This window comes from Vipera ursinii (assembly GCF_947247035.1).
Source record: "Vipera ursinii genome assembly, chromosome: Z".
Classification (NCBI taxonomy): Eukaryota; Metazoa; Chordata; class Lepidosauria; order Squamata; family Viperidae; genus Vipera; species Vipera ursinii.
The window spans coordinates 36270743-36414921 of NC_139517.1; the positions used below are offsets into that span (position 1 = coordinate 36270743).

A 144179-nucleotide genomic window follows, 5' to 3' on the forward strand; every position below is an offset into this window, starting at 1 on the left:
TTTCTGCGGCTCATGTGCAGAATTCATACCGTGCCTTCCCACTGAAGATCAAGGAGGCTAATCGTGGTAAATAAAGAGATGGATTATAATACTGATGATGAACGTAAATGAAAAGGCAGTTTCCAAAGCTTTCCTCCCCCACCAAGGGAAACCTGAGTCACCTGGTGGGGCAGGGTGCCGGCCAGGCTGGGCCTTGTGGTGGAAAAAAAAAAGACACCCTCCGAAAATAAGCCCTAATGGGTCTTTTGGACCAAAAATAAATATAAGACTGGTCTTATTTTCGGGGAAACATGGTATATTTTTATGCATCGTTTGATCAAAGAAAATAAAGAAGTAAAAATTAACTAAAAAAAAATCTCTACTGTTTTTTAACATAAGACTTATAAAACAATATGAAGAAAGGAGGGCTCACGTATACATTTCTGAGAAATAGGCTACTGAGGACTATGAGAAAATGATCTTACATATGCAAGATATACTTTTTAAAAATTATATGTTCAGTAAAGTTTAATGTCCTCCTAAAACAAAGACACAGTAAAGTACGACACCTGGTACGACTTTCTACATTTATTCCACCAGCCTCCTCTTGAACCTGGACATCACTTGACTATTTCAAACATTTCTGGGAGACCTTCAGTTATAGCAAATTCTATTTTTTTTTCTTGGCAAGAAAATTTAAAACAGTCAGAAACAATTGTTTTCCAGGAAAAAAAGAGTGTTTAATAAAAGACAAATTACTACAAAAACTTGGGGAAAAAGACGGTCGTCAAGGGCATAGGTGTCACTTGCCCCATCTTTATGCAACTTACATTATCAGTGGCTGAATGGAACAAAAGCAGTTTGTAGGATAAGGACTAGCCCACCGAGAATGAGCTTATGGTTATGGGGTTAAATGTCTCAGATGTATTCAAGAAGTCAAAAGAGCCCACCCTAGTCAAAAAAAATCATTAAGTTACGACAACTTTACTTTTGCTTCTTGCGTCTTGGTTTCTGCTCCTTGTGTTTCTGTGCTCTCATGTCCTTCTTGAGACGTCTGTCCACCACTTTGAAATGGCCCTTGACTCCAGCAGGGCGTCGAACCTTCCGTCCTGCACCCTTCTTGGCCATAACATAAGTCACCTGCCTTTTTTCTTTCCCTAAACCTGCTTTCTTGTAGATACTGTTAGAGAGAGGGGGAAAAAAAGATTTGGTAGAAATCTTCCTTTCAGAATCTTTTGCCAAACTGAATAATTGTTTCCCCAGATTTCAATCCAAGCCACTTTCCTCTTTCCTTTTGTTACTACACCTGTTCACCTATATCCCCCTCTAGACTGGGTACCACACAATGAGGTGGCAGAAAGGCCGAATTTCATAAGTATTATTAATCCTGTTTTAAATAAGGACAGTCACGGGAGTAGGAAACCTCTATACGTCAAACTGCCCCCCTTTTTAACTTTCAATCCACTGGAAACAAAGACAAATCATTTCATTTTGCTGCTACTTTCCTGGAGACTTCTTCAGAGGTTGAGAAGACTGAATTGCAGCCCTTGACAAGTTGCCCATCCCAGTTAAACTGAATCTCTTTGTCCCAAACTGGAAACCAGATGAGTTTACTCCACAAAACGTAGTTAGCAAACTTATTAGAAATCCAGGAAGTTGTTCAATGTGTTATTTCTTGTTTTCTTTTATTTCCTCTCTTCTGAAGCCTATCAAGCCTAAATCTGACCAGATTCTAATATGTGGGGAAACTTTACCAAAAAGATTTAGAGGTCAATGTAGTATAGCTATTAAAATATTGAACTAGGATAGAAAAAGCCCAAATAACTGTTCAGCCAAGGAGCTCAAATTAAGTTTGTTAAAAATCTACCAAGGAACCTGTGAGTTCTACTTAAGAATAGGAACAGTGCCCTTTAGTGGCTGGACTTTTCTTTTTGTAAGGAAGATTGAGAACTGTTTAATTGTCCTGGACCAAACTATCTGTAACTATCTCAACATTTATCTTAAAGCCTAACTTGAGCCTTGACAAACAACTCCCACATTCCATCTAAAACTAAATGCAGTATTACACTTTCCTCCTATAACTTTGCTTTGTTTATCATCTTGACATATACATTCCATCAAGATGATAAACAGAAACTTGCAGCACTCAGAAACTTGAAACATTATTTTCGGGCCTTTTAAACTGATCTACAAAAAGATTGCTCTAGTACAGATCAACCAGACATTCTTTCCCCCGTTTCAATGAAATATAAAATTCAATAAAGTCAAACAAGCTTCTTCTGCAGCCCATTCACTTCTCTCAAAGAAGAGGGAAAGTGTAGGGAAGCCACCCAGAGTCACTTTGCCCAATGAGATGGGCAATATATAAATTTAATAAACAAACAAACAAACTCTAATATGCAATTCAGGAAGCCTTAGGCTATCTGATAACAAAATACTTAAAACTCAAGAGAAAAGATGCTGTCTCTAATCTTGAGTTTGGACTGGGGGTGGGGAGGGGAGATGGGAGGAATTTATTCAGAAAAGTGAAAACCCACCTGCGTAGTTGGGCAGCCTTTTCACGCTCTGAGATGTCTATAGTATTCACTACAGATTCTGCTTTTTTCTTCATCTGCTCCAGTTTCTTCAACATCTGAGGGGAAGGAGAAAGCAGTTATCACAGGAAAGAACCTCAAAGCATGGAGGTATCTATGTGTGGGGATATGTATGAGTCTCTACCTGGCTCCATCCTTTGAATGTTTAGTTCAAAAAAAAAAATCACACAGCAGAGAAAGGAGAAAATCTTTCTTTGTAGCCCTTACAGCAATAAAGTGGCTGAGTTGCTTCTGGACTTCTGTAAATGTAGTCAACAACTTTTATTGATTAGCCCTTGGGCCATATCAAAGTACAAAGTTCCAGCAACAAACCGTCACCAAAACTAGATAAAAGCAATCCGAAATGGAATCTGTAAATGTAGTCATTATTATGAATGCAATGTGGCCAATAACTATGGCTAAAATTTTAATTTGGTATTGAGCAAACCAGTCAACAGTCTGGCTGGTTATATATAAGACAACCAGATTACATACGGTCTGCTTGGTTATAAAGAAGCATGGCCTTGCTTACTCGTCGTTTCTTGCGGGCCTTAGCTTCTGCTACTTTCTTGATGGGCCGAGCATTAATTTCACGCCAACGCTGGCGGTACTCTTCCACAGTCTGATGGTCCACAGGCAATGGTTTGCGCCGGTGCTGGTGCTCTTCCTGTACAAACCATTCAGGTAGCTCCCCTTCTTCCTCATTGAAAGTATACCTGGGAACAGGGAAAGAATGATAAAAGGGGAACAGTCAAGAGGAGCCCTCCCCAAACGTGAGGTAGCCAAAGCTTCTCTATCATAGTAAAAAAAATGGATGTACATTTTACTTTTCTACAAATGAAGAAAGGAAGCGGAATTTAATTTTTGAATTTGGTAAAGATTCATGCTTGTCTTTTGACGTGGGGAGGGAAAGGGCCACAGTGTAAGAAGGCATGGATGATACAGGGATGGAACCGTATTCTCTAAGTTGATTGGTCAGATTTTCCTTTTTCATGCTTTGGTCAACCCAAAACTGTACATCTTTCCCAGACTTAGGTAACATCAGTAGTTTTCATTTTGCTGATTTCACCATGGCTGAAACTCCCAATGTTTGCTCTTTGTTGCATAGGTCTAACTCGGATAAAGCAAACTTTTCTTAAACATCAGCCATCCATAGCCTATCACGTTCCTCTATTCAGGAGTCTTTTTTTCCAGCTGTATTTGCTTATGCTCTTGTACTTTCAAATCACCTGTTGAAAGAGTCATCAATCAAGTCTCTCTTGGCCTTGTGGGAAGTGGCAATGACTGCTCCTAATGCCAGTCCTTCAGGGTTTAGAACCCGAGCTCGCTTCACTGGAGAGAGAAAACTGCAGTCAATATTCTGGGCCAGCATCCCAGCACTATTCTTTAAAAATCATAAACAGATGCAATTGGTCTCCATTGCTCTTTTATTCCTTACCTGGATCAATAATGGGGACAACCTCAATACCACTTTGGCTATCTCGGATACGCTTTATTCCTGCCTTTGAGGCTGACAGCTCCCTGAAATATAGAAACACAGGGTGTAATTGATGGACCATCTCCTTTCTGGCATCACCTTAGGTGAAATGAGGAAAGCTACTTTAAATACACTATCCACCCCTCAAAAATTACTGTGTCATAAAAATTGAAATTTGGATTACAAATATAGTCATATTTGCTGCCATCCGTACACAGATAAAAGCTAATGGTAATAATCCAGATCTGAAAATATGGACATTAAAAATCGAATTCATTATCATTCATGTAGCTAGTATTTTAAAAATGAATTGCTGGCAAGTTAATTTGATGCCACATGAAAAATCCTATGATGACTGGTTTAAATTTCTAGTAAATTCATTTAGTAGTATATTGAAATGAGGCCATCAGGGAAAGCAAGGACCAGATTTATGTCAAATGCTAAAAGAAATTTTAAGATTAATATTAACATTTCCTTACATAAATCCATTTGTTCCTAAAACCAAAGCAAATTGGGTAGCTTTTTTCTTTCTTTAGATCAAGCTTATTCAGATATATAATTTAAAAATGGCAAACCATTTGTTTAAAGAAACTAATTTAACTGAATAATAAAGTTGCAATATATTAGATACAATTGGGACATTCAATAAAACCAATTTCAGAATGCCACTGAAGATAAATACCGTAACTTTTTTTTTTAAACTTGGAGATATATTTCGTAATGCAGAAAAATCAAATATCTATTTTATCAGCAAAGCACATTTATTCTATCAAATTATGTATTGATTTCTTTCTTCTAAAAATGAAGGAAGACCAAGGATTGGGGAGAAAGGAGACAAGACCAAGATTAGAAGTGTATTGTGTGACAAGGGATGGATTTCTCCCATACTTCATGTTTGAGGCAAAAAGACCTCTTGCTGCTTACATTCTTGTTGTGATAGCTTTCTTGTGGGTTGCATTTGTGAGAAAATGTGTGGAGGTAAGAGGGAAAATGTTTAAGACTGCAGCATAGGGGAAAAAAAGGTTTAGCTCCTTCCTGAGTTAAAGCAAGCATGAGAAATCTCTACAACTGTGGGTACTCTGTGCCAAATTGGTTCAGAAATATGGCTCAAAATTCACAGAATACTGAAACATGTTGTACAGAAATAATTTAGTGTCCCTTATTTTTCAAAGGTTGTTTATTCACTTTCAGCCTAAGACAAACAAACCTATACAGATAAAACACATTGCTTATTTTATTTGGAAGAGACTTCTATGAGGGAAAGAATAGAAGGACTTCCCAAAATGCAGTACTAACTCCTCCCATCTCAAAAGCAACAGAAAGCTCAGGAAAAGAACAGAACAAGCCTGGGGTTATATACTGTATTGAGCAATGGCTTTAGCCATAACTTACTGAATTATCTATACCCGTAGGAGTTCATGCCATTGACTAAGCCATAAACCTAATTAATATACCAAAACAAAATAACAACAAATATAAAGATTAATTATGGTTTGTTGCATAGTCGGTCAGATGTTTAGACTGGATTTGGTATTTTATCCACCTATCAAGTCCTTCCCAAGGACCTGGGATGGGCAGATGTTGATGTCTGATGGCATTAGAGATATCATTGCAGGATGTAAGCTATCTCAAGTAAAGTGGCCTTTTGCAATTGACTGATGGTGAATCTGTCAATGCCAAAGGCATTCAGGTGGTGCTTTGGCGCCTACTACAATTGGTATTACCTTTTCTTTCTTTAGCCACAAATAATTATTAGGGTTCATACTCAGCCAGATGTTTAGCATTATTATTATTAATTATTATTATTATTGGGAAGAATTTGAGAGATGCATAAAAATGCCAAATCCACTTTAAATATCTGGCTTACTCTGCAATCAGCCATCATGATAATAAACATATGACCTCTTAGTGCAATATATGCATCCTGTCCGTCATGACCTTACCTGTCTTCTTCATCGCTGCTGTTGCTCTCCTCTCCCTCAGAGGACTCCCCTTCCGACGACTCTTTTGTTCTTTCAGGTTCAAGACGTTCCCTGTTCATAGATTCAGGCACAGTTTCATGTTGTAGCAGCTTCTTTTGCTTCTTGCCATTCTTTGAGACTTAAAATTATTTAAAACATTTAAATTAGTGAGAAATCTTCCCTCCTTTCTTTCTTCTCATTACTCTAGATTCCTTGGTACTTAGATTTATGAAGAAAAAAAGATGCAGCAACAAAATTCTCAGAAACACAGACATCAGACATGAAATACTAATGACTTTTTAAAGGAGAAGTTATTAGGGCAAGAAAGGGGGGGAAAAACAAACCAGTTGTCTGAGCCAATACTTTTTGAATTAGAAAGTAACATACTTGGACAAGGTCCTAACTACAACCCCAAAAGCAATGCCTAAGGTTGTTTCCTATTCTGGACAAATAAAGATATACCTTTACATCTTTCCTCAGTATGATGCCCACCTAATTTTCCTAAAGTAAACATCTTGATTACAGAATTCTGTTTCTCATTGTGGTTGGTGCCATAACCAAGAAAACCTGCCTGCTGGTCTAAGATTTTTTAGACTGAGCTTGGATTTTTCTGATTCGAAGTCAGGATTTTAACATTTGGAATTTTGTGTGGTTTTGCTGGTTTGGGTTAACAGTGCCCTGCTTCTGGGATTATTTTGAATGAAAAGTAGAGTAGGACTTGCAATAAACAAAATGCCCAATTGAAGACTAGCTTATCATATTCTGAGTTCTCTGAAAATAGCAAGTTAAATAAATAGTCCTTGTATTGTAAAGACAAGGCAAGATCCATTTTCTGCTGAGCTGCTAAATTGTTTCAGTTCTTTTCTTTAAAAGTCCAATGTAGGCAGTGGTCATCTTTCAACAAGTTTAAGTGACCTGGAATTTAGCACCACACAGATTTAGTACTGATATTACATTTAATGCTAATGAAGTGCAAAGCACGTTATGAAGCAATCCCCGGAGAGCCTTGAAGGCATATGAAGCAATAACATCTGTAAAATTCCATGTATAATAAGAAATGAAGAAGCAGTCTTAAATCCTTCCTCTCTTAACATTTACCAGGACATTCATTTTACAGTTAAAATTTCCCAACCTAATTTCAATTTGACTTTAGGGATTACTTTGAATTGCAGCCAATTCATATGCAATGGAATTTACATAGTTATGTTTATTACCAGGGAAGAAAGATATGGGACAAGTAGTTTTTAAAGAGGCTGCAATTTCATCCAAGTTACTCCAAAGAAGTGCTAGATGGATTTTCAGTGCATGCTGATCCCATATTTTCATTTATCATCCAACTTAGTCCAATACAGTCAAATATTTTTACCTGGTGGATGTTCTGCCCAGTTCTGGGATAGGACTTGTGCCTGCCCAATCTCTAGTGCTTCATCAGCATCATCATCAATTCCAGCAAAAGCTTCCTGAACGAAGTAAACACAAAATTAATTTAGATTATTTCTGGAAATGCTACTCAAAATGTTACTTTGTGAACCCCAGGTACTTCAGTAGTTTTAAAACAAAAGTCTCAGGTAATGCCAAAAGAAAGGCACTTCAGACCACTGGGAAAAGGAAGTACCATGTGGAGGTACCACAGGGAATGGAAGGAAAATATTGCTGTGGCAGCTTTTCCCAACTTGAATGCTCTCTACCTATGTGACTTTCCACTTCCAGAATTCTTAGCAATGACCATGCTAGGGAAGGGTGCATTAGACTCTTGGGCAAAGTTAACTCACTTTGCCAAACCATAAGCTCATCCGATGCTGCTCACGTTCTTCCTTGTCCTCCAGTGGTACTAACAGAGGGTTTCCTCCTTCAGCATTGTCTTCCTCCATCTCATCTTCAGAGGCAACTCTGAAACAAATAAAACAATGCTGCAGGAAAGCATAGACACCTTTCTAGCTGATCAATGTGGTAATTGAAGGCATAATTAAACAGTTGCCAGGAAAATTCAGGAACTGCTCTTAAATCATTGAAAATCCCATCTTAATCACTTATTGAGGAATAACTGGATTGCTTTGTTTTTCTTATGCTCATCTAATCTGCATTCAACAAGTCCTTATTTCAGTTTCCAGTGTTTCCAAGTAGAAATGGAGGAGATTCATGCTTGAAATATTGGGAGAGATACTGTGAATTAATCCCATCAATACCTAGCAAACAGACCAATATTCTCTTCACCCAAGCCTTTCAAAATTCCACTATTGCTACAGTATTAGGGATATATTAGGATTAGGATATAATAATAAAATAATAATAATAAACCTTTATTGTCAAAGTACAACATGTGTACATTGAGATTAGCTGAGCCTCCCCCTGTGCTCTCTCCCCCCAACACACAGTGACAGCAAACCCTCCATCCCACCACACTATGTGAACCAACTACACCACACACCGGCCTCCCAAGTCAACTCTGCATAAGATTACATCCCATTCAAAAGCCTAACAGCCCACGGATAAAAGCTGTTCTTCAGCCTGTTGGTACGGCTGGCTATATTCCTATATCTCCTACCGGATGGTAGGAGAGTAAAGAGATACCGTCCAGGGTGTGAGTCATCCCTGAGAATCTTCCTCTTCCAAGGCAACGAGCCCTGGCGATGTCATCCAGTGGTGTCAGGGAACAGCCCACAATGTCTTGTGCTGTGCTCACTACCCTCTGTAATACTTTCCTATCCGCGGCTGTCAGACCGGCATACCAAACCACAATACCATATGAGAGGACGCTCTCTATGGTAGACCGGTAAAAGAGGGTCATTAGCTGTTGTTCTACCCTGTTCTTCCGCAAGATCCTAAGAAAGTGAAGCCTCTGTTGGGCCTTTCTAGCGACCTGGGTTGTGTTAACTTTCCAGGTCAGATCTTCACAGAGGTAGACTCCCAGAAATTTAAAGGAGGGAACTCTCTCTACACAGTCCTCCCCGATGTAAAGTGGGGCAGGTTCCTCTTTTTTTCTCCGGAAGTCTAACACCATCTCTTTCGTCTTGCTGATGTTTAGGTGCAAGTTGTTGTTACTACACCATATGGATAGTTTTTGTACCTCCGCCCTATATGCTGTCTCATCCCCACCTGTAATAAGACCCACCACAGTTGTATCATCTGCGAACTTGATTATCGCAGTGGATGGGTCAGATGATACACAATCATAAGTGTATAAAGAGTACAGGTAGGGGCTAAGCACATAGCCCTGTGGCGTGCCGGTGCAAAGCTTCAGGGGGGTGGACAAAGCAGACCCGACCCTCACTGTTTGTACCCGATCCCTAAGAAAGTCTTGAATCCAATCGCAGATAGCGGGGGAGAATTTCAGGTCAGTCAGCTTCTCGATGAGAATGCTCGGCAAAATGGTGTTGAAAGCCGAGCTGTAGTCAACAAAAAGCATCCTGACGTAGCTTCCAGGTTTCTCGAGATGACTTGCTACAGAGTGTAAAGCAGTAGCTATGGCATTGTCTGTCGACCTATTTCCCCTGTAGGCAAATTGATGTTTATCAAAGTCCAGTGGGAGGCATGTCCTAAGATGTTGGAGAACCAATCTTTCGAAGCATTTCATGACTACAGACGTTAATGCAATTTGCTTTTTAAATAACGCCATCATTACTACTACTACTACTTTGCTACTAGTAATACTAATTAATTATGATGGAATAAAATAAAATAGAATACAATAGAATATTTTGCCAAGTGTAGTTAAAATTTGTCTCTGGTACAGAAGCAATCAGTGAACTTGCAAAACAACAGATAATAATAATATGATGATGATGATGTGTATCCAGTAGAAGAAAATAAAGAGATAATAAATCTGAAAAGAGCCTGGAATGGTATGTAAAAAAAGGTAAAGGTAAAGGTTCCCCCACACATGCGTGCTAGTCATTTCCAACTCTAGGGGCCAGTGCTCATCTCCGTTTCAAAGCCAATTAACTCTCAAATTCCCATGAAAAAGCAGCATAGTTAAGTCAAATGGACCTTTCCAGCAAATTTGAAGAAATGGGTTGGGTGTATTCTTGTGACTCGGCATGTGTGCAAGCACTCAGAAAATCTACAATTGCTTTCCCAGATGCAGCTTTCTTTCCCTCTTTAACATCATTTCCACAGAAAGACCACTTGCATAAAGCCAATTTCAGCACAGAGCAACCACCACACTGGAACCAATTCTCTGGCACCTTCAGTTACCTTTCTGAGACACAGGCCTGCTTCAATTGTTTGGCCCGTTCCTCAACCTCTGCCATCTCCTCATCATCCAAGTCACTGGCCAAGGAGACGTCATTATCAGAGCCTCCTTCTTCAGAGAGAGAGAGGTCATTGTCAGCATTTGCGGATGATGCCACAAAAGCATCTGCAGCTGCCATGTCACCCTGGACCAACTCATGCAGTAGCTGGAAGTAAACAAGAGGAATGGTGATGATCACATAGTCTAATCCTTTTAGGTGATATTTTCTGAGAAGAATCAGCATAAACAAAAGAAATACTTTTTTGAACACCCAGAGCCATAGTAGGTGCAAGATAGGTGAGGCTAATTTGAGCATGTGGGCAAGGACTTTTGGGAGGATGGGATGGTAAGAATTTGTGATTAATTCTTCTAAAATCTACTAGAATGCACTTTTTTTTGTATCGTAAGGTGAGCTTCCATGATGGAAATAGGATGATGTAATGCTCTTAAAGATTTTTTTTTTTGCCAAAACCAGGCTCAGTAGACACAGACACTGAAAAGCTTCATGACTCATTAAAATATTCAGATTATTCCATCTCTAAATATCGGGGGCGAGTTATTACCCCCCCCATAGATAAGGCTCGCAATCTGGGTGTCCTCTTAGATTCACAGCTCTCCTTAGAAGATCATATAGGAGCTGTGACTAGAGGGGCCTTCGCCCAGGTTCGTCTGGTGCGCCAGCTGCGACCCTATCTAGACCTGGATGCCTTGCGTACAGTCACCCATGCACTTGTGACCTCTTGTCTTGACTACTGCAACGCTCTTTACATGGGGCTGCCCTTGAGAACCACTCGGAAGCTTCAGCTGGTGCAGAGTGCAGCTGCACGAGTGCTTTTGGGGGTCTCCCGATACTCCCATATTACACCTCTGCTCCGTGAGCTCCGTGAGTTGCCTTCCGGGTGAAATTGAAGGTGCTAGTGATGACATACAAAGCCCTACATGGCGTGGGTCCGGATTACCTACGGGAGCACCTACTGCCAGCGTCAACATCCCTCCGTCCTGTGCGCTCCCACAGAGAGGGCCTCCTCAGGGTGCCACCGGTCAGAGAATGTCGACTGGTGACCCCCAGGGGGAAAGCATTCTCGGTGGGTGCGCCAATCCTTTGGAACCGCTTACCAGCTGAAATCCGGATAGCCCCCAACCTTCGCTCCTTCCGGCGTGATCTAAAAACTTATCTATTCCAACAAGCCAGCCTGGCCTGATGGATTTGGGTTTTAAAATTTTCTCACTTTATTGCTTTATTGTATTCTTACTTTATTACTTTGTACACCGCCCTGAGTCCTCCGGGAGAAGGGCGGTATATAAAATAAATAAATAAATAAATAAATAAATAAATAAATAAATAAATAAATGTTGCCCATAAATAAAAATAAAGAAAAGGGCAGAAACTTATTAGGAACTAGATGGGGGTAGTGCCCCTCTCCCAGTTCTTTTAGACCTCCAGGTGGCTCTGATATCATTAATCGTGGTATCTTTCTGGCTCACTTGTGGAGTCTGGGAATTGGGGGCACTGTTTACACTGCTTTCATTCTTCCTTCATGGTTGGTTCAATCTGCTAATGAGGCAGAAAAAGTGTGTGTGTGTGTGTGTTTGTGAGAGAGAACAGAAAAAAAAGCATTCAAACAAAAATTGGTTATATTGTGTTCAAAAACCTAGAGCATTAATAATATATTCTTTGTGTGCTATTTTGTCATTTAATGTAGATTATACAATCATTCCCAATTCCTTGGTGGTTATTTTTTCACTGAATCCCCTATATGTGTGTTTGATATATAAACTTCCAAACACTGATCAAGGTTCAATCTCCAGCAATCTCAAGATGCCTGTTCCTTTCTTTTTACGGGCTGTGAAAAATATCATGTATGCTTCAATATGTGATGAAGGAAAAAAATGAGTGAGACACAGTTTCTGGTTATTCACCCTGATTCAGTGTCATCTCCTAACCAACTGGCATGTTCTCAGATCTTCTCTATTACCTGGTTTTTGCCAACTGCCCTGAGAGAGAACATCCCGGTGTCCCCATCATCTGCAACAGAAACTCCAGGAAGATCCATCTTCAGTTCAACACGTTCTCGTTGGCGCCTGCGCTCACGCAAAATTTTACGTTTTTTCCTGGTAATGATGAAGAGAAAGGTTAATAACTTGAAGTACTTCGTATGAGTCCATTCTGCATTATGACTTGGTCTGAGGATGAAGTATGTCCCGAAACAAAAAGTGGGGGAAACCAATATTACAACAACCCCAAGGCTTGGAAATTGGTGATCAGGGCAAATCAGCAGGGTGCTGGAGAAAAAGGGATCAAAGGTGGATATCCATTCCAAACTAAATCTCAGTGGTCAAAGAATGCAAGAAAGTAGAAAAATATATGGGATGCATGTGTGTATATGTGTGTGTGTTATGTATGTGTGTGTATTCACATACACACACACACACATATGCTCATGTAAAGGATGGGGGAGGACTGACTTCCCAATTCACTCATCCCAATTTTTTTCATCTTCCCAATTCCTTAAATCTTAAAAACAAAAGGTGATTAAAATATGAAAACAGAGTAACTATTATAATGTGAGAAAAGGAGATTGTAAACCTACCAGAAATCCTATCAATCTCATCTTGAGTTCTACCATCCTTGCTCTAGATCAGGGGTCCCCAATTCCCGGTCTGTGGACCAGTACTGAGCCATGGCATGCCAGCAACCAGTGTGCACAAACAAAGCCCCATCCACGGGATGCAGGCTGCACACAAAACCAGGCACCCCCCAGTCTGCGGAAAGAACTCTCCATGGAACTGATCCCTGGTGCCCAAAAGGTTGGGGACCTCTGCTCTAGATGACAATAGATTTTATCCCAACTTTTTCATATATGATTCATCTTGATTTGAGCAGTGTGAATCAGCATGCTATACATTTTGAACTAGGGAAATCCTACTCTAAGTTTCTCATACTTTCTAAAACAGAATCTATTTTACAGAATTTCTACTTTTCTCTAAAATGTCAACTCTGGAAAAATTAGTCTGAAGAAGAGAAATGCTTCAACACACACATACAAATTTTCCCCAGAATTTTGAGCGTTTTCACATATCCATATTAAAGGTAAGGATTAGAAGACAAAAAAAAAGGACTTTCCAAGATTCTAGTTCTCAGACTACTGTAATAATGTCCACAATTTCCACTCCATAACTCTTGCTTGGTATAGCTTTACAAACATATTGATCCTGACTCAGATCTCCAATATGAGGTTACAAGAAGCAAGTATCCTTAACACCTCACAAATCCCAAACATTTCTCCAATTGGAGCAGATTTCTAGTCCAACATATGGCAGACTCTGAGTTGAAAAAACTGATCTGAATTCTGGGTCAAACTATAGTACCTAAACAAATGTAAATATGCAATTAACATATTTCCCATATTTGTCTTTATACAAAGCCTGATTTCTTATTGTAGTCATTTATTAGTAGGCAGGCAAAGGATAATTACAAAATGGACTTGTTGCTTTCTCCAAACTCACCGCTTTAGTTCAGCTATCTCCTCAGCTTTGAGCTGAGCAAGTTGTAATTCTAATTCTTCAGCTTCTTTTTCTTCTTCTCCTCTCCCTTGAATTTCTGGAGCTGTCTGCTTGGATCGCACTTCTTCCTCTCCTTCTTCCTCCTCACCAGAACTTAAACTAGAAATGGCAAAAAGAGACATCTTTTGAACTGTAAGCCGCCCAGAATCACATGATTGAGATGGGGAGCTACAGAAATTGAATTACATAAATAAAAATCTTTTCTTAATTTAAAAAAGCTGAAAATACTTGAGACTTACTGAAATTTACGGTCAAAACTAGACAATAAACAAGCAGAAAATTAGCTGAGGAAGGGGAAAAATCAAATAGAACTGTGTCTTAGCAAATTGAACAAAATGGTTCTGCCCTCTATCTCTCCCTTGGCCATAAGCTGGTAGAAAGCTGTGGTCAAGGAAGAAGGCCCATCAAACCAAGATGAGTCCCCTGTTTTGTAGCCAGTAAACTTCAAGCTAAACTTCCAGAGTTGGGTCCAATTCACTTACTTGATATCTATTTCCTTAGCTTGTTGTTTCAACTTCTTTACCAGAAACCGCCTCAATTTTGTTCTCCAATTAAGCAGGGCCCTAAGTAAGGAGAAGAAGACAGTGAGAGTCTACACATATCATTCTTGGGTTTCAGAAACCTCACAAGCAGGAAAGTTAATTGGTTGCTAGTAGGTTGGCGATACTTTTTGGGATACTCAGGTGATTATAGTTAGGAAACTAGGATGGATCTTATTCCTCCTTAGCTTCTTACATCCCATTCTTATAAGTCAACTCCCATACCGGAGCTCCTTACGTCCAAGAACACGGATGTCTTGACAACAATGACGCACTTCCTCACTGGTTGCACTGTGATGTTCCAACTCTTCATTGTCAAAGACAATCTAGGAGATAAGGCAGAGAAGAGAAAAATAATGGAAAGGGTTCGCTCACTGGTACTTTGTCCTAACCAGAATTCTCTACTTTCTAATATAGTGACATCTTGATAACTAACAACTTCCAAAATCCAGCGCTCCCATCCCACATTCTAAAAGTTTCCACCTCTGCTGCACAAATCCTTACCTCACTGGCCTTGGCCAAGAAGTCCACTGGATTAGAAGCTTTTAGAAAATCTGTCAGACTGCAGCGGTTATAAAGAACTGTGGCTCCATCTTCATATCCTTCAGCCTAATCATAAGTAAAACAGAGCAAAATGGGTGAATAAAATGTGGTCTCAAGTAAGAGCCATATCTTTCCACCTAACCCTCTATAGTCTAAACACCAAACCTTTCCATCTTTCAATCATTATTTCCACTCATAATGAATACTCTTCTCAAACTATCAACAGAAGCTCCCTCCATAGCTATCGTTGGAGAAATAGCAATGTTCCCCCATACTGACCTTTGGCTTCCTTTTGGACACCAATTCACTCACAGACTTTGCCTGCACCTCCACTTCTTTGAAAGCAAACTTGGGGTCAAAAAATTTGTTGTCAATTTTATCTGGAGCAAAGTAACCTAAAAAGAGATGAAAGATATTCATAACCAAGCAAGTCACTATTAATTAAAATGATCACTTTTTTCTCATCACATGCTTTCAAGCCATGCTCTGGAGAATTTGGGAAACAAATTAATTATTTACAGGATAGTTCTATCATACTAGAATAATTAGAAATGGCGATTTGTCACATCCTTTTTCAGACTACAGAATATTTTGGCCACACAGTGGCAGCAGAGGATCCTCTATCCATTAACAACTTTTGTATATCCAGCCCAGAGTTGCTTTGCATTGTAGACTGGTTGGCATATACATTTAATAAATAAATAAATATATATCCTGCAGCACCACTTGCAGATAACAAAGCAAACTCCAATGCTATATTATGCTGGATTTGCCAAATCAACCAGATTCATTTGTCCCCCAGCTGGCAATCCATTCCCTTTCCCCCATTCTAGCACTCACCCTGGCAAATCACAAAGATCTCAGCTGACTCGTTACGTGAGGCTTGTGGCTTGGTGGCTTGCACTTTATGGAACAGCTGCTGAAAGATCCACAGAAGGGGCTGGTAATCCCGGGAACGGAAGACCTTCGTGATGAACCAGCCACCCTTTGACAAGAAGTCACAGGCCAGCTTCAGGGCTGATAGTGTAAGGCTTGCTGTCAGGAGGTGGAACAGAGAGGAGAGAAAAGGAACAAAGCTAAGGAAAAGTTAGATTAGCCTCTGAACTTGTAAATTTACTCTAAGCTGCCATCAGTTGTACACTCATTCCAACTGCATCATCACATGGTAAAGAGCAGCCTTGGTGGAGCAGTGGGCTAATGCCTCCTTAAGTAACACCAGCTGCCTGCAATTAGTGCAGGTTCGAGTCCCACCAGGCTCAAGGTTGACTCAGCCTTCCATCCTTCCGAGGTAGGAAAAATGAGGACCCAGATTGTTGGGGGCAATTAAGCTGACTTTGTAAAAATGCCGCTTGGGGTGTGTGTGAAAGCCCTAATAAACAGGCATATACATAGAATGAAGGCTACTGCTAAGCTTGTAAGCCACCCTGAGTCTTCAGAGAAGGGCGGGATATAAATGGAATTAAAATAAATAAATAAATAAATAATAAAACTCACCACCCATTACACAGAAGGGTTATAAGGATGGCAAGATGGTTATTTAATGCCATTTATAACCCATTTTTCTGATAAAACTTCAATAGAAGACAGAAACCCATTTTATGTGATTAGAGGTAAGGGAAGGAAAATGATTTAAACCCAGAGAATAACCCTGATGATCAACAATACAATCTTTGTTCGTCAGAATTAGAATCATGGAGATAGCTAAAAGTTTAGGTTAAATTATTGTACTAAAAATGGGAAACAAAATCAATTTAATGTGTTATTTGCATATTAACACAAAAGTCAGTTAAACGACAAGGAGTTATTTCAAGCCTTCAAGCAGTCAAGTAGCTATTTGCTTCACCGGGGCAATCAAAAAGGGAGATAGAGGGAGAAAGCGAGTAGCATCACTGCTGAAGCTGTTAAAAATGCAGACCATGACTTCCAGTTTGCCATCGCGGCCTCTGCGGACGCTGGAAGACGAGCTCCATCTTCCGCATTTGATTTTGCTCCATTGGGGGACCCTGGAAAGGGTCGAAAGTCACCCTGTAAGGGTGATGAGCAAGGAAGGGATCCCTCCTGATCGCGGGAGGGCGGCAGCCCTTCCACTTGATCCGGGGCAGCCTTCCAAACCGACAGAGGAAAGACTGGCCCTAGCAACATGGCTCGTCACTAAGCTGCTGACAGCCAAACTTACCATCAAGCACCTTTAAAGCAACGCAGATGAAACTGGGTGAGATCTGATCTTTTCTTTAAGACCTTAAGTATTTTTTTTCTTCCTGCAAAAACTGCCCAAAGTATTTTTTACCCCTGTGAGGAGAGAGGGAAGATAATTTCTACCCCACCCTCTAAGAACAGCAGTGACTGACTACCCAGGGGAGTTAAAGCACTATAAGAACAATTTTAACCTAATTGGATCTAGATGTTTCTGAAATTTGGGGATCAAAAGTTTTCTTATTCTTACTGGAGACTTTTGTTTTTATCTAAAAAAAGAAATTAAACTGGAAAAGGATTTTAGAAATTTTGGACTTAAAAAACTTTAAATGGCATCAGTGACATCCTGTGGCGAAGTATGGTATCACAACTTGTTATAGCCTAAAAGAGACTTGGCTTGAAGCCCAGACTTCAGATAAAACTCTTTCAACCTTGATAGATACCATCTGTGAGAAACTCAACTGTAAAGAGAATTTATGGGTATTTCTGGGTAGCACTGCATCCTCATTAGCTCTCTTTATGTAATGGGAGTTCTATAGAATACTTTAGGAAACGTCAGGGAGTCCATGACATCAAAACTATTTTCATAATAATACTAAGATGAATTTGCTTTATTCACTCTCAGTGAGTAAAATTGCTGAAGCCTTAGCACAAATCAAGGCAATGGCACCAAACAGTCCTAGCAGTGACTATATCTGTCACCATCAAACACTTTCAGTTTTTTAAAAGGGTAATTTCACTTAAGAATATCCTTGATAAAGCAGTAAAATTATTTTTATTAAATTTTGAGTGTATCCTTTTACTATTCTATGTAATGAAAACTATGCAAAAAACATTTCTTTGGCATATTTAAATACAACTGATGGAAAATAACTTGTTTGATTGAATTGCAAGCTAAACTCACAGAATGCTGTTTTTACATGAAAGAAAAACTGACAAGATAGATTATGGATATTCAGACAAGGGGATCCAGACATTTTCTTGAAAATGAATCAAGTAGGCCTATCACTTCAAGGAAAACAACTGACAGTATGTGTTGCCAATAATAAAATTCAAGCTTTGAAGTAAAAATCAAGTTTTTTGGAAAACTAGTAACAGTGTAACAGAGTTGGAAGGGACCTTGGAGGTCTTCTAGTCCAATTCCTTGCTCAAGCAGAAGATTCTGTACCTGAGCTCCCCAACCTTTCCAACTTGGTGGCCCGGAAGGAAATAAAGCAGCAGGGAAATGTGCACGTGTGCAACTTGCGTGCACATGCACAAACAGGCACGTGCACAACAGCGGTGCTAGCAATCACGTGCATGCACAAATGAGCCATTGGTGCCCAAGCACAGGCACAAACGGGCCGCTGGAGCCCGTGTGATGCTAGCAGCAGTGCTAGCATCCACGTGCATGCACAAATGTGGCTGCTACTGTCCATGCAGTGGTGCTACCGCAAGTGGGGGGGCTCACCAGCTATTCCCAGGGCCCAGTGGCCAACAGGGGACCCCTGCTCTATACCATTCTGGATAAATGGCTATCCAATTGTTTTTTTAAAACTTCAGTGATGGAACCCTCACAATGTCTAGAACAGGGATCCCCAACCCCGGGTCTATGGACCAGCACCGGGCCATGGCATGCTATAAATCGGTCTGCACAAACAAGCAAAGCCCCATCCGCGAGATGCAGGCAGTACATGAATCCACGCCCCTTCCGGTCTACAGAAAAATCTCTCTCCATGGAACCTGTCCCTGGTGCTCAAAAGGTTGGGGGCCTGTGTTCTAGAGGACAACCATTCCACTGATTGTTTTCATTGTTAGGAAATTTATCCTTAATTCTAGATTGGATCTCTGTTTGATAAATTTCCACCCATTACTTTTTGTCCTGCCTTCAGATGCTTTGGGGAATAGGTCAATCCTTTTCTCTCTGTGGTAGCCCCTCAGATATAGGAAACTGATATCAGGATCCCTAGTCCTTCTCTTCATTAGAGTAGACATACTCAGTTCCTACAATTGTTTATCAATTCACCAGTGAGCCTAACAACTTCTCATAAGATCCATAATGATATTAGCAAATGTGATTATTTGACACAGGCAGTCCTCACTTAACAACCCTAACTGGGACTGTAAACCTTACCGCTAAGCAAAGCAATTACTAAGTGAGAATCATGCGGCCATGACTGTGCTTTCCAGGTAGAAAAGAGTGAAATTCACATCTTTGGATTTTGTTTACACACTAGCCACCACCACCACCACCACCACCACCACCCCCGCTCTTTGGAAAGTTTAACTGCCTAATTACTGTCTTGAACACAGTGAAAGCAAGCAAATTGTGCCACAGGCTATGCAAACAGCTTGGTCTCTTGAAAGCACTTCCTTTCTTTCTCTCCAATCTTTTCACTCTGAAGGAAGGAGAGAAAAAGCAAACTATTTCTGTAGGCAAACTCTCCTTTGCTTTAACTTTCCTGTTGCCAGCAACCTCCCCAATCTTTCTGCTCTGTATGTGTGTAGAGGTAGAGGGGGGTTAGAAGGGTCAAAGATTTAAGTGTAGAAAAACAACCTATTAATTCCCATATTTTAATCAAACGGGCAGAAACCACAACACCAAATTTCAACAGCGTGATCTTTGAACAAGAGGAACTAAACATAGCTTTTGGGTAGCATGGTACCAACATAAGTACTGGGCTATCAGGCATATCATGTTTACATGTTATTTATTATTGCTCCTGTATCAAATTAGATGTACAAGATAGTTTGTTGTAAAATCCAACTTAAAATTTAGGCTATATTGATCAGTGTCTATTCTGCAAAGCCCCAAAACCTGTTTTCTTCTCTTCTAGAAGAGGCCCCCATACCTTGAGCAAAGGCATCATGTACCCAACTGGCACCTACGTTGGGAGCCCCATCATTCAACACAACATCCACTTTCCACGTCTTCAACTCCTTGCGCAAGGCCTGGGGAGAAAGACAGCTTAAATAACATCAAAAGACTGAATAAAAGCTGCAGCTTTGTGCTAAGAAACGTTTGATACTATCAATAGTAAATCACTGCCCATCTTGTGGCAAGTGACGACAACAGAGAGACAAGGCAGTCTTTTAGCCTGCTTTTAAAATTAATACTATTTCTTTTCTGAGGTCCTAGACTAATTATGCAATTTTTACAATACCAATATTTTAACAACATAAAGTCTACTATGATTTATTTACTTGCTTATTTCATGGATTTACGTGCATTGAGTTCTTTTTGACTCCTAGCGACCACTCAGATAGACTTTGTCCATGGCAGTCCTTATATGATGAAAACCTCTGAATGAAGCTAGCAAGTGCAAAGAAAGCAAAAGCCAAAACTAGCAGCTGTCAAGGCAATCATACAAAATAATTACCTGGCGACACTTCTCGGTAGTGATGTCCTCCTGCAGTGTTACCACATTAGGAATGGGCTTGATGGGGACCAGATCAACCCCTAAAGACGGAAGAAGGGAGAATCAAGAAGCTAACAAGATAAGACAAAACAAAGCTATCGAAGCTGTCATTCCAGGCTTTTTTTCCTGTCTTTTTCAAATCCACCCTATTTTTTTAAAAAAATTGTTACATGTTCCTGTGATGTTTTAAATGTTATACAGCACCTTGAGTTTAATTTTGTTCTTTTAATTGGAGGCCATATAGACCAGCTAGTCCTCAACTTACAACCACATCCTGGGACCAGAATTTCCATTACTAAGCAAGGCTGTTGTTAACTGAGTTGTGTCCAATTTTATGACTTTTTACCAGTTAAGCAAATCACTGAAGTTGTTAAGTCAATCCAATTAAGTGGATCACATGGTCTCTAAGTGAGTCTGGCTTCCCCCAATGACTTTGCTCAATGGAAGCTGACTGGGAAGGTCGCGAAGGACAGTCCCATGAATCTGGAATGCTGTAACCATAATAAATACATGCAGATTGCCAAATGCTGAAATCTGATCACATGACCATGGGGATGCTGTGACAACTGTGTGAAGTCTGGTCATAAGGCTTTCTTTTTGGTGTTGTAACTTTGAACAGTTGCTAAATTAAGGATTTTAAATCTAGGACTATCTGTACATTTATTTTTGGTTTCTTTCTTTTCTTACAAGCGCAGGGTCTGCTTTATTCAAACGAAATGTTGAGCCATTGCTGCTAAAAAAATTGATCTACTGACTTGTCACCCAAGCCTGATATCATGGGCTGAGGGATACATAAAATTATTTTATTTTTTGTCCTGGATCATTTCGCCATCCAGGTTACTCACCGATAATAAGACTGGAAACTGGCATAAATTTTGAGGCCACCTGCAGCCTGTAGATAGAACAGAATCAGATGTAACTCTGAGCATCTATCAGTCAACAATGACACTGGAAAAGTGAGAATGATTTTACCATGTGTTTTAAGTTAAGAACAGATTTGTTTTAAATGTCAACAGAAGAATATGCAACCACCGTTTGAAATGAATGAGCTGTGGTCTATAAAATTCATAGTCCAAATCTTAGCTGAAGTGTTATCAAACAAATTACTCCATACTGCACATCTAAAATACAGAACTGTGAATTCTGGCCTATTTTACAGTGTTTTAAGAATATTTTTAAAAATTTTGCAAACCAGAGGCCACAAGCAAATTAGTGTTTGATAATGAAAGTGCAGAATCAGAAAAATCTGACCTTTTCTTTTCAATAAAGCATGGAGTCTTACCCAATGAACCACTAAACCTGAATATATTCAGAACACAATGGAGGTTACATGCCAAATTAGATTTCTTTTATAAAGAAAAGGAATAGTTTTCTTAGAACATGGTATGGATAAAATGCAAAGGAAGATTTTTTTCCCTTCCTTTCTCATACTAGGAGCATTAAGGATCAGCTAACAAAAATAAATGCTTTTTTTCTATAGGTAAAGGTAAAGGTTCCCCCGCACATGCGTGCTAGTCGTTTCCAACTCTAGGGGCCGGTGCTCATCTCTGTTTCAAAGCCGAAGAGCCAGCGCTTGTCCGAGGACGTCTCCGTGGTTATGTGGCCGGCATGACTAGACGCCAAAGGCGCACGGAACGCTGTTACCTTCCCACCGGAGTGGTCCCTATTTTTCTACTTGCATTTTTACGTGCTTTCGAACTGCTAGGTTGGCAGAAGCTGGGACGAGTAACAGGTGCTCACTCTGTTACGTGGCACTTGGGATTCGACCCGCCAAACTACCGACCATCTGATTGAAAAGCTCAGCGTCCTAACCCACTGAGCCACCGCATCCCTCTTTTTTTTATAGCACTTAGTTAAATATCAAATGACCACAAAAGGCAAATACCGTATATACTTGAGTATAAGCCGAATTTTTCAGCCCACTTTTTGGGCTGAAAAATTCCACTTCGGCTTATACTCCAGTCAACAAAAAAACTTACCGAGGACTTGTGCGCGGCCGAGGCTTTGGTGCTTCCGGGATCGCGCGCACCTCTCCCAAGCCACGGCCATCCGGAGACCTGCCGAAGTTTGGGGAGGTTTGGGGAGGTGCGCGCGCACCTCCCCAAACCTCCCCAAACGTCGGCAGGTCTCCGTTCCTCCTGCCGTTTGGGGAGGTTTGGGCGCCTCCCCAAACGTCGGCAGGTCTCCGTTCCTCCTGCCGACGTTTGGGGAGGTTTGGGCGCCTCCCCAAACCTCCCCAAACGTCGGCAGGTCTCCGTTCCTCCGCGCAGACCTGCCGACGTTTGGGGAGGTTTGGGCGCCTCCCCAAACCTCCCCAAACGTCGGCAGGTCTCCGGACCTCCGCGCCTTGCCTGCCTGCTTCTTTCCGCAGCGGAAAGATGCAGGCAGGCAGGGCGTGGAGGAACGGAGACCTGCCGACGTTTGGGGAGGTTTGGGCGCCTCCCCAAACCTCCCCAGGTCTCCGTTCCTCCTGCCGACGTTTGGGGAGGTTTGGGCGCCTCCCCAAACCTCCCCAAACGTCGGCAGGTCTCCGTTCCTCTGCGCAGACCTGCCGACGTTTGGGGAGGTTTGGGCGCCTCCCCAAACGTCGGCAGGTCTCCGTTCCTCCGCGCAGACCTGCCGACATTTGGGGAGGTTTGGGTGCCTCCCCAAACGTCGGCAGGTCTCCGTTCCTCCTGCCGACGTTTGGGTGCCTCCCCAAACGTCGGCAGGTCTCCGTTCCTCCGCGCAGACCTGCCGACGTTTGGGGAGGTTTGGGCGCCTCCCCAAACCTCCCCAAACGTCGGCAGGTCTCCGTTCCTCCTGCCGATGTTTGGGGAGGTTTGGGCGCCTCCCCAAACGTCGGCAGGTCTCCGTTCCTCCGCGCAGACCTGCCGACGTTTGGGGAGGTTTGGGCGCCTCCCCAAACCTCCCCAAACGTCGGCAGGTCTCCGTTCCTCCTGCCGACGTTTGGGGAGGTTTGGGCGCCTCCCCAAACGTCGGCAGGTCTCCGTTCCTCCGCGCAGACCTGCCGACGTTTGGGGAGGTTTGGGCGCCTCCCCAAACATCGGCAGGTCTCCGTTCCTCCGCGCAGACCTGCCGACGTTTGGGGAGGTTTGGGCGCCTCCCCAAACGTCGGCAGGTCTCCGTTCCTCCGCGCAGACCTGCCGACGTTTGGGGAGGTTTGGGGAGGCGCCCAAACCTCCCCAAACGTCGGCAGGTCTGCGCGGAGGAACGGAGACCTGCCGACGTTTGGGGAGGCGCCCAAACCTCCCCAAACGTCGGCAGGAGGAACGGAGACCTGCCGACGTTTGGGGAGGCGCCCAAACCTCCCCAAACGTCGGCAGGTCTGCGCGGAGGAACGGAGACCTGCCGACGTTTGGGGAGGTTTGGGGAGGCGCCCAAACCTCCCCAAACGTCGGCAGGTCTGTGCGGAGGAACGGAGACCTGCCGACGTTTGGGGAGGCGCCCAAACCTCCCCAAACGTCGGCAGGTCTCCGTTCCTCCGCGCCCTGCCTGCCTGCTTCTTTCCGCTGCGGAAAGAAGCAGGCAGGCAGGGCGCGGAGGTCCGGAGACCTGCCGACGTTTGGGGAGGTTTGGGGAGGTGCGCGCGCACCTCCCCAAACCTCCCCAAACGTCGGCAGGTCTCCGGACGGCGGCGGCTTGGGAGAGGTGCGCGCGATCCTGGAAGCACCGAAGCCTCGTCCGCGCGCAAGTCCTCGGTAAGCTCCGGGCGGTCACTTGCTTCGCGTCTCCTGAGGGAAGGGGGGGCGACTGGAGCGGGCGTGTTTCCTCGCCTGCTGGGCGCCGCGATTTGCCCGGGGAACGCGCGGGCCCCGAATGGCAGCGTGGAGCGAGGAAGCGGACAGCCAGGGCTTCCCCGAGAGCCGCGGCCACACAGGGTATTCCTGTGTATTCAGGCATGCAAAATGGCGGATCGAGCCTCTGCTGGCGGCAGAGGCTTGCAGAACGGCGGATCGGCTTATACTCGAGTCAATAACTTTTTCCAGTTTTGGGGGGTGAAATTGGGGGTCTCGGCTTATACTCGAGTCAGCTTATACTCAAGTATATACGGTAATTGGCAACAATTCAAAAAAGTTTGAAAAGGGCATTATGAGCACAAAGCTATACGTTGCCTCCAGGATCGGAGGCACAATGTCCCTGAATGCCAATGGCAGCAGGATGAATGGAAAACGTCAACAGGATCATGTTGGCTTCCCAAAAGCACCTGCTGGTCGCTCTGTAAAGACAGGCTAGATCAGTGGTGGCAAACCTATGGCACGTGTGCCAGAGATAGCACTCAGAGCCCTCTCTGTTGGCACGTGTGCCACCACCGGCACCAGCAGCAGGTCCATCAGGCCGCCACCACCTCCCGGAGCAGGAGTCCCGCTCAGCACAAAGGAGGCAAAGTGGCCAACTAGCAAGCTCAAGTAGAGGTGGTAGAACAGAGTCACCAACCATTGTCGATTGGCGGACTGGAAGAAAAGGGAGGGGGAAGCATTTTACATGCGTGCGTGTGTGCATGGGGCTACAAACAGGCACTCACTAGCCCTGCCCCATTCTTGTGTGGCGCAGTGCCTTGTATCTGCACCCCACAGCACGGCAGCGGCCATTTTGTTGCGCCTTGCAGCATGGTGGCCTGTTTTTGCGCCCCTGGTTTTTGCGTGCCAGAAGTGGCACTCAGAGGTGCCTCCCTTCCCCCCCCCCCAAGGACACCACAATGCTGATGCATCCGTGGCACTTTGCAATAAATAAGTGGGGTTTGGGTTGTGGTTGGGGCACTCAGTCTCTAAAAGGTCAGCCATCACTGGGCTAGAGTTATGTGTGGCTTGATCTGGCATGAAACTTCTTGTATTAAAAAATTAACCAGAGCCCTAATATTTAATAATCTAAAATCCTGGAAATCTTAGAAAATCTTCCCAGAGTGTTCATTGATATATTTGAAGGGTTCCTTTTTAAAACTATTGGATTTAATTATATTTATGGCACTGTAGCTCCACTGGAATCAATATCATGATTCAATTATGCCTCACTGATTTCAAGAGCTGAATTATAAATAAGACTAAATTTGAAACCAACTGTCCACATCTATATTTATATAAAATATGTTAGCAATTATAAATACTAAGTATTTCCCCCCTCAAGGCAGTGAGATTTCTCATTGCTTTTGGAGATTTAACAAAACAAGCATAACCATACTTTTCTTACTCAAAACAGTAGAGGAACACAGGCAATTCCTATTCCTGGGGATCATAATCATGCATTTGTGTATGTTCTAGCTATTTTGCTATACTGATGGACTGGGAACATACATTTGGCTTACCTATTAGAATAGAAGAATAGAATAACAGAGTTGAAAGGGACCTTGGAGGTCTTCTAGTCCAACCCCCTGCTCAGGCAAAAAACCCTATACCATTAACTTGCCCTAATCTTGTGGGCTGACTTCTAAAGAAAATCTACAATAATATTGCTTTGTTTCCTCAGATGGCCAAATTTTCATAATCCACTTAATTATTTACTGGATAAGGAGAATATATTATAAGAGGACAGTTTGAAGCAGTGACAAGACTACTTGTCTAGGTGTATCTAGTGCATCAAGAACTGGAGGGCTATAATCTTATAGAAAAAGACTCACAAATACTTGAACTGGATACTAACCATCCTCCGGGAGCGGCACACAGATCCAGCAAGGCACGTGACTTTGGGAGGAATTGGAATTTGCGGTTCAACTGGATCAACTTAAAAGAAGAACGGGAGCGAAACCCTGGAAAAGAAAAGTCAACATCAGGCACAATTCCAGCTATAGCTATGAGGCTCAAACTCTACCCCAGCAATTTGAAGAGTGAGCTTTGAGCTTTAAGGAGTCCAATTAGAATTTCAAAATTAATTCATTGTGTTAGAAACACAAGCCAATGCTTGCCAGTGAAAAAAGACCATGCCCAGCACCAACCCCATAATAATGATAGTGATACAGGGTTAAGTTCAAACTACGAGCAGAAAAACTCAGATTTTACTCTAACTCAGTCACAGAAGTTCACTCTCAACTTGGGGCCACTCTCTTTCTCAACCCAATCTATCCCACAAAGTTGTTCCTGGGGAAGAAATGGAAAAGGGAGCACTATATATGCCTTGAAGTCTTAAATGTAAGGAGGAATAAACATCAAATAAGTAAGTAAATAAGCAGAGGAAGCACCCCCCAAAAGAAAAAAGAATGAATCACGATGCCATGATTCAGGTCACCATGCAAATGATCCCAAAAAGCACTTAGAGTTGAACAAAGTGCTTACATGAATTTATTTTGGAGGCAGTATCACTATTAGGCAGTCACATTAAATGAGATACCTCTAAAGCAAGGGTCCACAAACTCTTCAGCTCCTCAACTCTTTCATGAAGTTTCAGATTGTTCACTGACCCTCAAACATTACATACAAATAATTTAATAAACACTACTTTAACAGTACCACAAATGATAACAGTAAAAATAATAAAAGGCTGCTTTCACTGGTTTACCATCCAACCCTGGGTAACCCTGTACTGCTAGCCATTTTACCTTCAGGACTAGGGACTAGCATGGAGATCTACAGACTCCAAAAGATTGATTCCAATGGGAAAACAGCCACTTGACTCTCCTTTTGACCCTCAGCCATTTATAGATCCTTTAGTTTAGATAGTCCCATGAAATCTTGGGGGCTGATACTGCCCATGTTGGGGAACATTGCTTTAAACCAAGAGAATGAATGCCTGTAGTGAATGTTTATTCAGATCTTACTGTTTTGCTCTGGCAAATGTTTGAATATAAGAACTTTGAGGAGATTTTGGCTGAAACCATCTTTTAACTCTTTTAATCAACTAAAAAACCCCCTAGATTTCATTAATGTTGTGTTCGGTCACAACTTCCATTCTTCCAGCACTCATGTTGGAATTTGTCACATAACGAAGGGATTTGATACAGGAAACTTTTTTATTCCTGCATTCTGACTGGCAACCATGAATATGTGACAGAAAGAGAGAATAGATATCTGACAATCGATAAACACTCAAAGTTATTTAGCCAAAACACCGCGCCACAGACTCTCTTACATAAAGGATCAACTCTAGGACGCCAAGAGAGTGGTCAGGGTGACTATTCATTTCTCTCGAGTATCAACGCTCAGTAGGGACAGAAATATATTTTTGTCTCCTGGCGAACAAACTCTCCAAAGTTGATGCGAAGAACAATAAACCGAAAAAGAAGATAATGTATATTAAACGTCCCATTTTCTCACCGGTCTCTTTGGCCAGGTGATAAAACTTGTCTCTTCGGCTCTTTCCGACTTTCCCCTTCTTGCCCATCTCGACTAAGAATCAGCGGCCGCAGCAACTTGGACCCAAAAATTGAGGCTCCTGCACCAGAATCACACGTGCGCAGGACCTGCTAGGACCGCCTCCCTCCTTGTAGTTCTTCCTCTTCCTTTTTTTCGTGCCAGACTTCCGTCCGAAGTTTTTTTTTTTCAGCCATTTTGTGTGTGTCAGTAGCCCTTTTTCCGCTCCTGCTCCAAAACAGCCGGAAGAAAATACGAAAATATATAATGTGCCCAATCTTTAATTTTTTTGCTTACTGACTGAAATTAATGAAGTCAATGTTTTCAACGAGTCTAATTCTAAATTTAATTACGTCTGAATCCAAATGTTATAAAGACTGTTCTTTTTGGTATCTGCAGAGACTCTACTTCCGGGACAACCTCTCCACGGGAGACGCGCCGGAGTCCCCGCTCGTTAAGGGCAAGAACCAGGAAAAGGAGGAGCTTCGTGCTATTTCTGTCTTCGCTTAGCGCACGCGCATTTCTGGCCAGTGTTGATACAAGCGAAGGAAAATGGCGGTGGAGGGGTCAGAACAGGTAGGCGAGTTCTGTGGATTGCTGAGTCACAGCAGCTGCTGCCACTTTATAGGAAAAAAAAGGGGGAGAGAAGGGGGAGAGTTGGCAGCGGCTATTTTTTGTTCTGTTAGTGGGACAGAGGTCGAAGGGATGTAACTTCGGAAATAAATGGGCGCTCATTGTATCCGGGAAGAGCAATAGGAAGGAGATGCGGCCTGCCTGAGGATGGCACCTCGGTCTAGAAGGACGTTTGTTGCAGGAGGGCAGTAATTACAAAGGTGGGGGGGAGATGGGAATGTGTCTCATGTGTTTGTTTACCTCTGCGGATGCGCGTGTGTACATCCGCTATACCTCGAAAACCACGTCGGGAGCTGAGGATATTTATTCTAAGTGGGGCTAAATCTTTGGAAATGGGATTTAGGAGCTTTAAGAGAGGTCTTGAGCTTTGCTTTCTGCCATAAACCTTCCCGTCCCCGCCCCACTTCTAAAAATTATATTTTTGGCTTGGGTGGGATGGGGGCCTTTGGGATCACAAAAAGAATGATAGGCTGCCCATTTTTACACCTGGTCTATCTTGTACTGAATTTCCATGATGCATTTTTGTGCTATCGCCTGCCATGTAAATGTTTGTAATGAGACAGATAGATAAATTGAAAGGTGGGGGAAATGGATATATTGTGATATATTGTGAATTTTCATGTTGTTGCGAATTCAGATTATTTAAGAGGACTTTTCTGTGTAAGTGGAGTTGTGAAACATGTAAATTAATTATTTTTACAGAAAGAAAATGATGGCTTAGGGACTGAAGGAAGTATAAAATGGCAGTTACAAGGTGCCAGGAATTACATGTGGTCTGACTGAAAGGCTACACTTGAAAGGGAGGTTGTCTTATCCTGTTCTGCTTGTCCTTGACAGATGGACCTGGATGAGGGCAAGGGTGGGACAGGGCTGCGCCAGTATTACCTGTCCAAGATTGAGGAGCTGCAGGTAAGAGTTACTGATTTCCTAAAAGCTTAAAATGTTATTTTCTTTGCAAATAGACATTTTCTTCTGATGGGTATATTAAGCTTTGAAACGTTTGGAATGTAGTTGATTTGAAATGTGATTTCTAGATAACTTGCAACTGTATCTTCATTATGACTGATGGTAATTTGTGTAGTATAATGTAGCATTTGCATTAATGCTTCCAAAAGGAAACAGTAGATTGTAAAACCTAGGGCTCATAATTGTGAATAAAGACAGGTATATATTACAATATGCAGGAAAAATGGGGTTTTGACATATGTTTATGATGTTTGATATGAATCTTTAAGGCACAGTGCATATGGTCCTAAAAATGAAATAAACTGGGGAATGAACTCCTTGCTAATATGAGAGCTATAACACTTGGTTATTAGTATTTTATCTAGTTTATACCAGACTAGAATAGAAATAGTGCAGCTACCTTTGATTATCTTAATTGATAGCTTAACGTGGTACAAATGTATTGTAAACTCCTTTGCTTCAGATTATATAATGCTTATAGAAGGGCAGATATGCTTTTTATTTTATTATTGTGACCTCTAAGCAATGGTAATTGATTTCTGCCCTAGTTTTTCATGAGGTATTGCTTTTTTTTCCTTTTCCTTGAAGTTGATAGTCAATGATAAGAGTCAGAATCTCAGGCGTCTGCAGGCCCAGAGGAATGAACTTAATGCCAAAGGTAAGTTGGGAATAGTACTTTGGATTGATTTTGTGATCAAGAAATAAAGAGCAGAATAACCAAAACTGTGTAAATATTTTGGGAGTTGAATATGGTATTTTAAGCAAGAGTGGTATAAGATAATTGAGATAATTATTATAGGTAGTTACTAATGACACAGATAAAATTCTTTTAGGCTAGAAATGACACGTTACACAGAATTAGAAAGAAACTGATGCTTGAAGTTGGCTCATGAGGATACACACCTTTTGGCTAATTTCTTGATAATGACAATATGGAGACAGTTTTTAAGCTCCAATAATATTCATTAACGTTGATGTGGCTATATTTTTATATTATATCTTCTAAATAGCTAAAACCAAATTTATATTGTAGAGCACAATGGTATTGGTCTGCATATTTATTCATAATTATATGAATAAATTATTTTAATATTAAATATAAGCAGAACAGTTTTATGAAACAAATGGTTTACTAGTTAAATAAGTTTTAGTTTAAATAGATATCTTTGCAGTCTTCAACTTTTTATACATATGAAGTTTATGTATAAACTTATGTATTTTATAAGCTTATAGAAATGTGGTTTTCTAGGCAAGGATAGATGAAGAGAGTAGCTTAGTTGATGAGTAGGAAATTGTCTTACTCGAGATGTTCAAGACATCTGAATGCCAATTTGAATACCAAGCCAGCTTCACATTGCATTGACTTAAGTTTTATTCTTCTGCCATCTATTCAATCACCCCATGTTGATGCATTATTTATTGTGTAAATACTTTACATATTCTAGTACGCTTGCTTCGTGAGGAATTGCAGCTTCTGCAGGAACAGGGTTCCTATGTGGGTGAAGTGGTGAGGGCTATGGACAAAAAAAAGGTGCTAGTCAAGGTATGGTCTTCCTTCCATACATCTATCTATATTTCAGATATTTGTTCCCTCATTTGGAAATAGACTGAAGTAGGAGCAGGGTCTGAGAATAATAGTGTTTAGTAATTTTGAATCTTTATAGCAAATGTATAGGGTTAAAAAACCTCTGCTCAAATCTTCACTCAGTCAAGATTGTTAAGATAAAATTGCTGTGGAAGGAGGGGAAAAGAGAAGAGTTACATGTATATCATAGGTAGTCCTTGACTTGTAATGATTTGAAGTTACAACAACAACTGAACAAGTTACTTATGACTGGTCCTTGCATTTATGACTATCACAATATACCCATGATCATGTGATCAGATTAGGTGCTTGGCAATTGATACGCATTTATGATTTTGCAGCGTTCCAGGGTCATGTGACCATCATTTGCAATCTTCCCAGCAGCTTCCAACAAGCAAAAAAAATGTAAAATTTGGTGCAATTCACTTAACTATCTTGCTTAGCAACAGAAATTCTGATCCCAATTGTGTCCCTAGATCTAGGATTGCCTGTACTTAGACAATTAATATAATAAACACTGTATACATCTTTGTAATCCTTAGATCTGTGAAAAAAAATTAGTAGCAGCTATGTTATATTTGTGATGTTAGATCAGAATTGACAGTGACTAACACAAATTTATTTAGGGTTATTGTGGCAGCTGAAATGTTTAAATCAAAGACTACCTAGTTAACAGTTAAGCCTCTTATGTAGCTTGCCACAATATTTCAGGACAAGAGCAGCAAATATTTTATTGTTTATTAGATCTTGCCCTCATTTCATAAAGTAACTCAAGGCAGCAAATATACATAATATGGTTTAATAGTGAATGTTGAATGAATCCAGTTTTGACCTGCCTTGCAAAGTAAACTATACTAAAATAGTGGAGGGTTTTCTTCATAGCTGTTTCATTTGCTTTTGCAAAAAAAGCTATGGGCTTTTTTTTTGCAAAAACACCCTTGCTTATTGACCTTAGTTTGTTAGCTGTTACAATACAAGAAATGTTTTTTTCCAGAAAAAGTTAATTAACCATTCTGTCTTTCAGGTTCATCCAGAAGGCAAGTTTGTGGTTGATGTGGATAAAAACATAGACATCAATGATGTGAGTAAGCTCTTTCTAGATTCCTGGGGATAAGGAAGACCATATATTCTTTCCTAGATCTTCTGGATTTGTGATTCCCCCCCTCCCCAAATAGTTCATCAGAAATTAGACCTGCTTGCCTTATGTACAACTTATTTTCCTCTTTCTGTCCAGGTGACACCAAACTGTCGTGTTGCTCTGAGGAATGACAGCTACACACTGCATAAGATACTACCAAACAAAGTGGATCCTCTGGTTTCATTGATGATGGTGGAGAAAGTTCCAGATTCCACCTATGAGATGATTGGTGGCCTTGACAAGCAAATCAAAGAAATTAAGGAAGTGATTGAGCTTCCAGTTAAACATCCAGAGCTTTTTGAAGCTTTGGGCATTGCTCAACCAAAGGTAAGTGAAAAGTGTCTCAAAGGGGCACACAAACCTTAAAAAATTTGAAAGGATATTAAACTGCTTTTGAAAAAGGCTTCAATAAGAGGGGAATGTCAGAGATTAAGAGGATCTATAGCATGTGTTTTGTTTGGTGTATATGGTCCAAAAATCTTAGTACCTCTTACTACCTACACCTGGGGAATAATGTGCTTGAGGTGTTGGAGCACCATTGTGGTTCTCTGTACATAATGGGCTAGGTAGATTGAGGATCTCCATATGCAGTGTTCTCTGAAAAGCAGTAGGTAGGCATTGTGATAATTCAGTGGGTGTTGAGGCAAGTTTATTTGAAGATTTCTTCTGTGGTTATTTTTCTCTTGCTATATAGTTTAGGTTATAGCTGTTAGATTTAGACATCCCTTTCCTCCATAAATTTTAATTTATTAAATTGATTTCACACAAAGCATTGTTTCTCTATTCTCTGTCCATAATAACCTTGTGAAATGAAATAGACTGAGAGAGAATAACTGAGAATCAGGTCATCAGTTTCCATTGGTAAGTTGGAGCTTTTGCTTGAGTCTTTCCAGTAATAAACTTCTGATTTAATTCACTTGAGAAATGGATATGAATAGGAAGGTGGCTGAAGCCTTGGACCTGATTCTATTTGTGTGGCCCCTCTTGACCTTTTGTTCTTGGTATTCCCTGTGTTTTATGGAGGAATTGAGAGAGCTGAAAAAGGTCTAGAGACATATACAATGCCACTGTAGGAAGATGAAGGATGAATCCAATCACAAGTTAGAGCCACTATTGAGATCTACATTGTACGGTTAAGAGTGAGGAAATGTCAGTATTTCACCACTCTGTGTCCATAGAGTGCTTCCTGATGATGTTTAGCTTTCCTGGGTAAAGGGGCTTTAAAGGTTTGCCTTCAGGGTATGCTTAGGAATTTTCAGTGCATCCAATAGACAATGTCTATCTGGATTTATTCTCAGTTGGAGACAAAGCATGGTGCATGGAGATACCTGGGGAATAAACATACCCGGTTATCTGGGAATAGTTTGATCCTCTTGACCTAAGGTAGTGGACAGGGTCTGCAGAATTGTAAGAGTTTATCCTTCACGATGGACAGAGTATCAATTTGCAGATAATATCCAAGGTACATCTCTATCCTGGTGCCCTTTTGTGGTGCCTGCTGTGATCTGCATGGGGAACAAAGGGCTTCAACTGAACCCTGGTAAGACGAAGTCATTGTAAGTAGGAGGCACCTCTAAATCTAAGGGGTTCACCATGTTTGGTCTTGGATAGGTTGTCCCAGACAGACTTGGTGTGTAATCTGGTGTCTTCCTGGACCCATGACATAGGTGGTAGTTATGATTAGGAGGGCCTTTTTGATTGGCAGAGTCTAAGAAAACAGTCTTCTCTGCTGTTACCCTTGTGCTGTGGACCATCTTACTCACCAGATGTGATGGGCCTGCACTCTGATGGCCTTCTGGAAGAACACCAAGACCTGCTTCTGATAACTGGCATGGGGATCTGACAGCAACATTCAATCCTGGGAGTGGCTGGTGTCTCCATTCACCTTTTTAACTTGTTAACTTTTGTTTTTATCTATGTTTCTTTTGTATGGCTGTGTGGCTTTCGTTTGTAAACCAACCAGAGATGGGTAGAGTATAAATTCGATAGATAAATATTGCGATTACAGCCACTTTGGGAACTTAATTGCTAATTGCTAAATGATACTGAAGTTGATTCTTAATGAAGCACATCACTACTTCTCCAAAACAATGTGTTAAACTCATAGCCATCTTTCCGTGCCTATGAATGTCTTGTTTCATTGAGTAAGAATGGAAGCTGCCTACAGAGTTGGGTGCCACCGTACTGCATAAAGTCCCTGATTCACTCTTTGAACTTTGAACTTTTTTATATTTCCCACTAATCTTAAGTGCTCTCATATAGGGTGTGCTATTGTATGGACCCCCTGGTACTGGAAAAACTTTGCTGGCCCGGGCTGTGGCTCATCACACTGACTGTACCTTCATCCGTGTCTCTGGCTCTGAGCTTGTGCAGAAATTCATTGGAGAAGGTAACTTTTGGAAAAGGATTATGTGGTTTGGAATTTCAATTTAATTTATCCAATTTATGCATTGCCCAATTTCCATCACTATGGAATTGCACACAATTTTATGAGCTTTTTGCTGCAGTTGTTAAGTGAATCTCGTGGCAATTATGTGACCATAGGATGCTGTGGACTGATGACTGCCAGCTATCCAAATTTTAATCAAGTGAGCATAGGAGATGCTGAAATGGTCATAAGAGCACATACTGGTCACTAGTCACTTTTTTTAGCACCATCATAACTTTGAATGATTGTAAGACGAGAACTACTTCTAATCGACATGTCAAGGGTTCCGATAGACAAGACCAAACAAATCAGAACTCCGAGGCTAGAGATTTCCTCAAAGAACATGCTTATTGGCTACATAAGTATCGGCACGGTCAAAAGTGAAACCAAGTCTGAAATCTCCTTTAAACAGAAAGTTTCCCACCCCAGTGAAACCAAGTCTGAAATCTCCTTCAAAGAGAAAGTTTCCCACCCCATTGCTATGCAATCAACTGTTTCCCAATAGAATAGTTTGGCGGGCTTTCTACCCAAATACTCACACACCCCACCTAACAGATAGAAATTACCTTGGTTCCCATGGGGCAGCAAAATGTTTAGACTAGCAGAAATCCTCTGCACCCCCTCCCATTCTTGTGGCAACCTAGAACAAGCAAGATGGCTGCAGCCAGGTTCGTTGTAGAGTTGACACACTTTGAATTGCACCTAGGAGACTGATAACTAGTGCAACTAGTGAAGCAGAGTTGTCACAAGGATACATTGAATTATGCTCATTACTATCCATGCTGCTGAATTCTAGACCAGTTGACGCTTCTGAGTGCTGTTCAAGGATAGCCCTGTGCATTGCAATATTTAAGCAGTATTTTCCAGGAGATGCACTTCAGCAATATAGTAATCGTGTGCAATCTGGAGTTAAAAAGATGCTTTGGAAAGGAATTCAGGCATAGACAATGGAATTAAAATTAGAACTGCAGCAAAATATTTAAAAGAATCCATGTTTGTGGAAGGATTAATGTAGTCATTTCACAGGGCTAAAGGAGTTAATATGCTTGATTTATGATGGCAGGTGCACGAATGGTGCGTGAGCTATTTGTCATGGCACGGGAGCATGCTCCTTCCATCATCTTCATGGATGAGATAGACTCCATTGGTTCTTCTCGCTTGGAAGGTGGATCTGGTGGGGACAGTGAGGTTCAGCGTACAATGTTGGAATTGCTCAACCAGCTTGATGGTTTTGAAGCCACTAAGAACATCAAGGTATGTTGAGAGAGGTGTGACGTCATAAGCTTGTGTTCACTGTTTCTGCTAAGGTAGAATTTTAAAAATCTTGCTTACATGACAAAGTCATTGTGACATCAGACATAGTTCAGACTTTTGAAGAAATTTATAAATAATGACAGGCCAAAATGAAAGAACGTAATGATTTTTTAAAATCTATGAAGGCTTCAGGGGGTAGGTATTATTTATTTTTTTGCTTTTTTTGAAATGGTTTGAAGTTTTTTTTCTTTAGTGGCAGAAACATTTTTAATCTTAGATAATTACATATATGAGTATAAAGTTATGCCACCAATGAAAATAAAGGAGAGGGGATGGATAAAAAGAATTTGGATAGAGAAGGTTCGTTATATAAGAGACTTACAATAGATAGCTCAAAAGACACACTTTTTAGGCTTGGGAGTAGGATAGGATGAATGTAAAAACACATGTAAACATTAACCAAAACAGGGTCCTGGCACCAGGCTGCAGCATGCAAAAACTGGGCCACACAAACAAGCGAAGCCCTATCCACAGCATGCAGGTAGCATGTGAAACCACACCCTTTCCAGTCCACAGAAAAAAATCTATCCATGGAACTGGTCCCTGCTGCCCAAAGAGTTGGGGGCCACTGCACTAGAATATTGACTACAGATCAGTAACTATCTTTTTGCAGGTAATTATGGCAACCAATCGCATAGACATCTTGGATTCAGCCCTGCTTCGACCTGGCCGCATTGATAGAAAAATTGAATTCCCACCTCCAAATGAAGAGGTAACAGAGTTAGTGGGTCAGCTTTTTATTTGCTTATTGTAATAGATTTTCTCCAATAAAGAGATGCTGGAGAGAAAATGTCTGTCAGCTGTATTGTATCGTACTTTCTATACTGTTTTGGCTCTCCTTTTTGATTCCAATAGGCTCGCCTAGACATCCTGAAGATTCACTCTCGTAAGATGAATCTGACAAGAGGAATCAACCTGCGGAAGATTGCAGAACTAATGCCAGGGGCTTCCGGGGCTGAAGTCAAGGTAATGGAGAAATTTGGATTTAAATGGATGCCAGATTAGTTGCTGTATCTTTTAAAGTGAATTATTTTTTTTTAAAAAAATCATGGACTATTAGAAATATGTGGGGATATAGTTTTTCAACTTAGTTTTGCACCTGCAAAGAGAAGGGATATTGGCAAATATTTTCCTGATATTTTTATAATACCATTCAAATGTTATTTTGGCATTCTGCTGTGCTAAACTGTTTTTCAACACTGAAGAGACCATGATTTTCATGGTTCTTTTTTACAATAGATGAAAATAAATGTTGGTGTTAAAGCACATAATTGCTAAATGTTTGAAAAGAAGTATTTCCAAGAATTAGTGCTTGAATTAAAATTAGCACCTTATGTATACGTACGATTAAAAATCTCTCCACTCAGCATTAGGAACAATTGTATTGTTTTTATATGAGGCAAAAGATGGTTGAGCTCTATATTTGAATGGAACAGGACATATGGATATTGTACAAATTTGTGTTGCAGGGTGTGTGTACAGAGGCTGGAATGTATGCACTGAGAGAGAGGAGAGTACATGTAACTCAAGAAGACTTTGAAATGGCTGTAGCAAAGGTACTGTTGGTGGTAGATAGAGACAAAAGGAATACTCAGTATTTACAGCTGCCTTCCAACAAGTTTTTCTTATATATTGAATTATAATGCTTTTGATTTTGATTCAGAATATCCACTAGGCTTGCTAACTGTGTGATATAAGTACTCCTGGACTTTTAATGACAATTAGGATTGGAATTTCTGTCAGTAAGTGATATGGTCATAAAACACGGTTGCATCACTTGATGGCAATCTCTGCAATCCTGGTTGCCATTTTTAACTGAATCCTGTAGTCGTTTGGTGAGGCAACGTCCTGTTGGCTTCCTAAAGCAAGAGCAACCAGCAGGAAGTTGTAAGTCCTAGAGTGGCACACACATAAAAGGGTGAGTGTACAAGAGGCACACGTAGAAAGTCCACAAGAGGCATGAGGTAGGTCAGGAAGAGTGCATGGGGATATATTTGCCTTCATTTGTGTACAAGAAGGGACGTTGTGCATAAGCAACATGGGTCAGGTGCAAGAGGGAATGAGGCACAGATCACTGTTTGTGCAAATGGCCAGCACAAGCACAAAGGGGCTGTGGAGTATGCATGGTAAGGGAGACTTATTGCAGCAATTTCTGATTGTCCCTGCTGGCTTCTCCATAAATTTCTGTGGAAGCCAGCATGGAATGTTGCCAGTGGTGATCATGTGATTGTGGGGTTTCAGTCTTAAGTATGAGTTAGTTGCCAGGTGCCAAGATCACAGTCACACGACAACAGGGGTGCTGGGAAAGCTGGAACTCTGACTGGTCATAACCACCATTTGTTCAGTGCCATAACTGAATGACTGTGAATAAATAATTAGGGTGATTATTAAAATTGTAACTGGGTTCTACTTGTGGTTAGAACCAGAACTGCCTTTTTCCAGAGAAACTGTAGAGATCAGCATGTATTAATGGAGTTCTCAAAAGTTGAATTATTTGGAGTTTGACATTTAACTAGGTAGGTGAGTGATAGCAGACTTACATCAAAAACTGCATTTTTTATTAAAGATAGGATAACGAAGGTAACTTGAAGGTACAACTTATGGAATTAATAAGTTGAGAGAGGGATTTTTTGTCAGGGAGAGATAATAAAATGTATGGATTTAAACAGCTAGCCTAGCGGTAGAAGAAAGCTTTTAAGATGCTGCAATTTATGTGTTATCTTCTACTTTGTTTTTAATGCTGCTTCTCCCTTGACAGGTGATGCAAAAAGACAGTGAGAAGAACATGTCTATCAAGAAGCTCTGGAAGTAATAAAAAGTTGCTGCTGTTTCATCAAGTTATTTCCTATTATGTCATTTACTTGTTTTTCATGTAATAAACCAATATAAATGATCATAAACGGAGGAGGAAAAGGTTTTTTTTTAATTTGTTCAGTTTTTCAGCATCAAAATTAGTTTATAAAACCGAATGAATTACATGTTTTCTCACTGATGAGGTCCTCCTAAAAGCCTGGTTAAGTCTGTCTTTGAAAGAGCCTTTTCAGTTCTGTTTTCAAGTTTTCATACTTCTACTCTAATTTGTAGCTTGGAAAGGTACATGTTAGTTATGTGTGCAACTATGCTACTCCATGCTATTCCAGGACAATTCTGGAAGTAAGTCTTCCAAACCAGACTGGTGTAGAAAACAACAAGAGTCTGTTCCTGGGTTGAAAATGTTTGTGCATCTCTGTACCTATCAAATGGCAATAAATATATTGAAATTGTAATAAGTTTAAGATAGAGGGGAGAAAAACTGCTTAGGGAGAGTGACTTGAAAAAAAATGTTATAGTTAGTGATATTAAAAGAACTCATTCACACTTTATTGATTAGCTTATTTTGATCTCTTCAGCAAGAAGTTGAATCATGCATCCATGAATAGAAACAGTTAACTAAATAGGTTCCTTTGCTTTATAAAGGGAAAACTGTGCCATAACAAAGATTTATCTACTTAATTACTACTGTGAATTTCTGGAAATAGTCCTGCCAATTAAACTTAGTAATTCAATAGAAAGCCTGATTCCCCACCCTGTTCCCCCTCCTCCAATAAACTTAGCAGTAGCAACTATTTATTGGGCTGCTTTTGTTAAAAATTACAAATTTTTGTGTGCAGTAAATCAGGACATGCAATTGTTGGGAGCCTAAGTAACTCAGTGAACTCATAGCAAAGTCTAAACTTTTGGGGAAGAGGTTTCTTAAGGCATCCTTGAACTATGTGGTCAAAATAGTGTTTCCCCAAAAATAAGATCGGGTTTTGTTTTTTGCCTCCAAAAGAAGCACCAGGCCTTATTTTGGGGGGATATCTTACCGACAGCCCCGCCCAGGTCTTCTGCAGCTGAAAGAGCAGCTTCATTCTGCAGCTACATTCTGGTCTGCATTTTGCAGTCAGGCCTTTCTGGAAGGCCTATGCAGCCAAGTGTGGATTCAATCCATAGCTCGGTCCTCAGCTGCAGAGGTCTTGCAGAACCGCACTATGGATTGAATCCCTAGCTCAGTTTGGGCTGTAGAGGCCTTCTAGAAAGACCTGTGACAGAAATGCAGGCCTGGCTGCAGAAGACGCTGCAAAAGTGGGCAGGCGACGAGAGACCTGGTTGAAAGGTAAGTGGGTACAGGATGCATGTGGCAGCTCCACATCCCCACACTAGCTTGATTTTTAAGTGTGTGTATCACCCCAAAACTAGGGCTTATTTTTGGGACAGGGTTTATATTAGTCCCACCCCCAAAAATCAAGCTAGGGCTTATTTTTGGGATAGACCTTACAGTAATAACTAATAATTTCATATATGTGCCATTGTAAATACGGATGAGTTCCTAATGTGTTACTGAACAATACTTTGAAACTACTGATCTTTTTAACAAGTTCAAAGTAGCCTTGTCATTACATTCAGAACCAGCTGAATTATCTCTGGTGATCAGCCACAAAACTAGATGATTTCATGTACTCAATATAGTTGGAATTGTTTCATTTTGAACACGCTGCATATGAAAAATAATTTTGCAGTCTACATCAGAGGACCCTATCCTCTGGGCCATGGCCAACTGCTGAGCTGTGAGCCGTTTGGAACCGGGCAGTGGAAGTGGTGGATGAGTGCACACGCACCTCTCCATTTGCGCAAGCAGCGGGAAGGCATGCGCTCAATTTGTGCAAGTGGTGCGCATGTGCGCCTGCTGCTCACAAATGAGTGCATGTGCACGCTTGCTGGCCACTCGTGGAACCATCTCCCCCCCCTCCCCAATCCGCAAAGCTGGAAAGGTTGGGGAACTGGTATACATAGAACACAGCGCTGCTCAAGGCATATGCAGTTAACATCGTGTCTTCTTAATTTATAGTATGCTATTTACCTTTTATTAAAAAAATTCCCATTTAACACACTAGCCAGTCTACCACATGGTTTAATCAGTGTCCCCAACATCCACCCCCCTACGGAATTGGAAAACAAGATTTTTAACATCAGTTGCTGCTAAAATGTATGTTTATTTTTTAAAAAACTAACATAAAAACTGGTAACATACTTGCTTCTAGGTAAACATCCCATCAGCTTCTACTTAGCCAAACTATATCAAGGAGCAGGCCAGGAAGCAGGGTGATAATCTTTGGAAGATTTAAGTGCTGAGGGCCCAAAAGCTTGGAAATTGAAGGCACTTGAAGGAAGTTAGAAAAGGTTGAGGAAATTACTACTTACATCCTTTGCCAGGAATACTACTTCTGGCACTCTAACCTTATCATGTAATATACTCTCCATTGTTCTAAATCACACGCACACACACATACATGTATATATTAATGGGAAATGATTGTCATTAACAGCATAGTAACATCTGAGCACCGGCCTTTCTTTTTGATATTGTGGAATATCAATTGCATAGGGTAGAACAGAAGTCACCACCAAGTATACATTAAAAAACTTTCTACAGGAAACAGCTCTGCACCGCAGCCCGACAAAAGAAGAGATAGTGCAAAGATTAAATGCCAGCAAAACTGGCAGGAATGGACACAAGCTTTGATTAAAAGTGAGCAGCACGTTCTTGCATTGCAAGACTGCAAAAGCTCTGCTAAGAGGTAGAAGCAACTCAAAACAAAAACTCCCAGTCTCCCAAAGGCAAAGCACATATGAAGGGCAGGTTTTGGTGAAGAAGAGCTCCCTTTTCTCTGCTGAAGGATACCTTATATGAGCCCACAGAGAGTACTGAACATATAATATGCAATAGCAGCAGAATCCACCCCCACACCTTCCAAGAGGAAAGGACAAGGACTGTCTGCCTATTGGTCCATTCCAAAGTACCAAGAGGTGTGGAAGAACTGCAAAAGAAGGCAGCACTAAGTAAGGCGAACACCAAGCACTTGTTCCAGTTCTTGTCTGCGCTGCTGAACCTGAAAGACAGAAAACCATTATAGAGATGGATGAGAACCACAAACAGAACAAGCATCAGATGCATATATGGCTCCTTCCTTACAGAAATAGTATGGAAAACTCTTAAGTGCTCTAATTGCCATTTCAGGACAAATTATCCATGGGAGAGAGAAAAACAGGGAAGTCAAATATTTTTTATTTTATTTTAATTCCATTTTATATCCCGCCCTTCTCCGAAAACTCAGGGCGGCTTTACAAACTTAGCAGTAGCCTTCATTCTATGTATATGCCTGCTTATTAGGGCTTTCACACACACACCCCAAGCGGCATTATTACAAAGTCAGCTTAATTGCCCCCAACAATCTGGGTTTCTCATTTTACCTACCTCGGAAGGATGGAAGGCTGAGTCAACCTTGAGCCTGGTGGGATGCGAACCTGCACTAATTGCAGGCAGCTGGTGTTACTTAAGGAGGCATTAGCCCACTGCTCCACCAAGGCTCTTATAAGAAAATATAAGAAAAGCACCTTGATCAGCTTTGAAGACTGCACTGAAAGAGGTGCTGCATTAAAAATACAGTTCTATGTTCACTCTGCCTCCATGTTGAAGGAAAATATGTTAGGTATTTTTTTTAAAAAAGCTACACTGAATTATGCTCTCCTACCTTTGCAAAGATGTGTCGTCCAACAGCTTCTTGCATCCATGGTTGCTGATAGAAATCAGCCCTTCTCTCTTCTTCTGGGTTCCCAGCCACATCTGTAATAATCTAAGGCAAAATGGAGGCATGGAAGATGGTATTGTGGGACATTTAATGTTTCAAAACTGAGACTCGGTCATACTGAAATTTAGCTAATTGTGAATATTGTAAACTTAGTTAGATTTCAATCTAATTCTGGGGTTCCCAAAGATTGAAAACAATATAAAATATAAAAAATATAAAGAAAGGGAGGCACTAATACAGAAATGCCTGTATTATATTGCACCATATAAATATTATAACCAAATAAGGTGTATAATATTGGGCAGTCAAGCATTTGAGGAATACATAAACATGTTATCTCTATTTTATTTTTTCCTTCCTATTTAAAATTCATCTTTCCCACTCTGTGGAATAAATGATCTGCTTTGCATATTTTTCCTTTCTTGAAGATATGAAAAAAAAATCAGGAATTTTTGGGGAAGGAAGGAAGGAAGGAAGGAAGGAAGGAAGGAAGGAAGGAAGGAAGGAAGGAAGGAAGGAAGGAAGGAAGGAAGGAAGGAAGACTTCAAGCCTCATAAAAGAGTGGGATCAGCAAACATGTAAACAAAAAGGCAACTAATTTCTATCTAGAATGTAGCCTGAATTTCAAAATGTATGGGTAGCTGACAGGATAACTTGCGTAATTTTGACTGTTAGTCTTAAAGGAACTGAATATTTGAATTCAAATTCATAGAAACTGCCAAATAAAGGGCAGTAAAAGCCAAATTATGTAAGCATTCTAGTAATTCCACAAAAACAATTATGCTAACAAGCCTTATTTAATTCAATGTAGCTTACTTTGAACTATACATGTATGGAGTTATAAACCCCTGCATAAATCCTCCCAAGTCATCCAAATACTTACCTTCAAATCCCTCTGTTGAGATCTGATCCACTCCTGAATAAAATCCTGAGGATTATTACTAAAACTCAGCATAAAATCTCGTTGTGTCTTCAACTGATTAATAGATTCAATTGTTTCATGAATCTGTACAAAAATACAAAAAGTTCCTTATGAAAAAGAACAAATTTGCCAGGACTGAATAAGTCTGGTAAACATACAACATAACCCCTCTAAAGCTGTGCTATTAATGTGGGGCTCCCAAGATTTGGAGGGATATCTGTATGTATACTGCCTACAACAGATTAGTAATGACCATCGATCAATAGTCTTCAAATCCTGCAACACTGTATAGCACCAGCTGCTATTTTAAATCAATACATTTGATATTCTGGAGCAGAAAACAAGCAGAAAAAAGTAATAGACATTCAATATGAATAGAGAGCAATGAGAATGAAAGAAGTGAGAACAGTAACTTCCTATTGTCCTTAGACAACATGGTGTGGAAGAAAGATTAAAGAGATAATACAAATTACTTTTACTTCTTTTTCTAATTTTGATTTTTCCTTTGCTTTTTCTTTGTACTGTCATAATTTTTAAATGTCAAGTCAGGCACAGAATTTACTCATCTCTCTACTGATACTTTTCTAAGTTCAAGCAACAGGAAGGTAACAAAATTCAAGTTTTGAAAATCCATTTAAAAGGAAAGAAAGATACATGGCATGCAATGTAAATCAGGCACTACATTTTTATACTTCCTTTGTTTGGATCTTTACAATTAAAGGTCTAAAATACTGTGTGTGCGCACGTGCGCATGTGCACGCACGCGCACACACACACATTTATACAAACTTATATTAGGTGTAATGTTTTTAGATTTCTTTTTCTTTTTGCTACTAATTCCAAAAAGGTTCTAAGTTGCTTAAAAACAATGCTGAAGTAAAACAGAATAAAAGAAAACTGCAAAACAACAATTACCTATTGCAGGGAAGGCACCTCTGATATCATTATTCCCCAGAAAGCGTCTAGGGATTGATGGTGCAGTGGACCCCCTCTCTGAGATAGGTAATTATTACACTTTATTTTGGTTATTTGCAAATTGCTTATAATCTCTTTTGTAAATGAATACATTTAAATTGCAGAAATAAAATTAAGAACAGTAATATTGCACCACTGAAAATATGTCACTAAATTGTGGCAATGAGATTTTGTTGGATTGCAAATGGGATTGTTTGCTCCTCTATTTATTGATCTGTTGTTCTGAGACACCTTAGTAGCCAGTTTGTTTTTTATTCTCAAACATAGATAGAAAGCATTGCATATGAGAAAGTTTTCCATGCCAAGTATTTTATGAATGCTAGTAGAATTAAGTAGATCTTTTTAAAGGGGATGTGTGTAAATATAGCATCATGCACACTACATTATTCCCCAAGCTAAGAAAGATAACAAGTTTTAGTCTTTTTCCTACCGCATAGTTGATAATGTGTTACCTTGATATCCAGGGAAGCAATTTCTTGCTGATTAGTGGTGGAGGCCAAGAAGTTGCTCATTTGGGCTTTCAAGGGATCATCTACTTCTACGTCAATGTCATAACAGGCTGTTTTCTTTTGATCGTTAGGGTCCACACTAGACAAGTCAAGACAGGAGGATATAATTAAGAGGTGAGAAGTATTCTTCCTTAGAGTTATGTCTTTACCACCACACTGTACAGATAGGTATAAGGACTAGATTCTCTCTTACATTACCCGCAGTAGCCTTCTAGAGAGACAGTAAAAATCTGAAATGTAAGTTTTCCTTACACCAAATAGGATGTGCAAATTTGAACAGCTCCAGGGATTGTAATATTTGGATATGCATCATAAAATATTTTGTTTAAAATATGTAAACATTGCCTTTCCTGGGCTCCTGTGGTGGAACCCCTGGCTGAAGGAAAGGAGGCCCTAATGGGGTACTTAAAAGACATTCCAGTTTAGAGTCCATTTGGAGGAAGAAAGTGTTGACCTTTCTTCCTTAGGTCTATATCTGCTGTCTCCCAAGGAAAGGCAGACTGTCTGATGAGACAATAGTATTGATTGGTAATCAGCTATAAAAATATCTATTTGAACTTTTCTCAGGGCTGTTCTAATTGCATTGGCCTGATAGCTCAGAAGAGTTTGCAAATGGAAAATGATTATAAAAAACCAGATAACAGAAAACAGAATTTCACAATCAGAATAAAATAAAACATGAAACAACTTTCTTTTAAAATTATCTGAATTAGAGAAAGCTTGAAATTCAAAAGGTCACTAATAGAATAATTCAGATATAAATGAGGATAAATTTCTCCAGAGATAAGAAATGTAAAATAGATAAGCAGTAATATTATTCAAATTGTTCAGATTAAATACCTTCTCTATATTCAATTTATACAGAAGCACACCGACACTATTTCTAATTCACAAGTAACAACTCAGAAAGACCCAGCGTAGAGTTAAGATTCCAGAAGGCTCTCCAAAGACAATTTTTAATGAATACATGTGGATATGGATATGGATATGGATACAGTTAGGTATCAACTGAGCGTGTAATTAGGTTGTTCCTTAATAATTTTAGGGAATCTAAAATCTTATAGTATCAATCATACCTGATAATGTGATTGATAACAATGGGATCTGGATGTTGTAAGAGTCCTGCCAGTTTCATTGGAATCTCAGAAAATCTCATACGGCTGCAATTGAAGATCTAAAATGAAGCAAGAAGACAAACCTTAGTAATTCCAAAGGGATAACATCTGGAGAAATAGGTGTGCTCAAAGTAAACCCATGGGACATTCTAATTCTAAGGATTGGATCTATAGTGTGATAAACACTATTGTACAGGTAGTCCTCGACTTATGACCACAATTAAGGCCCAAATTTCTGTTGATTAATGAGACATTGGTTAAGTGAGTTTTGCCCCATTTAACAAACTTCCTTGCCACAGTAAAGTGAATCACTGCAGTTGTTAAGTTAGTAACATAGTGGTTAAGTGAATTTGGCTCCCCCATTGGCTTTGCTTGTCAGAAAGTCGCCAAAGGTGATCACATGACCTTGGGACACTGCAACCGTCATAAAGGTGAGTCAGTTGCCAAGAGTATGAATTTTGATCATTTGACCAAGGGGATGCTGCAATGGTCATAAGTGTGAAGAACTGTTATAAGTCACTTTTTTCAGTGCCGTTGTAACTAAATAAACTGTTATACGTTGAGGACTATCTGTACTGATTGTTTTTAATCTAAATATTCACGTGTGTACCTACTCATGGTGAATTACTGTTACTGTTTACAATCTGCCTGGCTGATTCGATCTTGCAAGATCCGTGCACTGGGTTCCTTCAACTAACAATGTCCTCTATCAGAACCCTGAAGTATGCCTTCTCTATAGCAGTGCCTATCCGCTTGGAATGGTGTTCCCTGAGATCTGGACAGCTGCACTCTTCTGCGATTTAGAACAGCCCTTCCCCCAAGTGGGATCCCCTGCTTCATTTCCTTCCAGTCTGTAATTCTTTCCACTTTGTATCTTTTTTCACCTTTTTTCTACCCTTTAGTTGCTTTTCTTTGTTTTAATTGTTCTGAGCCAACCAGTCATTGGGCATTGGCTGCGCGCATGTACAACAACAGCAATAATGTGAACTGAGTAACAAAATAGTGGACTTCCAATTTTTTTAAACAATATAGTTAAAACTTATCTGAAGAGATTCTGACAATCTACTTTGTTAGTGTATTACCTCATCAAGCTTGCAAGATTGACAATCTGCAATTTATTCTGCTTCTGTTATACTATTTTCAAATTAATGGTAGTGGTAATAGAACTAAGCAATGGATATGAACTTGAGAAGATATAACAGATACAAAATCAGGAACTAAGAAGCGGAATTATGTGTGAATTGACATTCTAGTTCCCAAACATGAAAACTGCTCAGTCCCCAGCTTCCTTTTTTATTTCTTGAATATAGTTGCTAATGAAAAGGATGCGGTGGCTCAGTGGGTTAGGACGCTGAGCTTGTCGATCAGAAGGTCAGCAGTTTGGCGGGTCGAATCCCAAGTACCGTGTAACAGAGTGAGCACCTGTTACTCGTCCCAGCTTCTGCCAACCTAGCAGTTCGAAAGCACATAAAAAATGCAAGTAGAAAAAGAGGGACCACTACGGTGGGAAGGTAACAGCGTTCCGTGCGCCTTTGGCGTCTAGTCATGCCGGCCACATGACCAAGAGCGCTGGCTCTTCGGCTTTGAAACGGAGATGAGCACCAGCCCCTAGAGTCGGAAACGACTAGCACGCATGTGCGGGGGAACCTTTACCTTATAGTTTCTAATACTTAATGTTCATATAATGCCCATGTGCAAAGAATCATATGCAATATAAGCAATACTCAACACCAAGATAGATTACAGACTATTGATCAGCTTGTGTTTAGGATTGATATGGAGTGAAGCTAAATTAAGATGATTTGTGAAAAAACAACTTCATTTAATAAAATATCCTAAACAGCAGAGACATACTGACCTGGCGAAAGTAGCGGTTGCAATTGATATATTCTTTCTCATGACAGTCCTGAAGTTTGTTATATTTGATATAGAGCCATAGGGCCTGCATTATGCTGGCACGAGTCTGGGTGTGGACACCAAGCAGGCGAGCCAGACGTGGGTCTAGCTTGTATTGAGGAGGCTGAAATGACAATGTTGCCTAATTAACATATGTGCTGTCCCATCAATTTTGTAATCCCAGTTCCCTTTTCAACTTTTAATCTGTTTTCTCTAAAAAATGAAATAAAGCATGACGCTTCTGATGAATAATATGGAGCAAGAGAACACACAGTCTAGTATTAAATTTAACTTTAAGCTTCCTTAAAAGGAAATTAAATGCAACTTTATAGTTATCTTTATCAAATGAGCCACAATTTACAATGGAGAGCAATTTTAAAAAGAAAATTGTTAAATTCTGGAGGCAAACTTAAGTTGTACAGCTTTGCTCTAGGTAGAGAAGCTGAACATTTCACATAATGAACTATTGAAAAAGCTGCCTGTGGGCCAGGATCTGTTTATCTTCTTTCCAGTAAAGCAGGGATTCCTAACCTTTTGCTACCATATTTCCCTTTAGTGTAATCTCAATATACATACTTCCCTTAAATATCGAAGGACTAAAATGAATACAAATGAACAATGAGATCAATATAATGAAAGTTTGGAAAGGGTGGCTTTATTGTAAAATACCTTTTCTGGACTCTTAACTGCACTACCCCAAGAAGATAAATCTCACCATTTGGGAAACCCTGACTTTGCAATGGTAATTTGCCTTCTTACCTGATGATCCAGCATGAGAAGCAGAGTGCATTTTACGTTCACATCACCAGGGCGCTTGACTTGAAAGCCATCTGTCTCTTGGGTTGTTGGCATCCGGTGCCACTAAGGTAAAAAAGGTATAAGTAATAGGACTTTTTAGTGCAAAACAAGTGAAAAGTGAAAACAATCAATCTCCATACAGTATCTTACATGGTAATAATCAGGTTCCAGATTAGTGGCTTACTGCTTAGTTTTGTAGTGGGTAGAAATTAGAAATGTGAACCTTCTGCCATAATTTAGAAGAAATATCCTTGTTATGACAAAATACAGTTCAGGTAATAGCCTTCTCCATCAATTCTTTTCTATTCCATATATCTGTCAATTTCTGGTAGATGCACCATTTTGGGGGAGGGCAAAGCCTACACCTGGACTATAAGTAAAACACACTGAAAAATGCACAATCAAGAGTTGGTGGGTTCATGAAGATTCTAGTCAACATGAAAGGAATCCTAATTCTAATTTGCCTACAGTATTGACTAACCTAGCAGTTCGAAAGCACGTAAAAATGCAAGTAGAAAAATAGGGACCACTACGGTGGGAAGGTAACAGCGTTCTGTGCGCCTTTGACGTCTAGTCATGCCGGCCACATGACCACGGAGACGTCCTCAGACAAACGCTGGCTCTTTGGCTTTGAAACGGAGATGAGCACCAGCCCCTAGAGTTGGAAACGACTAGCACGCATGTGTGGGGGAACCTTTACCTTTTATTGACTAAATCTTGGTTAAGCAATTTTTATAATCAGTTTGAATAAACTAAGAAATTAAATTCTTTCAAACTATTGTGCTAAACTTACTAATAAAAGATGAATCAATTCAATAAGTTAATCAACACTACTTCAAATTAAACAAGCACAACAACAAAAAAGAAAAAAAGGTGGGTGGAAATTATAAACAAAACAAATTCAAAAACCTTTGGCCTAAAAACTTTGAATATAAAATTAGTAGTCTTTATGTCAATTTCTTATCCATGAATCTAAGTTTAACATGACATTGTAAACGCTGTGAGCTGTCTATTTTACACTGTACATACCAAAATACCCACCTCCACCAGGTGATTGTCTGGTCCATATAATTCTTTGTCTAATTCAATAACCAAGCTCTTGAAAAAGGATGAGAATTTTCTCTTCTGTTTACTTGGCTGTGACAGAAAGACAAATGAGGAAGTGAGCTTTACCATTCTCACAATCACTTTAGAAGAGGTCCCCAACCTTTGTGGCTTAGTGGCCTGGATGTGTGCGTGTGGTGGTGGGGGGAGATGGCAACTGGGCCACATGAGAGGCGGGCCAGGGCGTGAACGCATGCAGACCTTATATAAAAGAAGGGTCAGCTTGACTTATGCTGGTGCAGATGTGTGCAAGTGCCCTCTGGCTTGCCACTCATGCAAGTTGAGCTTCACGTGCATGTGCGCACACTCCAGCCCACCACTGTAGTGGGCCACGGCTGGGGATTGTGGACCTCTGCTTTAGAAAACACACTTGTCAAAAACGCTTCATTAAGTGAGGGATAAGCAAATAATATCACCTTTATTATTTGTAACATATACTATTATACTAATTATGCAATATTTATTACCATTGCAATCCATATACTCTGGGCAGTAAGGAGCAGTAAACTAAAGAACAGTTTGATCTAATGCTTAAGAAACTGGAGCGAGCAAATTGAAGTTCTGATTCTGCCTTAGCATGGAAGCTATCTGTGTGACTGGTGCAATTAGCTTTTTTCAGCCTTAGGAAAAAGGCTATGGCAAACCACTTCAGAAAAACTTGCCAAGAAAACTGGACCTGTCCAGCCAGTAACCAAGAGTCAATAATCACTCAAAGACACAAATATATGTATTTTGGGTAAGGCTGCAAATAGAAAAATAAAGAATACTTATTATTGTTATTTTGCCTAAAAGTATAATTTTTCTATTATATTTTTTAAGAATGAGAGATCATTTGAGCATTTAAATTACATATATTAAGCCAGATCCCAAGAATTCTAATTTAATTGGACATTGCAGTAAGCAGAAACTGAACTAGTCTAGCCTTTGGTCCGCTCCAGCAACACCCTTAAACATAAATTATTGCTCAAAGAGGACAAACACACATAATGTCTTTGGTATATGCAAATTAAGAAAGGATTAGTCAACAGCTAAATGAAGCAATAGTTAGCTGCCTGATGCAAGATCTGTTTAATGGGTGGATAGGAAGCAGGGCAGTTATCCAAAGGAAACACACATTTGTCATTTTCTATCTGTCACAAGGTTACCTCTTAACAAAGAAATTTCATGCTTACATCATCAAGAAGTTTGCCTTCCACACGAAGTTCCCATGAGGCTATACGCTCACCACCCTCGGACTCCTCTTTGCCAGGAGTAAAAGTATTAGAGATGTAAATACGCAGCTTCCGTTTTTGCTGAAAATTTAGAGAAAAACATTAACTGCAAATAGCAAAGAAATCATCATACAGGCACATAACAAATCCACAAACCAGTTTTATGGTTTTGACCTTTCTCCAAGATAACTTAAAACAGCAAAACTAGTCACAATGGTGGATTCAGATTGCCCCTAATAGAGATTTAGCTGATCCTCTCTCTCTACCGTCAAAGGTTTCTTGATTGCCTCTTGGATTTCCATTCTTTTGCGGGCAATTGTCTGGTCCAGCTTGCGTTCAAAGGCCAGTAAGTCCATGTAAGCCTGAGACTCGGGGACTAGTTCACGAATCTACAGAAAAAGAATGGATTATTAGATAGTTATCTAACAAATGCTATCACATTTTCTAGTGCTTTTAAAAAAATAAATGTTAGGTGAATATCAATTAGTATTATTGTCCAGGACTGTGATCTCCCAGGATACAGACAGGGCTTCCCTATTTTTTTTCTGTCACTGGGAAAAAAAACAATGTAACTTTGCCCTAATTTAGAAAAGAGTAAACGTATATCAACCTGAAAGGTGATTGTGAACAAAAGCAGCACAGAAATCTCTTTCTAAATTAAAAGTGATTTAATAATTTGCTAGGCTGGTCAATAGGATGTAACACATGCCAGGTCCTCGGAAGTAACTATAATCCATATAGGAAGATTTGACAAAAGGTAAATAAAATTTCATAGTAAGTTCATTTAGTTTCTATGAAAGACAATCAGCAGCAAATACTTTATTCTAGAAAGACATGGATGATTGATAGTCTCAAAGTCTGCAATATTTCTCCCCATTTGGATCAAATGTGCTCACTGTCCTAACTTTTTATCTTTAATGCCAATAATGCTTCCACAAAATGAAAACTTACCCGTTGTGGCAGGATTTTGTCAGCCATCTTTCGCCTTTTCAATCTACAAGAATTGTACATAAAATAATAAATAAAAGACCCTTGTGGAAAATTCATGTTCATTTTCTACAAATAGACTGAACTGATTGCAATCTATTCATCTGTCACAAAAAATAATATAATCCCAAATGTTCTCCCCAACATTTAAGTGAAGATAGAGAATCTATCACTTTCTATAAGCTGCTAAACTATTTTAGCAGTTTAGTCAATAAGGCAATGAACCCTAGAGGGCCTCAGATGTACCACTTAATTTGTCTAAATTAGGAATTTCCAGACTTTTCAGTATCACAATATCTTATCTCGGTTGGGCCCTTTCAACAAAAAAATAATTCACAATTAAAAAATGAACATACAATTTTGATAAATATTTTGTTTTTAATTAAAGATAAATTGCTTTTTTAAAACAAAAAGGTTAGATGAAAATATTTATTTATTTAGTTTATTTAGTTACATTTATATACCGCCCTTTCCCTGAGGACTCAGGGCGGTTTACAGGGAATTAAAAAATCCACCATACAAAAGTTAAAAACCAAATTAAAAAATATTAAATTGACCCTGTACACTTAAAACCCAATTAAAAATTTCTCCTCAGCCTGGGCCCGAGAGCTCAAAGAGCCAGGTCTTCAGGCCCCGGCGGAATGATCGGAGGTCGGGGGCAGTTCTCAGCTCCACCGGCAGCTGGTTCCAGAGGGCAGGCGCTCCCACTGAGAAGGCCCTATCCCTGGGTGTCACCCGCCGGCAATCTCTTACCGGCGGAACCCTGAGCAGACCCTCCCTGTGGGAGCGCACTGGGCGAAGGGCGTTTGATGCCGGCAGCAGGTGTTCCCTCAAATTTAATATTATAAATGACAGAAATAAATTTAATGTAAAGGTGCTGCTGCATTTTATTTACAAATTGGGAAATTCCAAATTTGTCAGAAATCTGTTTGATCTTCCACTTGGTGCAGAGTTTGTCTCCCAGTTGATGTCAGGGTAATTAAAGTCCCCTATTACTATTGTGATGTGCTTCCTACATACCTTATTTAGCTGACTAGCAAAAAGTTCATCTATTTCTCTGTTTGGTTGGGCAGCCTATAGTATACCATTATGGCAACGTCATTTCCTCCCCCCTTTATATTAACCCAAATGCATTCAAGACATTTTTCATCATTGTTGTGCTCTATTTCTGTAGAGATCTAGTTATTTCTTATACAGAAAGCAACTCCACCTCCTCTTATGTTTGGTCTGTTTCTTTTAAATAATTTAAATTCCTCTAGCTGTGTGTTCCGTTGTGGGTTTCATCCCACAATGTTTCCGTAATGGCAACAATATCATATCTGCCCTCATTTACCTGAATTTCTAGTTCACCCATTTGAAAGACAGAAATGAATAATGCAGATTTCTTTAAGAACAGAACAGAATAGAATAGAGATGGAAGGCACCTTGGAGGTCTTCTAGTTCAGCCCCCTGCTCAAGCAGAACCTATATTATTTTAGACAAGTGGCTGTCTAATCTCTTCTTAAAAATCTCCAGTGATGGAGTGCCCATGATTTCTGAAGGCAAGCTGTTCCACTGGTTAATTCTCCTCACTGTTAGCAAATTCCAGTTTGCTTCTCTGTTTCCAACCTCTGTTTCTTGTCCTGCCCTCTGGTACTTTGGAGAATAATTTCTTTGGGGCAGCCCCTCAAATACTGTAATACTGTTATCATGTCACCCCTATTAAAGCGTACTGGGCCTAAGACAGACCCTTGTGGTGCCCCACTGCTTACTTCTCTCCATGTGGATGTAGTACCATTGAGAACTACTCATTGAGTACAGTTTGTCAGCCAGTTACAAATCCATTTGGTGGTGATATTGTCTAATCCACATTTTTGTAGCTTACCAAAAAGTAGGTTGTGGTCTACTTTGTCAAATGCCTTACCGAATCTAAGTATACTATGTCCACAGCATTTCACTGGTCTACTAGTCACTTTGTCAAAGAATGAAATAAGCATGATCTGCTTTTAACAAACCTGTGCTGGCTATTAGTTATAACTTTGTTTGCTTCTAGTTATTCTCAGACCTGTTTTTTTATTATCTTTTCCAGGATCTTTCCAGATATTGATGTTAGACTGATTAGTCTGTAGTTCCCTGGGTTTGTTTTTTCCCCTCTTTTTTAATTGCAAATTTTATTATTTAAAACTTTGGACAAGGTGTTAACGGTCTGACATTCCTTCTTGTCTACATCATTTTTGTATTTTATACACATATATACATTTTATGTACATATCATTTATATACAATTATATAATATTCGATCTTATCAACCACCTTATTCTAATAATGTGTGAAATCAGCTTCCTGTATATCTCTATTTAGACCTTTCTTTCTGTTCCCACCATAGGTAAAACGTATTCCAAATTTTGTAATAATCTGACTGATCTTTTTAAAAATTTCCATAGTTAACTTGTCCATTTCTGCGCACGCCCAAATTTTATTTAACACTTCACTCTCGTCAGGTATTTCATTATTTTTCCATTTCTGGGCGAACGTCATTCTCACTGCCGTGATGATGTGTTATCTGTCAGGACCCACCTCAATCCACATCTTAGGAAATAAGAACTCTTGGATGCAAGTTTAGTCCAAAAGGAAAATGTTTACTAGGATGGAATCGATTGTGGCAATACAAGACAGAATCTAACAAAATTACATTTCAATCCTATATAAAGCATTCCCATTTCAGCCCCTCCCCTCATCCATTTGGACAGGCTCTCATCAGTTGCTTAGGTGCCAGGGCCTTCCATGGGAAAGGGAACTCTCCTTGGTTTTATGGTTATTGCTTTCCTTTTCAGTTGTAAAAGAATATGGTGTTTTCTGGAATCTAAGATTTCTTTCACTTCAAAATGTTGTTCTCCTTCCACCATGATGGGGGGTGGTGGTGGTGGGATTTTTGCTCGTAGTGGTGATTGCTGTTCTCTCTTTAATAGACTGCAGTGGAAGGTTGGGTGTATTCATCTAAGATTTTTGGGTAGTTCTAATTCAACTGTTACTGGGTTTATGATTCTTTTAATTGGAAAGGGTCCAATATATTTTGGTCCTAGTTTTTTACAGGGTTGGAATGATTTCAGGTATTTTGTGGATAAATATACCATCTCTCCTACCCTAAATGGTGTGGGATCGGTTCTTTTTTTGTCTGCCTGTGTCTTTTTTTTATTAAAGAGTTTTACAAAAACAAAATTTTACAATATATCCCCAAATCCCTCCCACCCCAAACCCACCCACTTCCCCCCCCACTTCCCAGAGCTAAATACAGGATTATAGTTACAATAATCATATTCTAAATAAAAATTATACATAATATACAACTAACCAAATTCATAATGCGCTTTAACTCTCTTTTAACATAACTACCAACAACGTACCAATAACAATATCCCACTAAAATCTACTCATAAGCTAGATGGTACTTTTTAGTCCCATATTTGTTTTGAATATAATTTATCCATCTCCTCCAAACTGAAATATATCTTTCCTGTGAATGATCCTTCAGATAAGCAGAAATCTTAGACATTTCTGCAAGATTCGAAACTTTAAACACCCATTCTTCTACAGTGGGCAAACTATCCTTCTTCCAATATTGTCCCACCAGTAACCGTGCTGCCGTTATCATGTTCAACATCAAGTTAGTTTCTTTAACATCACAATCTACAACAATGCCCAATAAAAACAATTGCGGGGAAAACTTTATCTTTCTCTGCCTGTCTGCCTGTGTCTTGTATGCTTTTCTGGCATCTTCCAACGCTTTCCTAACGATTGGCCATGTATTTTGTAATTGAGCAATCCATTCCTTCAGATCAGGGATAACCGGTTCTTTTGGGGTTAGTTCTGGTATTGGGTTGAAATTCTGGCCTGTAGCTACTTGAAAAGGAGTGTAACCTGTGCTTGAGTGGACTGCATTATTATATGCTACTTCTGCGAAAGGCAGTAGGTCCGCCCAGTCGGACTGCTGAAAATTAATAAAGCAGCTTAGATATTGTTCAAGTACATTATTAAGTCTTTCAGAAGCTCCATCTGTCTGAGGATGGTGACTAGATGACAGTCCTTGGGTGGTTCCTAAGAGGGATAAAAATTCTTTCCAAAATGCCGACGTAAATTGCACCCCTCTGTCAGATATGATGCGTTGTGGTACCCCGTGCAATCTGTAAATATGTGTACAAAAAGTTTTGCTAATGCTTTTGCGGTCGGGATTTTTTGGCAAGGTATGAAATGTACTTGCTTAGAGAACAGATCTGTGACAGTCCAGACTACGGTGTTTCCATTACTTTCTGGCAGTTCTATGATAAAATCCATGGCTATTTCTTTCCATGGGGCTGAGGGGTTTCCCACTGGTTGTAACAGACCTGGCGGTTTCCCTTGCAGTCTTTTGGCCATCACGCAAATTTGACAGCTACCCACATAGCTTTCTATGTCCTTTTTCATAGATGGCCATCAAAATTGCCTTTTAGTTAAGTGTAAGGTTTTTACAAAGCCAAAGTGTCCTGCTGATTTTGTATCATGGCACAGTTGCATGAAATTGATTCTCTGTGTGGCCGGTATATATAGCTTCTCATCCTGGTCCCCGTCTGTGGTTCGGGGTGGGTGGGTACTGCTGAGGCAGCAATTCCTGTTCCATTGGACGGCCCCGGGGTTTCAGGTGTTGGATCCCCTCCGTTACCTTTCCAGTTGCGTCCCCAGGCGCTGCCTTGGTTGCGATTTTCAGCTCTCTCCTCCCTCAGTGAGCTCAGGGTTGCTTTCATCAGATCAATGGCCCTTTCCAGGATCCGCTCCTCCTCACTGGCGTGCAGGGAACTCTCCATCTCTTGCCTCCATTCCAGTTGGTGGTTACTCCGCCTCAGGGTCGCTTCTCCCGAAGCCTTTTCCCACTCACTTTTCCTTCCAACGCCCATCGACCACCAGGGTTTTTGGTCGTACTGCTCCACCGCTTCTTCCCCGGGGGAATATGCCGCTTCAGCTTCCCATCGTCTCTGGGATTCCATTTGGGGGGAAGACTCCCCCTCCATGGGGCTTCCCTCCTCTCTTGCTTCGTCGCCAGACATTGTATTTATTGCAAAGTCCCCCGGTAAGATTTTCCCTCCCAGGTTGACTCTTAAAGCAGATTCCGTCTACTGTCAGGACCCACCTCAATCCACATCTTAGGAAATAAGAACTTTTGGATGCAAGTTTAGTCCAAAAGGAAAATGTTTACTAGGATAGAATCGATTGTGGCAATACAAGACGGAATCTAACAAAGTTACATTTCAATCCTATATAAAGCATTCCCATTTCAGCCCCTCCCCTCATCCATTTGGTCAGGCTCTCATCAGTTGCTTAGGTGTCAGGACCTTCCATGGGAAAGGGAACTCTCCTTGGTTTTATGGTTATTGCTTTCCTTTTCAGTTGTAAAAGAAGATGCAATCCAGACCTGTCTGTCCCCCTCCCTCCCCCAGTTAAAACATTCCCTGTTGTTTGAAGATCACTTTAGTAACCATCCTCTCCCCCCCACTCGGAGAGATGGCAGAATCCCCAGAATAAGTACATTGTTCTACCTATACAATTATGAAATGTGATATAAATGGATTCTGACAGTATCATTATATATAACTCTTCTTTGGTATATTTCTCTGTTGTTATGCCAAATAGGAAAAATTCTGGTCTATAATCTACTCTCCGTCCTGATATTTCTTCTACCCATATCCATATCCTTTGCCAATAGTTTTGCGTCTTATTGCAGGATCACCAAACATGAAAATAAGTACCTATTTCTTCAGAACATTTCCAACAGCTAGGGGATAAACTAATCGAGCTGGAGGGAGATGCCACCGGTAGAACATTTTATATAAATTTTCTTTATAAACTGAGGCCAATGTTATCTTTTTATTTCTATCCTAGAGAATTTGCCATATATCAAGATCGATATCGTGTCCCAAATTTTTAGCCCATATCAGCACTGGTTTTTTAACTTGTTCCTCAATCATTTTATACCCCAACAGCAGACTATACAATTTCCTTATTTGTTTCTCATCTGGCGCCAATAAGATTTTATCTAATGCAGTTTCTTGAATATTTATCCCCCACTCTTTCCCATATAGTGTTTGTATCTGTAAGAAAGCCCACCATTCCAATTTTATCCCTTGTTCTAGTTCCTGTCTGGATTTCAGTTCTCCCACATCGTTCATAATATCTTTGTACAAGATGCTATTTTCCAAGTTGAACAAATTTGGATAAACTATCGCCTTGTGGGTGGACAGCCAGACTGGTATTTTAATGTAATTTTGTTTTCTAATTTTGTTCCAAATTTTGAGTAGCACTTGTCTAATCCAATGTTTTTGAAAATGTTGATATAGCCCTTGTTTTTTATTCCACAGGAATGCGTGCCAGCCAAATTGCAAATCATGGCCTTCTAAAATTAATAATCTTTTATGCTTTAAAATTATCCATTCTCTAATCAAGGTTAGGGCCACTGCATGATAATATGTTTCCCAGTCCAGTAGTCCTAAACCCCCATTTTCTTTGGCATCCTGCAAATGTTTCATTTTAATGCTTGATTTTTTCCCTTGCCATATAAAAGTGTCAGTTTGTTCAGGTTCCCAAAAATTTTTTGATCTAGTTGTATAGGAATATTTTAGAACAGGAATAGGATTTTAGGTAGTACATTCATTTTTACGACAGCAATTCTCCCTAACAGTGAGACTCAAGTTTCCCCATCTTTCCAGGTCTTCTTTTATTTGTTTCACTATTTTATTGTAATTCTCTTCTTTGACTGAAGTACATCTGGCCGTAATAGTAATTCCTAGATATTTTACCTTTTTAACTATTTGTATATCCATAAGGTAAAGGTAAAGGTTCCCCCACACATACGTGCTAGTCGTTTCCGACTCTAGGGGCTGGTGCTCATCTCCGTTTCAAAGCCGAAGAGCCAGCGCTTGTCCGAGGACGTCTCCGTGGTCATGTGGCCGGCATGACTAGACGGCAAGGGCGCATGGAACACTGTTACCTTCCCACCGTAGTGGTCCCTATTTTTCTACTTGCATTTTTACATGCTTTCGAACTGCTAGGTTGGCAGAAGCTGGGATGAGTAACAGGCGCTCACTCTGTTACGCGGCACTCGGGATTCGACCCGCCAAACTGCTGACCTTCTGATCGACAAGCTCAGTGTCCTAACCCACTGAGCCACCGCATCCCTTGTATATCCATAATCCTAGCCAAATTTTCTTTCTGTTTATTCGTCATATTTTTAACAATCATTTTAGTTTTGCCCTTATTTATTTTTAGCCTAGCGGCTTCACCATATTTATCTAGTTCTTCCAACAATTTTGGTCCTCCTTAATTATGGATCCTCCATAATTAAGACCAAGTCATCCGCGAATGCTTGAAGTTTAAAAATTTCTTTTTTAATTTCTAATCCTTTTATATGCAGTTCATTTCTAATTATCCTGGTTAGGACCTCTAGCGTCAGTATGAATAATAATGGGGATAGAGGGCATCCTTGTCGTGTTCCTTTTTGTATTTGAAATTTCCTGATTACTTCCCCATTTATTATTATTTTGGCTTCCTGATTAGAATATATTGCCCTAATTATGTTTATAAATTTTTCACCCATATCCATATACCTAAGTTGTTGATATATAAATGACCACTTAACATTATCAAAGTCTTCTGAGTGTCTAAAAATAGTAACACCATTTGTTGTCCACTATGTATTTAATAGTATTCTAGCGTGTCCAATATTATCCTAATGTGTTTAGTTTGTCTTTTGGGTAAAAATCCATTCTGATCCACATGTATAAAATCTTTTAAAAATCTTTTTAATCACTCAGCTATAATTGTTGTAAATATCTTGTAATCAGAGTTAAGTAAAGATATTGGTCTATAATTTTGGATTGATGTATGGTCCGTGTTATCTTTTTGGATCAGAACAATATTTGCCTCTGACCATGACTTTGGAATTTTTGCTTCATCCAGGACCTCATTGAACACATTCAATAAAGGTTGTCCTAAGATGTTTTGTTGTTCCTTGTAGATTTCTATCTGGAGACCATACTTTCTCTTCATTTTCCTGGTTATCTTCCTTGTATAATTTCTCATAGAATTTCTGGGCTATAATTTTTTTTCTCCTCTTCTTGATAATGTATTCTCCCTTTGTCTCTTAATTTACTAATCCAACTTTTCTCCTTTTGTTTTTTCAATTTGTGTGCAAGCCATCGACCAGTTTTTTTGCATTTTCGAAAAAGTTATTTTCTATAAGTCTTATCTGTTGTGCTAATTTTTCTTTTTCTAAAATGTTGTTTATGTTTAATTAAATCCATTTGTCGTTTTACATTCTTTTTTTGTGGTTCTTGTTGGAGTAATGTTTCTAATCTTTTGTATTCCCCTTCTAACATTTTCTGTTGTTGTTTTTTCTCCTTATTCTTTTTCGCCATATATGCTATAGCTACTCCTCTCATAATTGCCTTAGCAGTGTCCCAATGATTTTGGACAGAGGTGTCTTCAGTTTTATTTTCTTTAAAAAAAGAAGTCCAATTCCCTCTCCATCTTTAGTCTGAAGTAATCTTCTTTTAATATTGATCTTTGTATAGTCCACAGGTCTGCAACCCGTGGCTCCGGAGCCACATGCGGCTCTTTCAGCCATCTCCTGTGGCTCCCAGTCCTCTGCCATGTGCAGTCCAAAAAAAAAAAGTGGGACTAAAAAAGTTCAACCAATCAATTCAAATATGCAGGGTAGGTGCATATCTCGCCTTGGCTCCACTCTTCAGTCAAACCCTGTTCTGTGCATGCACGCATGTACGCACATGTGCACATATTTTTTACGGCTCACAGTTTTTCATTTTGTGAGGGAACTGGTTCCGAGTGGCTCTTTCACTGTTTTAGGTTGCTGACCCCTGGTATAGTCCATCTAGATGTTTTTTTGGATCCTTTCCAGCTAAATTTCACAGGATTGTGGTCTGCCCAGGTACTTGTCTCTAAACTCACATCTTCAACTTCAGAGTTAATTTTCCCTTGACATCCACACCATGTCGATCCTAGACCACAAGCTATGTTGATTAGAGTAATATGTATATTGCCTTGCTTCCCAATTCCTTTCTCTCCATATATCTTGAATGTTTACTTCTTTGGCCAATTTGAAAAAGGATCTTGGTAATGTTCTTCTTTTCCTTTTCCTGGTCTTGTTACCCTTGTAATCCAAATTATTATCAATAATAGCATTGAAGTCTCCTAGCACACAATATCATCGTAATCTATATCACGTATCATATTATGTAGTGTTTTGAAAAACTGTTCTTGATTTCCATTCGGGGCATATATTTCTACTATCACTACTTTTCTATAGTTTATTTCTACCTCTACTATCAATATTCTACCTTCTCTATCTTTATAAACTTGTTTAGCTACCAGTTTCTCATTCACATATAATACCACCCCCCTCCTTTTTTGTTGATCTAATGATACAAATATATTTCCTAGTTTTGGCTGACCTTTTATATGAACTTCCTGAATTGCTATTATATCTAGTTTTTCATGAATAAGTTTATTAAAAATTTTCCATCTTTTCATTGGTGAATTTAAACCACTGATATTCAGTGACAGAATCCTGCATTCTTCTCCCTTTATTTTACTTATATCTGGGTCTTGTGCTTCTCATTGTGCGGATCTCTTTTGTTTCTTTGTCTTTGTCTTCATATTTCTCTGTAATCTCTCCAGATTTATTTCCTCTATCCTCTATTCCTAGGACCTTCCCTTCTATAGTCATCTGTCTTGCATCCCTTTCTCTTATTTCCCCTCCATCTTGGTCTTCTACTTCATCTTCATTATTAAAATGGAGCTTATAAAAATCTTCTGCCTTGTCTATCGAATTTAATCTATACCTTCTATCTTGCCACGTGACTAGGATGCCTTCTGGAGTTAGCCATCTAATGTTCACATTGTATCTAATCAGTTTCGATGTCAAAAATTGGTAGCCTCATCTCAAGCCTCTCATTCTTTTAGGTATTTGTTTGAGAATTGTTATTTGTTGTCCTCCATAATCTAGTGGCTCCTCTCTTGATCTATGTAGTAGTTCATCCCGGGTCGATTTTTTAACTAATCTCACATGTACTTCTTTCGGAAGATTATGTCTCCTCACATAATTAGTTTGGACCCTATACATCTTATCTATTTCCACCAACATTTCATCTTTTCCTATGCCTAATGCTTTCACCATTAGATCTGCCATCATGTCCAGCAAGTCTTCATCTTTTTTTTCCCTTAACATTTTGAAAGCGCAGATAGTGGGTGGCTTTCTCAACTTCCAGAAAGATCACTGTTGTTTCAAGCTCTTTGTTTGCCCGGATTAAAGTTTCACTTAAGTCCTCTACTTTCTTCTCCTCCTTCTCCATTCTTACTTCCATTTCCTGTAATCTTTGCTCATTTTTTATTAATTGTTGTTGAATCACCTCAAATTTACTGTCTATCGCTTGTATTTTTTCCTTGAGGTCACCAGTATCATTTCTCACTTGGCCTATCTCTTTCTTCATCTCTTTTTTCATCTCTTCATGGTTCCTAGTCATAGCTTCTTGCATACAGTATTTTGCAAAAGTGCTTGTAGATCTTTAAGGGAGTTTGACCTCTGTAGCATGTCGTCAATGGACTTCTGACTAGAAGGGCTTGAGGACATCCCTAACCCCATGGCGCTGCCCTCTTTCCTGTGCTGATCTTTAAGTTCGGTATGCCTGTCACATTTAACCAGATTTTTATAAAAATACTCTTTATGGAGTATTCCCACCTTCTTTTCTCCCCTCTATCTCCCTCCACCACAACCTCCTATCTATTTCCTAATTCGGGGGAGATATGTCAAAATCAACAGCCACCCTATCCTCTATCTCTAATCTATTGTAACTCGTATAATATTGATAAATTCAACCAAACCCCTAAGACGTTGCTCATTTAATATCACTCTTTACAAATACCTGATTCCTTTAACCTTAAATAACCCTTTATCAATATATCAATTAAATTATTTATATATCTGTCTTTAACAATCAAGTGATTAATTAGCTATTTGATTATTTCAATTCTATTAATTTATCCAATTATAGCAGTCAACAATCGCAGCAATATAGTTGTTGCGCAAATATAGCAAGCAGTCAGTCTATATATTTATGTGTGTCTTTTTATCTATATTTATATATCACCTTTATCTTCCTGTCCCATCAGAGTCACTTTCCTTTTTGATTATAAATTTCCAACTCCAGATTTGTAGCTCCTTTTATATCTTCTTCTTCAGCCAGTGGCCAGTAATAGTCTCACTAACCGAAATGCAGTCCTAAAGTTGCTGTATCACTTTCTCCATCTTGGATCCGTTTTACTCCCATGTCTTATAACTCAAAAGTTCAAAGTCTGTCCAAACAAATCACTTTCCTTCTACTTATAGTCCACACTCATTTTTCCAAAAGTTCAGTCTCCAAGACTCAAAAACTTGTCTTTTTCCATTACCTTTCGGTCCATTCACCTGGTCTCATGGCTAGTTTATGATCTTCTAACTTCCCAGCTTCCTCTTTTTGTCGCTCTCGCCTGCCGCCTTATCCCTCGTTGCTTCTCTCACTGCTCGCTCCCTCTTGGTAAGGCACCCTCTTCTAGCCAGCATCTATTTCAAAAGTGCTCCCTTTCCCTTTTTAAATATAAAATCTTGGAATTACTTTTCATCAGATCCGATACACAGTTGTTCCACTAGGTCGATGCTAGTTCCGTCCTTCTGTCAGATCTTCCTGTCGGCCATTACTGGCCTCCTTCTCTCCGGTCCACTTGCATCGGGTTTTCTCTGGATCTCCAACACGGGCCGCCGCTCATGTACAGTAGGTTCTCCGGGACACCCTCAACTTCGGCTGTCCCTCCAGGACCTCCTATGGCTCCGAGGAGCCCCCGCGGACACTGGGTGAGAGGCTGTGTGATACAGAGAAGCCCATTCACACAGCCGCCCACTCTGACAGCTGGCCCCACCTCCTGTTTTTTTTTCCTTTCTTGAAGATGGGAACCACATCAGCCCTTTTCCAATCCTCAGGTATTTCCCCGCTGCTCCAAGATTTTTGAAAGATATGGTACAATGGTTCTGAGATAACATCTCCCAGTTCCTTCAGAACTCTGGGATGTAATATGTCAGGTCCCGGTGATCTATATTTGTCAAGGTCCGATAGGTGTTCCCTTACCATTTTCTTGCTTATTTTAGTTTTTATTTCTAGTTTGTCTTTTACAGTAGTTTTTTTGGTACGTTGGGCTATAATTTCTTTTGTGTGACGACTGATGGAAAGAATGAGTTAAGCAGCTCCGCTTTCTCCCTACTGCCTGTTACTTCCTTGCCATCTTCTCTCTTTAGTGGACCTACTGTTTCCTTGGTTTTTTTTCTTTTTATTAATATGTTGAAAGAAACTTTTTTATTGTCCTTGACTTGTTCATTGTGAGCTTTTGATTTCCTGACTTCATCTTTGCATGTTCTGGCTGTCTGCTGATAATCAGCCTTAGTTATCTGTCCCTCTTTCCATTTTTTGTACTTGTCCTTTTTGTCTTTCAGTTTGTCAGAGAAATCTTTGTGTAGCCATGCAGGTTTCTTCTTGAATTTTTTTTCAGTGGTATTGTGCTGGATTGGGCTTTTATGATTGCATTTTTCAGAGTTTCCCATGCTCCTTGAGTTGTTTTCCCCTTTAGGATTTTCATCCATGGAATCATCCCTATGTTCTCTCTTGAGTTTGTTAAAATCAGCTCTTTTAAAGTTTAAGACATTGGTAGGATTATTTCCTATTGCTTGTGTTTTCATTATATTAAATTCCAGTATGATCTGGTCACTTTCACCCAAGGTTCCAGCAGTGACATTTAAGTATGACAATGGATTGGAGTGCCCGCAGCAGCAGCTGAGAGAAGCATGGTGGACCAGCAGTTGCTGAGAGCAGAATGGCAGAGCAGCTACGCAACAGCTAAGCAGAGCAGAAGACCCAGATTAGCACATCATATCTGAAAACCACAGCAGTGAACAGGCAACTAAACAGTAAGAAGGCATGGAGGAAAATGATAAGTACAAAACTTTCAAAGCAGAGAGTAGAGGGCTGAGAGCAAACCACCTCTAGAAAACAGCGTGAGATTTCCAGTAAAAAGAAATGCTTATCACTTCATAAAGGACCAAGAACTTTTTTAATTTTTTTAATTTTAAATCTCTAAATTTAAAAAAAAAATCTTTTGTAAACTATTGTAAACTTACAATTCACAACAGTGGAAATAATTTTTAGAAATTTTTAATTCTTTTAACAAACCAAAGTAGTCATGGAAATAGAGACTAAATTATAGTGACTTGCAAAATATATCATACGTTTTAGCTTATGACCACAGAAGACCCAAACTATGTATTAAATATAAATTATATGAATTACTAGAAGAAAAGGCCACTCTGAAACTTAATGAAGCTAGAAACCCCAACCTAATGAAGCTAGAAACCCCAACCTAAACAAGAAGACTACACCAAAATTAAACACAACAGGGAGCAAACAGCTTCTAAAAAAATGAATCTAAAGAAGAAAACCAATATACCCAAATTGAACACAATTGAGAAAAAACAGCTTCTATAAAAAATGATCCTACATATGAACCTAAAGAGGAAGACCAATGAAACATGTCACTTTTAGAAGAAAACAAGAACCAAGAGCAAAGCCCCTACTATCTACCCTAGCCCATTCCAATAAAGCCCTTCTGGAACTGAACAATTGCTTTCATAGCTTCCCCCTGGAAGAAAATATGCAGACACCTGTAAAAGAGCAGTCATTAATAGTTTCTCGAAAGAGGCAAAACCTAGCATTCCTGTGACAGAAGAATAGTATCTCAGACTTCCCTAGGGGGGAAAAAAGATGAATATTGGTGATAGGACATTCAATTCTTAGGGGAACAGAAACTATAGTCTGTAGACCAGACAGTCAATCTAGGAAGGTATGTTGTCTCCCTGAAGCAAAAATCAAACATGTAACTGAGAATCTTACTAAAATAATCAACTCCAAGGATTACCACCTCTTTCTTCTCCTACATGTAGGTACCAATGATATAACAATGAATCTGAAAACAATAACAAGAGATTTCAAGCAATCAGGGAAGAAATTTAGACAATGTCGGCTGGCGACCCCCAGGGAAAGGGCCTTCTCTGTGGGAGCGCCAGCCCTGTGGAACCAACTCCCCCTTGAGCTCCGGATGGCCCCGGATCTCCGGTCCTTTCGCCGCAACCTCAAAACTTTCCTTTTTCATCAGGCTGACCTGGATTGACGACGGGTTTTTAAAATGTTTTAATTTTTAATTGTTTAATTTATTTATTTTGGGGCTGTTTATTTAATTTTTCTTAACTTTTGTATTGTTGTTTTTATTGTTGTTAGCCGCCCTGAGTCTGTTTAAATTTTACATTTCTAACTCTAACAAATATCTTTTCCCAGATATCCATTGTTATGACCTCCTGAAAATTCTGGGCCCATTTTATCAAACAGTCTTTAACAAGTTCCGTTTCTGAGTCTATTTCTATCAATTCTATTTATATCCTGCCCTTCTCCAAAGACTCAGGGCAGCTTACAATCTAAAGCACAAATCAATGTGCTTAGCAACGTACAAAGTACACTTCCGGCATCCAGAGCCTGCCTGCGTTTCTTTAACCTCCACATGCTTCCGACTCTTGACAACTTCAGCGTTGTAAACCTTGCTGCTGTTAGTATCCTGGGTGACTCTTCTCCAAACCCCCTCTACCCCAACCCGGGTGAAAACGCTAACGTGCTCCCAGTGTGTGCCTATCCCTCTCCAACCAACTGCCCCCCCATCCGTATCTGGCTCCAGCGGGCTCCTCCACATGTCCCAGGGCCGCCCTCCAGCAGTACCCGGCTCCGGTCCATCTGACACCGACGGAAAACAGCCGGCCGGGGGATTATAGATTATAGGTTTTTAAAATGTTTTAATTTTTAATTGTTTAATTTATTTATTTTGGGGCTGTTTATTTAATTTTTCTTAACTTTTGTATTGTTGTTTTTATTGTTGTTAGCCGCCCTGAGTCCTTCGGGAGATAGGGCGGCATATAAGTCCCAAAAATAAATAAATAAATAAATAAATTTTAAAAATGAGGAGCACAGGTAGTGTTTCATCTATACTTCCAACAAAAGGCCAACATCCAATGAGGGAGCAAAGGATTAAAAAGACAAACCAATGGCTTAAAAACTGGTGTCAAGAGAACTTCAGTTTCCTAGACCATGGTCTGCAGTACCTACATGAAAGGCTCCTGACAAGAGATAGACTGCACTTCAAAAGTACTAGAAAGAATATTTTCAGAAAATGACAGGCTCATCCCAGTGCTCTTCAACATCTTCATCAATGACTTGGATGAGGGGACAGATGGGGAACTCATCAAATTTGCAGATGACACCAAGCTGCAGGAATAGCCAACACTCAAGATAGGCTTAAGATACAGAAGGATTTTGACAGACTTGAACATTGGGCACTATTTAACAAAATGAAATTCAATGGTGAAAAAAGTAAGGTTCTACATTTAGGCAACAAAAACCAAATGCACAGGTATAGTATAGGTGGCACTTTGCTCAATAGTAGTAACTATGAGAGGGATCTCGGAGTCCTAGTGAGACAATTACTTAAATATGAACCAGCAGTGTGCTGCAGCTTCCAAAAAAAGCCAACACAGTGCTAGGCTGCATTAACAGAGGCATAAAATCAAGACACGTGAAGTGTTAATACCACTTTACAATGCCTTAGTAAGGCTACACTTGGAATAATGCATCCAGTTTTGGTCACCATGATGTAAAAAGATGTTGAGACTCTAAAAAGAGTACAGAGAAGAGCAACAAAGATGATCAGGGGACTGGAGGATAAAACATATAGAGAACGGTTGCTGAAATTGGGTTGCATGAGCTATACTGGCTTCCATTTTTCTTCTTTATGTACTTTAAGGAGCTGGTTATTACTGAGTTGGGTTATTATTATTTGCAGGATCACCTTGAGGTATCTACTATGCTACCAGATTGGACAGAGTAGGCATGCCTTCTAGTGGGACCTAGGACCTTTCCATGAACATTCCTTCTCTATGGAATACTCTTCCCTTTGAGATCAAGCAGGCTCCCACTCTATTAACCTTCCAGAAAACTGTAAATTCTTTAAGTCTTTCCTCAATCCCTGAGATAGGTTGAAGACAGAGCTGGAAGATAGGAGTATTGGTTGTATCAATGGTGACCGGTTGTAGTGTCTGGTTTCTTTTTTTTCTGCTTTTATTGTTTGTTTTTATTTTTTTATGATGTTTGGTTTTATATAACTGTTGTGAGCCACCCAGAGTTGTAGCTCTAAGACAGAAAACCATACAAATCTTTCCAATGAATGTGCCTAAGTGTAAACTCAATTTTAACGTAAATATAAAAACATTCATGTACAAAATTTCTACAGAAGAATGTTCATATTTTTGCCAATTACTATCACAGTAAAATGCTAATTTAATGGATCCTTCAGGGTGAAGAGTGAGGATAAATCTGAGGTTAGAAGGGAGGAAAATATAAATGGGATGGGGAAAAGAAGGCAATCATTATTTATTTTCCTCATGCATGTTAGAAATGGTATCCAAACGGTCGAAGTTTGATGCCGCAAAATACAGGAGATGACAGAGGATTGAGAGAGTACTAGTGCAGTATCTGAAAAGCACAAGGAAAGTGTGGCTAGTCAGAAAGTAAACCTGGAACATGGAGGAACAGGAAAGCATGTGCACTCAAAGGAGAGGTGCAAAGGGGCAGCTTGAGGTCTCTTCTTCCTTTGAATTCCAGCAAAAGAAGACAGATAGAAATGTAGGACTCAGATGTTTTTGTCTCCTTCCTAGAACAGTGAGTAAAAAGACTGGAAACACTTGAGTGGAGCGACTGGTTCTCCTTCAGTCACTACAAATGTAGCCTCTAATGTTTTTGGGATGCTAAAATAGCTATATACTACTAAAACTCTATTTATTTGATGGTTTGTAACCTTCAATAGGGCAAAACGGTGCAACGTTGGGCAACAATTTTAAAATCAACATACCTCAAATGGGCTAACTTACAGAATCCGGGACCTATGGCTCCTGTAGGATTAATATTTGGTAAAGTTGTGGCAGCTTCAGTACTGCTGTGCTGTCAGAGTCATCCACAGAGACTGTGTAATAGATTTAAAAGAGCAATATAGCAGTAGCTATATTGCGGAAGGGAACCCTTAGATTTCTTTTTCTGAAATATTTAAAAAACCCAACACATTTGAGTTCTAAATCATCTGAGGACACCTTAAATCTTTTATTTACTTAAATACAGTCACATTTATAGATGATAAAAGCGTTCTGTCCAATAAATTTAGATGCATATGTTTTATGTATCCAAAGATTCAAAGAGAAGACTAAACTTTGATATTAATCAGAGAAAGGAAGAAAGCAAGTTGTTGTGTAAGTCAAGTAATTATTCTGAATAATAATGAAATGTTATAAAGTACCAAATGATTTAATGTAGGTATTATAATATAAATTAATGCATAGAATATATTTATCTATAATAAATATATGGATAATAAATAAAAGGGACAAAATAACACACTTTAGAGCTATAGTGTAGGAAATGAAATTCTGCCTAAAACAGATCAATTTCATCTCAGACTTATCATAGAAGGAAAAAATATAGCAACTTAAACTGAATAATGATTTCCAACATTTGAAAATGAGAACTAGTAAGTCAACAGTTTTCTACTGATTTACACCTTTATTTTCTCTCTGCAGAATTTGGCCTCTGAAATCTCAGTGCCAGATGTTTACAGCTGCTCAGTTCTCTATATAACATCTCCTTTGGATCAAGCTGGAGAAGAGGAAATTGCCAAGAAACTGAATGTCATTTGCAAACCATTTGCTTTTAAAAACAGCTGGTAAAATGAGGCCAAGCAGAGTCTTTTGATGGGCCAGAAATATTTTTGAGAAAAGAACAACCCACAGCTGAATTCAGTAGAAACAGCTTACATAATTAGAATAAGAAATAAACTTGAAAGGAGTAAATGAAGGATAGAAATCTATATTAAATGAGGTGAGGAAGAATGAATTACAACTTCACCTTAACATTGTATGAAACTCTCTAAAATGTAATCTATAAACCCAAACATGAATTTAAAACAATATGTGTTTCTCCACTACTGTTCAATTCTGCATAATCAAACAAATGTTGCATTAAAGCATAAAGTAAAGAATTTTAGCAGTTGGACAAAACTTGATATCTATCTCACCTTTATTGACAACTATACTTTCAACTCTAAGGCAGCAAAGTATCTTAAAATCTTCTCCCTAAACTTATATATAGCATTTACACTTTATAACATTTTATCTAATTATAAATATTTTAGGACTGTGATAAATATTATATTAGATACCTTCTGGATATACAAGGCCTATTTAAACATTCCTAATTACTAACTTTTGTAACTTAACCAGTAAGACCAAGTTTACAGCTTGGTAGACAGGTGGAATACGGTTGAGCTTAGTTTTCTCTCACAGTTTATTGTATATGATATTTGATTCCTCCTTATATTTTGGCTTGTGATTAAAGTTTCATCTATCTACTTTTTTTTAGAAATTGAAAAAAGTATCTGATTTCCATAAAAATGGTACAGCCCTGAATTTAAGACAATCCCAGAAAGAAATTATTAGCACAATCAAATTATTTTCAATGCAGTTTCCCAAATTCTTCCAACTAATCAGTGCATATGACATACTTCTATAAGTGTATAAACATGCCTATCATAAGCTCCTCTCCAAAACAGTACAGGAACAAAAGAAAAAAATAGGCATTTATATTAATAATTTTTCATTAAAATAAACTGCTTACAGATCATCCTTGATTTACAATAGTTTATTTAGAGATTGTTCGAAGTTACAATGGCACTAATAAAAGTGACTTATGATTGTTTTTCACACTTACAACTGTTGCAGCATCCCATGGTCACGTGATCAAAATTCAGATGCTTTTTTTTTTAATTGAAAAGTTTTAGAATACATTTTAAAAACATAAACTCACTCCCTCCCCCTCCCCCCCACTTACCCTCCCTCGCTCTCCCCCCCCTCGACTTCCCAGAGCTGAATACAGGGTATTAACTTTTACAAACTTAAGCTAAAATATGCTAACTAAAAAAAACACACTAAATTCTATCACACATTAACTCCCCTTAAACATAACTAAATAACTAACTAATAAATACCTAATGATACATCATATAAAACTAATACTTATTCATATGCTAAATGAAACTTTTTAGTCCCATATTTATTCTGAATATACTCGATCCATCTTCTCCATTCCACAATATATCTCTGTTGCGATTGTTCTTTCAAATATGCTGAAATCTTTGCCATTTCCGCCAGGTTTGAAACTTTCAAAGTCCACTCTTCTATAGTAGGCAGTTCCTCCTTCTTCCAATATTGCGCTACTAAGTCTTGCTGCCGTAATTAAATTCAACATCAATTTAGTATCTATAACAGTACAATCTGTAATAATACCCAACAGAAATATTTACTGTGGAGAAAACCTTATCTTTTTCTTAAATATCTTCTGCATGTTCCACCAAATTTTAATCCAAAAAGCTGTGACTTTTTTACAAGTCCACCATATATGTTAATATGTTGCATCATCAAAACCACACCTCCAACATTTAGGCTGGCAGTTCGGATACATACTTGCTAATTTTTTAGGATCTAAATGCCATCTATAAAACATTTTATAAAAATTCTCTCTTAAATTTTGAGCCTGTTTAAATTTTACATTTCTAACTCTAACAAATATCTTTTCCCAGATATCCATTGTTATGACCTCCTGAAAATTCTGGGCCCATTTTATCAAACAGTCTTTAACAAGTTCCGTTTCTGAGTCTATTTCTATCAATTCTATTTATATCCTGCCCTTCTCCAAAGACTCAGGGCAGCTTACAATCTAAAGCACAAATCAATGTGCTTAGCAACGTACAAAGTACACTTCCGGCATCCAGAGCCTGCCTGCGTTTCTTTAACCTCCACATGCTTCCGACTCTTGACAACTTCAGCGTTGTAAACCTTGCTGCTGTTAGTATCCTGGGTGACTCTTCTCCAAACCCCCTCTACCCCAACCCGGGTGAAAACGCTAACGTGCTCCCAGTGTGTGCCTATCCCTCTCCAACCAACTGCCCCCCCATCCGTATCTGGCTCCAGCGGGCTCCTCCACATGTCCCAGGGCCGCCCTCCAGCAGTACCCGGCTCCGGTCCATCTGACACCGACGGAAAACAGCCGGCCCTTGCCTCCAGCGTGCAGGCTATAGAATGCGGTCCCGGCACAGGTCCGTCGGCAGGCAAGGGAACAGCTAGCATGTTTTGTAGTGCCCAGGCTCCCTGTACGGCAAGGCAGACTGGGCTGTCCTCCTGAGTGCCTGCGGGGTCCTCAGCAAAGCCCTGTGATGCAGGCGCATGCAAACACCGTGAAGTAGCTGGTCGTCGGGTTTGCAGAGCCAGGAACCGGCGATCAGCTGATAGTCAGGCTTGCTGATTACGGACAGCCTCCTCCCTTGTTTGTCGGAGCACCGGGTCATGGAGCGAGCCGTGTGCAGTGGGGAGGTGAGTAGGTGAAGCAGGGCTTGTTTTTGGAACGAGACCCCCTGCGTAGTGTCGGGCCCGCAGGGCTCAACAACAGACAGCAATTTTGTGATTCTCTCCCCCTTCCTCCCCCCCATCAATGAGCTGCCGAGGTTGCCTGCGTGTGTGTATGTGTGGAGGGGTGTTGTCTCTGGTTTTTCCTTGAACATCAGACAATAAAACCGCCCCTAACCCTAACACCCGGCGTATAAGACGACCCCCGAATTTTGAGACGGTTTTCATGGGTTAAAAAGTCGTCTTATACGCCAGAAAATACGGTACTCCATTTTTCTTATCTGGAGCAGACGCACTAAACTGTATACCCAATCTAGAGTTTATCAGATATTTTTGATCAACTGCACGAATATGCGTTTCTTGTAAACAAATAACATCATTTTTAAATTGTTTCAAATACTGAAAAACATTCTTTCTCTTGTGCAGGGAATTTAATCCATTAACATTCCAGGTTAGAAACTTTGTCGCCATCTTTTGCGACCTGAAGCTTTCGGAGTGCCTCTTGCAGAACCACCTGGACCTGCCTCTTCGGTCTCGCTCCTCCCACAGCTTCACTATAAGTAAATTCTTGAGATATGATTGCAGCTTTTTGTTGTTCTTGTTCTTGTCTCATTCGTCTAATTGCAGCCCTTGTCATGCTTTGTTCTTTAACCTCTTCTGTCAACATCTGGGGCTGCTCAACTTCTACAATTAGCTGAGATTCTTTAACCATCTGCAAAGTAACTCCTTCGTCTCCTTGTTTAGTCTCCACTTGAGTCTGACGCTCTCCTTCCTTCCTTTGAATTCTGGAAATGGCGGAGGACCTGCCTTCAATATGTTAGAATAAAAATCTCGTGCCTTCAAAACTGTATTAAGACAATATCTCGGGCCAGCATAATTCACCACCAAGCCTACTGGTATCTCCCATCTAAACTGAAGCTGCCGTTTCTTTAATTCATCTGCCAAAAAAGCAAATTCTTTTCTTTTCCTTAAAATTCTTGGAGGAATCTCTTTCAGAAGTAAAACTTCTTGCTCAGCAACTTTAAATCTATTATTATAAAAGGCTTGGATAATCACATTTCTGATCGATCTCTTTGTAAAATAGACCACATCTCTAGGTAATTTTCTTTGCCTGGCAATCCAAGAATTAACATGAAATATTTTGTCTATATCCCCCATAATATCTTCCGCTTGACACTCCAAGATCGGTTCGAGGGCTTGTGCCAATAACTCTTTCAAATTTTCCTTTGGGTCCTCTTTCAATCCTCTAATCCTCAAAGCAAACTCCATATCTCTATATTGTATCATAACTACATCATCCTCAATCTTTTCCATCTTATTTTCAGCTTCCAACATTTTAACATCCAATCTCAAATTATTTTGATTAAACTTCCACACGATCATCCAGGCGCTCAATACAGACTGCAAGCCCCTGAAATGCAGCCAAAATGTCTGCTCTTATTTCAGTATTCTTCTCCTCAATAAGTTCAGCTATTTGCTGGGATTATATTTTTAAAGCATCTTGTAAATCTTTTAATGTTAATGTGGGTGCAGGTACCACAGGAGGAGGCATCAAAGCCTGTAATGAGAAACCAGCACTTCTAGGAACAGAAGCTTTGGTTGATTTAGAAGCCATCTTAACACCCAGTTAATTTCCGTTGCGCACTTTCACTTTCCACACCACTTGCAACTTTTTCTTTCAAAGTAAACCAGAGTTAACGTTCAAATACTTGCTGTTTCAATATTTTCCTGCACAGCTCTGCCTGCATCCAAGTAATCCAAAGTTAATTGTTGATTGCAGGGATGGTTGCAGCGTCCTGCTCCACTCCAAAGCCTTGGAGCAGAGGAGTCCCCAAGTCCAGAGCAAATTCAGGCTTCAGGGGGGCTCTCACCCTTCAACCCCCAGAATTTAAACTCTGGGGGTCTAGGGGAGCTCTCCCCTTACCTGAACGCTCACCCTCCCCTCTTCTCCCGAGGAGAGGGTTTCCAAGCCGCAAAACAGCTGATCATCGCTGTTTTAGCGGTTCCACAGAAAGCAACAGAGCTGATGGCCGAAACGGCCATTGACAGAGCCTTGCCACCCGGAAGTCCAAAATTCAGATGTTTTCTGATTCATATTTATGGCAGTTGCAGTGTCCTGGAGTCATGTGATCAACCTTTTGCAACCTTCTGACAAGCAAAATCAATGGGGAAGCTAGATTAACTTAACAATCTTGTTACTGACTTAACAACTATTCATTTACAACTATGGCAAGGTTGTAAAATGGGGAAAAATTCACTTAACTATCTTGCTTAGCAACAGAAATTTTGGGTTCAAATGTCCATGCACAGAAAGGGAAAAAAGAAGCAGAACAGAAGAAATAAGAAAAAAAGGCATCTCACTTAATAGGGGAAGAAAAGAGGAAAAAAACTTGGTAGAGATAAGGGCAGTAGGTAGTTAAGGAAAGTTTGCTTGTCTGACCACATAGTGTGAATGAAAGGAACTAAAGTTGCAGATTCACTGATCGAGTGAATAGTTGCTAGGTGGCAGTTGCATTCCCTCAAGAAACACCTCCAACTTAACTAGCACTCTTAAAAAGAGAGGCAGTTCAGTGCCTATGAACTAAGAATAGAAGAATAAACAAGAATAAGGGAATTTTGTGACTCAATGGGTCAAGCCCTGACTTTCCACTTTCATCAATTAAGCATAAAATTCAACTTAGGGCTGACTTGAGGAACCAGAATAGTTATATTTTAGATAATTCAAATTTATTAATAGTAACCAATATGAATATAGAGAGCCAGGGGTGAGAGGAGGATGCTTTTTAGTTTATTACACAGTCAAATGTGGAAATATCTGCTTGTTCAGTATGTATAGTATATGACTAGAACAATGAACTCTTGGTTGTCAAGGTCCAATTAAGGCAGTTGAGTTGGGTATGTTTAGAGACAGAGAGCATGTAGACAAAATCTTCCAGGATGTGACAACTTAATCTCCTTTCCGAGATAATACTTTCTTTGTTCTCAAGGAGATGAGGGATGACATATTTTCAAGGATGAAGGAAATGTTCCTGTAGATGGACCGAATCCTTGAGTAGTAGACCCATGCGTCCTTGTACAGAAAATATTCCTCAAAGGGGGGCAGGGGAGACAATTCAATCATTAGAAACATAGAAGACTAGTAGACTTATATTCAGAAATGTTCAAAGTAACTTATTACTATATGGAGCACCAGTCATTAAGTAAGTTGAAAGCTAAACCCTTCATTCCAGGCATCCACCTATACTTGTTCAAGTCCAGTTTACTGTATTTTATGAAGAACAATTAATATCTTTTTCTTGATATGGTCAGAAAGGGAAATAAACCTAGTGAAATACACAAATTACTCTCCATACGTTGTCCTACATTAAAGGTGGTAGTCCTCTGCCTCCCGTCCAAAAAGCTACTTATGACTTGGTTTCAAAGTTACAGATGATGTCACACCCCACAGTCCCATGCAGAACATTTGGGAAAATTTGCCCTTATGATTAACCATAAAGATGCTGCATGCTCCACTGTGTTGTAACTCGAGGACTACATTAAATCTAGTAACTGGAGAAGATTACAGCTAAGGCATTGAGGCAATGCAAATTAAGTTAGCATACATTTTTGCTGACAAAGTCTAAAAGAATGTGTAACTAGAAGGAAGATCCTTTTGTCCTGAAGGATCAATGTAAACCCTGGATTAATGGCAACGAGCCTCTAAATACCATTATAGTCTCCATCTCCTGCTTTGTAGTATCCCAGAAGTACCTTACTGGTTACTGTAAGAAACAAGATGTGAATTAAAATGGACTTGATCTAGCCTAACAGAGCTATTCCAATGCCCTAAAACAGAGAGAAGCTTCATATAGGCATTACAAAAGGATTACATTCATCAGGCAAGCAGCCCCTCCCAAGCAGCAGTACTGTCTGCTGCTATTCGCATCTCCACCCATTTCCTTGTTTTCAACAATATTGTCTATTCTTCTCAGTAAATGCATTTAAGTACTTTACTAACCAAGCCAACAAAGCTTTATTTATTGATCAGTTAAGGCCAGTAAGGTACTGCAAACTAGCCAGGCAATTCTTTCATGTTACTGGAGAAGATGGGCTGTTTTGGGGAAGTGAATCGTTTTAAGTTTTTTTAAGGGTTCAACTAAAAATTACCATCTTTGAATCATCAGAGAAGGTAGCATGAGGATCATATTAATACTTTGAATCATTCCATTTCCACTAACTTAAGAGGTTGAGAAAGCCTGGTAAGTATTTTTGATTCTGGCTAACTGAAAACAGAACTTGAACGGATTCAATCTCTTTTTTGGCTTACCACAGCAACAAGATCTCCAACAGTCCCTCCCCTGTTGTGTTGGGAATTTGCAGCTAAACAAAGCATCCTGACAAAAGTTATGCTTCCAGAGACACAGATAATTTTCACAACATGCCATAAAATAATTCTAAATCTTGTGGAATACCTTAACTAAATGATTTAACATAAGTAAAACAAACAAACAAATGCAGTCTCTTGATAATAGAAAAATCCATTAAGGTCTAGTTCTCACTGCAATAGTAAATCTAAGTGATCTACTTTACCTTCAGGCAACAGGTGAATATTCCTTCACATCTCTCTCCATTTTAAAACTTAGACAGAAAAACAGGAAACACTAGGCTTGAACCTGATTGCTGTGGTTTTAAATTGTAGAAATTTTAATATGGCAATTATGCTCAGAAATGCTGCAAATATTAGTTAATTCTTAACAGAAATATGCTAATTAACTGTTAATATTTTCATTAACGAATCATATATTTTATGGGATGTAGTTTAAAGTTACGCAGTAATAGAGCAGCTTCTGATAACATTCAGACACCCAGTAGTCTCATCCCATCTCATCAGCATGTATGACTGAAGCAAGGGAGATCTTTAAGATGGAAAAGGTAGTCAAAGAAGAAAGAATAGTAGCTAAAACTTTTTCTATCTTTATAAATAATCATACATTTCAAGTTTCATATACAGAAGATTAAAAAGTAAAACAATGTATAGCTGTCTTTTCTAGTCTTTTATTCATACATTTATTCAAAATGTATGTTTTTTTATCAAATGTACACAATCATAAAAGACTCTTGTGTTCTAATAAACAGAACACAAAAATAAACAATGTAGAGCTTATTGGTGATCCTTGATAATCAGGACCAAAATTTTCATCGTAAATCAATGTGATTATAAAGGGAAATATTGTGTGTATCTAACTGCTTAGTAAAGCAATCCCAGCACTTCCCGGATATCATTATTAAGCATATCACTGTGGATCATTTTCATATGACCATGTCTCCAACTTCCTGGAGGCTTCCCCTTTTATGTGGGGGAAGGTTGCAAATTGTCATCATGTCACACAGGACACTGCAATAATCTGAAATCTGGGCCAGTTGCTGAGCACCCGCATCATAATCATGTGACTGAGGGAGCACAGTGACAGCTGGAACTTTGAAGATATTCATAAATAATAATTGTTCAGTGCTGTCCTAATTTCAAATAATTGCTGAATGAGTGGTTATTAATTCATGGTCAACTGTGCAACAAACATTCCACCTATTGCACATTCTTACCCTCGCCTTTGTGTAAGTGCTGAAGGCTGCTGCGCCTGAGGAACAAGTAGACGCTTTCGGAAGGGATCCATCAGGGATGGTGGCATTCCAGGTCTCATGGAAGAGGCTGTACCATACGGAGAACCTGAAGGGGATCCCACTTGTAATCCTGCCATAGGCATCCTTCCACTAGGCAGCATTCCAGGGCGCTGGTGTAAAAGAAAAAAAAATGGGCATTTTACAAAACTGGGCCCTGCAACTCTCAAGAATTCATTGGAAGCTTAAAAGACATATTATCAGACAAAGTTTGATAAAAGTATGGAATGTTATAAAGTGAATAGTAGTAAGCCCAAGAATTTCATCTTGGTTTCTCCCTTGAAATGCTTTTCATGCTGGACAGAATTAAAGCAAAATTACATATGCAGATTAACATAAAAAATTACATACGCAGATTAAAAACAGAAACAATTACTCAGTAAAGACTGAAATATACAATGGTAACAGTGTAATAAAAAACCCATGCATTATAAACACTCATATAAAATCAGTATAATATGCATACATCTCTTATTTAGAAGTCATAACAAAGAAAAAATGGAATGACAAAATGGAAGTAAAATTTCCAAGAAACAGTCATAATGCAACAATGGAAGGAACTACTGACTAAATCTACATTTACATCAAATTATAGCTTAAAGGAAAATTAAGTTGGAGTTCTTTACCATCTATACTGGTATTCTTCATCATCATCATCATCATTCCAGCCATTGTCTATCCACTGCATGTTTCCAACCATCATTCTACATTTTTCCAACTAATACAACCTTGAACTTTCTTTTGCCAATTGGGCCCACAATACTTGCTGATGTCATTGATCCATCTTGTTTTAGGTCTCTTTTTATCAAGTGGAATCCATCTATGATTGCCTTAGTCCACCTACCATCAGTTTCTCTTGCTATGTGACCATTTCCATTTCAATACTTTTACTCTCTTGATATCATATACATTCATTTGTTCTCTAATTCATGTGCAGATCTTTCTATCTTGTCTTGTGATGCTGAGCATGTATCTGTCTATGGTTCTTTGCGCCACTCATAGTTTTTGTGTTATTGTGAGGTTTCTGTCCATGTTTCATTGGCATATGTTAGAACTGGTAGCACATATTATTGGAAAACTTTTCTCTTCAGGCACAGGAGATGGTTGTTTGAATGGTCATTATAGAGTCTACTTTATACATGGTAAACAACTGCATCAATAATATTTAGGATAGACAAATCATATTACTATTATTATTATCAGAGTGGATTTGATTTAAATCAAGTTATTATGATTCCTCACCAGCCAGTGGATCCGGCAGCCAAATCTGAGGACTCAGATGAGGAGGAAGAGCCTGGAGAGACATTGGAGTCTGAGGAAGGTACTGAGGAGCACCAAGACTCAGTCAGACGAGGAGCCCGGCCCCTCTACTCACGCTCGGGCAGAGACACAGCAGTTTGGAAGCTCGAGTTGGGCGACAATGAGGAACAGGTGGGGCCAATCCCGGATGTGCAGATGCGCAGAGAGGAGAGGTGAGCAAGACAGAGGCAGTGGGGCAGCTCCAAAGGCAAAAGAAAAGTCATTAAGAAGCCACGCCCTGGCTGGACTATAAAAGGGGGAGGTGTGAGAAGTGCTGGTTGCCGAAGGCAACCATTCACCCTGCAGCTTTGTGTTTTTTTGATTGGGTTGTTTGCCTCCGAAGTCTTGGACATTGAGTCAGGTGTGTAAAAATAAAAAGGGGTTTGTTTTTCTTGTGGGTCCTGCCTGGTTCCATGAAGAGAGGATTTTCCTCGTGAGTAAAGCGGTTGAACAAGTACTTGCATAGGCTGCACAGAACACAAGTCAATTTAAATCACGACTTAAATCATGATTTAAATTACTAGTAAAAAGGCTTGATTTAAATCAATTCGCAGCGGCTCCTCATCTGACCCGGTGTTGACTCACCAACAGTCCCATTCACTTTAATGGGACAGCTGCTGATGTGGCAGTGACACAAGAAGTTAAGGGATGTGCCGCCACAATGAGGCAAGGCAGGTGGGGGAGGGGGGAGCTGACCCACACACCACGCACCTACTTCAGCCAGGCCTTTTCTTGCTTGGCGATCTTCCCTTTCACTCTCCTCCCGAGCCAGACTACCATGCTACAGAGGATGGTGGGATAGGCCCAGTCCCCCTTTGCCGTTTCGGAGTCAGGGGGGAGTGACGGCAAAAGGCTCCGCTGCCATTGTGCACCACTGGAGGGGCTTTCTTTGCGTTTTGCAAGAAGTTGGAAATTCTGACTGAACTATTTTCAGTCCTACAAACTCTGTTTCCCTGCAGCAGGAGAGAAATGTGCCAGAGCTGAAAAGCAGGTTAGTGAAGAAATACTTTCGGGAAGAAAGAAGAGCTGGGTGGTGGTGCGCCAAACTCCACAGCAGCGCCAGGAGAAGCATCAGGAAACAGGGGTGCCATTTCCAGAAATGGAATGGCCTGGCTGGTGAGGCCCTGAAGTGAGCGGGTGCGGGGCGCGTAGGGTAGCGCCGCTCCCTCCTCTATCTGCCTCGCCTCATGGCAGCAGCACGATATGCCTCATGGCCTCCTGCCAAGAGTGGCCACAGCAGAAGTTGGCTGGCAGCCACACGGGCACCTGCTGGACGGGGCTGTTGGTGCCACCACCGCAATGCGAGGCAGGTGTCACAAAAAATATTAAGACATCCCCAAAAATAAAACCTAATGCCTCTTTTGGAGGCAAAAATAATATAAGATCGGGTCTTACTTTTGGAGAAACAGGATAGTTGGAGAACTACTCATTCTTTTATTTAATTAAAACACTTAGAGCCTGGTACAGATGCATTTTTCTTCAAACAATCATACAGTTTGTAGTGTACATAGATTTGCAAAACAATGGGATAACAAAATATTCCTGAATTTTGTTTTATGATTTATCTCATGATTACTGTGAAATTGTGTGAATGCATCAATGCAGTGCATGTTATCTCAGCTTGCAAAGCATGGATGCATTGAATGAATTTACCAAAAATGTAAATATACAGCCTCATGCTACATAACTAAGCTCCATTAAATGCTGAATAAGCTAAATTATTATTGCATCTCAAATAGAAAACTATAGACAGATTTTTAATCCCAAAGCATTTTATTAAAATAAATTTGATAAAAATAAAAAAATTCAATTTGAATTAAAAATATCCATTTTTTTCATTTTTTAAAAAAATCATCAATTATTATCCACCCTGGTTATTATTAATATTTAATCCCATCATACAAACACATACAAGTACAAACAAACACACATATACACTATCCAGGTGGTGAACATTCTTAATACTCCTATTTCCTATTTTCCACACAACAACAGCCCTATGAAGTAGATTGGGTTGACACAAAGTCATTCTGTTGGCTTTTGTATCTAACAGAAGCCTAGAACACACAGTCTTCTAGTTTCTCAGCCAGTATCTTAATCACTACAGCAAACTTGCTCTTTAATTCCCAGACAATTCCAAGTTGTAATTCCGAGACAAGATTTACTATATGTGATGGACATATAAAAGAATGCAAAAATATTTGAAAGACATATATAAAGTAATGCACAAGATCTTGAAATTTAAATGTGAAATGAAAGTACAACTTTTCTTACTAGATATCATCTCAGAAAAAAATCAATGAGAAATGTAATAATTCAATTAAATACTTACAGCAGAGAGAAAACTGGAAGAAAGATACAATCCCGACAATATCTCATTGGGAACATGAATAGGGCGAATACATAGCAATGGCAAAAACTAACAATGCACAGGTAGTCCTTACTTACTGGCCATTCAAAGTTACTGTGGTGGTGAAAAAATAACTTTATGATCCATTTATACCTTTGCATCCTCCTTCAGTCCTGTGACCTCCATAATGCTAGTACATGTTGTTCAGTGCCTGAGCTGTGGGGGGCCCTCTTGCAGAGCACAGAGATTGGAGAGAAAGGGATTACAAGAAAGTAAGTTGTTTGCTAGTTAAAAAACATACTAAAGCAATGCAATTGCAGCAACAGCTCAGGGAACTGGGAACTACAGATGCACTATGCAAATAGCTTACACTACTTTCTTGAAATTTCTTTCTCCCGAATTTCTCTGCTGGGTAAAGAGTAGTGGGGAGGGGGATAAAAGCAAGTCATTTCTATAGGCAATCTCTCCTTTACCTGACTTTATCTTGCTGCTGTCATGATCACATTGCTCTCAATGTGTAGAAACAATGCTTATTCTCTTCACATCTGTCTCTCTCCAATCCCTCTGCTCTGGGGAAATGGGGTGGGGTTTAGAGAGAAAGCAAGCAATTTCCACAGGCAATCTCTCCTCTGTCTGACCCTTCCTCCCCATCCCACACTGTTATTCAAAGAGTTATCATCTCTGTTATAAATTATATGGAAATAATATAACCAATAATATAACCATGATTATCATATTTTCTCCTCTATTAATTTATTTAATCCTTCTGTAAAGCCATCACTAGATCTTCTGACCATGAATACCAAGTTTAAATATGTGCTGAACAATATTCTTTTTATCTATCTTGAATTTTCCACTATTCAATTTGATCAGATTCCAATATTATGAGAATTAAAAGCTACTTAATATTGTAGTATTATGAGAATAGCACTAGCACTTAAGACTTATATACCACTTCATAGTGCTTTACAGCCCTTTCTAAGTGGTTTGCAGAGTCAGCATATTGCCCCCAGCAAAATGAAAAGTTTCTCCCCAGCTAATTTAATAAATTGCAATATTATGACAATCAAAAACTTCTCCATGGCTGTTTAATAAATTATTTCATTCTCATATTACAATCTATGATCGAATTGAATATCATATATAGCAATGTAATTCTTGATTATATATCTTTCTTCCGTTCTCCAATTTACTATTTTTCCTGATTATCTTGTAAACATTCTCCACAATGGAGTTGTTCGTGCTTCTGCTCATTTTGGTTTAGCTTCTCTAAGCACTTGTGAGTTTTGCAATGGCCCTTCTAATGTGTACTCATTCCAAAGTTGGTCATGTGATAGCTTATATAACAGCTTTTTTATACTGACTCTTTTCCTAGTGATATCTACTGTAAATGCCTTTTTCAAAACAGCTGCAATCATACCTAGATTACTTTCCTATCAACCACTGCTATGGTATCTCATGTCTTATCAGAGTTTAATGAAGAGAAGGGTGAGGGGTGACATGATAGCAGTGTTCCAATATCTCCGGGGCTGCCACAAAGAAGAGGGAGCCAAGCTATTCTCCAAAGCACCTGAAAGCAGGACAAGAAGCAACGGATGGAAACTAGTCAAGGAGAGAAGCAACCTAGAACTAAGGAGAAACTTCCTGACAGTTAAAACAACTAACCAGTGGAACAACCTGCCTCCAGAAGTGGTGAATGCTCCAACACTGGAAGTTTTTAAGACTGGCCAGCCATTTGTCTGAAATGGTATAGGGTTTCCTGCCTGAGCAGGGGGTTCGACTAGATGACTTCCAAGGTCCCTTCCAACTACTTCTTCTTCTTCTTCTTCTTCTTCTTCTTCTTCTTCTTCTTCTTCTTCTTATTATTATTATTATTATTATTATTATTATTATTATTATTATTATTATTATTTTATTATTATTATTATTATTATTTTATTATTATTATTATTATTATTATTATTATAATATTATTATTAGTATTAGTATTAGTATTAGTATTATTAATTCTCTATTCCAATTCACTTCTCTATTTCTGTGTAGATAATGTTGCTTATGCTGAAACTCATTTATCATTCACTTCTGCAGTTCTTTTCTGTGCCTTTAGGTCTTAACTGTCATAAGTAATTTATATGCACACAAACACAAACACACATCTAAAAATTCCTCAGAAGGGAGAATTTTCTTCCATTACTAGAATCCTTTATGAAGAAAAGCTGCACTGTCAACATTTCTTCTCTGTATAAATTGTTGGAAGATGGATCTCTGACTAAACTAGATAATCTAGCTACTCCTATTGAATAGAGAACTGGCTGAGTAGCTCTGTCATTTTTACTCTACTTTCATTTCAATTTATTTATGTACTGGAGTGATTTATGAAACACTTAAGAGGCACTTGTTGGAGTATGTGTACACACATGCCTATGTCCTTGAATCTGCTTTAGAATACATTTCCCATGTCTCTCCCTCTATAATCTAAAAGATGTTCTTTTTGCCAAGTGGTTAACACAGCTGCCAAAGCAACCAAGCCAGCAGGGCAACATTTCAGTTTTCCCCAACAGGCCCAGGCACTGTGTCTGGTTTGATGCCACTCCCAAACAAAACACAAGCAAAAGGATTAAGCAACACTATACAAGTTCAACAGAGAAATGACTGCCCAGAGCACTTAATTATAAAAGAAGACAAAAATCAAAGGCATGAGAAAAGACTGGCACATACAAAAAAACTGAACGAAATCAATATATTGAAGTATAAGTAAAAGATACTTCACTGATTGGTGACTACACGGACATGTCCATGAAAATCTCTTGACAGGAATATGAAAATGGTTAGCCACTGACCTATTCAAAGTCTTATAAATTCACAATCTAGTCTACAACCCTAGTTTTTTTTATTTTCTTCCATCCAATTACTATCTAGGTCCAGCCCTGCCTAGTGCTTTTGAAGATATGTCAAAGTTTCTGGTGCTACCACCTTCTGTGAATAAAGAAGCAAAAAATTAAAATACAGTAAAACACTGACATAGTTTTGAAAAGATGTCACAGAGGAAGAACTACAAATTCTACTTTAGCAATGGATTCAAGTTTCATTGAGCTACTTTACTTGACTGAGCTACATACAAGCTAACTTCTAATGTCAGTTGTCTGTTCCTTCTATTTTCAATATGCAGAGCAGAGCCCTGAAAAAGTTTAGATAATTCATTTTTTCCATGACTCTTTGATCCAGCAGCAAGATCACCCTCTCAACCACCTCGTCTCAATATAAATAAAACACTGAACACAAAGCAACACAAATTTCTCAATAACCTTATCACACGTCATCACAATATATACTGGGCTCTAATAACATTCTGGCTCAGCACCTGAGGGAAAAACCAAGTCTTCAAGGCCCACCTGAAGATTAATAGGGTCAGGATTATCTTAATCTCAGGGCGATTAAGAAATTCCATTGGGCAGTCATCATAGCAGAGAAGACACAGCTCTTGGGTCTCAGAAGGCATACAGAGCATGCCCACTCTAGCATATTCATTTGTCACAAAACTGATTTCTTATAATGATATCCAGAAAAAGGTTATGTAACACTAGTAAGATAATTTATAAAGAGTCTTCTTTGAAGAACTTCCATGGCTGTATTCCTTAATGAGAACCTTACCTATTACCCAGTCCTTTCTTTTCTCCTTAATTATCTCATATACCGTATATACTTGAGTATAAGCCGAATTTTTCAGCCCACTTTTTGGGCTGAAAAATCCACTTCGGCTTATACTCCAGTGAACAAAAAAAAAGAACTGTCCCTTCATTCGGGCCAGGCTGCTGAGAGAAGGGAGCGGCAGAGCCTTGCAGAGCCGGTAGACTCTGCCGTTCCGCCGGTAGACTCTGCCGCCTCCTGGTCCACCCTGGCGCCCGTCCTTGGTCTGCTGCTTGGGCGCTGGGCAACTGCTGGCTGCGCCACCGTACGGCTGCTCCCCGGCCTTCCGGACGGCCCCGGAGGCTGCTGGGCCGCGTCGGCGGCCGTGCCCTTCCCTGGCTTGTTCCCGGGGCCCGGCAAGACGCCCTGTGGCCTCTCCAGGTGCCGGGTGGGTGGCCGCTGAGCCGACTCGGCGGCCGCACTCCTCCCCGGCTCGTCGGCTGCTTCCGAGGGCCGGCAGGTTGCTCCGCGGCCACTCCAGCTGATGGGCGGGTGGCTGCTGCGCCGTCTCGTCGGCTGCGCTCCTCTCTGGCTTGTTGGGGAGGCGCGGGTGCTGGCGGCTGCTTCCGAAGGCCGGCGGATCGCTCCGCGGCCTCTCCAGCTGATGGGCGGGTGGCCGCTGTGCCGTCTCCTCGGCTACGCTCCTCTCCAGCTTGTTGGGGAGGTGTGGGCGCTGGCAGCTGCTTCCGAAGGCCGGCGGGTCGCTCCGCAGCCTCTCCAGCTGATGGGCAGGTGGCCGCTGCGCTGTCTCCTCGGCTGCGCTCCTCTCCAGCTCGTTGGGGAGGCGCGGGCGCTGGCGGCTGCTTCCGAAGGCCGGCAGGTCGCTCCGCGGCCTCTCCAGCTGGTGGGCGGGTGGCCGCTGTGCCGTCTCCTCGGCTGCGCTCCTCTCCGGCTCGTTGGGGAGGCGCGGGCGCTGGCGGCTGCTTCCGAAGGCCGGCGGGTTGCTCCGCGGCCTCTCCAGCTGATGGGCGGGTGGCCGCTGTGCCGTCTCCTCGGCTGCGCTCCTCTCTGGCTTGTTGGGGAGGCGTGGGCACTGGCGGCTGTTCCCGGAGGCCGGTAGGTTGCTCCGTGGCCTCCCCGGGCGTCGGGCGGGCAGTTGCTGGGCTGTTGCGGCGGCTGTGCACTTCCCTGGCTTTTCGGGAGACCGCGGGCGCCGGCGGTAGATCTCGGGGCCCGGTGGGTCGCTCCGCGGCCCCGCTGAATGTCGGGCGTGCCGAGCCCAACAGGAGCGGCAGAGCCTTGCAGAGCTGCTCCCTTCGGCTCCTCTTTGTTCAGGCCAGGCAGCGGAGAGAAGGGGCCGCAGAGGCTTGCAGGGCTGGTAGAAGTGGCAGCAGTCCAGCGTTGTTTCTCCCCCTCGTCCGTGTGTGTGTGTGTGTGTGTGTGTGTCAGACCCGCAGGAATGGCTAGTAAAGGTGGCAGCAGTCCGGCATTTGCGTTTCTCTGTGTGTCAAGCCCCGTGGGCCTGACACACAGGAGGGGGGGACGCCGCTTCCTTACCAGCCATTCCCACGGGTCTGACACACGCACGCATGCATGAGGGGGGGAAACGCCGGACTGCCGCCACCTCTACCAGCCGTTCCCGCAGGTCTCACACACACACACACACACACACACACACACACACACACAAGGAGGGAAACAACGCTTGACTGCCGCCTCCCTAGCAGACCTTCCCTGCGGGATGTGCTGCCAGGAAGCCTGGCAGCCTGATGAGCGGACCCTGCGAACCGCGGCCCGAGCCAGCTCCGGGATGCTGCCAGAGTCAACGAGCGGCTCGTCGTGGCACAGAATATAGATATGTTGCTAAGGGGCCAAGCTTATACTTATACTCGGCTTATACTCGAGTCAATAACTTTTTCCAGTTTTTTTGGGGTAAAATTGGGGGTCTCGGCTTATACTCGAGTCGGCTTATACTCAAGTATATACGGTATTCTATGGGTCAGTGTTGGCTTTGACCGCAATTGACCTCAGAAGTTGATAGGAAAGGTAGGAAATAGGCTTCCAGTTTGCCAAGTCAGACGACATGAACGTCTGGAGGACGGCTCTCATCTTCCACGTCCAGTTTCACATCGCTGGGGGGGTCCTAAAAGGGCCGAAAAGCCACCTTGAAGGGGCAACCAAACAGAAGGGGCTTTTGCAGAAACGCGGGGAGCCACAACCCCATTAGTCTCTGCATTCCCTTTGTACCGGCGGACGAAAGACTGGCCATAGTAATATGGCCAGTTACTAGGCTGCAGACAGCCGAAGTCAAACTTACCATCTGGCAACATTAAAGCAGCATGGAAGAAATAGGGGTAAGATTCCTCTCTTATATCTTAATCTTCTTCTTTTCACCTAAACAAGCTGCCATGTAGAGAGGGAGGGGGGAACTCAACCCTCCCTTCAAAGAAGCGGCGAGCAAGCTCAGGGGTGTTTAAAAAAACGTTGAAAAAAGAAACGGACTAAAAGAAAAGAATTTTCAAAGTACTTGGGGGGCACCCAGTGGCTAAACCTGAAATTGCAATCGGACTTTCTCTTTAAAAAAAATCAAGAAAATATTTAAGAAAAACAAGGTAAAATTAACCTTGAACACCAGATGTTAAACTTCACTATGGAAGAGTTTCAAAAACAAATCTATGTTATGTGGGAAATATCTTACCAAACTTATCAGTTCCTTTCTACAGCTGGCGATGAAATAAGAGCTTTTGGAAAAGAATTAGAAAGCATCTCGAAGAAACAAATTCAAACTGTGACTACAACTAATATTTTTTTGGGACAGAACTTAACAGAAGAAATTGAACAATCAAATACATTGGCAGAAGAATTAAATATTCAACAAATATAGTCTTTTGAAGATTATAATGGAGAACAGATGGAAAAAAATCTATTCAGACCAGGACAACTATATCAAGAGGTGAAAATAATGAGAAAAGTCTTCAGAGAAGGGCGGGATACAAATGGGATTAAAATAAAAAATAAAAATAAAAATAAGATTTGGTGCTGTTAACAGACTCCTCAATCCTTCAAAAGTGGAGACCGGAGGGCCACTTCAATATGATATAACAACACAAGAATGCTTTGATGACCCTGAGGCAAAGAAGCGAAAAATAACATGGCAAAGGAAGAAAGCAAGAATAAGATTGAAGAAATATGGACATTCTTAAGAGGCCTGATATACATATTAAAATTGACAGGATTGTACTTGGATTACGAGAGATTGTTTTAATGAGTAGATAAAATATACTAATATATACTATATATAAAATATACTGAGGACCCAGACTGTTGGGGGCAATACGCTGACTTTGTAATAATGCCGCTTGGGGGGGAAAGCCCTAATAAGCAGGCATATACATAGAATGAAGGCTACTGCTAAGCACATTGGTTTGTGCTTAAATTGTAAGCCGCCCTGAGTCTTCGGAGAAGGGCGGGATATAAATGGGATTAAAATAAAATAAAAATAAAAATAATTAAAAAAAATAAAATAAAATACAGATGTATGAATACTAACATTGAAATATTGAGTTCTTTAAATGATATGGATTAAGATATATATATGTTAAACATGATAGAATGTAACTAATAAACCTGGTTGTAGTGACATGAGGGGATGTATTAAATGTTGAAATGGAAGAACTTTTTTTAAATTTTTAATATGTGGAAATTATAAATGAGAAACAAGAATATTATATTGTCTTCCTCCTCTTTCTCCTCCTTGTAATTGGTATTTTAATGATTACTATTTTAATATTGTACTACTAATATTGATATGGAAATGAGATAAATAAGAAGTGTATTATATTACTAGGTATTGGAGAAAATTGTGTAAAGGGAAAGGAGGTTATTTAGCAATATGAAAATGAGAAATTTTAAACATTTAATTTTAATAGCAATGTAAAATTAAAGCTAGAAAAATATATATAAGGTGTTTGATGTTTTAAAGATGAAATGTTAAAATATAAAATATACTAAAGTATTGATAAATTTAAGAAAACTATTAAATGATTGATGGATAGTAATGAGAAGTATGTTAATTTAGATAAGAGATAGTATGCATTAAAGGAAAAAATAGAGAGGAAGTATTGGTTACGACAATTTGGAGATTTGTAATAATATGTATTTGTCTGAAATGGGACTATTGTAACCCGGACACCACGTTGCTTTTTAAAGATGGTATTGTAATATTGGAAAACTATTTTTTTTAAAAAAGGAGAGGTAGGAAGTAAACCTCCTCCACAGTGCACCCATCCCCAGTCCTTCAGTGCTTGTGTCATGCCAGTCATTCAAGCATTCTCCCTGACCTGTGCTTCATCCTCACCAATATGCACCACAATCCTGCACACTCTACCTGATCCATGTCCCCCACATATCATTCCCTAAGCCTTGCATACCCCAACTCAAGCTCTCATATTGTCGCGCACCCTTGCTGACCCATGCCAAAACCTTGCACACTTTCTCCAACTCATGTCACATTCTTTCTGACCCTCTCATATAACCTCTCCAATACTTCTTGCACCTCTCATGCACCTTTCTTGATCATCACACCCTCCCTGATCCTCCCTACATCTCTCTTGCACCACCACTCCTAATACTTCTTGTTCCCACCCCCACCCATCAGCAGTCATTTATCTGCTTGCTGGTCTGGGATTTGCAACTTCTTACTAGTTAGGGAAGATGGCAGAATTCAGTATGCCTGTGGGATAATGGGTACTACTTATAATGGGTAGCTTAATTCATTTGACTGAATAATCTGTAAAGCATTTTCTTTCACCTTATAAGTTGGAAAGCAAGCACTGTTTTGGAAACAATGGGTTTTATCTTATGCTGTGAAAGTTCAGGCAATATCCCTATGATTGTACTTTTAACAAAAGTTACATTTAACTGCTTGTTATTGTTCCAATCTACACATTTCTCTTGAGAGCAGTATTAGTTACGTAGCCACGGCAGCATATATTCCTTGCCCCAAGAGGAATATTCATGTCAGACTGGTAGAAATATAAATTGCCACCATTTTTTCTCCAAGGCATTGTAAAACTACCTATAGTCTTATTAACTCCTTTTATTCTTATATAACAAGGGGCATGATTTCAAATTAAAACATCAAGATTCACATCCTTCACTATTCAACTAGGAAGGACAATATATGTATGTGTTTTTGTCTTTTCTTAAAGTACTTTTTTGAATTTTTTTTGCCTAGTTTTAGCTTTGTAAAAAAAAGTTTTTTAAGTTTGTATTTTAATTTTTTGAATAAAATTAAATTTAATTATAAAAAAGAATTCATAAATTAACCCAGGTGAAACCAGACACAGAATAAGAAACCAATCTTAATTTCACACAAAAATTCACTCCTATTTATTCCCCTACCTCTAGCTTTTTTTTCTTTTCAGTAATATAATTTGAAGTTATTTTTTGTTGCCATGTTTAAATGATCAGAAGCCAATTATGCTGACCTGTGTGTGTGTGTGTGTGTGTGTGTGTGTGTGTGTATAAAGTTACATTTAAAATATTTTAAACAAAGATAAAAATGAAGGCAAATTAATATAAAGTAATAAAAAGAAAAAATAGAAAAAAAATCAAAGACAAAGCTAAAAAGAATAAGATAGGGTAGTTATAAGAAAAACAAAGAAGAAAAAGGCTACAAGGAAGCTTCTTCTTTGGAACAGTTGCAAGTACAATTATAAATTTACCTCTTTATAATTACAACATAACTTTCTTCTTACTATAATCTATCCGGTCTAATCGTCAAAACCATCAATCATTCATTTTTTTCTATTTCACACAAAAAAGTCTAATAAAGGGATTCCAGTCAACAATGAATGTAGATATTCTTTTCTGATCAAAGAAATCAGTCATCTCAGAAAATTCCACTATTCTCATCAACCATTCCTCTATAGTGGATAATGCCAAATTTTTATAGAATAATCCTGCTGAAGTTATTATATACAAAACCAAGTTGCATGACTTTTTTCAACTGTTCGTCCATCAACCCCAAAAGAACTCTGCTCAAAACTGTAAATTAACCTTTAAAACCATCTGAATCAGTGTACGTATCTGAATCCAGAATTTTCTAGCTTGTGTTACATGTCCATCAAACATGAAAAATTATCTTTTCTTGTTGCTATTTTCAACATAAATTTGGAAGTGATTTTATATGTCACCAATTTCTCTGATAACATATACTAATGGTACATCATTTTATAAAAATTCTTTTTGAAGATTATAACATGATGTAAATTTCAATCATTTCAGCTACATATTTCCCATTGCTCCTTCTGCATATTATAACCAACATATTAGCTTATTTTATCATACATTCTTTCACTTGTTTTTCTGGTTCAAAATTCAAAACAATTTATATACTTTAGCAATTATATGTTCACCATTTGTACACAATTCTGATTCAAACTCAATCTTACAATGTTCAAAACCATAAACTTTTGTCTACTTTAAATATTTCTAATAACTAGTCCAATTCTAATATTTTTTTATATAATTTTTGGTAAAATTGTTTTTGTTTATTGTTTGGTGCATATATTCTCAATATGGCACGTCTAACATAATGATTTTATCCATCCCACTCAAATCTCGTCATGTCCTAACTCCAAAAACTTCTATTTCTGAGCAACAGCCACTTTCATCTCAACCAAACAAGTTTCAAAATACAACCTCAAATCAAGTAAACTTAATCTTTTGTAGTCTTTCACTTGCACACAAATTTATATATATATATCCTTCTGCCACTGTTTAAACAATAGTCATTATATCAGTCTATAATTTCTTATTAAAGTTAAATCTTCTCTCTTTGGGTATGCTACATTGGCCTTGTTCCAATTTTCTTACCTCCTTATAGGATAGAATTAATCTTGTTTTGTTAAGGGATGTAAAAGTTCACCCTCAAAACATTTATAATAAGCAGCAGATAATCCATCTGGACTAGATATTTTTCCTGGTTTAATCTTTTTATAGCTTCAGAAACTTTCCTTATTATTATAAACTTTCCTTATTATTATAAATCTATTCATAATCAGTGTCTGTTCCCTGTAATCCATGGTGAATGTTGTTGCTTAAGATATTCATCTATTTTCTCTAGACATGTCACATCCTTTAGTATTAATATTGATAAAAGCTTTTTATATGGCCATATCATCCATTAATACATTATCTCTCTCTTATAACATTGATATATATTTTTTTCATAATTTATATTCTAGCCACCTTTCTGATTTATTTCTTTTTCTCTTAAGGAACATAGTTAACACAGATAAAAATTGTTATAAAAGTTTAATTTTTTGAGAAATACTTCTCTGGAAATTTCTTTAATTCTTCTTTTCTCTATTTCAGAATAGCTTATGTTTTCTCCTGACTATTCTTTTTAAGTTCACTGTAATGTTGTATAAAATAACCTTTAATAAAATCTTTACTCTCATCCCAAACAATTCTTAAATCAATGCCTTTACTTATATTTTTTAAATAAATTCTTTTGAAGCTTCTTTCTATAGTAATATTTTGTTTAGTCTTCATCTAAGAGAATTAGATTTTTGTTTATAAAACAAACTCATAGGATTATGATCTGAAAAGTTCTTTGGTAATATCTCTACTTTAAAAACCTTAGTAGTTCAAATTATTTCTATCGTTGAAAAAAAACTATTTGTGTCAGAAAATTAGGTATCTTCTTTTGAATTGTCGCTTTTCTGTCTCCATATACCAAATTTGTAGTAATTCACCTTGAACAATTTTTATATTTCTCTCAGAAATTCTGTCCAGTTGTAGGGGAGATCACTCAATTCCAATACCCCATGAAACACCAATTTTCATAAGAGAATCTATTTATCCCTCTATAAGTCATTTATAAAACAATACCAATAGCACATAGACTTATATACTGCCTTAAGTCTCTGGGTGGATAACAATGTCATCATATTGCCTCTTACAACCTGGGTCCTCATTTTACTGAGTTTGGAAGGATAGCAGGCTGAGTCAACCCTGAGGGTTGTCAGGATTGAACTGTAGGCTGAGTTTGCCTGCAATACTGCATTTTAATCGCTACATCATCATTGCCTCATGAGACAGAAATTTCCATTATCAAAACCTTAGTCCCATGAACTTCCATTTCCACCTCAACTCATCATGCTCATCAACCAGTACAAGTTCTGGTTTTAGCTGGGGATTTATATACCTAACCACTCCAATCCTTTCTTCTTTTTCTTTCTTTTTTTGTTCCTGCTAATATAAAATCTTTAGCAATTTTTTTTAAAAAAATCAAACATTTTATGTCCTTTCTTCTACTATGTATCTCTTGTTGACAAATTATATATCTTGTTTTAATTTTTTCAAATAATGATTCTGTTGCTCTTTTGGGAAGCATTTGCTACATTCATATTCCATGGGGTGCCTTAGCAATGGAAGACCCTGGGAGGCCTAATGCAGAGGCAGGCTAACCTGCCCCAAGCCTCCCAAGGCCTCCACCACTATCCGAGACACCCCATGCTCCACTTTCTGCCCCGCCCGGGCACCCCCAGGTTCTTCTCCCACCAGGTCCTTGCAGGCCAGGGTTCTACTCAATATACTTAAATTGCAGCACTTGAGAAATTAAACATACAACATACAGCCAAATGACTACCAAGTTGGCAAATACATCAAGAGAAAGCAAAGAGTAGTATCTTTGTATACTGTATGACTCTTGATGCAAAGTTAGGGATTTCATAAAATCTGTTTTTCTTTCTTAAAGAATGAAGAGGATACAAATTATTAAATGCTAACTTCATACAAAGCTACTTATGCTTATTATTCTTGGAAAAATTTAGTCAAAACAATGATATATGAATTTTGTGGTAAGCAAGTATGGTAAGGTTCAATAATAACTAAACAAAGCAATTTTCTGGTAAAGTGATAGCAGATTTAAACTTTTACTTGTCCAATTTTTGTTGTTTTTATTATTTTAAAGTATGTCATTCCATATCTTATTATGGTTTTTATATTATTTTAAATATAAATGTTTTAAATAAATAGATAAATAAAATAACTATCAAATATCTCTCTAAGCCACTGACACTAGAAACGTTTCGTTGATGACAACATAAGTGAACCAGCATTTATTTATTTATTTTATTTATTTTAATTCCATTTATATCCCGCCCTTCTCCGAAGACTCAGGGCGGCTTACAAGCTTAATTGCCAGAATAATTTTCCTTTTAGGGTTTTACAAAATTTCTAGATACAACTAGAAAACCAAAGGCAGCATAGATATAACATAGTGTAGAATACTTGACTATAAGGTGATGTGCTGATAAAAATATTTGTATAAGATGTAAAATATTTGATTCAGGAATAAAACACGTCAATATTATCTTACCAGCTTAATACATCTACACCACTTCATCTTTTAATATCATTAATAGAAATTTTAGAACTGCAAGAGTTCCGTTTTAATTTTAACACTATAGTGATATACAACTTTTGCTAAACTAAGTGTGCCGCATACATCTGTATACCATTTTAGTTTAGTTTAGTTTAGTTTAGTTTAGTTTAGTTTAGTTTAGTTTTATTGGATTTTTTATACCGCCCTTCTCCCGAAGGACTCAGGGCGGTGAACAGGGCATATAATAAAAATACAAAAATACAAAAGTTAAAAAAGAATTAAATTAATGCCCACAATAAAACAATAGAAATATACAAATGATTAAAACCCTAAAATGACTCCCCATCAGGCCAGGCCAGCTTGTTCGAATAAGTGGGTCTTTAACCCGCGCCGGAAGGAGCGGAGATCCGGTGCCATCCGGAGCTCCACCGGCAGTTGATTCCACAGGGCCGGGGCGCCCACAGAGAAGGACCTCCCCCTGGGGGCCACCAGCCGGCATTCTCTGACCGGAGGCACCCTGAGGAGGCCCTCTCTGTGGGAACGCACAGGGCGGAGGGGTGTTGACGCCGGCAGCAGGTGGTCCCCGAGGTATTCCGGACCTATGCCATGTAAGGACTTAAAAACCATCACTAAGACCTTGAACCTCACCCGGAAGACAACTGGTAGCCAATGCAGCTCGCGGAGCAAAGGTGTAACATGGGAGTACCGGGAAACTCCCAAGACAACTCTCGCGGCCGCATTCTGTACCAGTTGGAGCCTCCGAGTGGTCTTCAAGGGAAGCCCCATGTAGAGAGCATTGCAATAGTCAAGACGAGAGGTCACGAGCACATGAGTGACCGTACACAGGGCATCCCGGTCTAGATAGGGCTGCAACTGACGCACCAGGCGAACCTGAGCGAAAGCCCCCCTACTCACGGCTACTATATGATCTTCTAAGGTAAGCCGTGAATCTAGGAGAACTCCCAAGTTGCGCGCCCTATCCACGGGGGGTAAAGACTCACGCCCCATAAAAAGCGATGGAACATTTTGAATGTCCCGGGATGCCGGAATGTATAGCCACTCAGTCTTGTCAGGGTTGAGTTGAAGTCTGTTCCTCCCCATCCAGACCCGAACCGCCTCCAGGCAACGGGACATCACAGCGAGGGCATCACTGGGGTGGTTTGGGGTCAAAATAAAAAGTTGGGTATCATCAGCATATTGATGATACCCAACTCCAAAACCACGAATGATCTCACCCAGCGGTTTCATGTAGATGTTGAACAGGAGAGGCGAGAGGACCGACCCCTGGGGAACTCCACAAACAAGAGACCTAGGGGCCAATCTCTGCCCCCCTGCCAACACCGACTGAGAACGTCCCAGGAGATAGGAGGAGAACCACCGAAGGACCGTGCCTCCCACTCCCAATCCCGAGACGCCGCAGCAGGATACCATGGTCGATGGTATCGAAAGCCGCTGAGAGGTCTAATAGGACTAGGACAGAGGAACATCCCCTATCCCGGGCCCTCCAGAGATCATTCACCAGAGCGACCAATGCCGTCTCCGTGCTGTACCCAGGCCTGAAACCCGATTGGTACGGGTCCAGATAATCCGCTTCATCCAGGACCAGAGGGAGCTGATGCGCCACCACACTCTCAACAACCTTTTCTATTCTCAAATAATCCACACTCCTACAACACATACGATATAACATCTGGCTCTCATCCTAACACAGTGCTACCCTCTCTTGAAAAAATCCAAACTTAATAAATAAACTATTCTGTATATCTAATCATTAAAAAAGGTAAAGGTAAAGGTTCCCCCGCACATGTGTGCTAGTCGTTTTCAACTCTAGGGGCCGGTGCTCATCTCCGTTTCAAAGCTGAAGAGCCAGCGCTTGTCCAAGGACATCTCCGTCGTCATGTGGCCAGCATGACTAGATGCCAAAGGTGCACGGAACGCTGTTACCTTCCCGCCGTAGTGGTCCCTATTTTTCTACTTGCATTTTTATGTGCTTTTGAACTGCTAGGTTGGCAGAAGCTGGGACGAGTAACAGACGCTCACTCTGTTATGCGACACTCGGGATTCATTAAAACAAAGTTATAGGCAAAATGACTAATAATGATATGAGTGTTAATTAAACTGCTGATATCTAAAATTAGTCATTTTAGTTAAATTAGGACAATGATTCCTAATTGGCTCTAAGAAAATATCTATAAATATTGCACTGAAACTCCTTAAAATAGGAGATATCCACCATACATATTATCTAAAAGAATATGTCTTTTGTTCTAACAATATTGTTTTTGCTTTAAGTAAATATAATTGACGTATTAATTTATTGCACTCATTGTTGTGGTTGATAGCTGCAAAGTCATGTCTGACCCATCGTGACCCCATGGACAATGTTCCGCCAGGCCTTCCTGTCCTCTACCATCTTCTGGAGTCCATTTAAGCTCAAGCCTACTGCTTCAGTGTCTCCATCCAGCCACCTCATTCTCTGTCATCCCATGCTTCTCTTGCCCTCAATCTTTCCCAGCATTAGGCTCTTCTCCAGTGAGTCCTTCCTTCTCATTAGGTGGCCAAAGTATTTGAGTTTCAACTTCAGGATCTGGCCTTCTAAAGAGCAGTCAGGGTTGATCTCCTCTACAACTGAACGGCTTGATCGCCTTGCAGTCCAAGGGACTCGCAGGAGTCTTCTCCAGCACCATAGTTCAAAGGTCTCAATTCTTTGGCACTCAGCCTTTCTTATGGTCCAACTTTCACTGCCATACATTGCAAGTGGGAAGACCATAGCCATGACTATATGCACTTTTGTTGACAGAGTGATATCTCTGCTTTTTAGTGTGCTGTCTAGATTTGCCATGGCATCCCAGGAGCAAGCGTCTTTTAATTTCTTGGCTGCAGTCCTCATCTGCAGTGATCTTGGAGCCCAGGAAAATAAAATCTGTCACTACCTCCATTTCTTCCCATCTCTTTGCCAGGAATTGAGAGGGCCGGATGCCATGATCTTGGTTTTCTTAATGTTAAGTTTCAACCCAAGTTTTGCACTCTCCTTCTTCAGAAGAGGCTCTTTAGTTCTTCTTCACTTTCTGCTGTTAGAGTGGTATCAGCTGCAAATCTTAGGTTGTTAATATTTCTCCCGGCAATCTTAATTCCAACTTTTGATTCATCTAGCCCTGCCTTTCCCATGATGTGCTCTGCATATAAGTTAAATAGGCAAGGTGACAGTATACAGCCTTGACAGACTCCTTTCCCAATTTTTAACCAATCAGTGGTTCCGTGTCCAGTTCTCACTGTTGTTTCTTGACTCACATATAGGTTTCTCAAGAGACAAATAAGATGGTCTGGTACTCCCATCTCTTTAAGAACTTGCCACAGTTTGTTGTGATCCACACAATCAAAGGCTTTAGCATAGTCAATGAAGCAGAAGTAGATGTTTTTCTGGAACTCCCTAGCTTTCTCCATGATCCAGCATATGTTGGCAATTTTATCTCTAGTTCCTCTGCCTCTTTGAAATCCTCCCTGTACTTCGGGTAGTTCTTGATCCACACACTGCTGGAGTATAGCTTGTAGGATTTTAAGCATAACTTTACTAGCATGTGAAATGAGTGCAATGGTGAGATAGTTTGAACATTCTTTGGAATTGGAATGTAAACTGATCTTTTCCAATCCTATGGCCACTGTTGAGTTTTCCAAATTTGCTGGCAAATTGAGTGTAGCACTTTTACTGCATTGTCTTTTAAGATTTTGAATAGTTCAGCTGGAATACTGTCACCTCCACTAGGTTTGTTGTTGCTCAGTTTTTCTAAGGCCCACTTCACTTCACATTCTAGGATGTCTGGCTGAAGGTCAGTGACCAACTCATTGTGATTATCATGGATGTTAAGCTCATTCTTGTATAGTTATTCTGTGCAATTTTGCCACCTCTTCTTAATCTCTTCTGCCTCTGTTAGGTCCCTGCCATTTTGGTCCTTTATCATGTCCATTTTTGCATGAAACATTCCCTTCATCTCTCTAATTTTTTTGAAGAAATCTCTGGTCGTCCCTATTCCATTGTTTTCTTTTATTTCTTTGCACTGTTCATTTAACAAGGCATTCTTATCTCTTCTAGCTATTCTCTGGAATTCTGCATTCAATTGGCCGTATCTTTCTTTTTCTCCCTTCCCTTTCACTTCCCTCCTTTCCTCAGCTATTTGCAAAGCTTCCTCAGACAGCCATTTTGCTTTCTTGCATTTTTTTTTCTTTGGGATGGTTTTAGTTGTTACTTCTTGTACAATGTTGTGAACCTCTGTCCATAGTTCTTCAGGCACTCTGTCTATCAGATCTAATTCCTTAAATCTATTTGTCACCTCTACTGTATATTCAACAGGGATATGATTTCATTCATACCTGAGTGGCCTAGTGCTTTTCCCTACTTTCTTCAGTTTAAGCCTAAACTTTGCAACAAGAAGCTCACAGTCTGAGCCACAGTCAGCTCCTGGTCTTGTTTTTACTGACTGTATAGAGCTTCTCCATCTTTGGCTGCAGAGCACATAGTCAATCTGACTGTGTTGACCGTCTGGTGATGTCCATGTGTAGAGCCGTCTCTTGGGATGTTGGAAAAGAGTGTTTGCTATGACCATCGTATTCTCTTGACAAAATTCTATCAGCCTGTGCCCTGCTTCATTTTGTACTCCAAGGCCAAACTTGCCTGTTATTCCGGTTATCTTTTGGCTTCCTTCTTTAGCATTCCAATCCCCCATGATGATAAGCACATCAGTTTTTGGTGTTAGTTCTATAAGGTGCTTTAGGGCTTCGTAGAACCGGTCAATTTCATCCTCTTCAGCACCGGTGGTTGGGGCATAGACTTGGACTACTGTGATATTGAATGGTTTGCCTTGGATTCGAACTGAGATCATTCTGTCATGTTGTGGATTGTATCCCAGTATTGCTTTTCCTACTCTTTTATTGACTATGAAGGCTACTCCATTTCTTCTGAAGGATTCTTGCCTGCAGTAGTATACCTGATGGTCATCTGAATTAAATTCACCCATTCCTGTCCATTTTAGTTCGCTGATCCCTAAGATGTTGATGTTCAGTCTTGTCATCTCGTTTGACCACGTCCAGCTTGCTTTGATTCATGGATCTTACATTCCAGGTTCCTATGGAGAAAAAATCTTTACAGCATCGGACTTTCCTTTCACCACCACATACATCCACAGCTGAGCGTCCTTTCATCTTTGGCCCAGTCGCTTCATTCTTTCTGGCACTACTAGTACTAGCCCTCTGCTCTTCCCCAGTAGCATATTGGACACCTTCCAACCTGAGGGGCTCATCTTCCAGCGTCATATCATTTTGCCTTCTGGTACTGTTCATAGGGTTTTCATGGCAAAGATACTGGAGTGGGTTGCCATTTCCTTCTCCAGTGGATCACGTTCTGTCAGAACTCTCTGATATGACCTGTCCATCTTGGGTGGCCCTGCATGGCATAGCTCATAGCTTCATTGAATTATGTAAGCCCCTTCACCACGACAAGGCAGTAATCCATGAAGGGGATTGCACTCATACAGTTATTTCTTTTACCATTAGATGTTAGCTAAGTGATGTTCAGTTTGAAAGCTTCCATATCCCTCAACAGAAAACATTGATTCACTGAATAAAATTGTGTGTTTTATCTGTTAAGTATTTTGAACTCAAATGCAACATCTTTTATCTTCACATTTCTGACAAAATAAAAAAGGAAGAAATGTTAATGTTCTACATTAACTCAGCTTTTTAGCTAAAATGCAAAACATAACAGTCAGTATCAGAGGCTTGCATAAAACCACCCAGCAGGTTCATCATTGCTAAAGCTGCTGCATTTGGCTGCTGCTGTTTCCTGCTTCCTCACTACAGAACCACCAAGGGAAGTGAAGAAACGTGCAGGGGTGCAGCCTCTTACTGCTAAAACATTCATGTTTCCTTCATCTGCAGAACAAAACAAATAATCCTTACTTGTGGGATATGTAGCATTTACAACATGTATGTCTTCCAGAGAAATACTATAAAACCAATGCTATAAAAATTATTTTGCAATGCCATTAGCATGAAGAAAGAGTTTGAAACATACTAGAACATAAAAGATTTTATTACCAAACTTTTCTCTAGTTGTATCAACAACAATAGAATTGGATAATCAAATATCCCATTCTGCTTTCAAAATGCAAGACCTCATTAAATGATTACCTATCTTGAAATTTATCACATTTTCCTGGTAAACATTTTTTAAAGATCTGTAACATAGGATGCAGGTGAGAACCACATATAATTGGTTATTTGTCTATATTCCCAGGATACATACCAGCGGGCTTCCAAATTCTGGACTTTTTTCTAATTCTCAGCTCAACAATCAACAAGACACTTCAGAAAAAGCCCCGATATAGTACATATTGTACCATGTTACAATGCTCTTTTTAAGTCCAACACTGAAACCCAGCAAAATCAAACAGAAAGAACCTTGAACCAAAAAAGATAATTTCACTTCTAACAACACTGTGTCAAAAATTAATTCCATAAAGTCTGTGTTTGGTATAATTTAAATATGATTTATCAAGATGTGAAGTAGTTTAAATTTCCACATTCTCTCTAACAGGATTGCTAATTCAAAAACGTCTCCATCCATGACTTTTAATTAACCACAACTTGTCAAATTATCCAATATTTACACAGGGACGGTGAAATATATTTCACATTAAGCTATGAGTTGATCATCATTATTTACTTTAAAAAAATCACATTATACACACATCATGCAATGCAAAACCAAGCCACTACATTTTGACTTTACATACTATATGAACCAGGCCTATAATTTATCATACCATATTTTACAAAAAGTAATTCAATTATTTCAATTAACTCAGCAAGTTCTGATTAATCAGAGCAGAAAGGGAAGTTTCTGAATTCTTCTAACTGCTTCAGAAAAAAGGGGGGGACTGAAAAGAGTCTACAGTCATTTCAACTATGATCAGTGTTTTTTTTTTTTGTTAAAAAAAAGATGCTGGAACTCACACACATCATACAACCCGCCCTGTCTACCCTACAAGGTTCCATCCAAAAAAGGTCCTGGAACTCCATTCTGGGCGTTCTATGACCAAAAAAAGCCCTATGATAAATAAACAAGCATTATTAGCATGTCTGATCACACAATCCTGCTATTAAACAGTGCATTCTATAAGATTCTGCTTGTTATTATGAAATAAACTTCTATAGTTTTTAATTTTATGGTTTGAGTTAATAATCTACCTTTGCAAGTCTTCCATAATTTGGCAACTTTATTTTATATTTTAGTTAGAATTTACTGAGTTGTATGACCCCTATCTTTTTTATATGATCTAGGAATTCTTGTTCCATTTAATCTGACATAATCCTTCAATAAAACATTTCAATTTTCTTTTTTTTCTTTTATTTTCTTATGCAAGAAGCAGAACTTTAATTATGTCTTTTTAAATACCCGTGATTCCTTTTTATTATGGTTGGCAATTTATAAAATCTAGGGTTGTATAGAAATCTAAATTAAAATCCAAAAAGTGATTTGGAGATTATGGGGACATACAATTAGCTTCTTAAAGAACTGCATCTTTCCCCAGAACTGAGTGACTATCTCCACAGTTTCATCTCAATCTTGGAAAAAGATTTGTTTAATAAAAAGATTCCCAGCAGATGCTATGTGCATGCCCATATGAGCAACATTAATTAATACTGTGCAGAAATTAAATCCAGGTCTTTACACAGCTGTAGCAAATTTTTATATTTGGAAGAATAAAGGTATTAATTTAATTGCTTAGTTACAAATGTGTTTTTCATTTGTCTATATATTGACATACATTTTATAAGTCTTACAGAATTAACCAAGCTTAAACTACACTATGTATTACATATGAATTTATATTTTTAATTCCAATAGAAATAAGCATAAGTTTTCTACAAACTTATTTTCAAATAATTTTCCTCTCCCTAACTTTATCAAAAAAGACAGATGAAGCTTACTGGCATTTCCTACATTCTTTTATTATACTTATATTATATTCTTTTTCAAGAGTATATTGGAATGATTTGACCTATATTAATGATACATTATTTTGCTGTAACTAACATTAAAAAATGTTATAGAAATGTTCTTCTTTTTTCTATTCCATATTTTCTTTAGATTCAAACTTGCTTTAACCTAAAACTTATTCATCTTTGGAAAAATGTCAAACACTATGCATGTATTGCTAACGTTTAAGATGCAGTTGTTCTTCAAAAAATAGGCTTTAAATTAATAGCCATGGAAATCAAACTGCCATCACTTCTGTTCTTGTTTTCTAAAAGAGCATACAACCTAGTCAGTTTATTGGATAAAGTGAAACAAAGACCTTATCAACTAGAACAAAAAGGTAATATTGTATTATGGCAATTTCACCCAAGTAAAAAGATGTCATACTTTTAGTAATTTAAATTTATCTAAATGTAGAAGAGGTAAATTGTGCAAACAATGTTTAAACATATGCATGAAAATAATTTACACAATATGGGCAAACATGCAGTAAGGTAAATATTAATTTATATTAAAATTTTAATTTGCTAAGCTTGACTTCAAATTCAATTTGCTCTTCCTAATTTATAACAGTAACTTTTTAATGGCTTAATATGAGGCCAACATGTTGGCTGCTTCCAAAAGCACTTGCATTTTAATGGAATCTGTGACGGAAGTAAAATTCATAACCTATCTTTTTTGAAAGGTGAAGAATATAGCTTTAAATAAACATTTCTGGAATATTCTAATTATTGATAAAAGAACCAGAATTTTTAGTAATACTAAATAGCTTCATCTTTTTAAAAATGTTTAAATGATATAAACTGATTTGACATTAGAGCTGATTTATCAAAAATGTATTTAGAATGCGTTCGACTCCCCAAAGAATGTACTTGGAAAGAAAGATATGAGATTTTCTTTGATGAAGGTGTTCATTGATCCATGTAATATGGTCCTACCATCCTTTGGTACTTTTGGGGAGTGGCCTTTTTACCTTTATGGAGAAATTTTAAATGTTAAAAATGTTAATGTGATTTTAAATTATACACTAAAGTTTTATAAACTGTTCAGCAAGAATTATATTTTTATAGTAGCATACATGGCTGATGGCTAGAAGAATTATACTGAGAAATTGGAATGTATAATAATATTTTGTAATTGATTACATTATAATACCATACATACCTACAAATAAATCAGAGACATTTAATATAAGGTATGTTGTTAGAAAGTTGAAATATTTGCTATTTGTTGGAGAGTTGAAATATTTGCTATTTCAACTTTTTTATTTTATACAGTATTTTACTACTTGGCCACAGCTGATTATATTTTTAAAGTTTTTTGAATTGCTTGAAGCCAATTTATGAAAAAGTAATATGTAACATAGCAGTGCAATGTTTTCGTTTTAAAGGCAAAACTGCTTCAGTGTGCATAAGGCCCAAATGTAACACTTATCTGCAATTCCTTAAACCAAATGTGACTTTTCCTAGGTTCCATAACAACTTGAATCTGGGAAAAGAAGGCTGCTTTAAAAGTTACAGATGGATGCCACATTCTCCACATGCTCCAAAGTACTGTTCTGTTTATGAATCCAAATCACACCCCAACTGTAATATATAAACTACATAATTAAATGAATCTACATTTTGCAAGAAATGCCCCATTAGAAATGTATACAATATATAGTCAACCAGGTGTGTAAAGAATCATGTAAGCAGCTTACTTCCTACACCTACCCAGGTGTTGGAGCTGAGTCACATGGCAGATTATTTTTTTAAGTTCCTGTGAAAATTCTAAATGTAACAATTGGTCTGTGTTTAGTTTGGTGGTTCAGAAACTATACCAACTTAATGTACATTAATCTTACTTTTTGAAAATCACATATTTAAGAGTTGCCGGAACTGCAAGATGGGCAGCAAATAAAATTGATAAATAAAATAAATCAAAATAAACCATGGAGAAAATATTGCTTTCCAATGTTGGCATGGCTATGACAAAAATTGGGAGGAGAGGGTTTACTCAAATTATTTTTAAATGGCTTATAAAATATATTCTATGGATATTCTTCAAATCAATATCATTTTTATTTCATTGATGAATATAAAATATCGCCAATAAATTATTATCCCAAAAAGGGTAAGCACTTAAGGTGTCAGAAATCTCCTATACTACAATGCCTTAGGGAGTGTACTTCTTGTTGTTAGTTGCGAAGTCGTGTCCGACCTATCGCAACCCCATGGACAACGTTCCTGCAGGCTTTCCTGTCCTCTACCATCTTCTGGAGTCCATTTAACCTCACACCTACTGCTTCACTGACTCCATCCAGCAGCCTCATTCTCTGTCATCCCTTTCTTCTATTGCCCTCAATCTTTTCCAGCATTAGGCTCTTCTCCAGTGAGTCCTTCCTTCTCATTAGGTGGCCAGTTTCAACTTCAGGATCTAGCCTTCTAAAGAGCAGTTGATTTCCTCTAGGACTGACCGTTTTCCTCGCCTTGCAGTCCAAGGGACTCGCAGGAGTCTTCTCCAGCACCATAGTTCAAAGGCCTCAATTCTTTGGTGCTCAGCCTTTCTTATGGTTCAACTTTCACAGCCATACATAGCAACTGGGAAGACCATGGCCTTGACTATATGCACTTTTGTTGGCAGGGTGATGTCTCTGCTTTTTAGTGTGCTGTTTAGGTTTGCCATGGCTTTCCTCCCCAGGAGCAAGCTTCTTTTAATTTCTTGGCTGCAGTCCCCGTCTGCGGTGATCTTGGAGCCCAGGAAAATAAAATCTGTCACTACCTCCATTTCTTCCCCATCTATTTGCCAGGAATTGAGAGGGCCATGATCTTGGTTTTCTTAATGTTAAGTTTCAAGCCAACTTTTGCACTCTCCTTCTTCACCCGCAACAAGGGGCTCTTTAGTTCCTCTTCACTTTCTGCCATTAGAGTGGTATCATCTGCATATCTTAGGTTGTTGATATTTCTCCCGGCAATCTTAATTCCAACTTTTGATTCATCTAGCCCTGCCTTTCTCATGATGTGCTCTACATATAAGTTAAATAGGCAGGGCGACAGTATACAGCCTTGCCGGACTCCTGGAACTCCCATCTCTTTAAGAACTTGCCACATTTTGTTGTGATCCACACAATCAAAGGCTTTAGCATAGTCAATGAAGCAGAAGTAGATTTTTTTCTGGAACTCCCTAGCTTTCTCCATGATCCAGTGTATGTTGGCAATTTGATCTCTAGTTCCTCTGCCTCTTCAAAATCCTGCCTGTACTTCTGGTAGTTCTCAATCCACATACTGCTGGAGTTTAGCTTGTAGGGTTTGAAGCATAGCTTTACTAGCAAGTGAAATGAGTGCAATGGTGCGATAGGGAGTGTACTAACATTACTTTAAATCACCAGTAGTCTGCAAGTCCTTTTGAATCATTGCTATATTTTCCTTCATTCCTTACATTCAAACTAGAAGTGTATTATCTGGATACTCAAATACTGCTAAAGACTCAATTCTTCTAATATACACTCTTGTATAATCAAAAGTCCTAGAGTATGGGAAAATTCCTTTCCAATAAAATACACGAGCCAAAATATATACACTCAAGTTTCATGGGAAATATTTCAGATCCTTCTTTAAGTAAAACGTTGCTTGTTTTCATATTCTCCATCTTTTTAATATCCCTTAATATCCAACTTCTTATTAAAGAAAAATCCATGTGATTCTAGCTAAAGTTCCAAACATGCTGATAGCAAATGATATGAAAATTTATTACATAATGTCTATGTCACTATCTCAAAACAATATAAAAATGAAGCACAATTTGATTCAAGCAAAATTAAAGTAGACATTAAAGTAGCACATTAATTAAAAAGATGATGTTCAAGAGAAATGGAAAACAATGTAATCATTCAGCCTTAACTTTCAGGCAAGGAAGGACTGAGGGGAGAAATCTGCAAAAGACTTCTTAGATATATATATTACCTTTAAAAACCAAGAATTTGTTTTCCAATTGCAAAACATTTCAAGCCTCACAGAATTCAATCACCACAAAATCACTGTAAGGTTGCAATCCTACACATACTTATTAGAATGGAATAACTTACTCCATTAAACATAGAAGAAATTTCTCCTGAATACCCATAAACAGTATTACACAAACAGACCTATAATTTGCAGTGCAAACTCCACCTCCTCTTGCCACAACCATAGGCCTAAGACAGACCAGATGGCACATGAAAGCCAATATTTAACTGTCTTTCACTGCCCCATTAGAGTACATCTAATTATTCAGATCTTAAGGCTTCCTCAAAAACATAAGGAAACATTAAATATTTAAATTAGTAAAAATTACCAATATTTGTCAAAGTAAAATAAAAAATAAACCCATATAAATTATACTAGCCTAACTAAAATTTTGTGGATTCTTTTATTGTTCTGTTGTTTTTTAAATTGTTTTAATTGCTTTATAATTTTAGAACTGTAAACCTACTACTGAGAAGTGACTATAGAAATCAAATAAATAAAATAATATTTAATACATAATTTATTAAAAATTTAATAATTTTGTACTTAGATTTTGACCATTACAAAATAAGTTGTTTCACCTTTTCGACCCTTCAGCAATTTCTAATAATAAGCAACCCAAGAAACTGAAATGCTGCTGTCTCTGATGTCTCTATTTTCCGCAAACACAATTTCTTCATCCCACCTAACATATGTCGCTTATTCTCACTCATATGTTCAATTTCTTTAAAATACTGAAAAGATGCCCATAAAATTTTTCCTAATAGATATTGTCGCCCCTGCTACAGCTGCCAGTCTCTTCACTTGTCCCCAAACTGTGAAAGCCTCCAGAGTGACTTTTCTCAATGTAACGACCTGCACGACTATAACTCTTATTGTTCCCAGTTCGCGGATGATGGGAATCATAGCTCTGTAAATTCAGAGGACTCCGGTCGGGGTCGAGAAACTGCCTATATCTTCGGCGCCACTGCTTCCGCACTTTTCCCGAACTGACAACACATGCACACGTGCGCGCCTCCCCACTTACTTGGAACTGAGCTCCGTGGCCCATGGGCCGATACGATCCAGCCCCAGCAGGACTTGGTCCTCGCAGAAGCCCGCTTCCAGGTGCTGGGACGGCAGGCGAAGGGACGCCCGCTGCCACTGAGACTGCCGCCGATGGTCCCTCCGGGGGCGGCGGAGTCAGGGGAAACCCGCCGCGTCCGGCCATAGGAGCTGGAGGCTGAAGGCAGCTGAATATACCTCAAGCGCGTCCGAGAGAAGGAAACAGCGCTGCCTGATAGACGGAGAGGGCAGTTCAGTACATGCCACGGACTCCTCCTCTGGGACCGCCCCTCTCAACCGCCTGAGCCCAGCCTGGCCCTGCGGCGGGTAAAAGTGGGGGGAGGAGGAGAAGGTGGAGACAAACAAGCGCCTCTCAGGGCCGTGCGACGAGCCATTGCCGCCGCTCTGAGGCGCCAAAGAACAGCCTTGGGAACCGACATACGATCTGGTCACGAGGGAGAGCTGCACGCGCGGTCGCTGCCACCTCGCCCCGGACCCAGCGCGTGAGCTCCTTGCCTGGAGTTTTGCGCCTCAGTGTCCTTTTCCTGGGGAAGGGGGAGAAGAGTTTTCTTTCCGTGAAATTAGAAGAGAATGTTTGGGGGAAATGTGGAATCAATCTTTTACATAAGGCATTAATAGGGCGGTATTACAGTGCCACAGGGATGGTAGTTCTTGAGCCGGTGAAACAGTTTGCTACGAAGAGTTCGCATTTGCGGCTCAGGGCCCTATTCTGCCTCAAAAAGAAAAAGAAAAGCCAGCAAACGTGTTGCTCTGTGCTTTTCATACTTTTGTTAAAACAAAATGGTTTATTATGGTTTATTCTCTCGATGATGTCCGTTCCCACTAAGCATCACCCATCATAAAAACCAGCAACAGTCTGTTATTAATATCTGTGGCATGCACCTTAAGGATTTCAAGTGATACTTTCATTCGTGGGTTTCTCCATCTTTCAAATGGCCTAAACTTCAGAAATACAGGGACACTCCACTCCTGTGACCTGCTGTTGTCTTTGCAGGAGAAGAAAGAAAGAGAACTTTTCTGATGCATCAAGCTGGAGTTAAAGGGGGAGCCATCAATAATGAGAGAGCTTCATGTTCTGCTAACAATATTGCTGGGGTAACAATGCTGATGACAAGTGACCAGCAACACTTGTAAATACCCTGCGGGGAGCAGCAAAATTGAGTTGGAGTAGGCAGAATGGCACAATCTTCTCTGGAACATAAAATATGGCCATATGAAGTGCCTTTTCAACAGAAGCAGCAAAAGAACTATGATGGTCTCATTGGAGACAGACTCATCAACACAAAGCTGGCAGAACCCAGCTCTTTTCTCAGGTTTAAATTAGCTTTTTCTTTCTCCCTATCTTCATCCTCCTTCAAAAGGTTGCTAAACCCTAGTATATTATTAACCTTGAATATCTTCCAACTTCCAATTTATTTAATAGGCTTGTATACAGTGTTATGTATGCAGGCACCTGCATAGCAACAGCCACCAGGGGGCGTTGGCCTGGACGGTTTCGGCAGGAAACCCAGTTTCGGCGGGAAACCTAGGGCCAACCCCATTGGCTGTCCGCTTACCTGGCTAGGTATTTAAGGAAGCCAGGTAGCCCTCATTCCCCAGTTCACTACCACCCTCCAATAAATAAGAGCTGAACTCACACACCGGCTGGCGTCTCTTCCTTGCGTCGGACCCACTACACAATAGTGGCGACGAAGGTGGGATTGCTGCCGACCAAGAGCTGAAGTCACTGGGGAAACGCTCCGTGAGCTGAAGGGAAAGGCATTTTTCCTTTCTTCTCCCCCCCACGACCGCCAGCCGACTGGACCACGCTGGTCACCGCATCCGCAACCGAGACTGCACAACGCACCAAGCCGCAACCACCCGCATGGCAAGAGCCGGTCAACCCCACGGGTTCGACACCCGCCACCCCGAGACCTGGGCCCGTTACCTGGCTCACGTTGAACTGTACATGCGGTTCAATCAGATATCAGAGGACAGTGCGAAGGCGGCCACCCTGCTTTGCATCAGGGGGCCAGCGCTGTTGGAGATCGATGCAAACCTGTTCGCCCAGGAAGCCATCAACAGTGTCGCGTACCGGGACCTCGTGGCCAGGCTCAACGCACACTTCAAGCCCCGGCGCTCCAAGGTAGCCGCGCGGTCGCAATTCGAAAAAAGGGACCAGTGCCCTGACGAGATCGGTGCCGACTTCCTCGCCGTCCTACGAGAAGCCACCGTCGCCTGCAGGTTCTTGAATGAGGAGCGGCTACGGGACCGGCTGATCTGCAGCCTACGAGACAGGCGGCTGCAAGAGCGCCTGTTCGAGAGAGAGGAGGTTTCGCTCCAGGAAGCCGAGGACGCCATCCTAGCCCCTGAAGCGGCCTGCGGGGCCGTCCAAGCATGCCAGGAAACCAGGTCCGTCAGCCAGGCGACCAACATCCACCGGCAAAGCGCCACAGAGGAGGACGACCAGAGCATTGACCTCCTCCAGCGGAAGTCAACCCCCGACCAGCGAGCCAGACGCCCAGACAAGCCAAGGCCTCCCAGCAATGCCGCCAACCCTCAGAGGTGCGCAGGGTGTGGTGGGAACCAAGTGCGCAGCCTCTGCAAGTTCCGGTCCGCCATGTGTCAGGCCTGCAAGAAAACAGGCCACATAGCTGCGGTCTGTCGTAGCCGCCACCCCCGAGAGGAGATCCATGAGCTGCAACCGCAGGAACCGCCGTTCGAAGATACTGGGGCCCCGACCAAAATGCAAATTGGCTATGTTGAGAGCCGGCTGGCCATTAACCACACGGGTAGCTGCTGGCTACTCAAACCCAAAATTAGACTAACAATCCACTTGCAAGGCGTCCCTTGCAGCATGGAGCTTGACTCCGGATCAGCAGTCTCAATCATTTCAGACAAGACCCTTAACTACATAACTAGCCGGAGCAAGCAGCAGATTAAATTATGGCCTACCAAATTAACTCTGACCGATTTTCAGAATGTGCCGGTCAAGGTAAAGGGGGAAGCCACCGTTTCGGTGGGGTTTAAGGGTCGCAAAGGGCACCTGGACGTTGTAGTGGTAGAGGGCCGAAGAGCCAGCCTGGTCGGGCTAGACTGGTTTGAGGCCCTGGGAATCACAGTCTCCGGGATCCATCGGATCCAGGGGGACTCCGTCGAGGCCGTCTGCAGGGAGTTCGCAGACGTCTTCGACGGGTCGTTGGGCAGGTACACAGGGCCCCCATATCGTTCAAGCTCAACTCGAACGTTCCCCCCATTAGGGTTCAGCCGCGGCGAGTTCCCTTCGCGCTCAAACACAAAATCGAGTGCGAACTGGATAAGCTAGTGGCCCAACGGATCTTAGAGCCTGTAGATGGGGGGGAGTTGGAAACCCCTATCATAACCCCCCTCAAATCCAACAGGGAAATAAGGATCTGCGCTGACTATAAGTGCTCGGTGAACCGCGCCCTGAACCCGCACGCTTACCCGATCCCCACTGTCAGCCACGTTCTTGCTTCCCTCCAAGGCGTTGCCATCTTTGCAAGGCTTGATCTTGCGCAGGCGTACCAGCAACTCACGGTTTCTAGGGCAACAGCTGACATTCAAACAATAGTAACACACAGGGGGCGTTCCGGGTGAACAGGCTGCAGTTTGGAGTCAGTGTTGCTCCTGGCATCTTCCAGGGGGTTACACCTCTGCTCCGTGAGCTGCATTGGCTGCCAGTTGTCTTCCAGGTGAGATTCAAGATACTGGTAATGGTGTTCAAGGCCCTACATGGCATGGGTCCGGAGTACCTTAGGGAGCACCTGCTGCCGGCATCAACTTCCCTCCGCCCTGTGCATTCCCACAGAGAGGGCCTCCTCAGGGTGCCACCGATCAGAGAATGTCGTTTGGTGGCCCCCAGGGGGAGGTCCTTCTCTGTGGGCGCCCCGGATTTATGGAATCAGTTGCTGGTGGAGCTCCGGATGGCGCCCGACCTTCGCTCCTTCCGGCTCGATCTGAAGACGCATTTATTTGAACAAGCCGGCTTGGCCTGATGGGGGATGGGTTGGGTTTTTATTGTCATTTTAATATATGTATTTACTGTTTTTTAGCTTGGGCATATGTTTAATTCTTTTTTTATCTTTTGTATTTTTTGTATTTTTATATGGTTGCCCTGTTCACCGCCCTGAGTCCTCCGGGAGAAGGGCGGTATATAAATAAAATTATTATTATTATTATTATTATTATTATTATTATTATTATTATTATTATTATTATTATTATTATTATTATTGTTATTGTTATTATTATTATTTATTATTTATTATTATTATTATTCATCTGCTTCTGTCTTTTGGAAGGTAAAATTAGATAACAAAATAATCTATTTCCTATATTAACATCTCTGCAATGAAATCAATGAAGGTAACAGGAAAGAAATGAGAAACATTTTTCTCAATGTAATATGTCTAATTTAGCTGATGCTAGAAAAAAATAGTATCTTTTGTACATACCCTTGAAAACTATTTTGAATCTAACCATCTATTACAACTAAACCACTTTTAATTAAACAATTCTTAAGAATGAAATATTCTTAATTTGGACTTTACTTTTACTGTTTGGACTGTTGTGTGTTTTGAAAAATAGATTATTTAGAATCTAGTTATGTTCACTTCAGTCTTTAAATAATTAAACTAGTATATACATAACTATATGATGTTTTCCATGGTGAGCTTAACATCAATAAGAACATTTATTAAAAAAGCTAAAATAATTTCTGGTGGTATTATCTGTACATTAAAATTTTGTTTAGTCACAATCTTTCACTTTTCACATTCTGGAAAAGCAATGGTCATGTATCCTAGCAAAAGATGTTACATATGTGCATAGGCGTAGTCAGTAGCATACGCCTTTTTAAAAATATCAAACATGCAAAGAAACAAAAATAAGTCCAAAATATCTGTATTACATCCAGAAATGTCAACTTTGCAACCAATATTTCTCATTCATAACTATGGCACCCTAAGGATACCTGCATAAACATCAGGGATTGCTTTTTCCTTCCAGTAACAGATTGCTGGGAAATATCAAACATGGCCTTAAGAATTCCAATGTTTGTTACAAGTTTTTCTGGATGTGGTTGGAAAGAGGCCTAGAAATGCCAGCACAAATACATCACACTTGGTGAACGTGCACACGGAACTAATTACAATCTTCAATTATATGTGATATATCCAGGGCTTTTTCCCCCAATAGAACACTCAGAACAGCATTCCAGCACCTTTTTTTGCACACACACACAAAAAAAGCTGAAGGAAACTGTTCCAAAGAGCCAAATTCTCCTCAGGCAGCCAGGTTGCAGAGCAGCAGAATGCATCGCAGCGACAGGCCTTCAGATGGCTCAAATAGAAGGAAATGCGATCCATACAGGCTAATTTAAAAGTGGGAGGGTAAGAAGGGCCGAGTGTGAACAGGTTGCTTAGCAACCTGCTTAAACAGTGTCTGTAACTTTCAGCTCCCGGTACCTTGCCCTTTTTAAGATGGGAAGTTGAAAAAAAGGCTAAAAAGAAGGCAATAGAGTGCTATCAAGGAAAATGTATAGATATAGCCAGCAGACTTTTAGGGAACCTTTATTTTTCATACACTGTTTGAATTTTGTTTTGTGATACACAATCAAATGTAGTCAGTCTTTTATTTTTAATCCCAAAGCATCTGTTCGTTAAATACAGTATAACGAAGTTTTGGATGATGGAATTATTTTTTATCTAAAGATAACTAATGATAACAGCTCTTAAATCTGTTATTTTGTTTTATTTTTGCAAAAAAAAAATTGTATAATTTGCATTTGCATTCATTTACAAATAGAATATGTTGTTAAAATGTATTGGTGTTGAAATAATTAGTGCACACATATACCTAAAACCAGTTTATTGCATTTGGCAATTGTACTAAAAAAAATCTCATTGTCAACCAATATAATTCATTTAATTTGAAATCAAGTGAAACATTAATTTAAATTATTTTATTAAAACAAATTAATGGCAATTCTTTTATAAGAAGTTGCCTCAAACAAAATGAGTTTGACATGCCTGCTCTAGATAGTTGAATGCTCCAAAATAAATTGTAGACCAGGCCTGTACATGCAGCCTATCAAGCACCCTTGGACAGAGCACAGACTTTAAAAAAAAAGTGATAAAATCATCACCACTGCCCTGAAAGTCATGTTGCCTAGTGCCTCCATGGCTTACCATGACCACGAACTCCAACACTGTAGATGCACCTCTACTCACCAAATCATTGATTATCCCACCAACGTTCCTTTGCAGACCACAAAGATTTTTAATTTATCAGTGTGGGCCTTTCCCTTCTACAAGTTGCACAGATCTCTTCTAGATTTTCCTCTTGCCTTTCCGAGTTAACTCCTTGGTCTGTCATTGAGCAAGAATTGACTTTGTAGGGAAGCATATTATCATTTGATGTATATTTAACATATGTTCTACCTTTATTTACCGATTATATAATATTTGTATGCAATCCACATGGCGAGGTTTGGGGCAACTTACAATATTTTTAAAATCATAAGATTAAAACATAAAAGCAGGGCTTTTTTTCTCATAGAACGCTCAGAATGGCGTTCCGGCACCCTTTTTTGCACAAAAAAAAAGCTTTTGCACAAGCTACTCCTTCTATTGGCTTTCAAAAGCCTATTGGCTTTCAAAAGCCAATAGGAATTGCTGCTGAGCATGCCAAAAGACGTGGCCGGCAAACGTTGCACCGGCAAGTTGTCTGCAGCGAAGATGAGTTGGCAGGAACCTTGCAGCCCTCCCTGCTACCCAACTACACCATCTCAACTAGGTAAGTAAGAGAGGACAAGGAGTGGGAGATGGGTTCTGCAGAGTCCATGTGCACTCCTTCCTTGTGCTCACCCGTGTTAGCCAGGCTGGTGGCCTACCTGGTGCTGGACCTGTGCCACCGTCGCCTTGCCCTGCGTGCCTAAGTGGCCGCCCTGCATCGCCTGGCCCCCACCGCCTCTGCTGCATGCCCCGCGCAGGCCCGCCATATACAGCGGGCCCCGCTGCTCCCACAGCACCAGCTGTGCCAGCTCCGGCCCCGGGGGAGCCCACCACCAACGGCCCTCACACCCGTGACCACAGCAGCACCGCCCCCCCATCACCCACCTCCTGCGCCCACCAAGCTGAGAGTTCCGGCACCGTTTTTTTTTTTTTTAAGAAAAAAAGCACTGGCTATCTAAAAACCTCTGTAACTCAAAAATATATTTTCCCTGGACTGCACAGCCTTAGTGCAAGCCCAAGAAAAATTGTGACTTCTTTAAGGAATGAGGAGAGGTAGAGCAAGCACACTAACACTACACTAACACCAGAAATGTTTGCAGAAAAGTTAATTGTTTCAAAATGGTAGATAGAACTGGACAATTGAGCAACACATGTTGCGCACACATAATGAGCAGGGTTTCAAGTCTATGATTATGTCAATTATTTTGACTACCTCTGAAAATGCCTGTGTCTCATTTTGAATACTATATATACCCTCTGCTGATGCAAATTGGGGGTGCTCTTACAGCTATCAGTCAGTAAACACTCTAGTGACTTCTGTACCCAGAAGTATATGTTGAGAGAGAGGGAGGGAGGGAGGGAGAGAGAGAGAGACAGAGATAGAGTTTGGACTAAGGCAAGACTAGAATTCTCAATTTCCTGGTTTCTAGGCAGTGCTTTAACCAGTGGTGGGATTCAAATATGTGAACAACCAGTTCTCTGTGTGGATGCCGCTTACGGAAGTCCATTCTGGGCGTTGGCAACAAAGAATTGGCTACCGGTTCTGCCAAAATGGTGCAAACCGGCTGAATCCCACCACTGGCTTTAACCATTAGCCCACTACAACCACTACCCCAAACTAGCTCTCAGTGTGAACTGGTCAAACACTTGACATCATTGGAAGAGGCCTTATTTCATGGGCTAAGAATAGCACAGTACAAATAGGAGAGAATATATGAAGCTCAAGGTTGGACTGTGGAGTCCTTGATGCCTCCAGAGTTTGTTCACAGACATTACCTGACAAGATAGCGTCACTAGTGCCGATGATAGTATAGTGCCATCTGGTGGTTACTGATACATAGGCCTGCTCTATGGTAAGGTCAGATCTTTGCAATTGCTCTTCCCATTTTTTCTTTCTTTCAGAATGCTAGGTGCATGGATAATTTGTGTTTTTTTTTGTTTTCCTTCACCTTTTTATTGAGCATGTTTTAAACTGTTTTACTGATTTTATTATTGCATTTTATATTTTAGAAATCAAGATGGTTGTACAGGAAGTGGTATAACAATATAAAATGATACATTTATTATTTATTCTCACGAACAACAACAAATACATGTATGATAAAAAATGTTCTCAAGTGTTATCATAAAATGATCAAGAATGCAAATCTAGTATAGGCAAATATATCAGCCAATTGAAATACCTGCATAAACAAATGCTGAAATAAATCTCTTAAGATCATCAGCAATACATCATAATTAGGAGAGGAATATAGGAATGGAATGCTACAATCAAAAAGCTTTCTTCCTTGTTGCTACATAATGTTCTTAAGACATTTAAAGAAGAGTCATCTTAAACCATGAGTAGACTGATATTGAGTTATATGTAACATCACACCATTAAGCTTTTATGTATATCTGCAGTGGTTCACTAACTGGGCTGCACTACTTTGGATTCAAATACCAAAATACGTGTAGAATTGTATAGGACTGACAAACTGGCATCTTGTCTGCAATTTTTTAAAAGAGCTGTGTCCTTTCCTGAGCAGCTGTATGATATTGTGAAAAAGTGGGATTGCTTTAAGGAATTGCAGGAAAATGTTGCATCTTCACATGCTCTGAAGCATCTTTGGGGAATCCAAAAGCTCCCACACACACAAAAAGGGAAGACTGTCATACTAAAAGAAATATAAATCCCAGTTAAAATTCAATATTTTAGAAACATAATTGTCTTTAAAGGAGAATATTTGTAGCCCAAGGTTAAAATGAGGGGTCCTTGGTACTCTCTGAGCTTGGTTGTTTTCTTGCAGATGTTTCATTACCCAAACTAGGTAGCATCTTCATCATCAGTGCACTGATAATGTTGCCTTTCATTATATGTCATATACAATTTCCACATATAGTACCAAATTTAAGAGATTTAATTGCATATTTATTATTACATTGCTTTGGGTATGGAATACATTTGATATCTCCTTAGTTATTCTACTAATCCAATATGCTCATACTAGATATTTCATTACCTTTTTGTATAAGATGATTTCAAACAATTTTTCAGGGATTTTATTGTACTTCAGGGATTTTTCCCTACTTAGTTAAACTTTATTATAATTTCCTGAAAGTATTAACATATTAAAATTTACAGATTGAAAACTGCTATGAATATAGTTTTATTTACAAGTAGTGTTCACTTACAACTGTAATTGAGCTTGGAATTATAGTCATAAGTTGTTATGGCCATAAGATACATCATGTGACTGGACCCAATTTTTTGGCATTTTTTGCAGTGGTTGTTAAGTGAATGTTACAGGTGTAGGAAAAAATGTCAAAATTTGGAATCATGATTGTGGGATCCTACAAATGGCTGTAAAACTGAGCAGTTACCAAGCAACCAAAATTCAGTCATGTGATCCCAGGGTGGAGATGTGTCCATTGCAACTTCAAAATCAGGTTGCTAAATCATATAACAGTTAAGTAGCTTTTGGGGGAGATTTGTGATAACTTTGAACCATAGCTAAGCTATAGTCGAGGATTACCTGTAATACAAATGCAGGAGCTATATGCAGAGGGAAACTGGAAAGAAGAAATTACTAATCTCCCAATTTCCCAAAGGTACAATCAAACGTGTCCAGATACAAACGCATAAAGATAGGATTTGCATCATGACATCAATCACAATTTGCTATTTTGATGTAATCTCATTTTTCTGTAAATATCTATGAAAAAAATCCCAGGTTTATTGTTGGCATTTCGTCCCAGCTTCTGCCAACCTAGCAGTTCGAAAGCACGTAAAAATGCAAGTAGAAAAATAGGGACCACTCCGGTGGGAAGGTAACAGTGTTCCGTGCGCCTTTGGCGTCTAGTCATGCCGGCCACATGACCACGGAGACGTCCTTGGACAAGCGCTGGCTCTTCGGCTTTGAAACGGAGATGAGCACCGGCCCCTAGAGTCGGAAACGACTAGCACGCATGTGCGGGGGAACCTTTACCTTTACCTTAAACTGTCATAATTAGTCACATTGAGATGCAAAAGGACAAATGTAGATATTTGAGATGCTATTTGTTTAATTTTCCTATTATATTGAATAATTTTAATTATTGTGAGGTAGAAACCAGGAAAGGGCAGCTTTTCTGGGCCAAGGGCTGCACATGCACTATACACATATGCAGCCCTTGGCCCACATTCCAGAATATATTGCATGAAGCTGGAAAATATCATTTCATTTACAACTAATGAATTAAGTATAATTAATGGAATTCCTTTGCAGTCATCTCTTAATAATTTCCCCTGACTGTTAGTTCTATCCCCAGCTCAGCTTTGCCAGCATCAAATTTATCTTGAGAAACAACATACAAGGTATACATTAAAGATATTGCAGGTTTGATTCCAGACCACCACAATGAAGCATATACAGGTAGTCTTCTATTTATGACCACAATGAGCACAAAATTTCTGTTGTTAAGTGAGATAGTTATGTATTAGGCTTTATTGGAACACCTAAAGTTTGTATAAGAGTCACCACAAGGAGGCATTGAACTGTAACTGTTTTGGCAGGAAGCATTTTTGGTGGGAAACAGAGGTTCAATCCAATTGGTTGGTTGAGTACCTGGCCAGGTGCTGGCCAGGTATGTATAAGAGGGCAGTTAGCCCCTATTCCCCAGTACAGTCATTTCCACCAAATAAAGAGCTGTTATGTTGTACTCATCATCTCGGCGTCCTTCCTGCTCTCCAGAACCCACTACACAACAGTGGCGACAAAGGTATTCACAGGGTGGCAGGATAAAAGTCCAGGCCCAGAATTCCAAGTGTATTTTGTAAGAAGGCATGAATTGTCCGCACATAAAGGATGCCTGTTGTGGGGTAGTAGGGTTATTATACCATCAACACTAAGACATAGGGTGCTACAGTCTCTACATGAAGGGCACCCTGGCATAGTTCGCATGAAGGCTTTAGCAAGGAGCTACCTTTGGTGGCCAGGGTTAGATAAGGCAGTGGAAGAACAGGTACAGGGATGCTACACTTGCCAAAGGTCCAGACCTGAGATGCCCCAAGTGCCTGTCCACAAATGGGAGGCAACACATACACCCTGGTCCAGGGTCCATATAGATTACGCTGGTCCATTTCAAGGACAGCTTTTCCTAATAGTGGTAGACAGCCACTCAAAATGGCTGGAGGTAGTGCCAGTCCCAAATATGACCATGGCCAGAACAATCCAAGTGCTCAGGAGACTTTTTGCCACACATGGTCTGCCTGAAGTTGTGGTATCAGATAATGGGGCTCAATTTACCGCTGCTGAATTTCAGTCCTTCATGAGAGCAAACTTGATTAGACATGCCACATCTGCACCCTTCCACCCGTCGACCAATGGACAAGCAGAAAGGATGGTGAGAACAACCAAAGACGCACTCAGGTGCATTATAGTCGGTGATTGGCACCACAGGTTGGCGGAATTCCTATTATCACACCACACCACACCTTGCACAGCCACGGGGGAGAGTCCTGTGGAGCTCCATTGGGGCAGGCTCCTCATCACCAAATTGGACAGGCTTCACCCCGACAGAGTGGCGTCTGAGGCCGCACAACCCAAACCCCCAAGAGAACTACACCTGGGTGACTTGGTTTGGGCCAGAAACTATGGTCTGGGACACTTGTGGATTTCGGGGGTGGTGGTTGACAAAACTGGGCCCTTATCTTACGTAGTAGGGGTGGAGGGGGGTCGTCAGGTCAGACGGCACATAGACCAAGTAAGGAAAAGAGTTCCAGAAAGGTCAACAAGCGACCACGGGGAAAATTACCCCTCATTGAGTTTCCAAGCTGGCACATAAGCTAGCTCACATTTCCCCTACCAGCACCACCAACAAACAACCGCGTCCGAACCTGAGGAGGATCAGGAGAACCCTGATCAACCCTCCCAGGACTGCAGAACTAACCCTACCACAGGGCCTGACTATGGGGTGGGCCTACCAGAAACAGGCAGCCAGAGCTCACCTGCGGACTCTCCAGTTGAGGAGAACTTGGACGTCCAGAATACGCCGAGTAAGGTGCCAGCCCACAAGGGGGAAGAGACCCTAAGACGTTCATCTTGACCCCATAGGCCACCCGCGTACCTCACAGACTATGTGCACAAATAAGGGAAGCTGGGGGGCTACGTCCACTGGGAAGTTGGTTGTCATGTATGTAAGTTCATTGTACGTGTATATAGTTTCATCCTTAAGGGGGAAGGGGTGTTATGTATTAGGCTTTATTGGAACACCTAAAGCTGGTATAAGAATCACCACCAGGAGGCGTTGAACTGTAACTGTTTTGGCAGGAAGCATTTTTGGTGGGAAACAGAGATTCAATCCGATTGGTTGGTTGAGTACCTGGCCAGGTGCTGGCCAGGTATATAAAAGAGGGCAGTTAGCCCCTATTCCCCAGTACCATCATTTCCACCAAATAAGGAGCTGTTATGTTGTACTCATCGTCTCGGTGTCCTTCCTGCACTCCAGAACCCACTGCACAACAATTACTATGTGAATTTGCCCCATTATATGCCCTCTCTTGTAGAATTGTTACATGAATCACTGCAGTGGTTAAATTAGTGACATGGTTATTAAGTAAATCTGGCTTCCCCGTTGACTTTGCTTGTCAGAAGTTTGCAAAAGATGATCATATTGTTATGTATATATGTATATAGGAGATGTTCACAGAGATAGCTACTGACACCACCAGGTGGCAGGGTGCCCTGTTAGGATTGGCAGGGCAGTCTTTGGTGGGAAATCCAGACAATGGGATTGGTTCCAAGTATACCTGACTAGGTATATAAGCAGGGCAGTTGCCCCTTGTTTGCCAAAGTCTGTGCTACATCAATAAAGGAAGTTATGCTGAACCCTGTTGTCCTGTGTCGTCCATCTTGGCCATGCGGTCCTGAGCCCACGATTTAACAGTGGCGACGAGGATGGGATGCTGTTTCAATCAGAGCTGAAGTCACTCTGAAGTGGGAAAGGCAGAAAAAAATTCGGAGACCTACCTAACGAAGCAGCATTCTAGGACCGGTGCAACATGGCTAAATTTCGAGCAACCAGCGAATTTCGTTTCAACATCGACAAGCCAGAGCGATGGGGAGCGCATCTGGGATGAGTCGAAGGGTTCCTGATGATCAACAAGATCACAGAAGATAAAATGAAAGCAGCGGCACTTCTGTACTTAAGCGGTCAGGATGTGTATGATGTGGCTGTTGGTCTGTGCTCGCTGATGCCCATTGAAAACGTTTCTTATGCTGATTTTAAAAAGAAGCTGGAGGAGCATTTCATGCCAGCGAGAACTCCAATCCATTGGCGGCATAAATTCATCCAGTGTAGCCAGCATCCGGGTGAGCCAACCTCGGAATTCATCTCGGCGCTGAGACAGGCTGCTTGCCAGTGTAAATTTCCTGATCTGGAAGACAGGATCAGGGATCGAGTGGTGTTTGGACTGAGAGACCAGCAATGCCGACAAAGGATCCTTGCAAAGCCACCGATGAATCTGCAGGAGGTTTTAGACGAGGTCATGGCTTACGAGGCAGCCAATGACTCTGACAAACACACACACCGCAATAGCAGCAGCTCAGGAGCGACCATACATCAATAAGTGTGCTTCGAGCAGCAGAAGCAGCGACCTGGACGGAGAGGCAGAGATAGATGTGGTACAGCACAGACCCGGGAAACATCCACCGCGGCGGGACAACGACGGGGCCAGCGGAGACAATAATCAGCCACAAAGAGCACAGCATGCAGCTGCGGATGCAAGGAACCGAGAGGAGCCAACACATCCAACCAGAAATGTGCCAGCTGTGGAGGAAACCATCTGCTTGCGACCTGCCGGTTCAGATCCGTAAAGTGTCGTTCCTGTGGCAAGACGGGGCACATTGCAGCCGTCTGCCAGAATCAGAGCAGAGACAGCCTGAACGAATTACAAGCCGTGGCATTGGAGCTTGAAGGTACTGTTTTTCCTCAGCACAAACCCTGGCACGATCCCTCAGTCCCTGGAAAGAGCAGACGGACCGTGTCTCACACAGAAGTCCATCAGCTGCTCAAACCAAAAATAACAATACAGGTCCATCTGCAAGGGTACCTTGCATGATGGAGCTGGACTCCAGCTCTGCAGTCTCAATAATCTCCTATGAGACATTTAAAAGAATTTGCGATCGGAGCAGGCAGAGGGTTCCTTTAAAGCCCACCAGTTTACAGCTGTCAGATTTTCAGCACACCCCTATTAAAATCAGGGGAAAGGCCACCGTGTCTGTGGGGTTTAAGGACTTCCAGGGTCCCTTAGAGATTTTGGTGACCGATGGGTGGAGAACTAGTTTAGTAGGACTGGATTGGTTTGATGCCCTGGGCATTTGGTTGGGGGGAGTGAATAGCATCCAGCACAAACGTCTTGAATCCATTTGTAATGAATTTGCAGATGTATTCGATGACAGGCTGGGGAAGTACACGGGCCCTCCCATTAAATTTAACTAAACCCGAATGTCCCACCAGTTCGTATCAAGCCCCGAAAAGTCCCATTTGCCCTCAAACATAAGATTGAGAGAGAACTGGACAAACTGGTGGAGCATTGAGTGTTAGAACCAGTGGACAGGGGAGACTGGGAAACTCCAATTGTGACTCCGTTAAAGGCAAATGGAGAAATTAGAATATGTGCTGATTATAAGGCTACGGTAAACCGAGCCTTAAATCCGCACGCTTACCCGGTTCCATCAGTCTGGCAAGTTCTCGCTGCTTTCCAAGGTGGTGCGCTCTTCGCAAAACTTGATTTGGCGCAAGAATATCAGCAGCTGTCAGTGAATAAGGAAGCAGCTGACGCTCAAACAATAGTGACACATAGAGGAGCTTTCCGAGTTAACCAGTTACAGTTTGGTATCTCAGTAGCTCCTGGGATTTTTCAGGAAGTGATGGAGAGGACTCTGAAGGGCATTCCTGGTGTATGTCCCTATTTTGAAGATGTCCTCATCGCTGGGGAATCTGAGGAGATCTTGGCTGACAGGCTGCAAGCTGTTTTAAGCAGATTTCGCTCTGCTGGGCTTAAACTTAAAAAAAAAGTAAGTGCAGCATTGGTGTGAATGAGTTCTTAGGGTTCTTAATCCTGAGTTCTTAGGGTTCAGGATTGTTGCCAAGGGTATTCACCCCACTGACTCTAAGGTGAAAGCAATTAAGTTGGCTCCAACCCCAACAAATAAGGCTGAATTGCAAGCTTTTCTGGGGTTACTTCATTTCTATCACGCGTTTTTACCCCACAAAGCAGCAATTGCAGAACCTTTACACAGGCTGTTAGATAAGAAAACTCCATGGATCTGGACCAAGGTCCACGAACAGAGTTTTACAAATCTTAAACAACTGTTATCTAGTGATTCTACCATCACACATTTTATAGAAAATAAGCCTATCTGCATCGCGTGTGATGCATCCCCTTATGGGGTGGGCGCTGTATTAAGTCATATAGAGGAAAATGGGGAGCAAAGGCCTATTGCATATTACTCCCGAACTCTGTCCAAAGCAGAAAGCAATTATGCACAAATTGACAAGGAAGCACTGGCAATTGTGTCAGGAGTAAAAAAAATCCATGATTACCTGTATGGCAGGTAGTTCACCATTTTTACTGATCACAAATCATTGTTGGGGTTGTTCACAACTGACAAACAAACACCACAAATTCTTTCCCTAAGAATGCTAAGGTGGTCTATTTTCCTATCCGCTTATGCTTGCAAACTAGTCCATAAACTGGGAAAAGACATGGGCCATGCAGATGCATTAAGCAGGTTGCCAATGATGAGCAATGACCCAGATCCAACACCAGTGGAGCAGATCCTACTCATCCAAGATCTTCCAGATTGTCCTCTACAGGTGAAAGATATTGCTGCTGGCACCACAGCAGACAAGGTACTGAGCAGGGTCAGCTCATGGGTAGCGTCTGGGTGGTAGGACAAGAGCCCGGGGCCGGAATTCCAGGCATATTTTATTTATTTATTTATTAATTTATGAGGAGACACGAGTTGTCTTCCCATAAAGGATGTTTGCTGTGGGGTAGTAGAGTTATTATTCCAGAGAAATTGAAGGAAAGGGTCTTACAATCGTTACACGAGGGGCATCCTGGCATAGTAAGGACAAAGGCACTAGCTAGGAGCTATTTATGGTGGCCTGGTCTTGACAAAGCCTTAGAGGAGCAGGTAGCGGGGTGCTACACGTGCCAGAGGTCAAGGCCAGAACAGCCACAGGCTCCCATTCACAAATGGGAGGCAACTCACACCCCATGGTCTAGGATACACATCGATTACGCTGTGCCTTTTCAGGGGCAATCATTCCTGGTAGTGGTTGACAGTCACTCTAAATGGCTAGAAGTAGTCCCAGTCTCTAGCATGACCACTGCAAAGACAATTCAAGTGCTGCGGGGACTATTTGCCACTCATGGATTGCCTGATGTCTTGGTCTCTGATAATGGCCCACAATTCACATCTGCTGATTTCCAGGCATTTACCAGAGCCAACTCGATTAGACACGTCACATTGGCGCCTTTCCACCCGTCGACTAATGGTTTGGCAGAACAAATGGTGAGGACAACCAAGGACGCATTGAGGCACATCATCAGTGGAGATTGGCATCACCAGTTAGCTCATTTTCTTTTGGCACAACATACCACTCCATGGGCAAGAGCCCTGCTGAGTTGCGTTGGGGATGGCGACTCATTACTAAGTTGGACAGACTACACCCACAGAGTATCAGCTCAACAGGAGCAACCGAACACCACCCAAGAATTGCACATTGGTGAAAAGGTTTGGGCCCGGAACTATGGTCTAGGGCCTACCTGGATCCAGGGGGTGGTAGTGGGAAAAACGGGGCCTGTATCTTACATTGTAGAGGTGGAGGAAGGTCGCGAGGTGAGGAGACACATTGACCAGCTGAGGAAGAGACAACCTGAAAAGCCTCAAAATATGTCTCCAGAGCAACATCTGGCCAGTAGTCAGGACCCTGATGGCTTCCTAAGGGATGACTACATTGCACACTCAGTTGCCCTTGCTGATCCGGGCGACCAGAATGTGGGGCAAGCAGTGAAACAGTCAGCAAGGATCCATAGGCCACCAGCGTATCTCAAGGACTATGTAAGGTCTCAAGGCTAGGGTAATATAAACAAAATCAAGCTCAACACTGCAGGCTTTATTCCATTAGTTGTTTATTGTTCCCATTATTATTTGTTTTTTTTGTATGGGGGAAGGGGTGTTATATATATATGTATATAGGAGATGTTCACAGAGATAGCCACTGACACCACCATGTGGCAGGGTGCCCTGTCAGGATTGGCAGGGCAGTCTTTGGCGGGAAATCCGGACAATGGGATTGGTTCCAAGTATACCTGGCTCGGTATATAAGAGGGGCAGTTGCCCCTTTGTTTGCCAAAGTCTGTGCTACATCAATAAAGGAAGTTATGCTGAACCCTGTTGTCCTGCGTCGTCCATCTTGGCCATGCGGTCCTGTGCCCACGATCTAACAATATGATCCTGGGACACTCTAACACATAAATATGAATCAGTTGTGAAGCATCCAAATGTAAATCATGTGACCATGGGGATGCTGGTCATAAGTCACTTTTTCACTGCTGCTGTAACTTTGATCAGTTACTTAGTGAACTATTGTAAGTTGAGGACTCCCGATATGGAAATAAACAGAGACATACAAATAATTTGGTTTCTCAGTGCATATAAAATTATGTTTACACTCTATTGTAGTCTATTAAGTTTGCAATGGATTTATGTCTAAAAATGTACATTCCTCAGTTGCAAGCATTTGCAATAAAGCAAAGCTCAAAAAACAAGGTATACCTGTGTAAGTCACATACATGTTAGATTCCTAAAATTCACCTTAGAAATATATATAGATGCAAAATTTCTACATTGTTTCTAATCCTATTAGCCTCCCCCCCACCATTATACTACATGGAAGAAAACGAGGTAGCATAAATACTACTGGGGGGGGGGGAATCTATGACTCAGTACAGGTTGCAGAACTACAGCTCCCAGCATTCCTGGCTGCGATTCTTGGTATTTGTGATCAGGGATGTCGTCGGTTCTTCTCTTTAGCCTGTTTAGTTTTCAGAAGCACAGAAATTGGAAGGAAAGTGAGCTTAGAGAAGAAAGATCTGTCAACCACAAGAGGGCCCTGCTTTGAGGCCGACCGCGGGAAATGAAGGTCTTCTCTCTTTCTCTTCCCTTCTTTTCTCCAGCCAGGATGTGGGATTGAGCTTCCTGGATCTTGCAGCTGGTTTACCTAAGCCTCTCTTTTATCCTAATTCCCTGCAAAGGAGGGGGGGGAGGGCTTTCTAATCGTTCATCACCATTCCCGTGCAGGCGCCAGACGCTGTAGTCTGTGCCTTACTGCAGGTAAACCTTGTGGAACAGCGTAGGGGGTGCGAGAAAAGCACACAAGAATCTGGCCTCCTCAGCCCGTACCCGGACTGCCTCCCCTTCCCAGCGCAAGATGCGATGCACATGGAGGAAACAATGGAGGCTATGCGGGACATAGATGGATCTCGGTCTGGGGTTGATCTCCCGTTTTGTTGGCCGGACTTTCAGATCTGCATGCAAATCTCAAAGGAAGGGACAATACTGTAGTACCACGTGAGGATGGGTTACTTTGATGGAGGAAGGGGATGAGGAGGGTCCAGTGTTAATTGCCTTTTGTAATCTTTTCCGTCCCCTTGAGCCCACCTTCTTCACAGATACATATGTATCCACTCCCACATGCCAACTCCCACATAATTTAGATCTCCTTCTTGTGCCAAAACATTGTGATTCACCCAGGATTGTCTTAAGTAAAGATGGGCAGCTATACAAATCTTTTAAATAAATAACTTGTTCTTGGTGCCACCTGTGATACGCCTATTCATTAGCATGCATATATTATCCCATATTGTGGAATAGTTTGTTTCCACAGGATGTGTAATAGCTCCTGAAGCTTTGCTGTTGGAGATGTTTAGTATAGGTCCTTAAAGTAAACTCTGTATATTTGAAAAAGGAAATTTTAATCTATGACAGCTTTATGCCAAATAATAATTACTTTCATTACAACAGAGTAATTCTGCTGTCCCACTGGAATTTGCACAGCATGCCATGTCTTATTTTTTTCATATACGCCTACCGTATTGTTTTTCACCATTAAAAAATTAAATTTTAGCTGTTTAGCTGTAATAAATGATAAGTCCTCTATACTAAAATTTATATTTTAGTATAAAGGACTTAAGGACTATTTGTAATAAAGAAAGAAACCCAGATTTACCATTTTATATACTGTACTTCTAAAGAGAAGCTGCGTTCACTCTCAGATCTGGGATAGCCATGCCTATGTGATGTGATAATTCACAATTTACATTAAAATGTATTTTTGAAAGCATTATTCTAAAATTATACATATGTATGCTGATATACACGTGTTTAGGACAGTCAACTTATTTCCTATAGTTTATATTCAATTGTATCATATTGCTCCTTCCTCCCCCCCCCCAAGAACAAGGATCCACAGTTCTCAGAGGGCAGAAAAAAAACACCTTCCCCACGGAGTTACTGGCCTCAAAATGTATTCAGATCACAACTCCAATTAATCTACTGACTAGGAATTTAGGTTTTGTATATTCTAGTATAGATAAAGTTTGCCAGAATCAAGATGGCTGTTTTGGGTCTTATACGATTGGGAAGAAATCCTTTATTGTGCAACATGTGAAAACAGCATCAGTAGACTATATAATACATGGGCCTGCATATCTGGAGCATGGGTGTGCATCTGTTCTCTCTCATACAAGCACCCACACATGTACATAGTTCATCCTTTCAGTTCAAAAGGGGACTACTTCTGGGAGTAGTACCTTCTGGGAGAATATAATCTTATGCAAAACCCTCAAGCAGTATTTTCTCTTAGTGTCCTGCTTTTTGCTTTCTATGCTTCCCATGTAAGTCTGTCTGTCTGTCTCCATCCATCCATCCACTATTTATATGTTGCCCATCTCATTCTGAAAAGCAACTCTTGATCTAGACTTCTAGATTGACATAATAATCTAAATTACTATTTGTATATCTGATTGCCAAGATAACTGAAGTGACACTCAATGATTTCTGTGACGAACAGATTATTCAATTACTTTTTAACTTGATTTAAGTGCTCTCTGCAGCCTCTTGAGAGAGATAAGAGAGAAAAGTCGTCAAGAACTTTAGAAAGAAAATTCTTCTGTGGACCAACATGCAGGAGAGCTATGAAACAGTGATCTCATTGGGTAAGGGATCCCATTTCTTCAAATTTCAGTGCTAGACTAGAACTTGACCCTCAGCTGCGTGTTCTTATAATAAGCTGGGAAAGTATTAATATCATTTCAATTAATATCATTTCAGTTATAAATAAAATTGAAGCCAAATAAGACCTATTCAGGGAAGGTTTCAGAGAATAAGTAGTTAAAACGTGAAAATGAGCATTGTTGTGTCTGTGGACCCACATAGCAGACTGGCTAATGGGTGCTATGTCTTGTAAGAGCAATTTAATGATTTTGAAGACGGGCAAGTATAAAATTGAGTGATGGTACCAAATTCAAGCCATTTTCCAATCCTTTTACTTCATGCATGTAATTGAGACTGAGTAGTAGAAGTCTATTATATTTTGACAGTAAAGTGATAACAAAAAAGGCTGTCAGTGCAATAGCATATTCTTTAAATTCTAGAGTTTCTCAGTTTGATTGATACAGGATTGTACTAAGACAGAAGAATTGTTTTTCATAAACAATCACACTTATAGGCTACTAAAACAAAATAAAGCACTTAAATGGAGAGTTCAAAATGTGCTACTTGTAAGGAATCACTTTCTACATAAGAATGTCTATGAAAGAACCCTGCCTGGGGCATCTTGTGAAGTTAACACAGATCAGTTTCCTTGTGAGTTAAGTCTTTATGGATACTGTATTGCACTCAAGATGCATAGATGCCTTGAGGTTGCCTTTGGGTGTTTGGACTAGAGCACCACTCTTGGTTATCTGTTGGCTGGCAACTAATGGGAATTGTAGCCCAATGCTTATGGAAGGCACCAGACCACTTACCTCTGTCTTTGAAGGTAGTCCCCAAATTTCCCAACAGCTGCTTGTTACATGGGGGGGAGAGGGATGATTAATGAAGGGCAAAAAAGATAATAGGTACAAAGCAATGATTCTTCCAGAGCTGCATTTCCAGACTAAGTTTTAGAGAATATTATCAATAAAATCTAATTGTTTTTGCTGAGGAAATCTAAATTATTATCGTTATTATTATTATTATTATTATTATTATTATTATTATTATTATTTATTAAATTTATATACCGCCCTTCTCCCGGAGGACTCAGGGCGGTGAACAGGGCATATAAATAGAAATACAAAAGTTAAAAAAGGATTAAATAATTGCCCAATTAAAACAATCACAATATAAAACCCATTAAAACCCTAACGTTAAATAAGCTGCCCGTGCGTTTCAGAATACAATATTAAGCTTGCTCAGCAAAATAGAAAACACTAAGCATTTTGAATTCTCCAAAAGTTATATATCAAACATTTAATGGTTTTTGCCTAGTTTAATCTCATTCAACCTTCTTTGATCTGATGCCATCTAGGTGCCTTCAATTTCCAGAATCCTAAGCCAACACAGCTGCCTGAGTAGTAGAAGTCTATTATATTTTGACAGTAAAGTGATAACAAAAAAGGCTGTCATTTTTTATTTTGGCAGAATCTACCTTGGGTTTATTAATGTGTTTTCTTCTGTTTTTTTTGTTTTTTTTAGCAGAAGAACTTGCCATAAGCTGGCCCCGGATAACTGCCTTTACAGAGACTAGAGGACGGCAAGGTTTGGCTCATGGTAAGACCTTTAAGAAAAGCCATGGTGATTTTTCCTGAATGGATCCTAAATAGTTCCCCATCTCCAAATTGTGAGTTCTCCATCTCCAGCTTGTGAGCATTGTGACCTCAGGTTCATATAAAACACCCCAAAGGCTTGTATAGAATCCTTCCAGAAGTTATTGCAACATTATATATGTTAATATGGTAGAGAGAGAAATCATTAAATAAACTGGAGTAATTATTAATTTAAGAGCCATTGTGGTGTAGTGCAGGGCTTTTCAACCAGTGGTACTGGTACCACCTGTGGTACATTGGCACCTGGCAGGTGGTACGCGACCATCCTAGAAAAGTGGGGGAGGGGAATGGCAGTACCGCAGAAGCCTGAGCGAGAGATGGCTGGAGCTGCAGGGCTGTCAGGGCTCAGTGGAAGCTCCAGGATCAGCGCCAGGCTCCAGCTGGAGGTTGGTGCTGATCTTGGCGCTTCTGCTGAGCCCAGAAGAAGCGCTGATCAGCTGGAATGTTGCAGCATCTGCAGGGTCTTGTGATTTACATTCAGATGCTTGGCAACTGATTCATATCTGTGACGGTCACAGTGTCCCAGGGTCATGTGAAGTGACCAAAACCTGCTGCAGCCATCCAGCAGACGGGGGGGGGATTAAAACCAAACACCCCCCACCCCACCCCCGCTGCCAATCCTCAACAGAAATGCACACAACAAAGAAAATCTCAGACAGGAGGAAGAGCGCTGCCGGGTGGGCAGGCAGGTGTCTTGCTCGCTGTGACTTGGGGGGCACTTTTTTCAGTGCCATTGTAAGTTCGAACAGTCACTAAGCGAACTGTTGTAAGTCGAGGACTACATGTACTTCATCACTTTTTTCCTTTTCGGGGGAGGTAATGAAGTTTTTGACACCTTGCTGGGCGACTGGTGGTACTCAGATGTTGGCATATCCTAAAAGTGGTACAGTGGGTGAAAAGGTTGAAAAGCCCTGGTGTAGTGGTTAGAATGTATCTTTGCCGGCTGACTCTGCTCACAGCCAGGAATTCTATCTTTCCAAAGTCAGTAAAATGAGGACCTAGATTGTTGGAGGCAATATGCTAACATTTGTAAACCACTCAGAAAGTGCTGTAAAGCACTATGGAGCAGTATATAAATCTAAGAATTATTTATATTGCTATTAATATAAATAGGTTTGTGATTGAAATAAGTATTTGCCTTAATTTTATATTATAGGTAAAATTCTTTTTAAAAATGCTCCCGAGCGTTGATGTATTTGTTGTTGTTACTTGTGAAGTCGTGTCCGACCCATCGCAACCCCATGGACAACTTTCCTCCAGGACTTCCTGTCTTCTACCATCTTCTGGAGTCCATTTAGGCTCATGCCTACTGCTTCAGTGACCCCATCCAGCCACCTCATTCTCTGTCGTCCCATTCTTCTGCCCTCAACCTTTCCCAGCATTAGGCTCTTCTCCATTGAGTCCTTCCTTCTCATTAGGTGGCCAAAGTATTTGAGTTTCAACTTCAGGATCTGGCCTTCCAAAGAGCAGTCAGGGTTGATCTCTAGGACTGACCGGTTTGATCGCCTTGCAGTCCAAGGAACTTGCAAGAGTCTTTTCCAACACCATAGTTCAAAGGCCTCAATTCTTTGGTGCTCAGCCTTTCTTATGGTTCAACTTTCACAGCCGTACATAGCAGCTGGGAAGGCCATGGCCTTGACTATATGCATTTTTGTTGGCAGGGTGATGTCTCTGCTTTTTAGTGTGCTGTTTAGGTTTGCCATGGCTTTCCTCCCCAGGAGCAAGCTTCTTTTAATTTCTTGGCTGCAGTCTCCGTCTGCAGTGATCTTGGAGCCCAGGAAAATAAAATCTGTCACTACCTCCATTTCTTCCCCATCTATTTGACAGGAACTGAGAGGGCTGGATGCCATGATCTTGGTTTTCTTAATGTTAAGTTTCAAGCCAACTTTTGCACTCTCCTTCTTCACCCACAACAAGAGGCTCTTTAGTTCCTCTTCACTTTCTGCTAATAGAGTGGTATTATCTGCATATCTTAGGTTGTTGATATTTCTCCCAGCAATCCTAATTCCAACTTTTGATTCATCTACCCCTGCCTTTCTCATGATGTGCTCTGCATATACATTAAACAGGCAGGGCAACAGTATACAGCCTTGTCAGACTCCTTTCCCAATTTTTAACCAATCAGTGGTTCCGTGTCCAGTTCTCACTGTTGTTTCTTGACCTGCATATAGGTTTCTCAAGAGACAAATAAGATGGTCTGGTACTCCCATCTCTAAGAACTTGCCACTGTTTGTTGTGATCCACACAATCAAAGGCTTTAGCATAGTCAATGAAGCAGAAGTAGATGTTTTTCTGGAACTCCCTAGCTTTCTCCATGATCCAGCATATGTTGGCAATTTGATCTCTAGTTCCTCTGCCTTTTTGAAATCCTGCCTGTACTTCTGGTAGTTCTCGATCCACATACTGCTGAAGTCTAGCTTGTAGGATTTTAAGCATAACTTTACTAGCATGTGAAATGAGTGCAATGGTGTGATAGTTTGAACATTCTTTGGCACTAGCTTTCTTTGGAATTGGAATGTAAACTGATCTTTTCCAATCCTGTGGCCACTGTTGAGTTTTCCAAATTTGCTGGCAAATTGAGTGTAGCAATTTTACTGCATTGTCTTTTAAGATTTTGAATAGCTCAGCTGGAATATTGTCACCTCCACTCACTTTGTTGTTGCTCAGCTTTCTTAAGGCCCACTTCACTTCACATTCTAGGATGTCTGGCTCAAGGTCAGTGACCACCTCATTGTGGTTATCAGGGACGTTAAGCTCATTCTTGTATAGTTCTTCTGTGTAATTTTGCCACCTCTTCTTAATCTCTTCTTCCTCTATTAGGCCCCTGCCATTTTGGTCCTTTATCATGCCTATTTTTGCATGAAATGTTCCCTTTATCTCTCCAATTTTCTTGAAGAGATCTCTGGTCCTCCCTATTCTATTGTTTTCTTCTATTTCTTTGCACTGTTCTTTTAAGAAGGCATTCTTGTTATCTCTTCTAGCTATTCTCTGGAATTCTGCATTCAATTGGGTGTATCTTTCTTTTTCTCCCTTCCCTTTCGCTTCCCTCCTTTCCTCAGCTATTTGCAAAGCTTCCTCGGACAGCCATTTTGCTTTCTTGCATTTCTTTTTCTTTGGGATGGTTTTAGTTGCTACCTGTTGTACAATGTTGCAAACCTCCATCTAAAGTTCTTCAGGCACTCTGTCTATCAGATCTAATTCCTTAAATCTATTTGTCATCTCTACTGTATATTCTTCAGAGATATGATTTCATTCATACCTGAGTGGCCTAGTGGTTTCCCCTACGTTCTTCAGTTTAAGCCTAAATTTTGCAACAAGAAGCTCATTGTCTGAGCCACAGTCAGCTCCTGGTCTTCTTTTTACTGACTGTATAGAGCTTCTCCATCTTTGGCTGCAGAGCACATAGTCAATCTGATTTCTGTGTTGACCGTCTGATGATGTCCATGTGTAGAGCCGTCTCTTGGGTTGTTGGAAAAGAGTGTTTGCTATGACCATCGTATTCTCTTGACAAAATTCTATCAGCCTGTGCCCTGCTTCATTTTGTACTCCAAGGCCAAACTTGCCTGTTATTCCGGTTATCTTTTGGCTTCCTACTTTAGCATTCCAATCTCCCATGATGATAAGCACATCATTTTTTGGTGTTAGTTCTATAAGGTGCTGTAGGGCTTTATAGAACCAGTCAATTTCATCCTCTTCAGCACTGGTGGTTGGGGCATAGACTTGGACTTCTGTGATATTGAATAGTTTGCCTTGGATTTGAACTGAGATCATTTTGTCATTTTGGGGATTGTATCCCAGTATTGCTTTTCCTACTCTTTTATTGACTATGAAGGCTACTCCATTTCTTAAATTCACCCATTCCTGTCCATTTTCGTTCACTGATTCCTAAGATGTCGATGTTCAGTCTTGTCATCTCTTGTTTGACCACGTCCAGCTTTCCTTGATTCATGGATCTTACATTCCAGGTTCCTATGGAGAAAAAATCTTTACAGTATCAGACTTTCCTTTCACCACCAGACACATCCACAGCTGAGCGTCCTTTCGGCTTTGGACCAGCTTCATTCTTTCTGGCGCCACTAGTACTAGCCCTCTGCTCTTCCCCAGTAGCATGTTGGATGCCTTCCAACCTGAGGGGCTCATCTTCCAGCATCATATCATTTTGCCTTTTGGTACTGTCCATGGGGTTTTTATGGCAAAGATACTGGAGTGTGTTGCCATTTCCTTCTCCGGTGGATCACATTTTGTCAGAACTCTCTGCTATGACATGTCTGTCTTGGGTGGCCCTGCACGGCATAGCTCATAGCTTCATTGAATTACTCAAGCCCCTTCGCCACAACAAGACAGTAATCCATGAAGGGTGTTGATATATGGATTCTGTGAATAAAGGCTTAGGGTTAACATCAATGATAGATTATAGACTGAGGGTCACTGATGTTCTTCATTTGTTAAGGATCATCCTGTATCATTGGCTACACTAGTAAGACTGATGGGAGATGCAATTCAGCAATTTGAAGTACTATAATCAAATTGAGAACAAAGAAAGGCTTTGCCCAACAACACATTATCCAGACTGAATAATAGCATATTTTGAGCTTTAGAACAATCAGCGACAAGGGATTGGGTAAATGAAACTTCATGATTCCAGGAACCAGGATGAATCTGATCTGTGATACTACTTTTTCAGCAGTTTATAGATTTTGCTTTTTTGTAGCAACAACCTGTCAAATCAGGTTACTGATCTGAATCTTCCTCTATTTAATAGAGATATATTCTACAACATCAATGTTTTATCTTTACTATCTTGGAATCTGGAAGAAATACAGATTAGATCAAAGTAACACACCCATCTCTTTTTTCTCCTCCCTCTCTCCTGCTTGTTTGTTTTTATATTCTCTGTTGAACTCTGATCTCCCTTTTCTTCAGGATTCCTATAAAAATATTGTATTATTTTTTCTTCATAGGCTTAGAAATGGAACCTGAGCAAGGGCAGCTGGCTCCCTTACAGGGCGAAGCAGCAGCTGCTACAGCTGGGTCAAGTGGGGAAGGGATTTTTCCAGACTTCCGGAGGCAACTTGGGGTAATTCTGCAAACTATAGGGAAGGCTCAAGTGGAGAAGATGCTCAGGGAGCTGGTAAAGGAGCAGGAGGAGCAGCAGGGAAGAGTCAGGCGGCGGAAGAGAGTGAGCAGGAGCCCTCGATGTGGAGGTAGGTATTTTGTTGGAGCAAGTGTGAGTGGCTTTAAAGAAAAAAAATCCCCAGCAAATTGGATCTGATTTTCCCTCATTTAAATTGGCAATATTAGTGATATCATAACCATGCCTCCTGCAGCTCTTCGAGGACAAATGTATACGGACGTATATTTATGCATCCAACTCTTGGATAAAATTATTGCCTATCCTGTCTTAAATATTAAAATTTTAAAGAGTTCTGCACTCCCAAAATTGGCCATTTTACACTCTAAAATCACTGTTATCGTTTACACTTTTTTCTCTCTTAGAGGATCTCCTCTAACTGAATCTCTACAGTAGCAAAACTGACATTGAGTCTGCTTACACTCGTACCCACACTTTTAGGATGTATGGTCAAGTTCATATAGACGGGCATAAAAATAGGGGGTTTGTAGGCTCTGTACACTACACACTGAATCTGAAATGAAACACTCAAGATGTGAGCAAAGTGAAGATTTGCAGCTTTAATTCAAGGGGTTTGACAAAAGTGTGGTGTTAACCACTGAGAAATGGTTGACAGTTGGGCCTGATTTTACAGCCACTTTTGCTGTGGTTTTTAAGTGAATCACTGTAATTGTTAAGGGAATCACATGGTCGTTAAGTGAATTCATCTTTTCTCATTTCCTTTGCTTGATGGAAGCCAACTGGGAAGGTTGCACATGGTGACCACATGAGTTTGGGATGTTGAAACATAAATATCTGCCAGTTGCAGAGATTTCCCAAGATGGCATCCTAATTCAGCAAGAAATTTTTTTCCCTCTGACAAACAGCTGGTTTTGCTGCCAAAACCGGCTCTTTGGGCAGCACAATTCCCAGATTTGAACAGGAGCTAGTAGGAATGACTCAGGATGACTCTTGAATGAGAAGAGGACCTAGAAAGTTGCAATTCTTAGCGGGGAGCAGTCAGAGGATGAGTCTCCATCTTTCCTTCCAGCTGTCTTGTGTTTTAAGAACATATGTGTTTTTAACAGCATGTTTTGATATATTTTTTTCTTTCTGATTTTTACCTTCAAATGTTAATCAACCAGTTGAATGCTGATTTAATTTAACTCCCTGCTGGGTTTTAAACATTTTTATTTGTTTTATTAGCTACTGTGATCACTTCCACCTTTTCAGTATGGAAAACACAGTAAGATTTGGGTAGTAAACAAGATCTGATTTGATTTACATCTGTCTGAAACTGTATCAAAATACAAGATTTTGTATTTTATAAACTTTTTTAAAAAAAATCTAGCCTTAATTTTTTAATTTTTGATGAAAATCATTTTTCTTTTTTTTCTTGGAAACCTTAAGGTGTTTTTCTTGTCTTAGAGGAGTTTATGACCTGCTGTAAAAGTTTCAGCTGTAAAGGTTTTAACTATTGAAGTATTTTGGACTATATCAAAATATAGTCAAAATACAAGCGATATATCAAGATAAAGCTTGTTGGGAAAGCTGGGCAGAAAGAATATTTTTCAATTTACAAATCCAACTGAAAATTTGGATAAAAAGCTTGATAAAGTTTTAAACCAATTTGAAGATGGTAACTAAATGCAAGTGACAACAGAACAAGATTTACAATTTGTACTACCCAATTGGAAAACAAATGTTAAGAGATGTTATGTTGCAATTTACAGAAGACTTCTAAGTACAAATGCTGTGGAGATATACACAGCAGGAACTTATGATTTTAGGGAATAAAATCCAATTGTCAGGAAAGATTCTGCTTCATATCTTAAGGAAAAGCCTCATTATTTAGAATCAGTCAAGAATATTTGATCCTGGTTGGACCAGAGACAATGATTGTGGTGACTTACAGTAGACCAGAAGCTGTTGTGGACTTTATGTGAAATACAATAAATACACTGTTAACAGAGGGTTTTGAAGTTTAATTTAATTGTTGGTTTAGCCTGTTAACAATGTTTCCATATAGTAGATAGATGTCAGGCCAACTGGGTTGGGTAAATATTGTTCTAGAAATTTATAAATTGGGCGCCTGCTTCATAAGGGGGAGGAGTTACCTTTGAAATATATTTATCAGTATTTAACTGGGAAAAATTTATCTCTGGTTTGTTTTTTATATTTTATGCACTCTTTTTTGTGTAGTGTAGTTGTGTTTTGTTTTGGTTTTTTTGGGGAGTTTGCGTTTTAATGTTTTGAATAAAAATAATAAATTGTGAAAAGAAAAGAATATGCCAGTCACGAGTCACCCAAATTTTGATCATGTGACCGTAGAGATGTTGTGCTAGTCACAATTTTGAGGACTGGTCATAAATACTTTTTTTTCCGTGTCACTATAACTTCGAACAGGCACTAATATATGGTTTTAAGTCAAGAACTACCTGTACTTGTGATGTTGATGATTTCATTGTGATTTTGTTCTTCATTGAGTTATATGCTACATAAGTTATTGTATTCTGTTTTTGTAAACCACTTAGATATTTTTTAATGACAGAAGCATTTGTTATAAATAAGTGAATAAATAAATTTCTGTGGAAAATAGGTTGATCTGAAGGAAACGGCTAGCCTAAAATCACTCAGTGAACTGTATGGTGAAGCAATGACAGAACTTCCAAGTCCATATCTAACACTTTAAACATATTTATTCATATCATTATTTATTTATTAAATATATTTCCTGCCAGGATCCTCTAGGCAGCTTACAACAATAAAAAAGAAGAAATGAAAAGAGTATAAACAAATCAGAATAAAATAATAGAACAATAAAATGAACAATGAAAAAGAACACAACAAGAATACATCAATATTCTAAACAAAAGATGGATGGGTGGAAAATAGAGAACAAGTGGGGGGGGGGAGAGAAAGAGTCTGCCATCAATCCAGCAGTCACCTCCAGCATAGAAATTCCCCATTTGGGCCCCAGGCCAATCAACAGTCAGGTCTTTAGGCTCCTATGGAAAGATAGGGTGGTGTGGAGGCAGATCTTACCTTACCAAAGGACATGCATGTATGAATTCCAAATATATTTATATATACTTCAAGCATACACAATGCTATCTATGATCCGGAGCTATTTCTTGATACTAAAAAAATCATCTTGGCTTCTATGGTTTAAAGCTGCTTACTCTCACCCCTGACCCCCCCCCACGAGCTATCCTTTCTTCCTGTTAATAGCAAAACAGGGTAAAAGTATGCTGATACATGTACTGCATTCTTTTTATCCTTTCTTCATAGATTCCTTCCTTAGCCTACCTTCTTTTCCCTGATTCCGCAAATCCTTTCTTTGAGTAATGTAAAATGTCTGATAGATTTACTGGATCTTTACCAGATAGAGACTGCCATATCTTGAAACAGAATTCCAAGTGCAACAGTCCTAATTATAATTAAGAATAAACATTGCAATTGTCTATTTCTGTGGTATGGTGAAGAAGAATGATGGAAAAATCAAATAAATAAAGTATCATGAAAATATAGCATATATTTAGCAATACCTTGTGGATTCGGTTTGGGATGATGAGGAATTCAGACTCCTGAGCTAAATCTGCAGTTAAGAAACCTAATTTTTAACTTAAAAATCTTCACCAGTGAACTGAATCTTTTATTCTTAATAAGCTATCAGGTAGGCCATTTGTAGACTCATTAATGTTTGACATCAAATTTCTGAGCTCTGACCTAAAGGTACTGCTTGAGTTATCTTGACTGAAATCTGAGGGACTGAATCTAAATCTTATGTAATCTGATATAACAAAATAACTGGCGATATTCTCTTAAACATGTAGAAGAGGTAACCTCATAGATGGGGAACTGTGGTGCTCCAAATGTTGTTGAACCTCTGCTCCAGTCCATCATAGTCTGAATGGCCATTGGTTGGGTTAATGAGAACTGATTTTCAGCCAGTATTTTGAAGGTCACATGTTCCCACCCATGTTTATTCTCCCAGATGCTGAACTATAACCACATTTCTGCTTCAACAGGTGATGAAACAGTGGGACAAAATAACTTGGAGATTTCAAGGGAACTCCATACTGGAATAGTGGAAGGACCAGCTGTGCTATCCAGAAAACCATTTGTGAATGAAGCTCAAGTGTCCCTCAAGCGTCCAGGACTGGCAGAACCAAAACAACCCAAGATGATTCGTGGGAATATGAGAGGGTGTAAGAATACTCTTACCCAGCAAATTCCTTTAGGAACAAGATGGGGGGCAGGTCTTGAGCCTAGAGAGAGTATTAACCACAGTCCATTCCCAAATATGAGCCATGATTCCCAGGAAGCTGGGAGAATCTGCCCATCTTTCGTTGAAAGAGCCCAGTTCTTAGGATGGCAAAAACCACACTACACACAACGGCGTCAGCATTTACCTGCAGGGGAGAAGCCTCATCACTGTGGGTCATGCAGGGGAACTGTTGCAATCCCATCATTAAGACCTAACTCTCCTCATAATTCTGCATTGATTCCTTTCTTGAATTCTGCCCCTGAATTTTCTTCTACTTTGACCCTAAATTCTATAGGGCCACTGAATACCCAGGCTCTGCCAGGTAACCCAGCTTCTACCCACTCTCGAAAACCCCATGGCTGTGAGGAATGTGGCAAACGATTCCGGATCTTAGCAAATTTGGAACGGCATCAGCAACGTCACGCAGCAGAAAAACCACACCAGTGCAGAGACTGTGGGCGCCGTTTCCGCTGGGGTTGCCATTTAGAGCGCCATAGGCGATCACGCCGCTGTGTGGAATGTGGTGGAGGCCTTGCAACACCACCTCAACTCCCACCTCCACCTCCAGAACCTGACCGACCCTATTCCTGTGGGGAGTGTGGGAGGCGATTTACACAGCGGTCAGCGCTCAGCAAACATAGGCGTCTGCACTCAGGGGAGCGTCCCTATGGGTGTGGAGAGTGTGGGAAACGCTTCCTGCAACGCTCTGACCTCACTATTCACATCCGCTCACATTCTGGTGAGCAACCCTATGCCTGCACAGAGTGTGGACGCCGTTTCAGTGTCAGTTCAAACCTCAGTAAGCACAGACGTATGCATCGAGGGGAGCGCCCTCATGCATGTTCTGTCTGCTCTAAACGCTTTCTGCAGCGCTCAGAGCTTCTCATCCACCAACGTGCTCACACTGGGGAGCGCCCTTATCCATGCACAGCTTGTGGAAAGCGCTTTGCTCGCCGGGCTCATCTCAAACGCCACCAGCGAACCCATGGGGGACTCCCTGACACAACTATTGCATCTCGGCACCAAAATGCTCATCTTTTAACTACTCCCTCATCAGATGCTGTATCTTTCATGAGCATCAACAGCATGAACTTGGGGTGACTGATGTCCTAGAATCACATGCTCAAGTTAATACAGGTCATGCCCACCTGTAGTTGGGCCTACTGCTTTCTCAATGGCTCGAAGTTCTGTGACTGCTTCTTAACTGGGCCTACCCTAGACTGTGTCCTTTTTAGGATGTCTTCCCTTCTGCTATAGCATTTTTGCTGGGAACAATCTTAGTTCTGATTCTGGCATATTAGCCCCTTATCCTTGTCTGTTTGGAGACTTGGCAGGGTTTTTTTTTTGCTTGGGCCACCTTAGAACTTTTTGCATGCCCTTATAGGGCATGGAGCCAGTGAAATATTCATGATCATCTGCTACATTCCCTGAATTACTGATTTATCTTGGTAATACCACTAGTTTGTCAAGTTCGACTATCCAAAATTAACTGCAATTCACTGATGCAAGTAATTATGTCTTGGAAACCACAGTCACAACAAGTATTTATTAACAGATCCCACAGACAAAGTTCTTTTTCCCCTTGACATAGTCCACTACATGATTCTCCTCCTCTTCCCTATTTTTGTAAATTTAACCAGTGCCCAATGTTACCCTTGGCCAAAAATCTCATTTTGAGCAGATTGCCTTTGTTTATTTTGATGGCAACTGTCATGAGAGAACAGTAGTTCAGAATTGGGAAACGGTATTATGTTGTGATTTGGACTTCACTGCTGTTTGTGGAATTTGGGAAAAGATGACCCATGCCTTCAAAAGTGTTATTAGTGCTTTTTTACCATCAGTTCCTGAGAAAGCAAACTTGGAGGAAAAAAGTTAGGAACTGCCTCTTTTTTGAGAATTCTGGACTGGAGCATTTTAGAATGGAAAGTCTGCTTACTACATCTACTGGTAATTCAGCCAGTTTTGAAGAGAATGGTAAAGCTGCTGCTGTGTAAGGACTACAATATTTTGGTCCACACTACTGTGACAGGCAATTCCAGGTGTGTGATTATTTACCAGGCCAGTGTTATAGTTCCAACTTGTATATTCTTGATATATGTAAGGCTGCCATTTTGTTTTTCATCATAAAGTTGGCCATGGCCTCTAGGTTAGGGAAGCAATATCGGATTTAAAATTAATGCAGTAGAACTTAGTTTTATCATTTTTTTTAACCAAGTATTTTCTTTTAAACCACATAGTTCAATCTCGGAACGTATGCAGATATGAACTAAATAGAATATTTTGTAACAATTTTCCACAGAAGTTGTTCTGCATCTTTCATATTATAACAAGTATTTGAGGTTGAGGTCACAGCCTCAAAATGGTTTGGAGCTTCTCCATTTTATAACTCTGAACATCAGGGAGCACATGACAATATGAAACATGGTTTTTTTTGCATATGCAATTTTTTTTTTATCATAGTACCCATTATATCTTACCCAGTGCAGGTTTACTCTTTCTCAGGTCTGCGTATTATATTAAAGCCTGCATGGAGAAATACAATGTTGGAATGACCTGACAATCCAAGAAACAGTCATCAGGTTAGACTAATTAGCTGGAAGGGGTGTTAGGAATTGCATTCGATTGCCTCAATAGTGGGCTAATCTGACTTATGAATGAGGGCAAATACACGTGTCCCAGGATAATGATGCAAGATTGAATTTGGGTCAGTCACCAGGACCAGAGATTTACTCTTCTGAGCTTTTGGACTCATGCTGGAGCCCATCCTCAGACTTAGTCAGACTTAAGACTGACTCTTAAGACTCTTCAGACTTTAATCTGACTTAGCAATAGCTATTTTGATAAACCTTTTATAAAGATGAGTGAGAGATTGCTACTTTATTCAGTTTATTCAGAATGACCAGAAAATGGTTGCTGATTAACTAGCTGGGCATTTCGGAGTCTTGTGGAGAGAATAACGTATAGATATTGATAAATAGAAAAGGGAATTGTTAATAACAGCTTCGATCTGTAAGTTTTTAAATCACTGCTGGTGGGTCATTCTGTCAGTGGATATTGCCTTCCCTGGATATTTTTTTGAAATGTAGAGCATGTTTGATAGGTTTTACCTGTTGCAAGGCTATTGACTCAGACATATTATCAAGAGGGCTTTTATATTCAGCTGGACAGCACTTAAAGGAGCTCTGATAAGTAATTTAAATGTTCCAGATTTACACACCCTGTGATTTTTACACTACCAGTGATTAAGTAGACATTTGCTTGGACCTCCACCATCAGAGCCTTTCCCCTTTCTCTCTTTTTGCATTAGGCATTTCACAAAAGTTGTTGGCTTAATAAACTTTGGCTACTAGTCTAATTATAAGAACTAGATAATATGGAACAAGAATTGGTTCCACTTCTAAATCTATATATTATTAAAAATTCTTGTTCTTATGACCTTTAACTGATCAAAATGGTTCATCATAGAGCAACATTTTTTGAACCAAGGTACCTCAAATTGGTTAATTTACAGAATGTGTCCAAAATATGGGACCCATGACTCCTGTGGGAATTAAATTTGGGAAAGTTGTGCCTGATTGAGTGCTGCTGGATTGCTGCTGTGGTCATTTTCAACATATCGAGGGAAGGCAATATCCACTGACAGAATGACTCACCCCAGTGATTTAAAAACTTAACAGATCCAAGCGCTTATTAACAATCCCCTCCTTTCTATTTATCAATATCCAAATGATATTCTCTCCACAAGACTCTGAAATGCCCAGCTAGTTAATCAGCAACCATTTTCTGGTCATTCTGAATAAACTGTCTTGCAATCCCTTGCTCCCTTCCCCTCCCTGCAGCTGCCATTACCGGGCTGCTGAGAAGAGAAGGGAAGACAATTTCAGATTTCTACAAGGAAATTCAATGCAGAAGTCTGTAGGAAGTCAGGTTGCTCCTGTTCCCACTGTTTCTTTGCCTGCCTTTGCTTAGGTAAAGAAATATTTCTTAAAATAATGACCCAATGGGGCATGGATTGTCTAGTAATATATAATGCAAAGTTTTTGGAATCCCCTGTTAGCAGTTCACTTCTGCTAGGATCTTCTCTAACATCAAGCTATTAGAAAATGGCTCAATTACTCTCAGAGCCTGAACTTCATTCACACAAGAGTACTCCAAATTACAAGAAAGAGACATCTTAATATTTAATATTCTCGGATTTTTGTTTATAAATTCCAACAAAAATGCTAATGATGCAGGAACTATTTTTATGGGAATTGTGGCCCAAGACACAGAAAATCAGACATTCAAGTGTAGACTTATGAATATTAATCCAAATTCTGCAGAAAGCTGTGTTCCTATATTTACAATGAAAAATGTCCTATAAATTTCTAATCATAGGAAAAGGTAAGGTAGTATTTTTTTATCACAAAAAACTTTGGTTAATCTCATATTATGACTTCTGGGATATTACCAGAATTGTCACCATGCTTTCAAATGTTCTTCATTAAGCAGTTGGCTTTGAAAAGCAAAGTTGAAGCAACAATTTTTGGGAATTTTGTGCTCGGTCCTGTTCTTCCTCCCTCCCCTCTCTCCATAGTGTAATACATATGTAAAAGGTAAATGTAAAGGTTCCCCCGCACATGCGTGCTAGTCGTTTCTGACTCTAGGGGCCAGTGCTCATCTCTGTTTCAAAGCCGAAGA

The 144179-nt window shown here is 40.2% G+C and overlaps 3 protein-coding genes across 3 annotated transcripts; 1 reads left to right on the plus strand and 2 right to left on the minus strand.

Moving 5' to 3' along the window:
• Positions 1-697: 697 nt before the first annotated feature.
• FTSJ3 (FtsJ RNA 2'-O-methyltransferase 3) lies at positions 698-28015 on the minus strand. Its single transcript, XM_083376278.1, has 21 exons — positions 27703-28015; positions 26096-26201; positions 21304-21350; positions 20420-20499; positions 19892-19991; positions 15708-15902; positions 15147-15262; positions 14829-14933; positions 14550-14650; positions 14268-14348; positions 13729-13884; positions 12198-12333; positions 10185-10387; positions 7763-7880; positions 7357-7450; positions 5973-6129; positions 3991-4073; positions 3782-3884; positions 3085-3268; positions 2517-2611; positions 698-1159 (listed from the first exon to the last, which is right to left on the minus strand). Exons 1-21 carry the CDS (start codon positions 27767-27769, stop codon positions 964-966), a joined length of 2523 nt encoding a protein of 840 aa, XP_083232404.1. The 5' UTR covers positions 27770-28015; the 3' UTR covers positions 698-963.
• Positions 28016-28222: 207 nt separating this feature from the next.
• Positions 28223-39388, plus strand: PSMC5 (proteasome 26S subunit, ATPase 5). The gene is made up of 12 exons (XM_083376290.1): positions 28223-28314; positions 29209-29280; positions 29926-29995; positions 30783-30880; positions 31947-32003; positions 32157-32387; positions 34323-34449; positions 35552-35742; positions 36416-36514; positions 36658-36768; positions 37272-37358; positions 38561-39388. Exons 1-12 carry the CDS (start codon positions 28291-28293, stop codon positions 38612-38614), a joined length of 1221 nt encoding a protein of 406 aa, XP_083232416.1. The 5' UTR covers positions 28223-28290; the 3' UTR covers positions 38615-39388.
• A 2019-nt stretch (positions 39389-41407) lies between these two features.
• SMARCD2 (SWI/SNF related BAF chromatin remodeling complex subunit D2) lies at positions 41408-108180 on the minus strand. The gene is made up of 13 exons (XM_083376282.1): positions 107945-108180; positions 78149-78336; positions 51892-51934; positions 51207-51329; positions 50902-51021; positions 49667-49762; positions 48587-48688; positions 47790-47951; positions 45893-45990; positions 44760-44895; positions 43294-43416; positions 42354-42455; positions 41408-41711 (listed from the first exon to the last, which is right to left on the minus strand). Exons 1-13 carry the CDS (start codon positions 108125-108127, stop codon positions 41658-41660), a joined length of 1530 nt encoding a protein of 509 aa, XP_083232408.1. The 5' UTR covers positions 108128-108180; the 3' UTR covers positions 41408-41657.
• Between the last annotated feature and the right edge of the window lie 35999 nt (positions 108181-144179).

Bases quoted from the DNA above. Each gene is read 5' to 3' on its own strand.
- FTSJ3 (XM_083376278.1), bottom strand. From the start codon at position 27,769: ATGGGCAAGAAGGGGAAAGTCGGAAAGAGCCGAAGAGACAAGTTTTAT. The intron at 13,885-14,267 runs GTAAGTGAATTG...TGCCATTTCTAG, and splicing joins GCTAAGGAAATAGATATCAA to TTTAAGTTCTGGTGAGGAGG. The intron at 7,881-10,184 runs GTAACTGAAGGT...TATTTGTTTCAG, and splicing joins CAGGCCTGTGTCTCAGAAAG to AGTTGCCTCTGAAGATGAGA.
- PSMC5 (XM_083376290.1), top strand. From the start codon at position 28,291: ATGGCGGTGGAGGGGTCAGAACAG. The intron at 35,743-36,415 runs GTATGTTGAGAG...ATCTTTTTGCAG, and splicing joins AAGCCACTAAGAACATCAAG to GTAATTATGGCAACCAATCG. The intron at 36,769-37,271 runs GTAATGGAGAAA...TTTGTGTTGCAG, and splicing joins CTTCCGGGGCTGAAGTCAAG to GGTGTGTGTACAGAGGCTGG.
- SMARCD2 (XM_083376282.1), bottom strand. From the start codon at position 108,127: ATGGCCGGACGCGGCGGGTTTCCCCTGACTCCGCCGCCCCCGGAGGGA. The intron at 51,330-51,891 runs GTAAGTTTTCAT...CTTTTTCTGTAG, and splicing joins ACAAAATCCTGCCACAACGG to ATTCGTGAACTAGTCCCCGA. The intron at 49,763-50,901 runs GTAAGCATGAAA...TTTCTGTCACAG, and splicing joins AAGGCAAACTTCTTGATGAT to CCAAGTAAACAGAAGAGAAA.